Source organism: Natator depressus, chromosome 3 (genome assembly GCF_965152275.1).
Source record: "Natator depressus isolate rNatDep1 chromosome 3, rNatDep2.hap1, whole genome shotgun sequence".
NCBI classification, from domain to species: Eukaryota; Metazoa; Chordata; order Testudines; family Cheloniidae; genus Natator; species Natator depressus.
In genome coordinates this window covers 27,107,028-27,251,206 of record NC_134236.1, presented here as the reverse complement: position 1 = coordinate 27,251,206, position 144,179 = coordinate 27,107,028, and the positions used below count along the sequence as shown (strand labels likewise).

Sequence of the window (144,179 nt, the reverse complement as noted above, 5' to 3'; positions counted from 1 at the left end):
CTGCAATGCTTTTCTTAAAATCATTATACATGAAGTTTGGACCGAGAGACCAAAATGTATAAAAATGTTTATTGCCTTGCTAAAGTTGATGAAGTTAAAACCCATCCTGCAGTATCTGACTGTAGCTCCTGGGGAATCTGAAGTATTGGCTACTATTGACTTGGTTTAAGCACGATGTTAATGTGGGGCTTAATCCCCTTTCATTTATCTTCATTTTGATGATGAGGAGGAGGAGGAGGAAGAGGCTGCTGGTGCTTTGGGTTCCTATTCATCAGGCAAGCCACTGATGGTGTCAGCAGTTGTGAGTTCAGTGCTCTCTTAGGATCAGATTTTTAAAGGTATTTAGAGGCTTAACACCCATTGATTTCACTGCCAGGAACCGCTTTAGGAAAATATTTCCCTGACTCCCAAACCCATCATAGAATCATAGAACCATAGGGTTAGAAGGGACCATGAAGGCCATCTAGTCCAGTGCTTCTCAAGCTATCTGATGTGGGGGACCGGCAATTTTTTTTTCCAATGTGTGCGTAGACCGGCAGCTGATGGCTCGCAGACCGGCACCTGTCCGCGGACCACCACTTTGAGTAGCATTGATCTAGTCTAACCGCCTGCCAAAATGCAGGATTTGTTGTGTCTAAACCATCCAAGACAGATGGCAATCCAGCCTCCTTTTGAAAACCTCAAGTGAAGTAGCTTCCACAAGTTCCCTAGGCGTTGTTGTACTGTTCTTACAGTTAGGAAGTTTTTCCTCTATAGCTACTATGCTGTAGTTTGAACCTGTTGCCTCTTGTCCTGCCCTCTGTGCCTAAAGAGAACAATTTTTCTCCATCTTTTTTATGCCAGCCTTTCAAGTCTCTGAAGACTGCTATCATGCCCCCACCCCCTTAATCTCCTCCCTTCCAAACTAAACATACCCAGTTCCTTCAGCCTTTGCTCATATGACTGCATTCCATCCCTTTGATCATCTTTGTCACTTGCCTCTGGATCCTTTCTATACATTGTTTCAGAGTAACAGCCGTGTTAGTCTGTATTCGCAAAAAGAAAAGGAGTACTTGTGGCACCTTAGAGACTAACCAATTTATTTGAGCATGAGCTTTCGTGAGCTACAGCTCACTTCATCGGATGCATACTGTGGAAACTGCAGAAGACATTATAACTTAATGCAGAAGACATAATGTCTTCTGCAGTTTCCACAGTATGCATCCGATGAAGTGAGCTGTAGCTCACGAAAGCTCATGCTCAAATAAATTGGTTAGTCTCTAAGGTGCCACAAGTACTCCTTTTCTTTTTTCTATACATTGTTGACCAAAACCGGACACAGTATTCCATCTGAGCCCTAACCAGCACCAAGTAGAATGGTACTGTCACCTCCCATGACTTGCATGCTGTGCCTCTGTCAATGCAACCTAAAATTGCATTTGCTTTTTTTTTTTCGCAACAGCATTGCATTGCTCACTCATATTGATGTTGTGATCCACCACAACTCCCAGATCCTTCGCAGTAGTGCTGCTGCCAAGCCATTTCCCCCCCCATTCTGCATTTGTGCATTTGGTTTTTTCTTTCCTAAGTGTAGTAATTTACATTTGTCTTTGTTGAATTTGATTGTTGACTATAGCCCGGTTCTCCAGTTTATCAAGATCCCTCTAAATTTTAGCTCTATCCTCCAAAGTATTGGCAAAAAAAAAAAAAAAATCAAAGTCCATAAAATCTGTCACCTCCTATGCCCTGTAGATTTTTGCCATTTTGTTTTATTTTATAGTCTAACACCAAAAATGTTTTTAGGGCACCTGTATTGCTGCACAGAGAATTCAATTAAACTATAAACTGACATACTCTTCAGAACTGAATGCTATACTTCTAAAGCCAGATTCTCAGCTGGAGTAGATCAGCATAATCCCATTAAATTCAATGAAGCTATCTTGATTTATGCTAGCTGTGGATCTGGCACAAGATGTGCATCTGATGCAAAGAATGACACATGAGACTGGAGCACAGGGTCCTGGAAGAATACAGGCAGAAGGTGTAGTAAAAACACCCTTCAAAATTCTGTATGGGAAAGTTCCTGGTTTGAGTGTGTCTGACTAGCGCTGCAAAATATGCCCACCTGGATACTCCAAAACTACAAATCTTAGGCCCAGTGTACATCAAGGGCCTTATTCCCAGATACAACCCTTCTTTTGTGTGTACATAATAACATCAAAGTGTGCATGTTTTGAACACCCTAGATTCTAACACCTGAACATGTAAGAGGAAAAATGTATGTACACAAAACCCACTTGTCTAATGAAGGTGTTATAATCTGGTAGCTAGGCGTGCAGGTATCTGTTAATACAGCATTACGCAGTCACAAAAGGAGAGTGGGGGAGGTGTTGGTAGAGGATCTTTTTTTTGCTAATTCTACCCCTTAGAGCAGTTGTCCCCAAACTTTTTTCCATCATGTCCCCCCTTCCTGTAATGGAACCTGTCCATGCTCCCCCCACACACCGTAAGCCTGCCCCATCACTGCACTTTTAGCCTTTCTGTGCATAAAGAGTCCTTGTGCAATGCACGGGGAGCACAGAGACACCTTGCTCATCTGCTCCACTGGCCTCTGCCGCATGCAGCCCCATGGCAGTGTTTAAGTTGTGCCCTTACATCTTGCTGAATTTGACTGTAGGTCAGCAGTTTCAATGGAAGATGAGCAAGCCAAATTGATATGTAAAAGCAGATCACGGCCAATTTATGGCTGAAGGTAAAAAATCTTGCAGTATCTAACTCCAAACAAGGTGAGCTTAGGCCACTCTACCTACCCTGGAGGCATCCATACCTTACTCTCCACCTCTTTTAAGCCTGGTACTGATTTCATCACAGAGTGGTGTGTGACTGGGTCTGCACCCTATAGAGTATTGGACACCTAGATCATTATGCTGAACTCTGAAAGGAGACTTGCAACTAGCATACTTAGGCTGTGCACCAGACTGACCATCTTGCACATGGTGTGTGGTTTCCCTCCATGGGACACTTAAGCAACAGGATAACCTGCAGAATTATAAAGCCAGATTCATACCTCTTACACTGATGTCAAAATAGTGTAACCCTATATAGGGGGAAGGGTAGCAATGTTTATGTATCCTTGGCAGCTGTACTGGATTGCCTTACCTGTAAAGGGTTAAGCAGTTCAGATAACCTAGTTGGCACCTGACCAGAAGGACCAATGGAAAAAGAAGATACTTTCAAATCTGGGGGGAAGGATTTGTTTGTTGTTCTGTGTGTTGTTCCCTCTCCGGATGGAGGGAGAAGCCAAGCAGGTACAATATCTCCTGAAAATATACCTCGAATAATCCATCTAAAACCACAGAAACTGTGAGTAGGGCAGGGAAATGTATTAGGCTATCTTTTGTTTTGGCTTGTGAATTTTTCTGTGCTACAGAGGCAGTTTCATTCCTGTTTTTGTAACTGTGAAGCTGAGCCCAGAAGGGAATCCTCTGTGTTTTGAATCTTTTTATTACCCTGTAAAATTAGCTTCCATCCTGATTTTGCAGGTGTGATTTTTTTACTTTTTTCTTTTTAAATAAAGTTCTTCTTTTAAGAACCTGATTGATTTCAGTGTCCTGAAAACAAAGGGTCTGGTCTGTGCTCACATTGCTAAGGCAACTGGTTGGTTGTTTATTCTCAAGCCTCCCCAGGAAAGGGGGTGAAGAGGCTTGGGGGGATATTTTGGGGGGTTAGGGATTCCAAAAGTGACCCTTCCCTAAATATTTTGTATAAATCACTTGGTGGTGGCAGCAATACCAGTCCAAGGACAAGGAAAGGGATTTGTGTCTTGGAGAAGTTTTAACCTAAACTGGTAAAATGAAAGCATAGGGGGTCTTTCATCCAGGTCCCCACATCTGTACCTTAGAGTTCAGAGTGGGGTGGGGGGAAAGCCTGACAAACCCCATTAACTCCAAGGGGCTTACTCCAGATTTACATTGGTGTAACTTACAGCATCCGTTGCTCAAAAAAATCACATTAAAAAACAGTTGCAGCACAATCACTGCAATTTTAATTGAATTCATATTCTTCTTCACTTCGTGTCCTAAACTGTTGGGTGGCTTGCTGCCTGCTGTTAACTGGCTGCCATGTTTCAGGCTAAGGCTGGCTGCATTTGAGTGGTTAATGGGATGACCATCCTGTGTATCATAAACATGGACGTGAGAGGATATGGGTAGGTCTCACCGCTGTAAGCCGGAGGAAAGGAAATAACCCTTTTGAGGTGCACACATTATTATGTATAATACAAGATCTCACCATGACCGTGCCATGTTCCTAATTAGCGTACAAACACACAGTAAGTGACACTCCTTGCCCTAGAGAGTTTATAGTCAAAACATAATAGATAGAGAAAGGGTGGGAGAAGATAGAGAAGATACAAGATAGAGAAAGGGTGGGAGAAAGGAAATAGTATTCTCCTCAATGTATAGACAAGGAACTAGGGTACTGAGACATTAAGTGACTTGCCCAAGGTCACACTGGAAACCTGTGGCAGACCAAGGTGTTGAACCTAGATCTTCCGAGTCCCACTCTAGTGACTTAATCACAAGGCCATCTATACTCTACTGCCTTGCTTACACAATCACTTTCTCAGGGGTTTGCTGTCTTTTTTACTAACTGAAGCACTGCTGTGTTCAGTGTGAATATTGTAAACTGCAGAGGGATCCTTTGAATTAAAAGGTACTATAATAACATATCATACACTATTATTATTATTATTATTATTATGATTGGATTGTGCACTGCTTGTATTTGGCCACACAGTACCTACTCCCTCTGCCTGCTCCCGAACACTGCTGTATAGCCACACAGCACCTTCTTGGGTCCAGGAGTAGTGGGGAAAAGGGAAAAGCAGGAGCTACACATCTAATGCCACCATCCCCTTCCTGTGTGCAAGTGGACAGGGAGCAGATGGGACAGGGCAGAGCCATGTCTTCAGCCACCCACACACTGGATAGCAGAGCTGGTTGGCTGTGATGGAGGGACACGTTCTGCCTGATTAAGAGTTGACTCAGCATACTCTTCCCACAGAAGATAAGGGAAGCTTCAAAAAGGAGTATCTCTGAGGCACAATTACTTCCCCATGCTTCTGCTGGGGATTTCCAACTGCATACTGCTACACATGGGGCTGGACCTAACAGTTCACTCTAGTCCTAATTAGAATCATTGAATTGTAGGACTAGAAAGGACCTTGAGAGGTCATCTACTGCAGTCCCCTGCACTCATGGTAGGCGTGTGTATTATCTAGACCATCCCTGACAGGTGTTTGTCTAACCTGCTCTTAAAAAATTTCCAATGATGGAGATTCCACAACCTCCCTAAGCAATTTATTCCAGTGCTTAACCACCCTGACAGTTAGGAAGTTTTTCCTAATGTCCAACCTAAAGCTCCCTTGCTGCAATTTAAGTCCATTGCTTCTTGTACTATCCTCAGAGGATAAGAACAATTTTTCTCCCTCCTCCTTGTAATAACCTTTTATGTACTTGAAAACTGTTATGTCTGCCCCCAGTTTTCTCTTGTCTAGACTAAACAAACAATTTTTTCCAGTCATCCCTCAGAGGTCATGTTTTCTAGACCTTTAATTATTTTTGTTGCTCTTCTCTGGACTTTCTCCAATTTGTCTATGTCTTTCCTGAAATGTGGCACCCAGAACTGGACACAATACTCAGTAGAGGCCTAATCAGTGTGGTAATTGTTTCTCGTGACTTGCTTACAACACTCCAGCTAATACATCCCAGACTGATGTTTGCTTTTTCTGCAACAGGGTTACACTGTTCCTTTCTGCAGTTCTCCTTCCCAGGCAATCATTTCCCATTTTGTATGTGTGCAATTGATTGTTCCTTCCTAAGCGGAGTACTTTGCGTTTGTCCTTACTGAATTTCATCCTATTTACTTCAGACCATTTCTCCAGATCATTTTAAAATTTAATCCTATCCTCCAAAGAACTTGCAACCTCTCCTAGCTTGGTAGCATCTGCAAACTTTATAAGTGTACTCTCTATGCCATTATCTAAATCATTGATGAAGATATTGAACGGAACTGGACCCAAAACTGATCCCTGCAGGATTCCACTTGATATTCCCTTCCAGCTTGACTGTGAATCACTAATAACTACTCTCTGGGAACAGTTTTACAACCCACCTTATGGTAGCTCCATCTAGGTTGTTTCCCTAGTTTGTTTATGAGAAGGTCATGCGAGACAGTATCAAAAGTCTTACTGAAGTCAAGATATACCATATCTACTGCTTCCCCCCATCCATAAGGCTTGTTACCCTGTCAAAGAAAGCTATTAAGTTGGTTTGACATAATTTGTTCTTGACAAATCATGCTGAGTATTACTTATCACCTTATTATCTTCTAAGTGTTTGCAAATTGACTGCTTAATTACTTACTCCATTATCTTTCTGGTTACTGAAGTTAAGCTGACTGATCTGTAATTCCACAGGTTGTCCTTATTCCTCTTTTTATATATGGGCACTATATTTTCCCTTTTCCAGTCCTCCAAAATTCCTCCCATCTTCCATGACTTTCAAAGGTAATTAATTGCTAATAGCTCAGATGTCTCCTCTGTCGGAAGAGACTCTCAGGATTATCTGTGACCAGATTGTTTTCATAGGTCAAAATAGTCACCTTGTTGCTGTACACATTGAAATTGAAAAACTGATGTACATTACACATGGATTAATTAACCTCAATATCAGAATCATAGGACTGGAAAGGATCTCGAGAGGTCTTCTAATCCAGTCCCCTGCACTCATGGAAGGACTAAATATTATGTAGACTATCCCTAAAAGGTATTTTTTCTAACCTGCTCTTAAAAATCTCCAATGATGGAGATTCCATAACCTCCTTAGGCAATTTATTCCAGTGCTTAACTACCCTGACAATTAGGAAGTTTTTTCTCATGTTCAAACTGCCCTCGTGACAATTTAAGCCCATTGCTTCTTGTCCAATCATCACACGTTAAAGGGAACAATTTTTCTTCCTCCTCCTTGTAACAACCTTTTATGTTCTTGCATCATGATCAGTGGTTTGCTTCTGATAGTTTAAAATATGCTTATGAAACCATTAGAGGACATCTAGGATTTAGTTCAGTTCCCAGATTTCTATAAGAAAGAAAGTGTTGATCTTTAGAGCAGAGTTTAGTTTGGCCTGGCTGGCCCCATCCCACCCCTCTTTAACCCACAGTCTAGACAGAACTATTGAGTATGCCAGGAAGTGGAGTTTGAAATATATAGGTTACCTTTATAATTCCCCTATAAATAGATTAGATAGATTCATATTTGACTGAAGTCACTTCAAAACATAAACGGATAATGGGCCCCCCTTTGATTCCGTATGAAGGCTTTGTGCATTAACCTAGAAATGGTATAGATTGTTCATTCCAGCCAGACCAAAAATATACCTTAGCCTTGCATTAAGCATCATTAAAACAAAATGTAATAAGTAAATATTATTCATTCCCTAGTGCCCATTGGGGTCATAGGTCATAAATTCTTATATGAACCAGGGTTGGAAAATGTATAATAAAGGTTCTATTCCATGTTTCTAGGACTAGGACGAATTAAGGAGCTGATTCTGCAAACGTTTACTCACTTAAGTAGTCAACAGGAAATGTAAATCCTCAGCACGTCAGAAAATCTACAATGAAGTGTCTCAAGTTAGACACCAAGAAATGGAGGCAGCCCAATAAGCAGTTGCTTGTGAAAATGTGGCTCCTGGTGACTTGGCCAAGGCAACACAGGTTCAGTGACAGTGATAGTATTAGTACTGGTGTGGCCAGATTCTCTCCTGAACTGAGTGGAGGGAGGAAATCAGGGGAGCTAGTTACAACACTCAGATTCTGAAGGCTGGCCCCAATGATGAATTATAGAATATCAGGGTTGGAAGGGACCTCAGGAGGTCATCTAGTCCATTGGTCCTGCTCAAAGCGGGACCAATCCCCAACTAAATCATCCCAGCCAGGGCTGCCTCAAGCCTGACCTTAAAAACCTCTAAGGAAGGAGATTCCACCACCTCCCTAGGTAACGCATTCCAGTGCTTCACCACCCTCCTAGTGAAAAAGGTTTTCCTAATATCCAACCTAAATCTCCCCCACTGCAACTTGAGACCATTACTCCTTGTTCTGTCATCTGGTACCACTGAGAACAGTCTAGATCCATCCTCTTTGGAACCCCCTTTCAGGTAGTTGAAAGCATCTATCAAATCCCTCCTCATTCTTCTCTTCGGCAGACTAAATAATCCCAGTTCCCTCAGCCTCTCCTCATAAATCATGTGCTCCAGCCCCCTAATCATTTTTGTTGCCCTCTGCTGGACTCTTTCCAGTTTTTCCACATCTTGTAGTGTGTGGCCCAAAACTGGACACAGTACTCCAGATGAGGTCTCACCAATGCTGAATAGAGGGGAATAATCACGTCCCTTGATCTGCTGGCAATGCTCCTACTTATACAGCCCAAAATGCCATTAGCCTTCTTAGCAAAAAGGGCACATTGTTGACTCATATCCAGCTTCTCATCCACTGTAACTCCTAGGTCCTTTTCTGCAGAACTGCTGCCTAGCCACTCGGTCCCTAGTCTGTAGCAGTGCATGGGATTCTTCCATCCTAAGTGCAGGACTCTGCACTTGTCCTTCTTGAACCTCACCAGATTTCTTTTGGCCCAATCCTTTAATTTGTTTAGGTCCCTCTGTATCCTGTCCCTACCCTCCAGCATATCTACCACTCCTCCCAGTTTAGGGTCATCTGCAAACTTGCTGAGGGTGCAATCCACGCCATCCTCCAGATCATTAATGAAGATATTGAACAAAACCGGCCCCAGGATCGACCCTTGTGTCCAGACTGCTGCCTTAATGGATCCTATGCCTGTGGAAAATTGGCATAGCTCCATCAGTCACTCTCTCCACCCCATATCCCAGGGTAGGAAAAATAAGTCAGATCCAGCATATCTATGCTGAATCTTTCCTCATGCCAATGGAAGTTTCTGCTGGGAATTTGTGGCCATGGTAATATTTATTTACTTATACTAAGCGGAACAGTTCCAAAAGGAGAGATTGAGAGAGATTCTCCCTTCCAATATCCTGTTGCCTGGTGAGCAGGGCATTTCCCTGGGATGTGGAAAACCTTGGCTCAATTTCCTGCTCGAAATCAGGCAGAGTAGCAATTCAAACCTCGGTCTGCCATGTCAGTGCCCTGGGCCACTGGATATTCTGGGGGGGAAACCCCTGCAGACAGACCCCAAAATTTCTGATTTGATTACTCCAGCTGTCTTTTGTACTCCTTAGGTATGCTCTGAGCATGCCTGCCTGATCAGGTCCTACTGGTGAGATAGATTGGGGAAGACAACCAATCTGAGAATCCCACCAAGGCTTAGGCATGAACTAGGGCTCCAAGGAGTTTGCTAGCTGTGGAGTAACTTCAGGACTTAGGTGGCTTTCACATGACCACCAGCATAAATTTAGACACCTATGGGACATTAGGAGGCAGCTGAACAGTGGTTTTGAGTATGCCTATGACACCTAAATTTTGGATTTAGTTGTTTATATAGACAGAAATAATAAGTTGAGACTTTTGCTCCAATGAAGTTTTGATACACTGTAATGAAAGTTATGGAATTCATTATCTACAACAGATCTATCCATTGAAATCCAGGCCCCAAATTTTTCATCTTTATTCATGTGGAGTAGAAGTCCAGGGGAAAGGAGAAAATATGACCGAAGTATACATGGTAAGAGAATGAATGCAAATACAATTTTAGGTTGAATTAACAGAGGCATAGCATGCAAGTCACAGGAGGTGATAGTACTGTTCTGCTCAGCACTGGTTAGGCCTCAGATGGAATATTGTGTCCGGCTTTGGTCACTGATGTATAGAAAGCATATAGAGAAAATGGAAAGGATCCAGAGGCGAGTGACAGGATCAAAAGAATGGAATGCAAGCCCTATGAGCAAAGGCTGAAGGAACTGGGTATGTTTAGTTTGGAAAAGAGGAGATTAAGAAAGGACATGATAGTGGTCTTCAGGTACTTGAAAGGCTGCCACAAAAAAAGATGGCAAAAAGTTGTTCTCTTTGCCACAGAGGGCACAACCAGAGGCAATGGGTTCAAACTACAGCATAGCAGATTAAGATTAAATCTCAGGAAAAGCTTCGCAATTGTAAGAACTGCAGGACAACGGAATAGACTGGGTAGATAGGCTGTAGAAGCTTCTTCGCCAGAAGTTTTCAAAAGGAGGCTGGATACTGGATAGCCATCTGTCTGGAATGGGTTAGACACAAAAAATCCCTCATCTTGGTAGGGGGTTAGATTAGATGACCCTTGCGATCCCTTCTAGCCCTGTGACTATGATTAAATTTAAAGAAATCTAATTGTGTCTCATACAATTTGGAGGGATACCTGCCTCCAAAAGGCTTCCTTCTTGGAATCTTTCCTCTCTAAGGATATCCTCTTCTGGTAATGGAAGAAAGAAACAAGATTTACCTTTAGCAGAGCAAGATATGAGTGCCAAAAGACAACTAACTATCTTCCTAGAGGTTTGGGTAAAGGAAAACATGATGCCATTTACCTTTTCCCTCAAATGAAACCATCTGATTTAAAATGTAAGGGTTGCTCCATGCTGTACTTCTAGATGCTACTATAAGTACGAAACAATACCTCTGAAGGGTTTAAATGGCACTGAGAGGATACACAGGCTTTCCATTAGCTTCTGGGATGAATATCACCTTTTGTGCCTTATTTTCCCCATCCATAACATAGGGATAATACTAGGCTTGACCAAGCTCATCAGTGGTTTAACACCAAAGTATATGAAAAGACCTCAGGGATGAAATTTGGCCTACTTTCCTTATTTGATCCACCTTCCTTATTCCTAGTTCCATGAGAGTGGTGTGCTACAAATGTTAATTATAAATAATATAATCTGGGAATGTTGTAAAATATGTGATACTTATAGGCCAAACCTATAATTATTATTATCTACCAGTCAAAGTAATCAATCCAAAAATAAAAGGAAATCCAGTAACTATAATGATGGATTTAGTAAGCATGGATGCAGTATAAAAGCTAAATTATGTGAACAAATCTTTACTTTCATCTCTGCACTCATTGATTTGACCTGGAAAAAAAAAAAAATCTTTCCCTCTTTAGACTAAGTCATTGAGCACAAATATATTTGAAAGCAAGCACTGAATCCGATATGAAGGGCTTTTTTATTTTCTGGGAATCTTTTTTAATGTACCTATAGAGTAAAAGCAAGGGCATGTGAGTTACTGCTGACATAGGCTAGACGCTAAACCACCAACCTCACCACCCTGTGGTTTGCTCAGCGGCCAGGGATATAAGGAGCTATTTAGAGAAACTGGTAGGCCTTGCCTGGTGCTGATGTAATGATGCATTCCTGTGGCTTGCAGGCTGTTTTAGAAGAGAGATATGCTGTTCATGTGCAGAGGGGTGGGAGCCCAGGCTCTGCTACATCCTGCCCAGAGGCCAAAAAAGGAAACACAGCAGCAGTAAGAATAAAAAAAGAGAACAGGCAGCATATAAGATTGGGTGGGTGGGGTGGAAAAAAGAGAAAACAACCTTTGAGTGAGTTGGAACAGGGAACAATAAAACTTTATGCAACCCACACTCCATAGAAGATGATGTGCGTATGGCTCAGTGAAGGGTTTTCCTTAACCAAACCCCTCTGTAAACACAGTTTAATGGGCCTGATTCTCTTCTCCTTCACATCAGTTAGATTTTAGTGTAATTCCACTGGCTTTAATGCCATCGAAATGCAATACCCTAAAAAGCACCCTAACCCCCTACGAAAACAAAATACTCCACTGCCCACACATTCCCCCCTTCCCTCCTGGGAAGGAACAAGACAACATATCTCATGTGATAGATGTTCACCATGCCTCTTAATGCACTATTGGGAGGTGCTCAGGTACCATGGTGTTGAGGGAGGTGTCAGAGCATGGACCCAGCCCCAAAGTCACTATCTTGATCAACCTCCCACTCTCTTCTGTGGGAGTTCTGCCTGAGTAAGGATTCAGTAGAACCTGAGCCAGGATCCTAGTATTTGGCTAATTATGAATGTACAAAAAGGTGTGTTAGAGCAATGCTTCCAGTCAAAGACTCTTAACTGTTCAACTTCATACTTTTTAACTGAAAAAGGAAATACACTAAATAAAACTGGAGACAGTAAATAAGGCTGTTTCTAAAAGTGTGTAAATATTAATATTAATTTATTTATTAAGTGCTGGCCAAGGGCTTGGTGCTGCCCTGAAGGATGGTCCCTGTTTTAGGGGATTTATAATATAGTTAGAGGGGCGAAACAGTTCAGACACAAATATTACACAGACATAGGAGCAAGATGGTGCAGAGTGAGCCCAAAAGTCATCACAGAAGCAAAGTGTGTTGTAAAAAGCAATCACATCTTGAGGCCCATCAGTGATGCTCACAAGAAGTGAATTTAGCAGTAATATTAGACAATAGTAATGAGCCCCAGCTAAGATTTTCCCACTTGCATTCAGTCTTCTGAATGGATATTTGAGAAAGCTCGCACTTTGGGTGGGGACTGTCTGTTCTGTACAGTCACATGCAATTTTTGGCACTAAACACATTTTTAAAAAGGAAAGGACTCTCTGGGCTAGATTGTTGGAACCTTTGCTCAGCCACACAAGGGAGTACGAAGGAAGTGAGGTGTGAGACCTCCCTTACTTCTTTACTCCAGCTTGCTCAGATGGTGACTCTGGCTGTGGGGTAGAGAACAAAAGCCACTTGCCTGATACTCCCTGGTCAAGAAGTGCAAAGAGTGGCAAGGTCTGGGAGATGCTTGGCTGAGCAGATCAGGGTAATAAGCTGCTGCATGAAAAGTGACAAAGTAGCTTATTCCACTTTATTCCCTTCAGCAAGGGGCAGGGGCGCAATTGTGAGTGTCAGTTCATTCTGTACTTTTTTCTGGGGAGGTACAGTTAGGCACCACACTCTATTCAGGGCACAGTGTACAGTTAGTCTAGCCCGATAATATCCTAGTTATATACGGTATATTGTACTACGTACTGCTGCTAAAAGGAGGGATTCCCTCTTCCTGCCTTTGAAATCTGAGCTCAAGCATCCTGAATGTCCACCCTGCCCAGATGCCAATATGTTGTCAGATATGCTAGGATTTCACAGTGATGAATACTGTTCAGCCGATGCACCTGTTCGGTGCTGCAGGGGATTCATGTACGAATCAAGATATGTTGTTTCAGTCCAGTATTTATAAACAGGGGCCCAGTATGTAAATGATTGTTCTACCTCCTGGTCATATGACTCATTACAGTTTTAGGTGTCAGTGTTTTGCACAATCCTGGAAAGTAAGACTGTGTGTGTAAGAAAAAAAGATGTAACTGAATGATGGATATTGTAAATCATAAAGGGAAAGTTGTATATATTGGTCCTGCATTCTGTTCAATGTTGAGTTCTGTGTGCTTAAATGATAAGAGTGGCTAGATTTTTTCCCCCCACTTAAAAGGCTCAGACAGTGTTAGAATTTGCAGGGGCCAAGGTGGTTCTACTAAGCCCCAATTTCTCGCCACTACTGCCAGTTTTAAAAAAAAGAGATGGAAGCTGTAAAAGGGTGGAAAGAGAGCAGTACTTTCTGCAGAGCAAACTGTCACCACTTTTCAAAAACACAGTGGGCATTGGGCATTAATTTAAAAGAGTTTGTTGAAATTTTATTGGCTTACATTTTTTTTCTTTAAAATACAGTATGCCTTTTACCTTACTTTTTCTTCCTACAAAGGTCATTCATTTTAGGGGAAATGATCAAAAAGTTACCAAAAAAGGAAAAACTGGCATTTATGATTATTAAAATAAGTAATTACAGAAAGAGACTTTGCATATTGTTTTTCTGATGAAAATATGAATGCAAACTATATCAGCAGTTCTCTTATGAGCTCCAAGTGGGCTATTCTAGTTCTTGTACTACTCTTATCATAGTATCTGAGTACCTTCCAGATGAGTTTCATGCTAAGTTCATTTCAGGGTTGGGTCACTATTCCCACTGAAGTCAATGGAAGTTTTGCCATTGATGCTAATGGAAGCAGGCTCTGGATTTATTTTAGTAATTTGTTTCCAAATCATTAAAGGACAGGAGGCTTTTTAAGAATTTAAAATTACTTTAATAGTAATATAGAAACTGGCATATCAACACAGAGCAGTGGTACATCTAGGCTAATATACCTAAGATGTTTATACCTGATGTTTCAAAGCAAAGCATAACATCTCCATGATTTACTTAACTGTGTGATTCGGTATCCTGGGGAAGTGCTGCCTGACCTCTGTGAAAAGCTTTTGCCCGAAAATATGATGGTGCATAGTTATAATATTTATCATATGTAATTTAACTACTAGGACTGTGAATTAATGGCTGTTTAATCACAGCGTTAAGAGTGCAAACAAACAATAGAATACCAATGGAAATTAAATATTTTTGGATTTCTCTCTACATTTTCAAATATTGATTTCAGTTACAACACAGAATACAAAGTGTACAGTGCTCACTTTGTTTTTGATTACAAATATTTGCACTGTAAAAATGATTAAATAGTACTTTTCAATTCACTTCATACAAGTACTGTAATGCAATCTCTTTATCATGAAAGTTGAACTTACAAATGTAGAATTGTTTTTGAATGCAGTTATATTTTTTGTACATAAAACAATGTAAAACTTGAGAGCCTACAAGTCCACTCAGTCCTATTTCTTGTTCAGCCAATTGCTACGAGAAACAAGTTTGTTTACATTTACAGAAGATAATGCTGCCCACTTCCAATTTACAACATCATCTGAAAGCAAAAACAGGCATTTGCATGTCACTATTGTAGCTGGCATCGCAAGGTATTTATATGCCTGATATGCTAAACATTCGTATGCCCCTTCATGCTTCGACCATCATTCCAGAGTACATTCTTCCATGCGGATGACACTCATTAAAAAAAAAAAGTGGTAATTAAATTTGTGTGACTGAACTCCTTGAGGGGGAATTGTATGTTTCCTGCTCTGTTTTACCCACATTCTGCCATACATTTCATATTATAGCAGTCTCGGATGATGACCCAGCACATGTTCATTTTAAGAATACTTTCACTGCATATTTGACAAAATGCAAAGCAGGTACCAATGTGAAATTTCTAAAGATAGCTACAGCACTCGACATAAGGTTTAAGAATCTGAAGTGCCTTCCAAAATCTGAGAGGGACAAGGTGTGGAGCATGCTTTCAGAAGTCTTAGAAGAGCCACACTCTGATGCAGAAATTACAGAGCCCGAATCACGAAAAGAGAAAAATCAACCTTTTGCTGGCGGCATCTGACTCAAATGATGAAAAAGAACATCCGTTGGTCCGCATTGCTTTGGATCATTATCGTGCAGAACCCGTCATCAGCATGGATGCATGTCCTCTGGAATGGTGGTTGAAACATGAAGGGACATATGAATCTTTAGCTCATATGGCACATAAATATATTGCAGTGCCGGCTACAATAGTGACATTCAAATGCCTGTTTTTGCTTTCAGGTGACATTGTAAATTGAAAGTGGACAGCATTATCTTCTGTAAATGTAAACAAACTTGTTTCTCGTGGCAATTGGCTGAACAAGAAATAGGAGTGAGTGGACTTGTAGGCTCTCAAGTTTTACACTGTTTTATGTACAAAAAATATAACTGCATTCAAAAACACTTCTACATTTGTAAGTTCAACTTTCGTGATAAAGAGATTGCACTACAGTACTTGTATGAGGTGAATTGAAAAGTACTATTTAATCATTTTACAGTGCAAATATTTATAATCAAAATATAAAGTGAGCACTGTACACTTTGTATTCTGTGTTGTAATTCAAATCAATATATTTGAAAATGTAGAAAAACATCCAAAATATTCAAATAAATGGTATTCTATTATTGTTTAACAGCACATTTGTGATTAATATTTTAATTGCTTGATAGCATGTGTAGTTACTAGGGCTACCATTATTCATTTAAACATTTTATCCTTTTTTAATATCTTAGTCAGCTATTTGCCTCAAGAATATCCTATTGTAGTGAGTTCTACAGGGTAATTACATATGACATTAATGACAGGTTTCAGAGTAACAGCCGTGTTAGTCTGTATTCGCAAAAAGAAAAGGAGTACTTGTGGCACCTTAGAGACTAACCAATTTATTTGAGCATGAGCTTTCGTGAGCTACAGCTCACTTCACAGTATGCATCCGATGAAGTGAGCTGTAGCTCACGAAAGCTCATGCTCAAATAAATTGGTTAGTCTCTAAGGTGCCACAAGTACTCCTTTTCTTTTTATATGACATTAAGGTAGTTTTCTATTTTAAATTGGCTACATTTTAGTGTGTAGGTCCCTTTTGTTTTTGTAATATTACAATTGATTTCAACCTTTTCACTATATATAAACACACTGATGGTGCTACTTTTTTCTACTACCAGTATCTCCTTTGTGTCTTTGGTCCATTTTAATGCCCTTTAAAATCTTGTAGACCTTTAATATTTTCTTCTGAGACAGAGCAAGTTTCTTTTTACTTTGAATCTAACTACCCTCACTTACATTGACGTAACTCTGGAGTAACTTCTCAGGTTAACAGAGTTTTATTGGTGTAATGCTGGCAGGGGAGAAGAATCAGGCCCTTTGTTTCTATGTATTAAATAAAAGCTAAATGGTTTTGCAAAGCCTCCCGAGTTTATTATATAGCTCTAAAGGCTTGGTGAAACCCAAAAGTCTCTATGTTCCCCTGTCCGTAGTTGCTTGCATTCACATTTCACATTCAGATTTCACTGCATAAAGGGCAAGGAAAGTTTACTGAATGGAAAGACCTTCGAGTCTACAATATCAAACAGTTGAGTGACCTCAAAGGAAAACATATTTCATTTAAAAAATAAAAAAAAGGTTTCGTTCCAAATCCTGCTTGTTTTACCCACCCAGCTCTGACTCTTTGCTGCCTCTGTGGTAACACATGTTTTATATGAATCAATATAAAGATGAATTTTAACATACAAATAACTAGATGCAGCTATGCAGTAGGAGGGAATTCCTACAGGATGATGTCAAGCTTTTTAAGCAGTAAAAATTCAAAATAGCGCATAAAACCTGACCAGTCAACTTGGCTTTGAACCAAGTCAACACATTTGGGAAACATTATCAAGTTTATCAGGGGTAATGTATCGCAGAAAATCTGCTTCTGTTTATATACCATTTATTATTCATTTTTGACATTTTCCTTTTTTCCTTCAACCTTTTTCCCCCCTAAGCAAAGCTATGCTAGACTGAGCTGAAACATGAGATAACATAATGGCTTTTTTTCCCCCTCCTTCTACATAAGAGAAAAGCAGATCTGACTAGAAGCAGAAACTCTTAAGTGAAAAGTTATGATTTGCTATTTTTCCCTTCTAAGAAATAACTGCAGGAAGCACATTTGAGTTGGCAGGGAATATCATTTGGTAATAAAGGAGAAAACTGACTCAATGAAAAACCTGACAAAAAATCAAAGGCTTAGGTAGGTGAGACTATAGATCATAGTGTATAATATTCAGTAGCATCTGTAGCAAACGTTTCTTTTTCTACAGTGGACCACATTCTACCCTGCTCTATGCTATGATATATGTATATATGATATACCGTATGACTGACACAGAGCTCATTGCCAACCTCTTGCTCATAGGAGTATTGACATATTTTAGTCAAGATGTCAAATTCTCTGCTGGGGTAAGTACTTTGAGTTCAGTGGGGTTATTTCAGTAGAGAATATGGTCCATGAGTTGCAGGAGTTTTACAATAAGAAAAGGTTTGTAGGAGACAGGCCTAAGTCAGAGCAGAATGTGACCCAATGAAAGGAAGTTACCAACATGGTAAACACCTTATTTAGACTGCATGGGCCCAATTTACAATCCTTACTCAAACAAATTCCCATACTTTTAATGGGAACTTTGCTGGAAAATATGCAAAATTCATTGAGGACCTGATCCCAATCCAAACAAGGTCAATGGAAAAAACTCATTTATTTCACAGGCTTTGGATCAGGCTCTACTTTCATCCAGCTCTACTATGAAGGCTGACCAGAAAGCGAATATAAGATCTGAGTGTTTAATCTCAGTAAGGCAATTTGTCCATCAATGGATCATAGTTTTCTTCAAAATTATTCACCTTTTTTTAAAATAAATAATTTGACGGTAGCTTGTGAGCATTTTATTGCAATTGTCCAATATTCAAATTTCAAGTCGGACAGCATGAGGTGTTTCCTGTTCCCTGAAAGGATGAGCAGAAGTCTTAGAATCAGATTTTTGGAGCAATTCCTCATAATTAAAAAAATAAAATTCACTTTTTATGAATATTCTAAAAAACACAGAGTCCATAACACTATCCACAGACATTCCTACCAGTAAACTTGTTTCCCAGAAAGATAAAGCAAAGCATATGCAACAAGGGGCATGAAAATGACTGAGGCCAATTTATTTTGAAACTCAAATATTCTCAGAACATTTTATTCAATATTTGCTACTCTATTGAATGCTGTAGGCATGGATATAGTGGATTGTTTGTTTGTTTGTTTTTTAAATCAGGAATAAGCATAGTTCCTTAAATATTTGCTATGATGTGTTCTCTTTGCTGATGGGAAAAATAGATTCACTGATTTTCTCTATTTATTTTATTAAACCAGAAAAATTCTCAAAGATACTTAAAATTATGATGTGTGATGAGTGTACACATTCATGTTCGGATTGCTATTTGGGGTATTTTTGGTCAGCTCTAAACAATTATGGCTGGCTATAAAACTTGTGCTGCTGCAAATGGAGCATGTCTTAAAACATAGTAGCATTGGAGAGGATCTCTGTTCAAAGCGGACACAGATGGAAGAGAGACCCAGAGAGAGTAAGTGAAAAGGAGTTCCAAGTAACCCAGTAAGGATGAACTGCTGAACCCTTCTGGAGAAGTTAGCATTGCTGGTTAGCCTGTCAGGTAGCCTGTGGCCACCAGAGAGAAAAAGGAAGATTTATTGGGGTACATGAAGAATAAACAAAAATGTTAGAACTTGAAATAACTGCTTTTTAGTTGTGTTTTCTTTTTAAAGTTCATAACAGGCTCAGTCCAAAACACATTGACTTCAAGGGGCTTTAGATCAGATTCTAAGGAAACAGCTACATGGGAGCCAGGTCACTGGCTTTATTGTCCGTTGTTCCCACTGTGATCCAAGCGCTTCTGCTTTGGCAATTGCTGTCACCTCAGCCTGGTAGGGCTCAGAGTACTAGGCGCATATACACCAATCATTTGGGGGGGGAGGGTGTCTATGTATTATAATTGTTAATATGTGCTGTTGGTTAAACACTAATCCAGTCATAGTCATGAAGGTCCATCCATCAGCTTGCAGGAGAGGGGCCTAAGTTTCAGACACACCAGGGTGAGTGAAGGTGACCAGTGTAGGTGAGTTTGCAGTCATGGTACATTTTCCTTTGATTGCACACCCACAATCAGTTAATTCAGTCTGTCATTTAAATGTGTCCCTGACTTCCTCATTGATGCAAAGCTGTCACATAGCAGCATCTGCACATAATGCTTTCTACCATCTCTACGTGGCTAGGGAAGGAGATTCCATCCCATCCTGTTATACACATCTTTGTCACCTCCCATCTGGACTACAGCAATGCAATGTACCTGGGCGTGAAGCTGTCAACCCTTAGCAAACTCCAACTACCTCAGAATGGAGCAGCACTTCTCCTCAGCTACTCAAGCTACCAACAGCACATCAAGTTTGTCTTCTGCCATCTATACTAGCTTCTTATGCATATAGATTAAAGTTTAAGATCTCAATCCTTATTTTAAGGCACTCCATGGCCTGGGCCCAGCATATCTAAAAGATCAACCAAAGCTCTGGAATGAGGACCATAGTGGAATGACTCTGCTTTTTTGGGCACAATGGGACTTTCTACCATAAGAATATAGCTTATCTGTGCAGGAGACAGCTTCCTCAGAGGGAGATTAGATTGTGGAACAACATTTCACAGAAACTCTCATCACAATCCTCCCCTCCTTCTGCTGCAAGTCCAAGGTGCACCTCTTTGACCTGCCTTCCTAACATATATGCAGAGTAGCAGGTACATGAAAAACTAAAAAACAAGACATCTCCAACAACAAAAAAACCCACTTCCCTGTACACACAATTCTCTCCCTGGGGAGAGAATGAGCCACATGGTAGTCACATCATTTAATGCATTTCAGGAAGGTGCTCAGACATGATGATAATAAGGATGGTTAAGACCCTGAATAGAATGGAAAAGAAAGGAAGAGACAGCGTGAAAAAGGACAGAGGGGGCAGTTTTACCATCAAACAGATGCTCCGATTATGCATGGACATATCTTAGTGGATCTCTTATTTATTTATTGTCAATAAAAGATAATAAAGCTAGAATTAACATAAGAACGGCCATACTGGGTCAAACCAATAGTCCATCTAGCCCAGTATCCTGTCTTCTGGCGGTGGCCAGTGCCAGATGCTGAAGAGGGAATGAACAGAACATGGCAATCATCAAGTGATCCATCCCGTTATCTAGTCCCAGCTTCTTTCAGTCAGAGGTCTAGGGTTACCCTTATCATGGGGTTGTGTCCCTGACCATCTTGGCTACCAGCCATTGATGGACTATCTTCCATGAACTTATGTTTATTTTAACTCAGTTATACTTTTGGCATTCACAACATCCACCGTGCTTCCTTAGGTTTTAAACCTGCTGCCTATTCATTTCATTGCGTGATCCCTGGTTTGTGTGAAGATGTGAAGGGGTAAATAACACTTCCTTATTCACTTTCTCAACACCATTCATGATTTTATAGACCTGTATCTATCCCCCTTTAGTCATCTCTTCAAAGCTGAAGCGTCACAGTCTTTCTAATCTCCCCTTGTGCTGAAGGTGTTCTGTACACCGAATGATTTTTGTTGCCCTTCTCTGTACTTCTTCCAATTCCAATATGCCTTTTTTGAGATGGGGCAACCAGAACTGCAGGCAGTATTCAAGGCGTGGGCATACCATGGATTTATATAGTGCCATTATGATGTTTTTGTCTTATTGTCTATTCCGTTGCTAATGATTCCTAACATTGTTCGCTCTTTTACTACTGCTGCATATTGAGCAGTTTTCAGAGGTCTATCCATGACGGCTCCAAGATCTCTTTCTTGAGTGGTAACATCTAAAAAATATATATCATTTTTATGTACGGTTGGGATTATTTATTCCTGTGTGTATTTCTTTGCACTTATCAGCATTGAAATTGATCTGCCATTTTGTTGCCCGGTCCCCCAGTTTAGTGAGATCCCTTTATAACTCTTCAGTGTCAGCTTTGGACTTAACTATCTTGAATAATTTTGTGTTGTCTTCAAACTTTACTATCGTACTGCTCACCCCTTTCCCCAGATCATTTATGAATATATTGAACAGCACAGGTCCCAGTACAGATCCCCATGGGACCCTACTATTTACTCTTCTCCACTGCAAAAATTGACCATTTATTCCAACCCTTTGTTTCCGGTCTTTTAACCAGTTACTGATCCATGAGAACACCGTCCTTCTTATCTCATGACAGCTTAGTTTGCTTTAGAGCCTTGGGTGAGGGCCCTTGTCAAAAACTTTCTGAAAGTCCAACTACACTATAGCTACTGGATCATTCTTGTCCATATGCTCATTAATCCCCTCAAAGAATTTTAATATATTGGGGAGGCTTGATTTTACTTTACAAAACCATCTTAACTTTTCCCCAACAAATTGTGTTCATCTATGTGTCTGATAATTCAGTTCTTTACTGGAGTTTTCAACCAATTTGCCTGGTAGTGAATTTGGCCTATAAGTACCAGGATTGCCTCTGGAGCCTCTTTTAAAAATGAGCATTACTTTAGCTATCCTTCAGTCATCTGGTACAGAGGCTGATTTAAACAATAGGATACATTCCACAGTTCGTAATTCTTCATTTCATATTTGGGTGAATACCCTCCGCTCCTGGTGATTTATTACTGTTTAATTTATCAGTTTGTTCCAAAAAATCTTCTCTGTTGACACCTCAATCTGGGACAGTTCCACAGATTTGTCATCTATAAAGACTGGTGAAGATGTGGGAATCTTGCTCACATACTCTGCAATGGATAATTCATTTAACTTCTGCACCAGGGCCTTGTCTTCCTTGAGTGGTCCTTTACCACTATGATCGTCCAGTAGCCCCACTGATTGTTTGGCAGACTTCCTGCTTCTGGTGTACTTAAATATTTTGCTGTTAGTTTTTGTGTCTGTTGCTAGCTGCCGTTGAAATTGTTTTTTTGGCTGCCTAATCATACTTTTACACTTGACTTGCTACAGTTTATGCTCCTTTGTATTTTCCTCACGAAGATTCGACTTCCAATATTTAAAGGATGCTTTTTTGCTTCTGATCACCTTTTACTCTGCTCTTTAGTTTTGGTCCTCTTACTCCAAATTTAAAAAAAAAATGTATTTTTAGTTTGAGCCTCTGTTAGGAAGTTTTTGGTAGTTTCTATGCAGCTTGCAGGCATTTCACTCATGTGACGATTCCTTTTAATTTCCACTTAACTAGCCTCCTCATTTTTGTGTAGTTCCTCTTTTTTGAAGTTAAATACTACTGTGGTGGGTTTCTTTGGTATTCTCTCCGTCCCTCTTAAGGATGTTAAATTTAATTACATTATGGTTGCTATTATCAAGCAATTCAGTTATATTCACCTCTTGGACCAGATCCTGTGCTTCACTTAGCACTAAATCAAGAATTGCCTCTCCCCTTGTGGGCTCCAGGACTAGCTGCTCCAAGAAGCAGGCATTATAATGGGGTTTAGAAATTTTATCTCTACATCCCATCCTGAGGTGACATATTTCCAATCAATATGGGGATGGTTGAAATTCCCCATTATTATTGAGCTTTGTTTCTGTAGTCTCTCCCATTGACACACACCGGGGGGATCTGAATGAACAGAGGGATTATTATGAGAGGAAATTATGGAGGAGAGGGCAAGAGTTGTCATGGTGCTAGTTATGGCTGCCTGACTTGATGGGCCCGTCGATCTTAGAGACAGTTCTAACATATGCCAGTGGATCAATAGGGTGGAACAGAGCTCTGCTCTTCCCCTGATATATCCTCTCACATCTTTGATGTACTCCCTATGCTGTGCTGGAGGTGGGGCAGTTATCACAGGACCCAGTAAGCACAACAGGATGCCAGGAATGTGGTTTAACTGGGCTGCCATTTTATTAATTTATCCATTTGGCAGCTATCCAGCATAACTCATCCAGTGCAGGTCCTCCTTCCTTTGTAATACATTCGACCTGCTAGAGTGGCAGCCATCAGTCCCGCACCCTATTAACCTGGTCCCAGCACCATTGGTGAGCCCCTATTACCATCCCTTTATCCAAAGACTAAGGGGATGAGGAAAAACCCCATTCCTCACCTTCTTTAGGAGATGTCTTCCTCTAATCCACTTCTAATTCCAACCCCTTCATGAACAAGTACCTGCAGTGGGCACATGCCAAGTTGCAACAAAATGAATATTACAGCCTCACCTACTCACCAGGTCTCTGGGCTGCTGAGTTGAAGGCAAAAAAACCGCACCCCTCCCAGACTATTCTGGCAGTGAGGAAAAATTCCCTTCCCACCCCTGAAAAGGCAACTAGCATGATGCTCACAGCAAAGGAAAAAAACCCAGTCCTATTGTAATCCCAAGGAGGCAAAAGGTTTTATAAATCCTCCCCTTGGGTGCATAGGAGCCAATAGACTTATGCTGAATCCTTCTGCCGAACCAATCAGCCTAAGCCATCCTCCTCAGGCCCATGAGGAGGGGCCCATGAGGAGGGGAGGAAAACAAGGGTCTGAGTGCCATCTGTAGAGAGGCCAGGGGGTTTCTTTTCCATGCTGACCCAGACAAAGCCATCTCTGAGTCTGCTGGGAGACCAGGAGGAGAGGGCCATTCCCAGAATTGTGCTGATATTGGTGCATAAACAAAGCAGGGAACAACCACAGTTAGGGTTCCCCCTTTGTGCTGGGAATCATATGTAATATATTTCATGCGATGTCTTTGCTGGCAGCATTCAGAAGTATAGACTTCCAAGGGTTCACTTCAGTTCCCTTGGACATACTGCAAAAGAGGGCTTGGAAGAAATAAACCCTGCACCAGATGACAAGGGGAGAATAGGCCAGGGAAAGGGGTTTTATTTTCAAGTTTTTAAGTGGGGGAGCAGGAGGCAGCTAGTAAAAATAATATTAAATCCCATTAAAAAGTAGTTGAGAGAATGTCTTTTTAACTGCTCTCCTACCAGCACTCTGGCCATGAATTGTTTTCATACTGCTTAAGAGATCACAGAGGTAAGTGGCCACCACTGCAGGGGTTAAAACACTATCTTTCATTTTTATGCTTCTTGACCTGGGAAGTCAATAAAAGCTATGTCAAAGGAGTACACCCAGCAAGAGGCAGTTACAATTACCATAGTGTGTAATACAATGGAACAAGAACGCCATGAAAAATGAGCTTCCCAGGCACACACAGAGCCTTAAGAGACTTTCCGCACTAGGATAAAAATTGCTATTTCACTGGGAGCTGTGCCTGCTTATTTGACTCTTGTTTCACACTGAATCTGATAAGATATGAAAGAATCCTCATCTGAATTAGTCTAAATTCAGCATCCCCTATCCTGCTAAGGAGTATCGATTCTTCTTTTCCGCTTGTTATTCTTCAGTTACGATATATAAAAAGAAAGCAAGCTGCAACTTTCACTCAGCTTAATAACTTGATGGCTGATTACTTGTAGGTACCATACCTGATTGATTCTTGGGGAGGGATTTGAAGGAAGAGAAGCAAGAAGCTTTGCAGACTAGCTGAGGCTGTGTCTACACTACAGCTTATGTTGGCATAATTTAGGTTACTCAGGGGGGTGAATAAACCGCTCCCTCTGAGAGACGTAAGTTTCACCGACATAGTACTGTCTACATCAATGCTTGTCTGTATGACAACTTCACCCGCTGACATAGCTTCTGTCACTCAAAGAGATGGTTTTATTATGCCAATAGGTGAGCTCTCTCTCATTGGTATAGAGGGTCTTCACCAGATGTGATGCAGAGGCACTGTATGTATAGATGTGTCCTGAAGGTATGTTTTATATATTCCCTGACAGAGCCATTGTTTCAGACTCCCAGCAAACTCAGGCAGAGAGCACTTAAAAAGTTTGTGCCACAACCATGAGGACTAGAAGCTTTCACTCCTATAAAAAGTGACATCTTAGATTCTGCAGAATAAATGTGAGCTACATAAGTGCTAGTGTTCGTTGAAAAATTTTAATGGAAAAGATATTATGGTTACAGACTGGGCTTTCTTCAAAAGCAATATTTTCCATAAAAATATTGTTGACACTCAATTCTCGATTTTCACACAAAAGGTCACTTTCCACAGAAATTCTCATTTCATTTTAAATCTTTTTTCTGACAAAGCAAAACTGAAATTTTTGTTCCCTTTGCTGGTCAAAGCAGAAAGCTACCTAATTGTATTTTTTCCACAGAGAATACTACCTATACTGAATTACAATCCTAATTCAGAATAATAGCTACTGACTGTAGTGGCTAAAATAAGGACTTGTATCACAGGACCATTATGGTGCCTCCTCCTGGTTGCTCTGGGGAACCAGCTCCTTTCAGGGCTGATACCCCTTTTTGCCATCTCTCTCTGTGACTCAAGGTATTCTCTTCATGGCTTGGCCCTCCAGCTAGGTCACTATAGTCCTTCTCTTCTAGGGTAGAGAAGTCCTATTAGACAACAGTCCCAGGCAGTCTTCTTCTCCACTGCCCAGTCTGTACCACTTGCCCAGTGGCTGGTAGGAGAACCCAGGCCTACCCTCTATTACAGGTTCTGTCCCAGGGACTCTGTGTCTAGCAACTGTAGTCTGTTTTTTCCCCCAAACCCTGTTGTTCTTTCCCAGGAATCCTTCCTACATCTTTTGGCTCCCTCCCTGGGTTTACCAGCCCAAATCCCAAGGAGTAACTACTCAACTCCAAAGCCCTAAAACACACCTCTCTTCTCCCAAAGGTTGACTGAAAACTACTTCCTTATAGCCTTTTTTACTGCCAACTTCCTGGCTTTATAGCAGACCCACCTGTTCCTCCTCAGCTGGACTCCATTATGAATCAGTCTTTCAATGGCTGGCTCTCCCCAGGTGCAGCCTATCAGATTAATTAACCTACTTTAACCATCTCTGCCTTGTGTGGAGTGGACACCTCATCATAGTTTCTCTACACAATTAGTTCAATGCAAGCTGGGTGCGAATCTACCCCACACTAGCCTTCTTTGGCTTAGTTGTGTGTGTGCCCCACATGTTAACAGTTCATTAGAGCACTTTGAGCCAGTCCTGTTTCAAAGATGACTAGATCAAAGTGTTCTAAAGAGCTGTTAATGTGCTTCAGAAGGGTGCAGGTGGTCAGTTGGTCCACAGCAGACTACTGCAGAGCAGATTCACACCCCAGCTTGCCATAAATTGAACGTGCATGTAGGCAAGTCCTAAATGTTTGCTGTATTTTACTCTTGTTCACTTTGTGTAGCCAACGCATGTACTGTGAGCTGGATTTTATTCCGATTTGTGCATTATCCACAGACTTGTTTATTAAGTTCCATTCAGTTACAGCTAGACAAACCTATTGAAGGCAAAAATGCTTTAGCACTTTCTCACAAGACCTAGTTTTCATTCCAAAGTCTAATAGTGTAAAAACTTCATATAACCTAAACAATGGAAACAAGATTGTTTTATTATCAGTTAAAAAGCAAATGACAACAAGGAGATCATTAGTCACATCAAAACTGGAGCCATAAGATCTAATTCTGATATCGCTCACACCAGTATAAATCAAGAGCATTACCACTGATGTCAATGGCCAAATGGCCATTGATTTCAATGAAGCCAGGAACTTACACTATGTAAAATGGATGTAAGTGAGAGAATTGGACCCCACACATCCTCATGTGCACTAGACTCTCACTATTCAGAGCGGGCCGTCAGTTATTAAAGTCATTAATTTCTCTTTTCTATATAACTTTGGCTGTATTATCTTAATGCTAGCACCATAAAAAACCCATTGAGAACAAACAGCAGGAAAGCAGGCAGAGCCACAAGGTCAATGCACTTATAAAGGGGAGTAGCTCTTTATTTTTTTATGGGGTTCCTATCTACTATTCATTACCAAATGTAAAATCCTTGACATTTAATTATCTCTAGATGTTCTGATATGAATCATTGCCACTGTAAAATAAAAAAGACTGGTGGTAGCTGGTTTGACCTCAAATCAGCTTAAATTATTTGGGTCAAATGTAAATTGAAATAGCTTTATTCACTTCACTGGCACAAGAGCAATTTGCATCAGTTGAGGATCTGGGCAATTATGTCATGAGTGATAAAAATAAAGATTAATTATTCAAGCGTAAATGCATATCCCACTAAATTAATTAAAATAATCATAGCTGTGCAAGACATCATCAGAATGGTAAGCCTTAACATGAAACCATTGAACAAAGAAATCTTCATTAGCTTATTTAACTCATTAATTAATAAAACAAATGTCATTTTGACAGATTAAGTTAAACAAATGTGGCCTTTACTTTGTAATTTTAAAACACAGCTACACAGAATTGACTGGGCTAGGAGCTGGACATAATCTTTAAGGGTATACATATTAAGATATTATTATGAACAAATATTTCAATAAAAATGTAGGCAATCAAAATATCAGCATAATGAATACATACTTTTAATCTAATACACATAATAAGAATTTAATGTAAATCCTAATAAGGTTGGTCTGGGGTCACAAAGGTTTTGTTCCACAATTAGTTATTACTTTTACAAGCATTTAAATGGCTGACCTCACCATGGCATCTATCACCTTAGAAAGCATAAACTGAGCTAGCCAAATATCAGTAACTGAGACCAGATATACTATTTTCTGTAAAACTCATCTAAGATCCTGGTTCACATCCACTCTAAGGAATCCTATGTTAGAAATCATAGAATCATAGAATATCGGGGTTGGAAGGGACCTCAGGAGGTCATCTAGTCCAACCCCCTGCTCAAAGCAGGGCCAATCCCCAACTAAATCATCCCAGCCAGGGCTGTCTCAAGCCTGACTTTGAAAACCTATAAGGAAGGAGATTCCACCACCTCCCTATGTAACCCATTCCAGTGCTTCACCACCCTCCTAGTGAAAAAGGTTTTCCTAATATCCAACCTAAACCTCCCTCACTGGAACTTGAGACCATTACTCCTTGTTCTGTCATCAGCTACCACTGAGAACAGTCTAGATCCATCCTCTTTGGAACCCCCTTTCAGGTAGTTGAAAACAGCTATCAAATCCCCCCTCATTCTTCTCTTCTGCAGACTAAACAATCCCAGTTCCCTCAGCCTCTCCTCATAAGTCATGTGTTCCAGTCCCCTAATCATTTTTGTTGCCCTCTGCTGGACGCTTTCCAATTTTTCCACATCCTTCTTGTAGTGTGTGGCCCAAAACTGGACACAGTACTCCAGATGAGGCCTCCCCGAATAGAGGGGAATGATCATGTCCCTCGATCTGCTGGCAATGCCCCTATTTATACATCCCAAAATGCCATTGGCCTTCTTGGCAACAAGGGCACACTGTTGACTCATATCCAGCTTCTCGTCCACTGTAACCCCTAGGTCCTTTTCTGCAGAACTGCTGCCTCGCCATTCGGTCCCTAGTCTGTAGCGGTGCATAGGATTCTTCCATCCAAAGTGCAGGACTCTGCACTTGTCCTTTTTGAACCTCATCAGATTTCTTTTGGCCCAATCCTCTAATTTGTCTAGGGCCCTCTATATCCTATCCCTACCCTCCAGCGTATCTACCTCTCCTCCCAGTTTAGTGTCATCTGCAAGTTTGCTGAGGGTGCAATCCACACAATCCTCCAGGTCGTTAATGAAGATATTGAACAAAACCAGCCTCAGGACTGACCCTTGGGGCACTCCGCTTGATACTGGCTGCCAACTAGACATGGAGCCATTGATCACTACCCATTGAGCCCTATGGTCTAGGCAGCTTTCTATTCACCTTATAGTCCATTCATCCAGCCCATACTTCTTTAACTTGCTGGCAAGAATACTGTGGGAGACAGTGTCAAAAGCTTTGCTAAAGTCAAGGAATAACATGTCCACTGCTTTCCCCTCATCCACAGAGCCAGTTATCTCATCATAGAAGACAATTAGATTAGTCAGGCAAGACTTGCCCTTGGTGAATCCATCCTGACTGTTCCTGATCACTTTCCTCTCCTTTAAGTCCTTCAGAATTGATTCCTTGAGGACCTGCTCCATGATTTTTTCAGGGACTGAGGAGAGCCTGACGGGCCTTTAGTTCCCCAGATCCTCCTTCTTCCCTTTTTTAAAGATGGGCACTAATTAGCCCTTTTCCAGTCGTCCGGGACCTCCCCGATCACCATGAGTTTTCAAAGATAATGGCCAATGGCTCTGCAATCACATCTGCCAACTCCTTTAGCACTCTCAAATGCAGCACTTCTGGCCCCATGGACTTGTGCTCGTCCAGCTTTTCTAAATAGTCCTGAAACACTTCTTTCTCCACAAAGTGCTGGTCACCTCCTCCCCATGCTGTGCTGCCCAATGCAGTAGTCTGGGAGCTGACCTTGTTAGTGAAGACAGAGGCAAAAAAAGCAGTGAACTGCGTTTGTTTAATCTGCGGAAGAGAAGAATGAGGGGGGATTTGATAGTTGCTTTCAACTACCTGAAAGGAGGTTCCAAGAGGATGGATCTAGGCTGTTCTCAGTGGTAGCTGATGACAGAACAAGGAGTAATGGTCTCAAGTTGCAGTGGGGAAGGTTTAGGTTGGATATTAGGAAAACCTTTTTCACTAGGAGGGTGGTGAAACACTAGAATGCTAGGGAGGTGGTGGAATCTCCTTCCTTAGAGGTTTTTAAGGTCAGGCTTGAGACAGCCCTGGCTGGGATGATTTAGTTGGGGATTGGTCCTGCTTTGAGCAGGGGTTGGACTAGATGACCTCCTGAGGTCCCTTCCAACCCTGATATTCTATGATTCTATACTACTATCTCTGTGTGCACTATAAAACAGTGAGTTTAATTCAGGTATGGGCAAACTTGGTTGTAATACAATTCGCTCCAGCTTGCGTTGGTTGGGCACAGACAAGTTAAAACATACATGTTTTAACCGATGTCTGACCTAACGATGGGTGAATCGTGTGATAGGTCGATCTAGGTGCTGCTCATATAGTTGAGGAATATTCAGATGTGGAAAAAGTTGTAACAGAACTAAACAGGAGTAAAATATGAACTACAGCAGAGAAGAGAAGAGTTAGTGAACTCTTAGCAGCAGAGGTGGTAAATGGAGATGGCTGGGAGGTGGAGAGCAGGTAATCTACTCGATACAGCTGGTCAAAAAATATATTTTCCTTCCCTCCAGCACCCGGAAAGCTTTGACAAAAACTTTTTTGTTTTTGTCAAAAGTTTCACTAGAAAATCTCAACTTTTTGTTGACAAGTTGCCGAAATGTTTTCAGCAACCAAAACCCCAAAATGTTCACCCAAAGTCTTCTGAGAACTTAAAAAAAAAAAAAAAAAGCTTTCAAATAAAACCATGGAGGAGAGCAGATATTTTCAAGAAAAATTTTCATTGAGTCAAAAACTAAATTTTCCAATAGAAATTAAGTTGAAACGGAAACTTTTTGTCTAATCCTAGGGCTCAGACCTTTACTCAGTGAAGTCAAGGGAACGTTGCCAGTTACATGGACAGGTGCAGGCTCAGTCCTTTGGCAAGCAAGCAGCAGGGATTCAACACACACACACACACAAACCCAGATCCACAAAGGCACCTTGGCATACCCCACACACTTAGGCGCCTAAGTCTCAGGCGTAGGGTCCTAAGTCACAGTTTTGGCCCCACTGCAATCCACAACACTCCTGCCAAATCATGTAGGTGCCTATACTTAGTCAGTGCCCAAGTTCTCAAGTAAAAGTTTCCTTGATACCTATGGTTCAGCCTTTATGTATGCACGGTCCTACCTCCCTTTAGATGTCCAGATGCCTCTCTCCTGCCTAAGTCCCAGAGCAATTCACAGCCCAGGGAAAGACAGGGATTCAGTCGCCTAAGTCTCAGGTGGGGTCTGATTTGGTAGTTGTGCCCCGCGGCCACCTACCAGATCAGGGTTTATTCAAAACTCAGCCAGAGAAGGTGCCCGTTTTATAACCTTTAGCCCAATGGTTAGAGCACTCACCTGGGATATGGGAGACATAAGTGCAATTCACCCCCACACCCCACCTAAGGGAGAGAAAGGATTTGAACAGGAGTCTCCCATCTCTCAGGAGAGGGATCTGAGATATTCTGATGTGGGCCTCCCCCAGTCTCTCCTGTTGAGGGTTGGGGGAAGAATGAGTATGAATCTGTAGCCCAATGGGTAAAGCCCTCCGCTGAAAGGTGGAAGATCACAGTTCAAATCCTTTCTTCCATTGTGGTAGAGAGGGGCAATTTGAACCTGAGTCGCCTACATCCCAGGCAGGTGCACTAACCACTGAGCTAAATGTTATAAGGTAGGTACCTTCTCTGGCCATTTCAAGTAGAGCAAGGCAGGCTCCTAACTCATCCTTCAAGACGCACCTTAGGCACTGACTCCAGGTAGCTAGGCACCTCTCTGAAGCCTGGATTTAGCTTTGCTCACATTCCATTGGTTGGTATCCCCCATTGATGAGCTTAGGTGGCTTCCCACCTAGTGGGCTGGCTTTTGCAGATTGCATTTTTAGGCATGATTTCCCCCCATTCATAGTATTGGGAGCCTAGGTGCCTAATTCAGCTTTGTGGATTACAGTGTTGTTCCTGTGATTTTTCTATGTGCCTAAAAGTTAGGCGCTATCATGCTCAGCCTAACTACCTTTGTGGATCCCACCCATGGTCCTCAGCCTAAGATATTCCAATGTGCTGAACTGAGCTGCTGTACTCTTTGCCTGTGACCTAGTTTACGAAAATGTAAAATGATCACTCTGTGCCCAATTAAGAATGCCCAAAAAACTATTCAATTAGAAAATCATTTTGGTTGAAAGGAGATTAACACTTACTGCAGTTAGCACCCAACCACATAAAAGTGTGCGTTGACATGGTAATCTTACTGTTGTCCAATCTGTTATAAATAACAGAGATACTAAAAAAAAAAACAGGATTTGAAGGCAAAAGGAAAAAAAAAAGCAATATTATAAAACAGGGCATTTTGTAACCTTGTGTCTTGCTTAACAATTTTACAAAGTGGGGTAAATAAAGCATTTCCCAAATTTACATCAGCTGGCCCTAAATTTAGATCAACTGGAAAAAGTCTAGGATATTATCATCATTATCTTCATTAAACTCAGCCTTATTCAGTCTAGTTCAGCAAATAAAGCATTTTGTAAACATCTATTAATTGTTCTGAAACATTTTCTTGGCTGTTAATTTTTAGATTCCATTTACAGACGGATTACGAGTAGAAGATTTCAACAAGATTCTCATGTTATACATTGATCTGCACTAACAGAAGCCTCGATTTTATTAGTAATAAGTAACTAAAGAGGTTTCAGAGTGGTAGCCGTGTTAGTCTGTATCAGCAAAAATAACGAGGAGTCCTTGTGGCACCTTAGAGATTAACAAATTTATTTGGGCATAAGCTTTCGTGGGTTAGAACCCACTTCATCAGATGCATGGAGTGGGTTCTAACCCACGAAAGCTTATGCCCAAATAAATTGGTTAGTCTCTAAGGTGCCATAAGGACTCCTCGTTATTTTAACTAAAGAGGAAGATCATGAGTGAGAAAACACAAAGCGTAACATTTATACTAGCATCTATTAGAATTATTTCTACTGGAATTAGTTGAGTTACACTGGTGTAAAACTGATGTGATGATAGAATCAGGCTTAAAGAATTTTGTTAATATTGCAGTCACAGATTATTGTATTTAGTCTGTAAAGGAGCCATTAGAGTGGACTATTGCTTTGGCTAATGATCTCTGAGGAGAACTGGAGTCATATTTCAATGCAACCAAAATGGTTTTCATTCACTTATTTGCAAGTGGAAATCTTATAATTGTTTCAGCCCACTGGTTCCCATATTGTAGTGTGTGTTGCCTGTAATTACAACCATGGGCCCTGGAATTCTTCTGCATTCCAGGACTTGGCTTTTCAAATTCCCATGCCCATACAACCATATAGTTCCGAGCAGTCCATTGGCCATGGAATATATGTAACTGTTTCAGCATACACAACTATAATACTGGCAAGAGGTGGTTTTGTGAGAGGCCTAGAATATGTGAACTCCTAAACTCTAATCCTTGCTCTGACAATACCTCACTCGGTGGCACTGTGGGAGATGTGAGGGAGCCAACCCCATAAGGGAGAGTAGGAGTAAAAGATACCCAAACTACAACTCTCTTGAGGCACTACTACACCAAAAGGAGATGTTCTTTAATGCCAAACTAACATGAAATGCAACATTATGATAAGTCTGAGTAAACACTTTTGGGGAACTTTTTCTTCTTCAAAATATTTCATTACTTCAACTTTACATCCTGTTTTAGGACAAAGACAAATGTCAAAATACCTGATCTTCCCGTAAGATGGAAATTCAATTTTCGGTGAGCTCTACTGAAAAAAAATCCCGTAATTGAATTTGTCAAAAGCTCTTCAGAACAGTTTGCCTGAATAAAGGGGTGTCACTGAACCCTGAGAGGTTCTGTCAGATCCAGCCTCTCTCCTTCAGTTTCATTGGTCCTGCCTGACCCCATGGACCGGGGAGCAACCATTTCGCCAGTTATATCATTACTAATAGCCCACTGGGGATGGCATCACCGTCAACGGGAGTCTGAATGAGGAAGGAAAGACACAGTTCTGATACAGGGGCCAACTGGTGTTTCACCAGTTTGTGTCAGCAATTCTTGTCGGGCCTGACATATTCACCACACCTAACACAGTGTTGTCATAATTTGTATCTAAAAGGTGTCAAGAAAGGTATCATATATGAACTAGTAACATGCTGGTCCTGAAAATCATTGTGTGGTGTATGAATAGGGTGTGTACAACTAGATGCTAGAATTATGTTTTTTAAATGTGTTTGGGCTTGTGAATTGCTTGTCAGTCTGCCCTAGACAAAGGAACCTGTATTTGCTTGTCTGACCAGTCTGGTCATCAGAAACAATGAAGGCACCTTTACACATAAGGTAAACAAAGCTATCAAGCAGGGAAAAACACAGCATGGCATCTACATTCCAGCAGGAGTGAGAACCTTTGAGGTTATTTTTCAAAGAATACATTTCAAAGGTTTACTATAAAAAGAAAAGGAACAAACCCCATAGTTAGCCTTCACCTGAGGAGTCACAGAAACCAAATGCTTTGAGCACTGTGTGTTGGGTCCTGGCTGAGGAACAGGGTAGCCATGCTGGAAGAATGACTGGTGAGAAAAACTTCTTTGAACAAATGACTCTAGGTTGTTGAGTTTTAGTCTCAGAAATGTGTTTTTCCCTTTGTTTGTTTGCAATGCTTTCTATACCAATTCCTCATACTTGGTATCACTTAAACCTATGTCCTTTTCTTAATAAAATTGTTTTACTTTTACCATAATCCAACTCAGTGCTTTGACTGAAGTGGAGGATTTGTCAATCCCACTTAATACGCTGCTGTGTACAGTCTCTTGAAAGGAACAGCAAAGTTGAGAAGGTTTTGTGGGTGCTACAATAGGAAGGGCTGGGCACTGCAGAAACAGACATTCTTGGGGAGAACTCAGAACTGGGAGAGAGTTGGTGTCACTCTGCAAGGAGTAACCAGGCTGGTGGAAACCAGGATGAGGCTACTGTGCTGTGAGCATGCTGTTGGTGTCAGGGCTCTGATATACAGGGCAGGCAGTGATAAAACCCCTTACTAGTCTGGGTTGGACCCCAAAATGTCAAACCAGTCAATGTCGCATAGAAGTTTAGCATTCTTGTTATAATAATGTAATTTGTTTCCACATGTCCTCAGCACAAGCATCCTCAATCTATACACAGAGAGGGAGCCGGACGAGCGATTGGAGCCCATCAGCAAGGCCATCATTCCATAACGGGACAGTACAGTGAGCGTGCTTTGCTCTCACACAACGGAAGGAAGATCACATGGAATTTTCCTGTTTGGATTTGTTTTGTGTAAGCGCAGAGTTCATTGGAGGGACTGTCCCTACCCTCTCCTGACTCCCATTTTCACTGCCAAATAAAGGCCATAACTCCTTCCCTTTCCCCTGTTCATTCCCTCCCTTCATGGGCTCTGGAGAGAACAGGAATTGCCCTCATCATGTACATAACACTTGCAGCTCCGCATTTAGTCAATCACTACAATCTAACCTCAGGCTTCAGAAGGTCATCTGCAAGGGTCAGGAAGGAATTTTTTCCCTGATTCACATTTGGCCAGCTGCATTCTGGGTCTTTTTTCCCCCTCAAACTTCATCTGATCTGAAGCATCAGATATTGGCCGCAGCTGGAATCAGGCCACAGGATGAGATCAACCAATGCTCCAAGGACATACAGAGAATCCTCTCTCCCAGATGCTTAGAAGATGCTCCCATGCTCAGGCTCACACTGATTACCCAATATGGTACCAGGAAAGAATTTTCACCCAGCTCAGGTTGACAGGAACCTTGCAACTTTTTAGCCTTCCTCTGCAGCATGGAGCACTGATAATCTGCAAGGGTTATCTGAGCAGGTCATCTAATCAATTCCCTGCTGCCATAGGGGCCTCAGGCATTGGTTGCTCCATAATATTTCCTTGTCTCTGGCTCTGGCACACAACTGTTTAGTCTCCTGAACACTGAAATGTGAACTAAAACCTGGATTCTAATTTGGTCAAATAAAACTCCTTTGGAAAGATGCAGCAGCAAGTTGTCTTTTAATCTCATCTTATTTAAGTGGGGCAGAAACTGGGTGAGTGGTTTACCGCAGTTTGTCAGTGGCAAGGCTGGGAAGAGAACCCAGGAATCCTGGTTGAGACTCACTGCACCTGAGAGTTGGAGCATTAGCTACATGAGACAAGAATGTCTGGGATCAATAGGAGAGAAGGGAGACCTGATGGGAACAGGAGAGAGAGAGAGAAGTCCCAGCATGGCTGCCTACTAGATCAGGCCCACAGAAAACAGCTGAGGAGGAGTGCGGGATACCTTTTTTTAGGTTATTGCTTAGAACACTGGCCCATGATACGAGAGACCAAGGGACAGATTCAGAGCTAGGACATGAATCCATCTCCCAGCTGAGTTCTTTAACTACTGCGTTGTAGGATATTGTGGGATGGGTCTCTCCTGTTGAAGCTGTTCTACTTTGTATGAAATACTTAAATAGTCATTGAGTGAGAGAATGACTATAGCTCAGTGGTTAGGGGCATCACCTGGAAGATGGAGGTTCAGTCCCTGCTCTAATTAATATGTAAGTACTTGCACTTGTTCTACGATAAACGGTGGTGTGATGCAGGACTAGAAAGGGTTAAGCGTCCTGCAGGATGAAGGACTCGAATTCAGCCCTTAGACATATGGGGAGATGATGTTTGTGTATTTACATATAGGTAGTGGTCAACAGTGTAATCAACAGTCCCGGTCTATGCTGTTCTCTGTTAATTCAGAGATCAAAAGAACATCTTAACATTTAAATGAACTGTAAACATAGGATGTCACTGTATTCATCTCTCTTTGAAATGTATAGCAAATAATCTGTGAATGGTGAAAAAACAGGAAATTGCCTTATGTTAATCTGTGTGAATAATTACTGGGCGATGCTTAGGAAGTAAACTTACTTCAAAGTCTCTGTGACTGCCTATTGTTTACCCAGGACCATATGGTCAAGTGGATGCTAGAACATTGTATAAAAGACCCTTGGGGTCCTGATCCTGTCATCTCAGATTTGCTTAAGCTTCATCAGGGGAAGTTTGAGTTGCAAAATTGAGACCCCATTTAAGCTGAACACCCTGCATATGATACTGGACATTGGACTATAATCTATGGACTAGATTCTAAAAGAACTCTTTGCAACTACAAAGCTCACCATCTCTGCTATGAATCTGAACATCAAGAATTGAACTCATGTCTGTCTGTATTTTGATCTTTTAACCATACTCTCTTTCATTTTCTAATAAATTTTAGATTGCTTAATCAGAATTGCCTGTAAGCATGTATTTGGGTAAGATCTGGAATATTCATTAACCTGGGAGGTAATGTGTCCCATTTTATGGGATTGGTTGAACCTTTTCTATATAATGAATAAGATTTTCATTAATCCTCCTTATATCTGACCTGGGTGAGTAGATGGAGGCCTGAGGCTGGGTTGCTTTAAGGGAACTGCTTTGTTGAGTAACCAGTGAGGTATAACAGAAGCTGTTTTGTGCTGGCTTGGTAAATCTAAGTATTGGAATATCCACCAGCTTTGGGGATTGCCTGCCTCGTTCTTTGCAGTTCACCCTAACTGAGTGACCTCAGCTGACTCCCCTGGGATTCCGGTCACAGGTGGACTTTAACATCCAGGTGTCTATGGACTACTTTTCTTGTCCTGCAGGCATACTTCCAAAACCACCTCAGACTTAAGATGCCCAGCTGCAAATTGAAAGTCAGTGGGAGTTGAGTCTCCAACTCACTTAAGTTCCTTTGAAAATCCCACCCCAAATCCTTTAAATATATCTTGGTCACTTCAATTGACATATATAATATGTGGTTGTGAAAAAAGTTTGAATAGTTTCATTTTGCCTTTCCAGCCTCTTTGTTCCAAGGGCAGTAGTTTGAGGGCAAAATGAGAGATGGATACAGATGGAAAAATGTGCACATTACTGCTTCTATCATGAATTTTCCTCCTCAAAAGAGATTAGCCACCCACATAGATTCAACATGCAGCCTGAATGCACCACACCCTGCCATAGGCAGTGGTAGAAAGTTATGGTCACATGTGTACACTGCCTAGCACAACGGACCCTGACTCTACATTTGGGCAGCAAATAAAAATGATGATTCAATTAAATATTTGAACTTTCTCCAACCATGGTAAGCTATTTAAGACTCTGCATTGCCTCAGAGCTTATAGTAGCCAGTTTTTATTTTGTTATAATATAGGATGATGCAGTAGTAATCAAATGTCAAGCCGCTTAAAAACAATTAAAAATGTAAGGTAAAAGTTGGAGGCTTTTTCTTGTATAATGCCCACCACACAGAAAGGTATATTATATACTCCTGGGGCAATTCTGCGCCAAAAAGTTAAAAACTCTGCTAAAAAATTTAAAATTCTGCACACACTTTTAAAATTCTGCAGATTTTATTTGCCAAAATAACACTATATAATCATTCCAGTTTAAATTATTTTGGTAATTTATTTCAAAATACCTATCAGCAACTATGTTTAACAATATAGATATAAAAAATTCCCAGAGGAGCAGAGAGTTAAGGAAACCCCTGCAACAACTCAATTCCTGTTTCTCTACCCTCCCCCCCCCCAGAGCCCAGCTGGTGGGCCAGACACTCACAACCATTCTTCCCAGAGGCCAGCTGCAGGACCTCCCCCAACCCAGATTCCTAGAACCCTTGCACCCAAAGCTCAGGTGTGCCACCCCCACCCAGACACTCACGCGCGCCTCCTATCCCACTAGAGCCCAGGGATCCAGAGGGAGAAACATCCTGATGCTGGGTTCTGGGCTTGAATGGAGTTTCCTGCATGCTGCCTCCTTCCTTCAGGGCATGCTGGGAACTGTAGCTACCAGGATTCCTACAGTTCCCTCTCCACAGCAGCGTCTTCTATTTGTGAGCTGGGCTCTGCTGGATCTAGTGCTCCCTAGTGGCGGCTGGCAGCTCTGAAGCCCATTTCTCGGGGGAGGGGGGGGAGAAACACATTCTGAGCATACTACTAATTTCTGCGCAAATCCTGCCCTGCGCAACGGTGCAGAATTTCCCCAAGAGTAATTATATAGGATAGATTCAACCAGCAGAGCTGTTCAAGTGTCTAACAACTGTAGTATTTATAATATTACTGGTATAAAAAGTATAACATTTATAAATTGGGTATATTTAGGGATACTGAATGGAACTTTCAAATGTCAATCCATATCCTCCTTTCTTATTACCCACTGTATAAATACAGACAATCCAAATGCTGTGAATGTACCAAACTTTTTATTATTTCAAACAAACTTCTGTACAAAATAGCCCCGTCACACCAGGCAAAGAAATGCACTGACATTTGCAAACAGCGCATGACAACTTTAAGAATGCTTTCAGGTTTACATTTTTCTTTATTATACAGCTCTCCTCTTTTGGCTCTTAAAAGACTTCAATGTTTAACAATTATAATTACAGATAGGCAAGTATTAACTTTAGGAAATTTAGCAAATAAAGAATCTACCAGATCCACTACGAATCTATAGTCCATTTAGCTGACAATGGCAAAAGTACTTTTTTCAAGAACATTTGGTAAATATCCCTATATTAAACTGTTTCTGATGACGACACTTGAGTACTCAGCAGCAGCTGTATAGTAGAATCAGAAAGATTATTATCTGCATTACGTTAGCTTCTTGAGGCCCCAATCAGAATTGAGGCCTCAGAGTAATAAGTGCTGTGTAAATATAAAAACAGAAGGCAATCCCCTACCCCAAAGAGCTTGCAAGCTAAATACTGCCTAGGAACTGACATTGATAAGTAACTTTGTAGCAGTGCAGTACAGTTTCTAGCGTGCAGCGTTACACCTCGAAAACATTAAAGGGCCACATTTTCTGAAGTACATTCATGAAAACTCCAGTGACTGCACACAAACTCCGACATATATACGGATACACAAATCAGGGTTTATGCATATGCCTTAGAGTTTACATGCAACATGTAAGCCAAGCATGCAAAATTTAGTGCACGTTTTTGAAAACGTGATCCTCTCTGCTAGAAAATTCGCAGCTGCTGCAGGTCACTCAGACACTCAAAAGAGCACTTTTCTGGTTTTTGCAAAAGACCTTTATTCCTTCGACTGGAGAAAATAAGAACAAATGTAACTCAGTGAGGAACTCAGCTTCTTGAAAGTATAAGTCACATTTGAAAACAACAGCTAAGTAAGCAACTGAAACTTCTCAGTTTTCACATGGTACTGGCTGATAAGTCCTATAAAGGAGTTTGACTTTAAGGGCAATTACAAATAGCTCAACTCCCAAACACAGTCAAACCCTCTTTATATCACTCCTGCTCTAATAAGGCCAGGTTTACACTAGAAACTTTTGCTGGTATAATAATGTCAGTTAGGGGTGAGAGAGTCTTTACAATGTTTTTATATCAGCAGAAGGCTCTAGTACAGACAGTTATACCAGCAAAAAGGCTTTTTGCCCATTTAAGGTATGTCTACACTACAAAGAGACCTGTGGCTGACCCGTGTTGTGGGGATTGGGGATATAAAATAGCAGTGTAGACATTCAGGCTTGGGTTAGAACCCAGGGACTGGGACTCTACGAGCCCAAGACCCAACATCTACACTGCTATTTTATAGCCTGCAGCCGATGCCCTTTGAGACCATATCAGCTGACCTGGGCCAGCTGCAGGTGTTTTATTTCTTTTGAGAAATTGGCATAAGATTTCAAGTGTACACAAAGCTTTAGTACTTCCTCATTATTCTCCAAGCTTCAGGCATTAGGCCTAAGAGTATTTCTCTTCTTCAGTAATACAAAGTTGTCTGAATAGGAGGATAGTCTTGAACTGCATTTTACAAGTAAGTACATTAAACCTGAAACAGGATATTAATTTTTCAACTGTGGAATGGAAAGGGTTACATCATAAACCAAAGAGACAAAATGTCTTCTTTGGCAAGAGAATTTGTTGGCTGTTAGCAGCCAGGCAAGAATGAGCAGTAAGTGGCCACTTTTCCTTCTGCCTAATACAAAACATATTGCGTCTCATGCAATGGTGCTGAACATTCAAATGACCTTCATTCCATAAAAATTCAATGGAGAACTTTATGTAAAACTAAATTTCCAACTAAACAGCACACTAAAAAAGAAATGAGACAATTTCACTTTTATTTTAATTCATATTAAATTTCTCCTGCAAGATTTCACCCCTAGGGTTTAGTCCATTTTGTCCTTACTACTGCTTACTTCTGTGAAAGAGGCGGCTTTTTTGGATTAAACAAACACAGACAACAACAGACTGTTATAGATGTAGCTGAAGTAAAATGTAAAAAGATAAGGCGGACATGTAAATGGAGATTGTGCTACATAAAGTCAGTCATATTATGACTAAAGATTCATAGATTTCAGTGATGTGAAGAACATACACACAAGTATTAACACCAATCTGTATTAAATTATGTAAACATACACATCTTCTGTGATCAATACATAGATCCACTTGTCTCAGAAGAGACTACTGAAGCAAAGCTCGAATTTGCTTGGAAGTAGACTCATCATTCAGGTGTTTTGTAGTGAACCTAGGAATACAAAGTGAAAGTGTAATATACAAATAATGAACATGAATTAGGACATCCTCAAAGCTTTGTTAGCGGTTCTGCAAATTAATATGAAGTTTTACTAAATACAGTAGGGTTATGTATATTAAACATAGTTTCCTCACTTTCCCTATGGAAAACAAAGCTACTGCTGGGAACATAACTCTAAAATGGATGGTGTAGTTGTATGGTTGGATATTAACACTTTCATAGAAGACAGTCAGTGGTTCCATTACCATTCATCCATTTCATCTCCATGCTCTCAAAACAGTCTCATTAATTTTGCTTAGAAATAATCAAAATATATTCTGCTCTTTTGGAAACGTCGTTTAGTACATCTACTTACCTTAGATCTGTGCATGCCTCCCTGCCCCCTTACCATATGGCCTGAGCACTTCACACTATACTCTTCTATCTACCCCTGTACATACCTGAGAGCATTCAGAAGGCCTTCCACGGTATCAGGAGGCTGTTCCTTTAAAACTTTTATGTACCCCTTCATCTGGAAACAGAAGCATATGACTATTGAACAATATAGAATTTGCAGTATCTGAAAACAGATAAAAAACCTAACCAATACAGGTCAGCTTTATTTTCAGATACGTCTCATACAGCCAGTGAACATGAACAGTAAAATGTCATTATACTAAATAATGGGCAAGAGTGGAGGGTCCCAGAGTTCAGGCTCCAGCCCAAGCCGGAATGTCTACATAGCAATTTTTAAGCCCTACAACCCGTGCCAGAGAAGAGCAGCTCTGCGTGGCTCAAAAGCTTGTCTCTCTCACCAACAGATGCTGGTTGGTCCAATAAAATGTATTACTGCACCCACCTTGTGTCTCTAATATCCTGGGACCGACACGATTACAACGAAACTGAATACCACATTATGGAGATGTGTATTTCTCTAAAACTCTAATTAGGAAAGGGTTATTTTATTTTATTTTGGGGGGGGCAGAGAGAGAGAAGAGACTATAGTTTAATGGTTTGGGCACTGGCTGGAATGTGGGAAACACAGGTTAAGTCCCTGCCCCACCTGATTCCAAACAAAATTTTTCATCCCAGATCACTTCAAAATCAGGCAGAGCAGGGACTTGAATCTGGGTCTCCCACATCCCCAGCCACTATCCTAACCACCAGGTGGGGGCCATACAAAAACCTCTACTGTTTCCCCTGACAATTTTGTTTTTTGCAAAAACATTTAAAATGTTTTGTTTTTGTTCCTATGCAGAATGAAAACAAAATTTCAAAACTTCAAAATCTGGGAAACAGAATCGTCTGGACAGCTCTACTGCCGAGACCCATTGCAGAGTTTTAACCACAGGTCAGTCTTTCCTCTCAATTTGAGATAACAATGTGTGTCTAAATCTGTAGGTGGATAAATGGAGGTTCAGTTAAGCACTTCCCAGACGCTCTTAACTAGTGCCAGGTCTATGGATTAGCTGCACAAGATCTGGAAAATGTCTGTCTCAGCCTTTACTCACTGAGTAATCAAATGGACATTAGCCAGTTACTCATTCTCCCTGTATGGGAAATCCAGTCGAGCTCACAGCAATCCACAGATAGATGGGTGCAGCTTAAGGCAGAAGCTATGCCCAAAACAGTCACCCAAGTTACTCGGCAGGAAAGCAGCTTTTTTCAGGAACAGAGACAATCAGAACCTAGGAAACTCAGAGGGTACGAAAGGGCTCATTTTCTCCACTGTCTGTAGAGTGCGCCAAAACTTTTCCCAAGAGAGAGTGCTGGCTTGGAGAGGAGAATTGCCTTCTATAGAAAACTGACCTTCCATTTGAATAGACGAGTCTGAAATACTGGAAGTATTCATACTAGGACATGCACTTTACGCTTGAAATTAAGATTTGGGCCCCCTTTGCACACTCTAAAAACTGACTTGAGTATCTCCTGCCTGCCAATTCCTTTTTACTTTGTATCTTGCTACCTACACTGTTATAAACTTGGATTAGAATACATAATAAAGTGCCAGGTAAATGATCCACATTCATTTGATAACAGCATTGTGAAACAATCATCATATATATTAGGAAAGCTAATCATATACAACTGGGCTTTTGGCAACATTTCAAGTGTTGTATTTCTGTGGCAGCATGATTCATTGGGTAAGACGCTGGAATCAGGAAACCTGGTCTCACCTCTACCACTGACCTGCTCTGTGACCTTGAGAAAGTCAATTTGCCTATATGTGCCTCAATTTCCTCACTGTAATATGGAGTCAGTGAAAGAGTCTTTGTAACGTGCTTTGAGATCAACAGATGAAATATACTATGAAAGCTAATATCACCAATAGTATAAAAAAACACAGATGCCCAAATTTTTTTGTATGTGGGAGGGGAAGCTGCTAGGGAAAACTTTTTTTCTTTTGTCAGTTGCAGTTTAGTTTTGTTGAAGGTTGGCTGTTTAACTGATTGTAGAATGAAATTTGTCCAAAGCACCTTGGGTAAATAGGTAGGTACTTTTTCCCGGTATATATGTAAGACATTAAAGGTTGATTTCACTTCATTACTATGCTCACCAAAACTTAAGCTAAAAGTTCTAAGTCAGCATTAAACAGATAAACTTTAGGCTTAGTTTGGGTCTCAGCCAAACTAGTAACCACACGGAATAGCTGGTTATTTAGATTAAAAACACTTCCAAAAAGTGAGTTTTAGAACTGACAAATTACAAGGTTAGTTTATCCCAGAATGTCTACACTGCAATTTTACTGTAATAGAACAGCTAGTAAAGCAACAGAATTGCTTAATACACGACAAATGAGCACCAGTGTCTGATACAAAATTCGAAAACAACTGAAAATGAGTCGTATAAAAGCCTAAACTTCTATGGAAGAAATCTATAGACAAATATTTAGCAAAATGTACAGAGCATTAAAAAAAATCTTCTTTGTAAATTACGCTTACGTCAATCTTTGATGTCTTAGAAAAAGCTCCCACGGGATGAACGTGATCATAGAGAATAATAACACCCACCATTACTCTCATGCAGAACATAAGAGTCTTTTCACTGGTGAACCGACTTCTGTATTCTCTGGAAAAAAAAATTCTTGACTGATTCTGCATAGCACAATTTTATTCTTTCATGTGTTTCACATGAGAACTTTATTCTCAAACTAGAGTATTAGTGCATGGAAATCCCAAATCTGATATAATAGCATTAAAAGTGTAAATCAATAAGCTTTTAAGGAAACCAACACCAGTAATGATCCTTGAATCAATCAACTTGGCAGTTTAGAGGGAGAGAGAGGAAAAAAAACAGAAAACAACTGATGGTACAGTAAAATCTTCCACTACCTCTTCAAAGATCATATTATCATCTCTATCAAACCCTGAATTTTAGACATTTGCTGGAGGTCTCCACAGATATGGAAGGTTATAAAGATAGACAGTGCTCATTATTCACTATTAGAATGCCAAAACGATAGGAACTCAAAGTAAAGCTACTTCTGTTGTTTAAATATGAGTAGTGAACAGGTAACATTCCTATCAAGATTTCATTTGCCTTTCAAATGGAAGCCTCAGCCCTGGCCTACACTAGGACTTTAGGTCGAATTTAGCAGCGTTAAATCGATGTAAACCTGCACCCGTCCACATGATGAAGCCCCCCCCCCCCTTTTTTTTTTTTTTGACTTAAAGGGCTCTTAAAATCGATTTCCTTACTCCACCCCTGACAAGTGGATTAGCACTTAAATCGGCCTTGCCGGGTCAAATTTGGGGTACTGTGGACACAATTCGACGGTATTGGCCTCTGGGAGCTATCCCAGAGTGCTCCATTGTGACCGCTCTGGACAGCGCTCTCAACTCAGATACACTGGCCAGGTAGACAGGAAAAGAACCGCGAACTTTTGAATCTCATTTCCTCAAGAAAAAAGGCGCGAAACGATTGTCTGCTGCTACTTTCACGGAGGGAGGGAGGGAACGGGGGCCTGACGATATGTACCCAGAACCACCCGCGACAATGTTTTAGTCCCATCAGGCATTGGGATCTCAACCCAGAATTCCAATGGGCAGCGGAGACTGCGGGAACTGTGGGATAGCTACCCACAGTGCAACACTCCGGAAGTCGACGCTTGCCTCGGTACTGTGGAAGCACTCTGCTGAGTTAATGCACTTAAAGCATTTTCTGTGGGGACAAACACATTCGAATATATAAAAACGATTTCTAAAAAACTGACTTCTATAAATTCAACCTAATTTCGTAGTGTAGACATACCCTTATATGTGGATGGCAAAGTTAAAACAGTCACTACAACAGTTACTCCTTGAAATCATCATCAGGGAGGTGAAAAATGAATTGAGCAAAAAAGAGGCCTGAGACCAGTCTATGCTATATTTCTCAACCACTACCTACATCAGAGGTTCAGATTAACTCCTTTATTGTTTTAATTGGCGACTTTTCTGCTGATTTCTTAAATGAAAGTCACCAATAGGAGAATGGTGAGCCTTGTTAATTTCCAAAAACTAGAAGCTGTACTTCACAATTCCTTTACTTTGAGTTCCTGAACTCTATTTTTTCTTGTTTAAATAATGTAGTAACAATAATAGCATATAATCAGAAACCAGCTATGAGCACTGACATTGGGAAATGTCTGATAAGTATTCATCTGTCTCCTTTATGATTTAAAAAACAATGTTAAAATTATGCTTTTAAAAAAGTTTTCAGTTGGTATTTTTGAAAGCAATCAGCATTTGCCTAACTCTGCTTCCAATGAAGTCAGTGGTAAAACTTATATGAAGCAGACAGGACAAAGCTGTGCAATTTTGAAAATGTCCCATTCCTTATTTTATTGTCTTTAAAAAACAAACAGTTGTACCAGGATGGCAATACAGTCTCTTGTGAAGAATAACTGTAACTAGTCTAGGGATAGGCATATTTTCAGTGAAAACATCTGCTCCTGACCCAAGTGGCCAGCAAATACAAAACAAACACCCCTTTAGCTTATCAACTGGAATTCCATTACACCTATTAGCCACTCTATCTGAATGATTTTAATCCCTTAAAATTCTCTTTAATTATGCTACCTCTTTCTGTAAGCTCATGGGCCTAAATTCTGAAAAGCAACTGATTAAGGTGTCAAGATGGGTACGAAAAATTTGATGCACTCAAAATAAAGCGGCAGATGCTCAACACTTATGAAAATCAGCTTCCTATCAGATGTCAAGATGGGCAACCAAAAATTGAATCACCTAACATAAGTTACTTTTTCTTACTCTCTTCTGAACGAAGAACATGTTTAACTGCAATTCCCAGAGCATCTTTTTAAGAAAAAACATCTAATCTTGATTTAAAAATTGTCAGTGATGGAGAATCCACCACAACCCTCGGTAATAACCCTTAGCTAAGATTAAGGGTCACTAAGATATGAAATATGGAGCAGAGGGAGGATGAATTAAAAAAGGTCACCAGATTTTTTTTCCCATCAGTAAGAATAAAATATTGTATCTTACATTTTATCATATTTAAGGCTTTGTTAATTCAATTCCTAGGACAATGATAATTTTTAGTATGTCATACCTCCTGGAATGTTAGGGTAAATGAAAGGAGAGTTCACTGGAGATGTACTACTATTACCTTCTTTGACCTTCAATATCTCCTCCCACCATCTGCCTAAAAGCATCATGCCAGGACATTTTAGAACTGGTAGATAAACTGCAGCGGAAGCCATAACAGTAAGTAAAATTAAAGGATTCCTTTCATAAAGGTGGATTGTACAAAACAAAAACTACAACTAAACTACAATTAAAAAAGGCCAAAAAATAAGCACTGGCTTCCTCATCACACAATCTTTACCTTATTTTATTTAAATAAATCCCTTGGACCCAGTAAAATTATGTAATAGTCCCTTTCTAAAAGGAGTAATGACATTTGAGTTAAAGACAACATAGTCTATGTTCCTTTTGTCATTTTAGTATACTCTCCCTTTGTTCTTATCAGCTGAGTACAGAAACTGAGCAGAGGGATTCTCAGCTCGGATACCAACTCCCTATATGGCTTTAGGCATTTTCTTTTGCAGCTATGCTTTCCCAATGTGAAAATATTGATCTAGGAGTTCACAGCTGTATTATGAGGATTGAATTAATGTTTGCAGAATATTGGACACATGTACTCCTTGCTAACGTACAACAGGGTCCTGTGCTTGGGAAGAAATCAGTTATTCTGTTATTTACATCCCTCTCTTCTACAATGGGGGTACTGATAATATTTGCTGTTTATATTGTGGTAATGCCTAGAGGACCAAACCCATTGTACTAGGCACTGTACAAGCATATAATGAGAAGATGGTCTCTACTTCCAAGAGTTTCCTTAATCTGAATAGGAAATGGATACAAACAAATTGGGGAGGGAGCACAGAGTAACAAATGACTAGGATCAATTTGGTAAGCCATGGTCATATCACAGCTGTTTTTGTAGGCATCAAAGCAGAGGAGCATTTCAAGATGTCTTTTTTTGTTGTTGTTCTATTTATCTTCTATCTATTTAGATAAATTTTATATAAAAACTGTTGCAATGAAGGTAGATTTGACCAAACATCACAACTGAGTGAAAACTCTCTCCATTGGCTGATTTACAGCAAAATGGAGATTCAATTTAAACAAACAAGTTCCCTGATCAAGAAATAGAATATATACTTCTCTAGACCCTCCAGTATTTTCAGAAACAAACAAAAACCCTAACCACCACCCAAAAAGACTATCTTTGTTTCCACCAGTTTGTCTATAAAAATGTCATAGCTCAGACTGAAGTATCTGGTTGTGTGATATCAACTACACGAAGATTACCTCATATACAATTGTTTGGGAATCTTCTAAGAAATTAGACCTCCAATCCAGCAAAACACAGGAGTATGCACATAACTTTATGGATGCAAGTAGTCCCACTGAAGTCTACGTACCAATTCTAACACTCTGCTGAATCAGAGCCTTATGCTGTGAACCTCCCTGGGCAAAACTGTTAATTTATTAATGAAAAATATTCATACTAGTCAAGACAGGAGGCATGACTTGCTTATATTAGTTCTTTGTCTACTCATAAGTCTCGTATATATGCTTTAAATTAAAATATCTATCTTAAATTTTTATAGAGCAACTACCAGGCTGGTTGCTCTATAAAAATCTAAGATATTAGAAAGATATTTTAATTTAAGGCATACATACTAGACTTAGTTTGCAAAAACTGCTCACATGCTAGATAGCTACTTAAACAGAACCCTCCCCCAAAAATATTGAACTGATAAATAAACTTACGGTGTTTCCAACATTACTTTACATACACTGGCCATAGTACTTAAACAGTCTGTTGTATTCTCAATCGGTAGGGTTTTGTTCTAGAAAAATTAAACACAACCATGATCATTAAACCAAATTGTACAACTAAATGTTAGAAAATAATGCAAAAAATCTTATCACTTACTTCTGATACAAAGTGTGTTGTGGCATTGCTGAGTGTTTTGAGCATTGGTGTGGCTTCTGCATAAAATAGAGACATTCTGTTGGCCATTTCATTATTTACTTCATTCTCAATGTCTATCTGATGAAAATATGAAGAAAAAATAGTTAATAAATGACACTCCTTTCAAAAATGTTACCAGCAGGGAGAAACAGATAAATTGCATACTCACACCAGTGAGCCATTATTTACGTGAGTAGTCTCATTACAGTCAATGGTACAACTTGTCTGATTAACTGCTCACCAATGTAAGGAGTTGACAATATGGCCTTTAATGTAGGCAGCTTGTAAACCACTGCAAAAAACGTTACCACCAGTGGTGGGAATGCACATCCATAAACTCCAGAGTGAAAACAAAAAGTCCAAGTTCTATTTACTTACATGCATATTGTTTATTCTGTTGCGATTTATTGTCCGTCTGTAGTAACTGAAGTCATTTTGAATGGCTGGGTTTCTCATCTTAATGGATAAAAAGAATCAGTATATAACACACTTCAAAATGCAAGGAAATGTTTCAGTGTATATTTAAAAAAATATTTTTAACCTTAAGTTCATCAAAGCGGAGAGTAAAATGTAAGATTTCTGCAAACTCCTTGGCTAGAGCCTGTTCTCGTTCCAGGTGTTGAGTTGGAGTATAGGGTGGACAGGTCAATGATTCTAATAAGCTCTGTAGTGTTTTCTCTAAGGAAGATAAAAACCACAATGTGTAGTAAGTCATGGCTTTTGCATTTTTGACACAATGTCAATTTGTATCTTGATGCTTTATGCCATATGTATAACTATTTTTGTAACAAACTTGATTTCTAAATAAGAATTTTTCAAGAAGAAAGGCCCTCTGTAAACTGCGGAGCCCTAAGGACATAATTAGTAATTGTCCTTAGGATTCTAAAATGAGGGATGGGGGTCAAAAACAACAACCACCACCACCAACTGGCTCCTCACTCTCTGCCATCACTCCCAGTTCTTCACATCATCTTGGTCTTCTCTCTCTCCTCTCTCAAAAGAGACCTTCCACATCCCTAATTTTTTGACAGTCCTTCCCATACACAAATGCTAAAGAAAGATCTATTGCATCCAGTCCCTCAGACTTTTCATCCACATTACTTCCCCTAATGGTCACCCCCACCCTTCAATATGAAGATGCTTCTGGAACTCTGCCAAAAAGAATCCAACCTTCGTCACCGATGCCACTGGGATCCAACATGAGGATTACGAGTGCAAAGTGAGGGACCTGGCAATACAGGATGCAGGGATAATCTCCTACAAAGGGTCTGGGAGGGGAAAACTCAGCCTAGTGGATCTGAAGGTTGTCTGTACTTGTTCCCCATTCCACTCAGGAGTCCTAACCCAGACCCTCTTTCCCAGCTCTTTCTAGATGCTCTCTCTCTTAGCTCAGGAAATTGACCAGTACTGATAGTGAAAACATAATCAAGGGCTGGCTAGAACCCTAAATGTTAACGCATATGGCTTCATGCTGCTTTTAATAAATTCCAAAAATTACATCTGGATATATTTATGTTCAGATCTGTGAAAACAGAACCTACAGGCTTCACAGAAGATAGAAATCTAGGCACTATAGTCGAATTAATGGTACAACTCTCTAAGCCAGTGGTTCTCAAACTTGTTCCGCCGCTTGTGCGGGGAAAGCCCCTGACGGGCCAGTTTGTTTACCTGCCGTGTCCGCAGGTTCGGCTGATCGCGGCTCCCAGTGGCTGCGGTTTGCTGCTCCAGGCCAATGGGAGCTGCTGAAAGCGGCGCGGGCCGAGGGACGTACTGGCCGCTGCTTCCAGCGGCTCCCATTGGCCTGGAGCAGCGAACAGCAGCCACTGGGAGCCACGATCGGCTGAACCTGTGGACGCGGCAGGTAAACAAACGGGCCCGGCCCGCCAGGGTCTTTCCCTGCACAAGCGGCGGAACAAGTTTGGGAACCACTGCTCTAAGCTTTCAGAAAAAGAGAAGCTTTGCATATCTGTATATGAAAATAATATCGGTTAAAAGAAATATATGAGGCACTCACCTAGTCTGAGTGAAAACTCATAAAACTGCTTCAACCTCAGAACCAGAGGACACACTGAATTCCAAGCTTTTTCTTGAAGTTGGATATCATTTGGGTTTTGTATTGCCTGCAATGACAATATTACTGTAAATATACGTATGACACTGGAATAAAGAACCAGGCTTTTATGGATGTATAAATATAGGAAGATTTCCAGTATGGTAGTTTTTAAAATATTTCTTGAAAGAGATCTAGAACAACTGTAAGACAAAAGCTGTTGTATGAAAGAAAAAAAAAAAAAAAAGAGCCAAAAATACAAGGTCAAGGGCTTTTTAAAAAATAGCAAAACGAAAATATCAAGGCATCTGTTTCAGCTGTGGTAGAAACAGTATCATTTAATGAAGTCCTGGAAACTATTTTAAAACTATTCATTCAAAATGCAGCACCCACATACAGGAGCATGCTTCAGAAGCATCATCAAGGATCTACAACCTATCCTGAAGGACAGCCCATCACTCTCACAGATCTTGGGACACAGGCCAGTCCTTGCTTACAGAAAGCCCCCCAACCTGAAGCAAATACTCACCAGCAACCACACACCACACAACAAAAACATTAACCCAGGAACCTATCGTTGCAACAAAGCCCGTTGCCAACTCTGTCCACATATCTATTCAGGGGACACCATCATAGGGCCTAATCACAACAGCCACACTATCAGAGGCTCGTTCACCTGCACATCTACCAATGTGATATGCCATCATGTGCCAGCAATGCCCCTCTGCCATGGACATTGGTCAAAGTGGACAGTCTCTATGTAAAAGAATAAATGGACACAAATCAGATGTCAAGACTTATAACATTCAAAAACCAGTTGGAGAACACTTCAATCTCTTTGGTCATTCGATTACAGACCTAAAAGTGTCAATTCTTCAACAAAAAAACTTCAAAAACAGACTCCAATGAGAGACTGCTGAATTGGAATTAATTTGTAAACTGGACACCATTAACTTAGGCTTGAATAAAGACTGGGAGTGGATGTGTCATTACACAAAGTAAAACTATTTCCCCATGTTTATTCCCCCCCTCCACCCCACACACATGGTTCCTCACACGTTCTTGTCAACTGCTGGAAATGGCCCACCTTGATTATCACTACAAAAGGTTCCCCGCCCGCCCGCCCCCCACCTCTCTCCTGCTGCTAATAGCTCACCTTACCTGATGACTCTTATTACAGTGTGTATGGTAACACCCATTGTTTCATGTTTTCTGTGTATATAAAATCTCGCCACTGTATTTTCTGCTGCATGCATCCAATGAAGTGAGCTGTAGCTCACGAAAGCTTATGCTCAAATAAATTTGTTAGTCTTTAAGATGCCACAAGTACTCCTTTTCTTTTTAGGTCAAATTATCCATAGCAGAAACATTAACGAAGGCCATTTGTACTACACTCACACTGAAAAGGGTTTACAGGGTTAAAGCTTGGGCCCTTCACAGTCAATTGGAGTTCTGTCACTACTTTAGAACTAGGTTTTGGCTGTTAGGTAACCAACTGCTCTCACTAATGATAATCATGAAGATCTTGTATCAGAGACCTTCACTCCTAACTTGGAAAATACCCCAGGTCAAGTGAGAGCTAAAGTAGATAGATACAATTCTGAATGCTAGCAGATAATTGGAGCATTTCAGAAGCTTTTCCTTAGACGATCATCTGTAGAATTATAATTGTGATGTATTTTTATGGTGTCATTTGACAGTCTTACATAGAACAGAAACTATTTTGCATTTTTCCTAATTTTACAGTGCCTTAATGATATTGAATTTTTTTCTAAATATGGACATTCAATTTTATGTACCTTTATGGGGGAAAAAAATTCTCAGAAGCAAAGTACAGTATTTAATTGTATTAACATTAAGATGTTTAAATGAAACACCACTGACCGTACTGTACCTATCATTGAGTGAGCTGTAGCTCACGAAAGCTTATGCTCAAATAAATTGGTTAGTCTCTAAGGTGCCACAAGTACTCCTTTTCTTTTATCACTGAAAGAGTTAATGTAAATTCTAAATATCTAATGTATTTTATAAGTACAGTTTTACTGAGTACTTTTAATATAAATAACTTTTGTGAACTATCTGGCATGCAAAGTAGAAATAAATACTGCAGGCTATTACTTGATGTTTCTTCAAGAGAAATGTCATTGCTATATTATCATACATCTCTTATTTCTTGTCCAGCTCCTTTGTAAGCCTGAAGGTCTGCAAGCAAGCTTTCAGAATCCTGTAAAACTGCATTGATCTGATTCCATACCTCCCTTTCTCCATCTGTAGGCTGTGCATCTAAGAAACATAAAGAGCAAATACACAATGTCATTAGAAATGAAATATGAATGTCAACATAATTCAGTTCCATTTATGGAGTTAACTCCAATTGGATCAGTCATAATTGATTCTGATTTTATTCTGGTATGACTCCACTAACTTCAAAGAAGTTATTCCTTTACATCAAAGAAAGGAAGATCAGAATCAGGCTCTGATCAAAAGCTGATCCAAGTCAATTCCCATTGATTTTGGTGGGCTTTAGATCAGAACCAGTGGCTTTGCTCAATTCCCCCCCCCACCCTTCAAGTCAATACACTCAAATGTTCAAAATATTGAGAGAGAAGGTGGGTGAGGTACTCTCTGTTCTTGGACCAACTTCTGTTGGTGAGAGAGACAAGCTTTCAAGCTTACACCTGAACAATAGCTCTTCATGTGTAAGCTCGAGAACTTATCTCTCTCACCAACAGAAGTTGGTCCAATAAGAGATATACCCTCATCCAACTGGTCTCTCTACCATGCTGGGACTCACATGGCTACAACAACATTGCATAGAAAAAAGTTAGAGGCATTTTTCAGAAGTAAATAAATTAGAAACTAGGACAACCTAACTGTGCTTAGCTGAAAGTTTCCTTTCTTTGAGTAATAAGTTCCAAAAATCCATTACAATGGCTACTTCAGCCTCCTTGCAGCTTGAGAGTAGAACCAGACCTGTCAGTCCCTGGCAGCAGGAGACAGCCCCATCCATCAAATTCCCTCTAGTTAGGACAACTGTGACAGCCCAGATAATTCACTTCTATTTTCCTAAATTAATACAAGACTTTAATTAATTAAAACTGTATTAAGTCAATGTTCAGTTGTAAACTTTTGAAAGAACCATAATATTTTGTTCAGAGTTACAAGCATTTCAGAGTTACGAACCACCTCCATTCTCAAGATGTTCATAACTCTGAGTTCTATTGTAAAAGTCTGAACACAGCCAAGAGAGCCAACAAGCACCCATGCTAGATACAACTGCCTTCAGTGACACATCAGGTGCTGATGTTTCAAGTGATGCTGGTGAAGTCTCGTTGCCTATATGCTCACTGGTTATCACTGAAAGTTTACTGCATCTCTCTTGGAGAAAATAAAATAGACATCACCAGCTTCAAGTGATGCTTGCCTAATATGAATTGCCAGCACTACCAACTGGTAAATCCTGTATCAAAGCCTCCAAAGTGGCCAGATTGGCTTTGCCTTTTACAGCCTCCACCAGCAAATTGTCATGGGGAAGGTGGAAAGCATAACTATTGTAACCCCTTGAGAAAAAAATACTTCATCAGCCCCATTAGAGATAGACAGGGAGATGCAAGGATGTTGTTATTCAACCAAACTAGTCATGAACAGGACAGTGGCAATCATTTACGCTATCTGTAAGAGCAGCCTCTTGAGGTACTCCTCAAAATGCCTGCCATGGGGTCCTAATGGCTCTGAAGCAGAAGGGACAATCCAGGCCATTTTCCTACTAACACTGGAGTCAGATGTTCTGGGGAAGAAATCATTGTCTCCTCCTCCTCCTTTATAGAGGGGAAAAAAACCAACTTGCCTTCAGTTTCCTCAGAGTCTAACATCCCTGATTCAAATGATGTTTCAGACCATGCAATTGCTGGAAGTGTAGCAAGTATGCATCAACATTAGCTGTGCAAAAGCCACTGTCAGGCAGCACCTTGCTTATCAGTCAAATATACAAAGGACTGTCTCTGTGGTGAAGCTGGTGCAAATACCTGGGATATCACTAAAATTATAGGACATGAGGACAATATAAAGCCAATCAATATCTCCTGCTGTCCCAAAGAATTTGTGATGTGGAGCAAAGGCACTGAAGTTAATGAGGCTGGGGTAATGCAAGGTCTTGGGTGGCCTCTTCAGGGAGTTGAAAATGAAGCCAAATGCAAGTTAAAATGTCTCCTCTTGAAGCAGACCAATCTTGGCATGTCACTGGGTGAGGCATCATATCTGCCAAAAGCATCACATCTGTCTGGCTTTGACTGACCTGAACATTAAGAAAACATGATGCCTTGAAGGCATTGCTTTGAGACCATCTTGTCAACACTGCCCATTACTGCACAGCTGTAATGCATAGCTCATCACCCAGCACTAATAATACAGAAAACAGCATAGAATGAAAGATACTGTATGTATGCTGTAGTCATGTCTTTAAGTTTAACGTCACAGTAACATTGAGTCCCCACCCTCATTTATCAAAAGCAATTATACAAAAGGTATTTTATGAGCTTGAATACCCCTCTCTCCCAGCATTACTTGTTACAGCAAATACTATACTTAAAAGGACTCCAAACACCATTAAATGCAATGATTTTTTTCCCAAAAAAAGTATTAGGGTAGAGATGTTAACCTCTCTATGGTTAAGATTTAAACCAGCTTTCCTTATAAACTCGATTTTGAGTTTCCTACCTTCTAAATTAGTCAAAATGAAACCAAGTCACCAGAAATTTCATGAGTATGATCATGTGCAAGGTGAATTTATTTTGGATGTTTTCAGCAAAGGCATTTCATTGAGGTGTTTACAAAAAAGTAAGAGGCAGTGGTTTCACTTTTTCTGGTTCCAACTCCAAACGCAGCTTTCCCTTCTAAACTTGTTGGTCTTTCAAGGACGAATGCACCTTTTGTGGAGGTTTTTTTTTTTTTGAAGGGTGAAGGAACACGTAAGGAAGAAATTATTGCTACTTAAAAGCACTTTTATGTATGTTAAAGGAACTTGCATGTCTGTTTTTTCAGAGTCTAGGAAGTTCACAACACCCGCATGCCAACTTCTTGAACTTTAAATAGCCCTGGTACTTTCTTTGAGCAGAAGTACCCAATAGGCCATTAAGGGAGTGTCAACCTCACAACACACATTACTTCCTGGATGCAATGCATTTGCAAAGGAACAGAACCTGGGATTCATGGGAGAACTGCATTCCCCAGTGTGAAGCTGCAAAAGTGGATGCCTAAGCAAAGGGCCTGGTCAAACCCATTCAGCATCCGCATGCTCTCAGGCCTTCACTCTGCAGATCTGAGGGGAATAGGAGGAGCGTAAGTTCCAACTGTCTTAAGTTCTTAGAACATAATGTACTACAGATATCGACTACTTCGTCTAATGATTGATGCCTCTATTCATGTATTAACAGGAAACTTGATTCTCCATCCAGAAGTTGCAAATGCTTTGAGCAATGGCGCTGACAATATCTGACCACAGTCAAGTTGCTAGCTAGCCCGAAGAGGGGATCCTTGGAAGCTTTATTACAATTTGCAGAAATAGTCATTAGCTGACAATCTAACTGAGACCCAATAACTTTTCTAACTGAATTGAACTGAAGCTCCACTGTTTTTTTGCTCGGAAATCACTGGGATATGAATAAAAAGTGTCTTGGATGATAGCATACCAGTCGGGGTGTTTAAAATAAAATAAAAAAAAAGAAAAGAAAGGAGTTCAGGAAGGTCAACATTTTCAGACCCTTGTGTCTCAAATTAGGCACATAAATTCCCATTTAGGCAGCTAGTCAGCCAGCTTGATTTTCAAAGATGCTAAACACCCACAACTATAATTGGCCTGGAAGAAGAAGAAGAAGAAAAAGGCTGCTTACTTAGGTGCCTAAATACAGACCTAAGACCATCTACTTCGAAAGTGTTGATCTTAGGTTTAGCATCTCTTGGGAATAAAATGGTTATTTGTACTAACAGTCCCAAATTCTCTCCTCTGTTGTTCCAAAGTTAATCATAATTTTTGAAAGTCACGTGAATAGAAATCAGAACAAATATTGGCTAATAGTTCAAAAATGGAATGTCAAGTTCTGTAGGGCACTCTTTAACTTACCATTTGGAACTGAACGTTTTGGAAGAGCCCCTGCTTTTAGAAACTGAAAAGTATTTTAAGGGCAGGGGGAGAGAAGAGAAGACCTGCTCAAGAAAAAACTTCCAAAATAACTTGTGAAGCTGCTATAAAACAGAACTCCTTCAAAGTTCAAAATTGACTGTTTTTGTTGCTTTAAGAAAACTCCAAAGTATTCCCAAAAAATTCCCAGAAAGATATTTTGTTCAGCTTTCTTTGTACCCCCTGAAGAAGGGCCTCCATGGGCAGCAATAAACTCTGGCAGTAAATCCTTTATGAGAGAGAAAATTCAGAGCCTGCTGAGAATAGCCTCAGGTGCTCAGGATTCAGTCTATTAGCCATTAATTTAAACATGGTCAGACCCAAACAGTACAGTGCCCCTTGAATTAACAAAATGCACATCATGAAATTCACCATAAGTGATAATAAAAGTTTTCATTAGTTGTGATACCTAAGATTCACATGACCAATTGGGAGTTAAGATTCTGGTTCTGTATCATTTACCTATTAACTCAAAATTTGATGGGGTAAGGGGAAGAAGTATAGGAGGTGTCTAATCAATTCAAGTCCAAATCTGTTTGAATGAGAATGCCCACATTACCAATGCCTCATGCTTCAAGAAGAATGCTCATTTGTTTTATTGCTGGAAGTAAAGAAAGATTATACTGGTAGTCCTTTATCAAAGTGATATGGCTTATGTTTATTTGGTCTGCATCCTACTCTTACAGAAGGGCTTTTGAAATTACTTTTTTCCCCCCACTCTCAGGAGATAAGACTTGCTTCCTGAATTGAATATCATTTGCTGGAGAGACTGTCTTGGGCACTGCTATTTGGTTTCAAGTCTGGAGTGAAAGATGATGATGGAAGCTGCTGAATCTACTCAGCTATTATATTGAGATATGTGCTGTGATTCACAGCTTTAATTTTTGCCTGTCTAGTTTTTTTAAAAAAATTTGTCTAGGTTCTTATGGCACTGATCACCACAGTACCTGCCCAACTCAGGAAAACTACTCCTGTGTATGCAGAACTCCCTTTGCTTGCAAGACAATATTACAGAGAAGTATTACCTCCTTAGCTCCTACTTCCAGCTCCAGTTTAGAAGTATACTTCCTTGTCAAGAAAAATTAAACTGATCACATAGTTGGTTACATGAAAAAAAATTAGAGTGGTAAAGGATTTTTCTGTACCTGAAATCCCTAAGCACCACAGATGAAATGTAAGAAAATGGAGCTGGTCAACATTTTTGAAATTGATGAAATTTCAAAATTTGGATAAAGAAAAAGTTGAGATGATTTCTATCCTTCTCACCTATTTTTCAGCCAACAGTAGAGCTAGTCAAAATTTTACAAATTTTGAATTAAAAGGGGGTGTGAGAGAGAGAGAGAGAGAATTTTCACACAAATATTCAAGAATCCCCAGCTCATTTTTTTCCCCAAATAGCCCTAGTAAGAAAGTCAAGAATTTTATGTCAAAAGAGTTCGAAACACTAAGGACAAAAAGATGAAAAGAGCAGGCTGGTGATAGATGTTTGAGACAATAGTGAGATCCTTCAACTGATGAAAAGAAAGAGCAGCTGGAAGTAGACTGGAGTCTTATGTATTGTTAATTGAAAATTACATAGTAGGATTTTTCAAATCCTAAAGTGAAGATGTCCTGCTATTCATCTGTATCAAATTATAGAATTACTGGTCAACCCAGAAACAGCAGCTATGGAGAATCAGCATTTAACAAACATGTAACATGCTACTTTGCTGGGAGAAGATAGCTGGCTGTAGGGATGAGCTGCACTACCTCAACTACCTCAAAAAGATTGGTTTCCCAAAGAAAGCATTAGGGATTGCAATCCAGTATGACATTTTGTATCCATGACATGAAGTGATATGTCATCTCACATACCCCCCACTTTTCAGCTGATATATCCCGAGGGCTAGTGAAGAATTGCAAGATAATTTACAAAGATATATATTTCTGAGTTGATGCAGAGATAACACTTTGAGAGTACAGTGTCCTGTTAAGTTACAAAATGCAGTAAACAGAATTTGCTGTGCCCAAATTGTTACTTTTTTTTAAAAAGAAGGTAACATTCTCCAGACTGCTTTCCCAAATCACAGTGCTGTATGTTTGTCTGCACATTAACTTCACACCCAAGGAAGCTATTGAAGAGCAGTTATTCTGTGCAATGGCTGAAACAACATTTTTTGCCTCAGTTGGACTTCATTTTAATAATTGTAGGAAAACAGAACCCAAAGAAGGAATGCACTGAGCTAAAACACTGCCCCTTTTAACCAGAAGCATCACTTTGTAGAGATCTAGCTGCCCTGGCACACAGGTGATATGTGCCTGGAATAAAACCCTGTAAATGCATACATGCAGATTATCATTCTTCTACATTTATCCAAGATTCATCCATGAATCTGGTAAAAAAAATGTTTAAGAAAACGGATAGCTAATTTGACTCATTTTATACGTTGTATTTGATACTGAATGAACTGAGATAACCAATACTGACTTGATTTAAATACAGTATAGTCAAATATATGCTGAACAAGAAAAGGAATCTTTGCAGCCTTGAGAAAATTAACATAAGTAACCAACTTGTCCTTATTTACCTAGATATATGTGCATATTTTCTGAAACCTATTTGTACTTCTGGTTATCAACAAAAATCTTAACCAACGGAGTTAATGTTCAAATGCACATCCCATTTAACACAACGGCTTAAAAATAATCAAGGAAATCATCAGTTAAGCAAATAGTCATATCAAACCAGCCTCAATTCCCAGGTCTTACCACACAAACACACAATTTGCTGCACAACAAACTCCACAGCTATACCACAAACTCTTTCAATTATAAACAGCCACTCACAATGCACACACTCTACGATTAGAGAGCACTCATACAAAACATGAACTCAGACCTGGGCCAGATTAAGATATTTTGTTAGTAGAAATACCTGTAACAACATGTTACATCCATAAAGTATGAATTTGGAATGTCTGCACTGAGGCACTGGTATATCAAGAGCTCTCCATGTGCTGCTTTGTAGATACTCTAGGGAGCCCTTCATTTACTGATGACTTAGCACAGGACACCCTCTTCCCTGTCCACATGCTTCTTGCTCACCTACATCCTTACACAGTCTCAGCTCAACCATTCGTCCTCAACCCATAACTTGATTCTCACACACACCCCGGACTTCAGCCCGTTTTCTAACAACATAATTGGGAGTGGCAGTGTGTTTAGTATAAGATCATTTAACCTCCAGTCATGTTCCAGAGGCGCTCCCCTCCCACCCACCTTTGTAGGGTGCAACTAACATGCTCAGGTGTGTCACATTGGGATCCTCCTCAGCAAGCCATGGGAAGTTCAACAGAGGGAAGAGCATCCTCAGGACCTGAGCTATTAAGCTCTGCTCCTCAGGTATATTAATTTGCAAGTCTCCTTCTCTATCTGATCTTTTACCCCATCTAATAGTGAGCAGAGAAGGAAGAGATTTACAAAGACAGTGTGCACCGCAGGCCATCACCTAAACTCTGGAGGCAATTTTTTTCTTGGGGTCCACTTGTAGTTTGCCAGAAAGGGGCTTCAGTCTTTTGGAACCAAGCAGATGTGTCAGGTGCAGACATCTATTGGTGGAAGCGATCACATTTGCCAGGGGCCCGGAATGGGTGGGCCAGGGAGCTAGAGAAAGGCTAGAGTGGTGGTTGGCTTGAGTCTGTTTACAGGCAGGACTACTCAGCCAAACCAAAAGATGCCACATCATTTTAAAGCAGATAGGGGACAAATTAAGCAGCACAGCTGGGGAGCAGCCGTATCAAGTAATACTGCATGTATGTCATTCTACTTTCATCATGCCACAGCTCAGTCTACATCCCCATGATCAGGCTAGTGAATTCGGAGGAGTGGAGATAGGAAGCAGGGAGACAGGCCAAGCAGCAAAGCCAGGAAGAAAGTGCCTGAAAACAGAAGTAATCCTACAGTGGGATAGTTCCATCTGCTTCTTTTGGTGGAAATAACGCTCCTTATGATGAATAACTTTCTTTAATTTGTTTGTATTTTAAAATTTCAGTGGTGGCCCGTGCCTGAGAAAAGACACTGGTGTAGAACGTATGTGAACTCTGCAGTTTGTAGTGACTGTGATTGTGTAGCTATAGTTAACAAGAAATATCAGACATACTTAGGGCTAAAATTTCATAGATGGTTGATTTTAAAAAAAATCTGTTTTCTCTAGAGAAGCTGGCAAGTATTTTATCCAGAAAACGTTCCATAAAATTTACTTCTCCCCTGAACAATAGTGGTGTTAAATTTTGAGACTGAATTCAATAATTAATATGTGAAATGCAGCAAATTTAGTCGTGCTTTAAGTGAAAAGCTCAACACTACCTTAACAATGGACTCCTCCATAATATTTGACAGCATTAATACATCAAGGGTCCAAATGCATTGGAGAGTGCCATTTGCACTCCATTATAGAATGTATGGGGTAGGATTTGGCTTTTAGCATGAATGTATCTTACCACTTTGAAAGCATCCTGATTTGTCATACATTTCCTGTATCCTTTTCTGCATTACCCTCAGCCTCCTTTTCTTGGCAAGATAATTGAGACAGTGGTAACACCCAAGCTCCATTGGTATCTCTGCCAGCACCCCTGAAGTCATCATAAATCAGCTGTCAGATATCTAGATATGGCACTGAAATAGTTCTGCTGGTACTCATTGTTTACCCAAACCCACTGAGAAGTAGCGGGGGGTGGGGGGGAGGCCACTTCAATTTTTTGAAGCCTTTGGTACTGCTTATCACACTGTGCCGATGACATGTATACAAGATCTTGCAGAAGCAAATGGGACAACATGCTACTGGTTTCATTCAATCTTATCAAACAGGTCCCAGGGGATCATGATTGGCCTTTACTCCTGGGCACCAAGGCACTAGCACAGGGAGTATTGCAAGGCTGAATATGCACTCAATTTCTCCAAGCTCTGTTATGCAGATATTGAAGACCCCAGAACCTCTGATGCTGGTGCAATCCGCTGTCTATTTCCTTCTCTGAGGAGGCAGGCCGTGCCATCACCAACATGTCCCAGTGCCTAGAGAGGTCAGCAGGTGGATGAAGAGCAACTGGCTCGAGCCAGGTAAGAAATAATGGTGGCAGGAAGGGAGAAATGCATTGAGGAATCTGGCAATATTACCAGTTATTGGAGGTCCTCAAACCATAGACTATCAAGATAATACAAAGCCTTGGAATCAGGGAAAACACTGTCATGCCAGAAATTCCAATCTGGGGACAATACAATCAAAGGCAGTTGTCCCAAACAAAACTAATATTGACTAAGACGGCAGTAAATCAGACATGTCATTACAGTACGTTAAGCGTACTAAGACCTTTCTGGACTTAGATGATTACCTAAGCTTGAGGAATACAGAGCTGGTTTGGGTTTATGATTTCAGTTGACACATTTAGAGTAACATCTGAGTAACAAAGATCTAATGTTTATTAGCCCTTCCCTACTGGTTCTCATCATAATCTCTAAAGCAGTAGAACATGGTCAGATTCATTAAAGTCTCAGCACTTTTAAAGTTACATACCAGATATGTTGGACAACACTCGAGGTGAAAATTGTTTTTGTTGTTTAATTGCTACATAACAATCTCACTTTAAGAACTATAAATCTAAAACCAAGACTACACATACACTGTATGCATCCCCTATCTCCAAACCATCCTGACACATCGCTTGGCTATTGTGCACCTGTGATAAACAGGAAGGTCTGTGACACAAAGCCTGTGTGTTTCACACAATGAAGTGTAGAAAGAGTTCTGAGAGATAGTCCTAAAATAAATGTGTTAACTTCATAAAAAGCTGAAAGATGATTGAACTCAACTGTTTTCAGATGTAAAACTATATTCTGAGAAGAACAGCTATAATATATATTATATCTTAATAAAATGTAAAGATACAATTGAAAACTTGCCCCTATATAAATAATGAGGAGTGATGGGGGCACAGAGGCTATAAAAGAGGGTGTGTGTGTGTGTGTGTGTGTGTGTGTGTGTCACAGACAGTTCTATTTTTTCCTGTTTCTATTGTTTGCTTTTTAGGCAAATTAATTTTTTGAGTGAAAATTATCTTATTGAAATACAGTGAAGACAGTCTTAATCATGCAAGGGACCAACAACAACTGGTTGCAGAACAGAGGTGGTCTCTTAATGAACATGGAACAGAATTGTGCTCAACATAGCCCCAGTCTTCCACCACTTATGCATGTGTTTACCACTACATGAGTAGTCCCATAGAACTGACTGCATTACTCAGACTTAAATATGAGCAAAGTGCTTGCAGGATCAGGGCATACATTTGGGAATTCTTTAGGGTGGTCTCTAAAGCGAGGAGGTTCCCATGAAGGGCAGTATCTTGTTTCACTGTGTATCAAAATAAACTGGGCCACTTCCCAAGTCCAGAAGCATGGTGGATGAGTTCCCAATAACTTTACAGTATGCTCGCCCCCTCAAAGAAAATTCAACAATGCAAAACAAGTAAGTTGGGGGAGGATATTGGTTAGTGTGTATTTTAGAAAAGCCTTCTGAAGTGTCAGCTTTGGTGGCATTTTAATTGACTTAAACCTAAAACTAGAAACCTTAAGAATACAGGAAGTTAGAAAACAAGTCCAGCAAGAATTCAAGTACATTCTTATGCATGCACATTAGTTTAAGAGCCTCTTTTTTATGCTATAATGGGGTCAATGTAAAGTACATTCAAGCATGCAGCTAAGGGAATCTTCTGATGTATTTATTTTATACATTTTAGACTTGACCCAATTCAATCATGTAGTACCTTTAAAAGTAATAACAAAACCACAGAATTATTAACCTTTCACTCAGCAGTGTCAACTAATTTAAATTTGTAGGCACTTTTGCTCCTCCATAGTTGGGAGTGGCAGACAAGTGTATGCATGTGCCTATAATAATAATTACTAGTCGCTGTCCTTGGGGAGTGGGTGTTCTCTGCATTACCCCACTTCATTTCTTGTTGGCAACATACTTCAGGAAAATCCAATTCCAGTGCCAAGATTTTAAAAATAGGTATTTTTTCCTTCAAGGCCTCCTACAGCCAGACCACCTGTCTTCTGCCAAGTCTGCAGTTCTGGCAGAAATACCGTTTTTTCCAATCCATGACATGATGGTACTGATTGAACAGTGCATCCCCAAGGCAGTGAGATGCCCCCATAAAAGCATAGAGGCAGGTGTAGAGCTCAATTAGAATACTCTAAAGTTTGATAACCGGATTACAAAGGTTTGGGACAAAGGTTTGACACCCCAGTTTTACAATAAAAAGTATTTACATTAATTGGACAAGAGAGAGGATGCAAGGCTTACAAACTCAAATTTCTACTTGCGCTATTTATTTATTTATTTGTTTATTTATTGGAACTAACAGATTAAACTCTACAAGTAGTACCAGCATGATTCTTCATAACTTAGTAAATTAAGATCTGGGAGGGGAAATTGTTGTATGTCCAAACAACACTATTTCCAAGCTGTAGCCTCAATTCAGGAAAGCATACTCAAGTGGTTTCTTGAACAGGCACTGATTTAAGAACATGTTGACCTGAGTGTGTAAATAATGTCATTGTTTTTCTGTTAAGAATTAAAAATAAATGACTAGATTTTTTTTTAAGGTGGATCTAATCTTTTAAAAGTATGACTTTAGAAAACAGGTGGGTATCAAATTCTTCAAGCAGAGTATTTTAGGACAAGTACAAATTTGGACTCAGACTGAAATTGTCCTTGTCATTCTTCCAAGAGAACTTGATAGAAGTCTGTAATTAATTATTTCTGCCAGAACCATTGTTTAATAAAGATATTTAAATACTCTAAGAAAAAAAGCCATGCCAACATGCATTGGTATAATTTAAAAAGGCATTTAACATAAGTAGCAGAATTAAGATTCAATCTATGTTTAAAAAGGTGATAGCCAGTTTTCAAGAGAATGTCTAGAATATATGCAGGAGAACTAACCAGTAAAAAATGAATCATCTTGCATCAAGGTACAGATGTGGTGAGAAAATTAGCATGTAACATTACATTTTGCAAGCTGACGGACGTGTGACAAAGAGATGCAATAAAGCCTATATACAGACCACATTTTCATTTTTAGGAGTTATAAAAATAACCCAGTTTATTCAGTATTGAACAATGCAAAGAAAAGTGCCATCTGAACAATTTATGTTGTAGTTATTGATATATTTGGTACTTATTTTAAAAAAAAAACCTTTTATATGACGAAGTAACAAAATAAAATATTGTGGGTTTTTTTTATGATCCTTAAAAAAAGTTTAAGGCAATCAAAGCCTTTCATCAGAAACATTAGTATGTGTGTGTTTACTTTTAGGATAGATACGATGTGTACTGAAACCAAGTCAGGACGAGACTTTACTCTTACATTTATCCTCTTTGCCCAACAAGATTTTAGCCATTTTACAGTAAAATGTTTTACAAGTATTTATCAGAATTCAATATTAAACAGAAGCATACATGAATTTGTTTACAAATCTCTTTTGAAATATTGTATGATGCATAAATCCACACACTATTAGGAAAAAATTATTAGGAATAAAGGCGGCAAGCCAGGCAAGAAGTTTTGCTCACTTTCAAAGTCAAGGAAGAAATTTGCCCCCTGATCAAGTTCTGTGCAAGTGAGTACTTTTAAAAAGCTTTCATATGCGGTTACTGAAAAACAGAAAAGAAAGAACAGGCATCCTGAGTGAATGAACGATCTTAGACATAGATTTGGATATTCTGATTCTGCTAGAAACTTGCCACTATATTTGATCATTAAAAAGTTCTCTCTACTAGCTTTTAAGTCATGGAAAAGATTCTCTCATTGTATTGTAATTTTTTGAACTTACTTTCAAAATCCAGGAAAAAATGTGGATAGTTTTCAATTTCCCTGGTAAGGACCTTAAGAAGATTACCCATCCCAGCAAACCTAGTGAATGCAACAAAATCATAAAATAATTATACTGCATATGCAAAATTAGAAAGTCAAAACTAAGGGCTTGACACAGTCTGCAACATCTATTAAATTTTATGGTAAGTTCTGGACCTTACAGAAAATGTTTATTATTAATTGTGTGGTATTTATTTACATACCAATGCGGAAAGAGTGAGGCCTTGTCTATACTTGGAAATACCTCTAATCGAGAAACAGACGGTCAGCAGTCAGGGTACATGCATTTGTACTGACCCTTACATTTAGGTGAAGATACGTTGGAGTTACTTCACTTTGCAGAACTGACAAACCCTGAATGGTTGTGAATCCTCCCGATTGCTGAATCAGGAATATTCCAAAGAAAAACAAGGTCTCAGTCCTGGATTTATATTTAAAAATAGAAACCCAAGAAGTCATCTATTGAAAAAAAAAAAAAAAAAAAAACAAAAAACCCACCATCCATTAATCTAAGGAACAGAACCAAAAAGTTACAGTTCTCTGTGTTTCTAAATAGCATTATCATCATAAGCACTACTACAAAAACTGTTGAACTTTACCCCTTCATTGTAGTATAATTATTTTTTTTTAAATGGATAACCCCTTAAACCTCGTATGCATCGTTAGCGACTTAAACACCCAGGCCCCATCTTAACGAAAAAAACTCCCACTGTCAGAGAAAAATTGACAGAAATTCCTGAAAAAGTGGAGTGTCTCATTGACAGAGATGAAAGAGGACCTCTGTATGGCCTTGTCTTTGCTGGAAAGTTTTACCAATTATACCAGTATAATCTTTCTATATGGAGACTCTTATTCTGGCAGAGTATAAAAAGACTTTTCAGGTTAGTTTAACCCCACTTCCCGAGAGAGAGAGAGAGAGAGAGAGAGAGAGAGAAGCTAAACTGAAAAAGGGTTATAATAGGAGAGAAAAAGTGTTAAACTAAGTTAATATGAAAAACTTCCATATTTAGACAAAGCCCATAGCAATCTAGGACCACAATATTTCCCCTTTACCTTCATCTACACAATTACCTCTTTCAGAAGTACTATATTATAAGATAAGTGAGGAACTACATTAATGACAATTTTAGCATGGCATATATGTTTGTCAAACCCTATCATCCATAGATCTTCGGACTGGCACCTGATAGTCATCTGTTTTTTTAAGTTTAATCTCTCTCTCTCTCCCCCTCCTCCTTTCTTCATTTAAAGGAATATTAGACCACACACACAAGACTCTGACTTATTAAGCACACATACAATGTTCATATACCCAATTTGAGGAGTGAGGTTTTTTCCAATGGTCCTATAAACCTTGGGAATGAAAGGTGACACGACACCTGCCTGTTACACATTTAAAGGATGTTTTTCCATGACAAGGAAGAACAGGAATAGCCTTGTAGTGGAATGTTTCTAGGATTTTAAAGCAGCCCTGTTTATTTCACAAAGTGTTATAAATGAAATTAACAGCCAATGATATATGATCTCACTTCATCTAGGAAGCCATATTAGGCTTTAAATGGTTGTATATTTTTCATGGAATTCAACTATCCAGAAGTTTCCTTTCCAGAACACCTCTAACGAGCAGACTGTCAAGCCCTTTACAATTAGCAACATTTTGCATTCAAAATATTAAAACGTGAACATCAGTTTTTTCAGAAAGTTATACCAGCTCTTATGTAAAAACAAAGATTATTTTTTTTTAAACTACTGAGTTTAACTTTCCAATTTGATTATAAAAATGAACAAAATGCAAACGGAACCAAAATTAGTTTATACAGTACTAAATCATGTATTTCTTCAGTAATGTAACATTTCATCCCAACAATGGTAATACATTGCTACCAGAATCATGCAGAAGAAACAATATGCAGATCTCAATTTCCTTTTCATAATCATGGAAGAAGCAATGCACTGTTATTGAACCTTTGCTTTAAGAAAACAGTTAACATGACCCAGTTAGTCCCACTTTGGATTCCTCACTTCCAACTCCTTTTAAATTTTGTCTTACCTCACTGTTCAGACAGCATCTGATGAAGCAATTTCTTCTAGTTCCAAAGTCAGCACTACATCCAAAGACTGGCTTGGTTGATAGCATGCTAGAAACAGCAAGAAAGCAGTTCCCTTTCCAAAAAACGAACACGCTAGTCTGAGACTAAAACTCTTATTTCTCACCCTAGATATTTTATGACTACACTGTAGTGCAGCACTCCAGGGCTAAAGAAAAAAATTCTAAATACATTTCATGCAAGTAAATTTTCCTGGACTTAAGTTACATATACCTGAACTTCCAAATGGGGGAAGGAAAATACATTAAAATGGAATAGTCAGGTAATTAAATTATTTTGACCTCAAGTTTCATTTGCTCCCCGTCATAAAGAAGGATCGTTTAACAAATAGTGATTTCATAGTGATCACTGCTGATGATCATGCTACCACTTCTGATGTTCTAGAAGGTGAAACTTCAACATCTTTTACCACTGGTGTCTAAAGCTACATAAACAAAAACATGAAAACTCCCATATCAAGAAGATTTGGTGACGCTGATTACTCAGTGTTGCTCCTTGTTTTGTAGTACTAAAACCAAAAGGACAATAAAAACCAAAGAGATATGGGGTTGAACAAAATCTTGTCCCAAATTATTGAACTGACAGACTAGAATACAATGTTCAACATCCTCTTAAGGGTTTCTGTTCATGGATTAAATGGAAAATCCAACTTCAACTATTTTTAAAAAAAATTAAACATCCTATTTCCCAGTCTTCACATTGGGCCCATTCTTTCCTTCTACATAGCACTCCACTTCTTCCACTATGAGAACAGTAAACCAGATGGAGTTAGTAGATTTGTTTGGCAGCAGTCTTTAGACTCAGACAAGTACTTTATGTGCATACACACCACAGTAGCTCAACATAAATGGAAGCTTTTAAAGAACTAAATTCCACCTACAATCATCCTCACAAACTAAACATAATCACAAGTTCTCACAAAAAGCAAAAGATTAAAAACAAGTTGGGAGTCTCTATATACCAAGTTAGTTAGTTTGGAGCTATGAGAAACCAAAACACACTTTAGGATAGTGTTGAAAAAGTGAGATTACCTTATCTTTGAATACTCACAATTCCCAAAAACACTATGTAAGATTTGCTTTAGACTTTTCGGGGGGGGGGGGGAACCTATGTTGAGCCAAGATCATATACATGAAATTTCAGGCAGACTGGTTTAATTCTGGAAATGTTGGGAGAGACCTCTAACATAGTCACCTTCAACCCTCTAGAGAAACTAGCATCTATCCATTTATCCATCCTGGTATCCCAACCTGAAACATAAATGTAGCTCTTCCTAATTACAAAGCCCATAAATCTCAGGAATAAGAAACATTGTGTATCTGTTGGAAACACTCACAAAGCCTGTCAAGCCAATAAGTTATTGAAGTTCAATTTGGATTTTAGGCACAGTCTTCTTAGCATATGCGCAGTGTGCCTCACATGGCACGTGACCAGGCAGAGTGTGAGACTATCACACCAGAAGGGATGAAATCACGCTAGGGCAGGGGTGGGCAAACTACGGTCAGGGGGCCGCATCCGGCCCTTCAGACCTTTTAATCTGACCCTTGAGCTCCCGCTGGGTAGCGGGGTACGGGACGTGCCCTGCTCTGGCGCTCCAGCCAGGGAGCGGGGTCGGGGGCGTGCCCCACTCTGTGCGTGCCATGGCTCTGCGCGGCTTCTGGAAGCAGCGGCATGTCCCCCCTCCAGCTCCTACATGTAGGGGCAGCCAGGGGGCTTTGCACACTGTCTCTGCCCCAAGCGCCGCCCCCGCAGCTCCCACTGGCTGGGAACTGAGGCCAATGGCAGCTGGGGTGGGGGGAGGGGAGGAGAGGGGAGGCACCTGCAGATGGGGCAGCACACAGAGCCACCTGGCCATGCCTCCACATAGGAGCTGGAGGGGGCGGGGACACACCACTGCTTCCAGGAGTTGTTTGAGGTAGCTGCTGTCCGGAGCCTGCACCTCTGACCCCCTCCCATGCCCCAACCGCCTGCCCCAGCCCTGATCCCCCTCCCACCCCGTCGGTCCCAGCCCAGAGCACCCTCCTGCACCCCCAACCCCTCATATCCAGCCCCATCCCAGAGCCCACACCCTCAGCTGGAACCCTCACCCCCTCCTACTCCCCAACCCCCAATTTTGTGAGCATTCCTGGCCCGCCATACAATTTCCATACCCAGATGTGGTCCTCGGGCCAAAAAGTTTGCCCACTGCTGTGCTAGGGACAGCTAACTATAAGCAAGGTTCCTAAGCAAGGTTCTACCACAGTTTTCAGGGATATGAATAGAAAGGTTTTGAACAAGGAGGTGAGGGGGAAGGGTGTTTCAGAAAAGAAAAAATGCAGGACTCCCCATCCCCCCCCCCCCCAGGGTGCCTGCCTTTAGTTTTTGACTCAAAGTCACTCAAAAAATTTATGTGCATATAATATTTGACTACAGTATGTTAAAAATGCCTGTAGTTTAATGTAGCTCAGAGAGTTACAATTTTCAACATTGTTTCCACCAGTTGAAACATTCTAATATAGGAAAGGCCTATTCAGGATCCTTACTGGGGCAGGGGAAGCTATGAGTGTTGCTAGCATAGGGTCAACAGCAGTGTTAACAGTTAATAAATACAACATGTTAATACATCTCATATTTCACAATTGTTCTAGCTCAAACCTCAGACAAATACATTTGTGTGGAGAGCTGACTGCTCTACCATATTTCAGGGTATAAAATGCAGAATTTCTACAAAATAACTTCCACTGGAAAAATCTCAAATGCAGTATTTTAAGCTTTATCATGAACGAACATGTAGAAGTGAAACCAGTTTGCTTGTAAACTTTAATCTGATAAAGAATCTTTTGTAGTAATGGTGAACTCTACAAAATAGCAGCTAATTACTTCAGCTCGGGGGTGTGACTATAACTTGTCTCCTCGATCACACAGAGTAGATACTCAAGTGAAAAGCTGATAGACTAGCAAATCATGTATAATCATTAGTTTAGTTTTAGAAGAGCACAATGTTCCATTTCACTAACCTGGAAAGTATTTGCTCTCTAGTACTGTGGACTCAGTTTAAAAGATGAGCTCCAGCTCAACATACACATGATTAAAATGTGTGTACTGTAATACTCCTAAATGGGGTTCCAAATTCTGTTTAGAGTCCAAACCACTTAAAATTCTAGAAATAACTTATCTTTCAGTGGTATGCTTTAAATCAATGAAGTGCTGACATCAGAATCTCAGCTATATATTTATGCTTTCTTCGGCTCTCCAAACAGTTCAAATTTAGTTATGAATTTACACAAGCATATAAGAAAAATATCTTTTCTATTTCATTTACATAATTTTTCAGGACAGTTATCAAGTCCCAATTTATTCCTTAAGTGCTCCATTTTGAAGCTCTAGACAAAAAAACAAATCAAAACAAAAAACAATAAAACCAGAGAGGTCATAATAAAAAGCAGTGAGGGTTGAGGAGGTTATGTTGTTATGCCCGTTTATAAGCGCATATCTGGGATCAGACCTGAAGAAGATCTCTGTGTAGCTTGAAAGCTTGTCTCTTTCACAAACAGAAGGTGATCCAATAAAAGATATTACCTCACTCACCTTGTCTCTCTACATTCATTGAAATCGATGCGGGGGGAAGAGGAGGACACTTACTGCCTCAGGCCTTGCATGCATGGGGGAAAATGACCAGAATAACTAAATTATACAGGAATATTTACTTCTAAATAGTTAAACTACAGGTATAGTTAAATCTTTGCAGGACTGGGGGGTCTTTGGGAGAGCGTCCAGTCTTGAGAATTTGCTCTCACATGTATGGCTGCCTTCAGGGCACGATGTAAAATTTACTTTGTTTTCATTGTTTTAAAATAAAATTTGTTTCTAATTTTATAAATTAACATATCAGTAGCAAAATATACCAATGTGCTACAAGTAATAATGAAGGGAAAAAGTGATCATTACATCACCTGCCCTAAAAAAATTAGGTGGGAAAACTTTCCCTCCCAGCTCTAGTTTCAGTTTAGCTGAAAGTTTAACCATTACTGGGAAGGGGGAGGGGCAGGTGGCAAAGGAGAACAATAGAAAGATTTAAAAAAAAAAAAAAAAAAAAAAACCTACAAACTCTGTGCCTTAATACCAGATTGTGGAAGGATGTTCTCAAACTCCTACCAACCTCTTTGTATAACTCACCAACATCTATTCTGCCTCATGTAAGAAAGAATGGGCGGGAAGGAAATCAGATTTTCACAGTTTACTGAAAGTGATGTCTATTCTGGTGCACAACCAGAGTGTTCGCCTGAGCTTCATCACCCACACACCAGTCAGTCAAGAAGCCCAGTAAACAAGCCAATGAGCACATTCAAGGGAAGCCAAGCTCAAGGAACTCAGAGACCACACAAATTCATATATTCACAGAGTTTAAGGCCAGAAAGAACTATCAGATCATCTAGCCTGACCTCCTGTATAACACAGTTCATATAATTTCACCCAGTTATCCCTGCATTAAGTCCAATAACTTATGTTTGGCTAAAGCATATCTTCCAGAAAAGCATTCAGTCTTGATTTGAAGATATCAAGAGATGGAGAATCCATTACTTTATGTTTATAGTTTGTTCCAATGGTTAAACACTCACTATTACATTTTCTGCACAGATTTCCCATTTGAATTTTTCTGCTTTAACTTTCAGCCATTGGTTCTTGGTATAGCCTTTCTGTAACAGAGTAAATATCACTTTAGTACCTGGTATTTTGTCCTCATTAAGGTACTTATACATTGTAATCAAGACACCTCTCAATCTTTCTGATAAGCTAAACAGAGAAATTTAAGTCTCTCACTGCAAGGCATTTTTTCTCATCTTTGAATCATTTCCATGGGTCTTTCCTGCACCATCTCCAAATTTTTCAAAACCCTTTTAAAAATGACGACAGAACCAGACTGAGCTTTCCAGTATTTGTCTCACCAATGCTATAAACACAGGTAAAATCGCCTCCCCTACTCCTACTCCCTAGAGTCACTGCTTTCCAGTATATTTCCCACCCCACCCCCATTGGAATGGCCTACATTCTTTCTTCCTAGACTTATGTAGGTAGAGCTTGCAAGAGTATTACCACCTTCCCCCCGCACCTTCCAATTTGACCCATCTCAAACGGCTTAGATATCTGAAATTTTAGCTGTAGTTCTGGGCTACAACGATTAGTGGTCAAGTGAATAGATTGAAATTTCAGTCTGTCACATTATTAGAGCAGAAACTTAACAACTGAGGTTGCAAATAAGTTTTCATTATAAGCCTGAAACTGATTTACCCTCTAGAATCCATTAAAGAGGCTTTTTTGCCTCAAAACTGTTGTATTAAATCTGAAGCATAAGTAGAATTTCTCAATTTATTCTGAACAGAATCCAACAAGGGATATTGATTCCTTTTGTCCTCAATAGCTGAGGTTCAAGAAAGAGACCACAGACGACAAAGAACATGGAGTGGATAAAATGTGTGTGTGACGGAAATACTCCCCAAGACGAGACTGATTTTTTCCTGACATAGAATCATAGAATATCAGGGTTGGAAGGGACCTCAGGAGGTCATCTAGTCCAACCCCCTGCTCAAAGCAGGGCCAATCCCCAATTAAATCATCCCAGCCAGGGTTTTGTCAAGCCTGACCGTAAAAACTTCTAAGGAAGGAGATTCTACCACCTCCCTAGGTAACGCATTCCAGTGTTTCACCACCCTCCTAGTGAAAAAGTTTTTCCTAATATCCAACCTAAACCTCCCCCACTGCAACTTGAGACCATTACTCCTTGTCCTGTCATCTTCTACCACTGAGAATAGTCTAGAACCATCCTCTTTGGAACCACCTCTCAGGTAGTTGAAAGCAGCTATCAAATCCCCCCTCATTCTTCTCTTCTGCAGACTAAACAATCCCAGTTCCCTCAGCCATAATAGCACATAAAAAGCAGCCAGATCACTTGTTATTGATAGCTCTTAGTAATCAATATATAGCTGAAGAAACATGCATACAGAGGTGGGTGACCTTATAAGAGACAGAAGAATGGCCATAGTAGGTCACCAGAATATCACTGGAACTAATCCTACAGTATATAAAGAGCGTGCATTTCTCTGATAAGGCTAGAGGCTGTTCCTAGAGAACTTTCATACTGCACTACCTACACCTATCCTCAGCAACAAACTGATCATTCTGATTACACACCAAAGACAACACCATTACACATTCCCAAAGAAGCCAGTCATTTCAGCCCCACTATGACCCATAAACATATCCTTTTAAAAAAACTGCATAAATAATTTCACAACAAAAACTAAAATCAATAATAATCGGGAAAGGATTTACCCACACATTAACTGGTAGCAGGGTGTAACATACCTGAATTACAACAAAACAACAAATGAAAAAAGGAAAGCAGGGCTATGTGATCTGCACAGAGTAGGCCACAAGATGGAGAGTAAGAGTGGATGGAACAAGACATACATCATTGCTAAAGAGCAAGTTGCAAACAATCCCAAATATAAGAGTAACCGTTCAAAGAGGAGAGAACTGCCATAATACAGAGCTAGACAGATAATGCTCCAAGTCTGGAATCCACACGCAGACTGTTGGCATACAATCAGGAGAGAGAACTATAGGAAGCATTCTACAGATCTGAAGGGATTAACATATTACTGCGTAATAAATAACCCACTATGATAAATAATTCCCCTGATTCCATCACACCAGAGAGCTGGCCAGCATTGTCAGAGCCTGCAACGACAGAAATACACACTCCAAAGATACCTCACCAAAATCATGAAATAAAAAGGGATGACCTCAGATTATAATACCTTAATTTTTCTGAACTGGAAGTCTTTTGTCTAGTGTTAATGTTTTTTGTTCCACATCCAACCCCCTCCATGTATGTTTTATCTTGACTTCCTACATACTTTGTCCTGGTCTTCGGAGGCTGCAGCGTCCCAAAAGGAGCTATCTTGATGGCATGGAAATGAGGTTGTGACATATCTTAGTCCTGATGGATTTGCAGGTCAGGATCAGGACCTTACACAGTTAATAGAAGTGGAATGGAAGCCAGTGGAGGCACTCGAGCACCAGACTAATATATTTGTGGTTGAGATGGCAGGATGAGAACATATTGCACAGGTTCTTCATTGCTTCCTCAATCAGCTTTGTGTACCGTGTACCCAGTTTCAATCTGATGGACATACAGATCAAGTTCGTAGATGCTCATCTACGAGAAGAGGTAAAGTTTGTACGCAGGCAGACAGGAAATGAAAGAGGTTCTTTCTCCTAATCCCATCATCAATGTTATCTGGTCACCCAAACTAAGAGGAAAGCAAAGAAGAATGTCAAGGCTTTGGCTCACTTTGAGAAATGGGGAAGATGCCTTTGATAGAAAAAGGAATACAATGTTTTGCCTAATTCAAAGTCCCCCCCCCTTCAAATCAGATCATATAAGATATGTTCGTCAATGGCAGGGATTGAGTCCCTTGTCTCCGATTACCAGAAGTTGGGAATGGGAGATGGGGGATGGATCACTTGCGGATTACCTGTTCTGTTCATTCCCTCTAAAGCACCCGGCATTGGCCACTGTTGGAAGACAGGATTCTGGGCTAGATGGATCCAGTGGGGCCGTTCTTATGTAACCGCATTGTGTAGACCTGGGTTGAGTTTGAGTCAGCTGTTCTTCAGCCAGGGATAAGTCTTACAGAAGATATCACAGGATGTTCCTCCACTTAACCCACAACAAGATCACAGTGAAAGAAGAGAGAAGCCATCTCAATAAATGCCCCCCCCCCCCCGAAATTTGCAAGTTTAACTGTTTGAAGTGATTTATTTGGAAAATATCCTATAGAACATGCAGCGGTAGAAAATGCAAGTGTATCATTGCTGATCAGATGCAGTATACAAATGCAGAAGAAAATCTGGAACAGAAGGACTTACACAGTACTTTAATAATGTAACTTTTTGTCCACCATTGATTGTCTTATCTGTTATTCAAGCTCTTGATGGTGCTTTATGGAGTATACTGAACTGTACTCAGAGCAAATTCAATACAAATGCTTAAAAAAAAAAATAGATGAGCCTTTTCATACCCTAGAGCTTTGAGAGAAATCTTACCCTAGTTCTACAGAAATGAATAAATATTTTATCACCATTGTTATGTATGTGTCAAAATATCAAATCTAATTTCAATCAAACCTGCCATATTAATCCTGAGGTAATTGGTGATGTGCACTTCAAATGTCAGCACCAAGCAGCTAATGCTTGTATTATCCCCGTCTGAACATGTATATTATTATTTTTTATTTGTAGTATTTATGAATAAGGTAAACTATGGAGCACAAATCTGAACTAATACTTGCAAGTATTCCACCTTGACAAAAGAAAACAAATGCTATCTTATAATGCTAAGCAAGCAATTTATTTGGACAAGAAATTCTGTGATATCACCAGAATTCTGAAATAGTGGTTATTGACACACTGTATGGAATAATATTGAAGACATTGTGATTAAGGATGAAATGTTAAGTCTTTATAAAGACTTTATAAAGTCGGTTTAAGTATTTTAATATGCATGGGGGTGACTATATTTGATAGTTCCGTTACACAAAGTAACAATGGTCATTGACTCCTGTGTAATATTACCCTTTCATATTCCATTGACACTTCCAGTGACTAAAATGTATTATTCTACAACATTGCAAATAGGTTAGTGGGGCACTTAGATCATACGTATTTTGACTGCTACTATTAAGATTCTAATTCACCTGGCAGTTTCAAATTAGTTAGTTTAAGACCTGGCACTATTTCTGAGTGACAGCAAGGGAAAGATATGAGAGAGGGAGAGAGAGAGAGAGAGAGAACGAACACACATTCCTATTTTTTCTTATGTAGATTACATTAATGTAAGGAAGCCCCAAAACTGATTGGGGCTCCATTGTGCAGTACCAGCAAAGTAAAAGGATAGACCTACTCTGAAGACTTTACAGCCTAATTTAAAATCAATATGCAGCAGTAAGTATAACTAGCACTAAGAAGGGTGGAGAGATTAAGGAAGCAGCATTAAGAACATGCATTACCATAGGCCAGGTAGATTTTTTTTAAAAATAAGATATGAATAACAAATATAAGGAGGGTAGGTTGATGGCTGGCACTGACATTACTGATTGACAATTTATAAGGAGGGCATGAAAGTTTTGTTTTACCCTCTTCTTTTTACTTCAGAAATATTAGAAGCAGCATTCTACAGTTTTACAAGACGAAAGCAGTAATTCTTCAGCTCATCTCCACATGGATTAGATCTCAACTGGAGTACTGCGTCCAGTTCTGGGCACCACATTTCAGGGAAGATGTGGACAAATTGGAGAAAGTCCAGAGAAAAGCAACAAAAATGATTAAAAGGTCTAGAAAACATGACGTAGGAGGGAAGATTGAAAAAATTGGGCTTGCTTAGTCTGGAGAAGAGACAACATAACAGTTTTCAAGTACAGAAAAAGTTGTTACAAGTAGGAGGGAGAAAAAAACTGTTCTCCTTAACCTCTGGGGATAGGACAAGAAGCAATGGGTTTAAAATTGCAGCAAGGGCGCTTTAGGTTGAACACTAGGAAAAACTTCCTGTCAGGGTGTTTAAGCACTGGAATAAAATTACCTAGGGAGGTTGTGGAATCTCCATCATTGGAGATTTTTAAGAGCAGGTTACACAAACACCCGTCAGGGATGGTCTAGATAATACTTAGTCCTGCCATGAGTGCAGGGGACTGGACTAGATGACCTCTCGAGGTGCCTTCCAATTCTATGAATACCTACTGGATGTCTCAAAAGGTGCATACTGTTAACGATCACACTTTAATCTAGGGACCAAGATATTGAATCTTTAGGACTTTCTTCCTCCAAAATGTTAGCCAGCCATTCAAGTTAAACAGTTAAGAACAGCCCCCTCCACCCTACCTCCAAGTTTTAGACAGTTTAACTCTTCCCCCCACCCTCAATTGTTCAAATTTAAATTTTCTTGACTCTTTTGCTGTTACTTTAGTAACTCTCAGTCTTCTCCACTGGAAGTTCAAGTCCTGTCTAATATCAGCCTAAGCAGACCTCCCCATGCATGCACTTTGAAGACAGGAGAAGTCGAAGAACAAAACAAAACAAAAAACACTCAGGGCCATTTTTCTCTCCTTGCATATCACCTTTTGCTAATTGCCACATTACCTTCTTTAAAGTGCAAAATAAAGATCCAAATAAAGATTGAACTGCTCTAATAGCAGACATCCTAGAAACTCCTAGCTAGGAAAGACAAAACTTGAATCTTCTTTAATAAAATAGAATGTAAAATATCAGCTTCACAAGATTGCTCATGCGGGGGGGGAGGGGAATCTTACAGTCTTATTTTTCCAAAGTCATCATAAAAGAAAATCTGCAATGTGAAGAAGGCAGTTAAACAATCCCACAGATGGTCTGGAAATAAAAATCCAGCAACTGATCAAATACAAAGCATCTTGTCACAGCACACGATGAGATTTAGCAATTCAAAAGTTAAATTTGTTAAAATGGTAAAGGAAATTTAAAATATGTGGACAGACTTAACTGTGGCAAATCACTATCAGACACTACTGTTAATTTAGCTATGAAAATTGCACAGTGATTTTTTATTAAGACAATAAAATTGATACACAGTAGAGCTTATGTTCAAGTTCAGCTTTGTTATACACTACTATTTTAGATCAATTCACTACTATTAGGTCAAATTTGCATAGTAACTAATCATATAAACCCATTTATGATTCTCAGTTTACTCCCTTCATATTACAAGATGCCCATGACCAGAAAGCTCCATTATACAAAGAAAACAGAGTATTGTTCAGTGATGTGAGAAAAGTTAAACACATGCACAAAAGTGGACATTGTGCAGTTGTTTTGACAACCCTGCAATGCTACTCAGTGGATTTCCTGTGAAGGAGACATTTAAAACTCACAGACCAGTCTATAGACATTTGCTCATTCAATATGGCTTCATGTGAAAAAGGGATAAAACAAGCTTCGGAATAAGACATTTGTTGATTATATAGTGCCCTCTGCTGTTTTCAAGAGCAACTACAACGAAGAGACATATTTCAAGTATTTTGTATTATTCCAAACATTCCATACTATTACTGTATTACAACTGTCAAAAAAGCTTGAAGTATGAAAACATACTCTGAAGAGACTAAAAATTATATGGAGTTATATGTTTTTTGCCTAAGTAACTTCCACAGCAATCTTGATCAGTTTAGGGGCGCGGCGGGAATCTTTAATCAATAACTCATCCTGGATTTTGAAAATCAAATTGAGTTCTTTCCTGTTGATGCATTAAAAATTCTGCAGTTGAAACCCAGGGCCTGTTCCAAAGCCCACTAAAGCAATTAGAAAAAAAAACAAAACAGCCAGGCTCGTGAGAAGCAATGGAAATGTATTTAGGGAAATTGGGTCCAGACAACAGCACACATGAATATATTCAAGACAGTAGAGAAAAGGAGTGTAACATCCCCTTATTATTTGCCCCCCCCCTTCTACTAGGAATCATTTTTTCACAGTGTAAGGGATATATTCCATTGAGGCCATCCAAACTTCTATTTGTTTTTGAACATTTAGTTTACAATTTTTTAAAAGTGGGTGCCTAAGCTAGGCAATGAGAGTTTTTCGGTGCTCAGCACTGCAGAAAGATCAGGCCACTTATTTCAGCACCTAAAAAGGATTTATGAGTCTAACCATACATCCAGATTTTTTAAGACTTTAGCTTTAAAATTCAGAAGCCATGATCTAATAATACAAGTCATATCAGGGTGTACGTTAATAGAATGCACTTCGAGTGGCTTTGATGCACAAGGTCAAAAGCAGAATGCTTCTCCTTCATCCCAAAGCATCTCTGCAGATAAGGGGAGCTGTGAAGAGTCACTATTCATTCCTGTCCTGGCTTGTTCCTCCGATAAGTCCACCCTGGTTGTGTCCCTGCATATAGTGTCCTGCCATCACACCGGTTGCATTTGCACTATTTTCTTTGGCTTCCTGTCATGTTTGTCTTCTCCTCACCATCCTAATCTTTTTGATTATTGCCAATCCCATATCCTGATTTCACACTGTATTCTGCTCCTAATAATTTATCTTAAAATCAGAACATTTTACGTCAGCCATCTTTAAAACAAACAAACAAAAAACCTCCACACCTCATCTTTACTACTTCCAGCCTTATGATGTCTGTTTCATTTAAAGCAGCTGCTTCTAAACTATCGCATAATACTGTCAGCATGCTTTGGAAGCAAAATGAACGTTTATAGCAGCCACTATTTTGTCAATGTCTATGCAGCACTTGAAGCTGTGGCCCAACTCCTTAGAACCTTTATGGAGCCATTGGCACTAACCAAGTTTTCTAGGTACACAAGATTTTACTTGTTTATGACTTCACCGTTGCTGTATTTCAACACTGTCTACTGCCCCTTTTCCAAGATGCAACCACTTAAATCTTCTCGGCATTTACTGCAAGTACAAGTCAAGTACACAAATTTTCCAGAGGAGTATCATGAATTCAAACAAGCATGCCTACCAGTTGTACAATGCACAAACTAAGGAGCTCAACTCTAGGTCATCTAATGTCACACCCTCCAACATTTTTCCATTTTCATCCAGTTTAAAAACCACAATGAAAATCAATGATGATTCCCTGTCCCAATGTCTTACACTGAACTTTGACTTGAACCAGTTGCTTCATTTTCCGCCAATTCTTATAGCAGTGCAGGAGTCTTCATATACAGCTTTTATAACTACAATGATCTTATCTGGAATGCCATAGGATTTTGCTACTTTCGATAATGCTTACCTCCAAACTGAATCAAATGCCTTCAGGAAGTAGAGGAGAACAGCAAACAGCCTTAAGTCCCTTCTCTCTCCTCCCATAACTGTCAGAGCATAAATATCTGATCGATGCAACTGTTGCCTGGTCTAAAGCCGCACTGCTCCTCACCTGCTACTTTCTCAAAAACTGGCCTTGATCTATTAATAATTAATTACATTCATCATGATTTTTGACACATCCAAAATCTCATACCATAGCTTGCTCAGATACACTGGTATAGGTTATTACTTTGTTGGGCAGTGGAAAGTACTAGAGAACATACTTCTAATAGGGCATCTGCATCTTATCACACAATTCTGTGTTTAGAAAAAAATATATTCAATTCCTCTCTAGATTTCATAGCAAACCAAAGGAGGACTCCATTAGAATTTGAAAGAACTATTTCCGTCCCCATCCTGCACTTCTAAAAGTTTTACTTTTTTCCAAACCTCTTCTCCACTCATACCATCTTCTCCTTTTATCAGAGTGTTGGACCTGTGTAATGTCATTTGAAAAAGTGACACTTTTAGCATATTCTATCTAGAAATAAAAGAAAATGACAGTGTAAGTGAGCTGTAGCTCACGAAATCTTATGCTCAAATAAATTGGTTAGTCTCTAAGGTGCCACACGTACTCCTTTTCTTTTTAGTATAAAGAACCATATTTAATTCTTCATAAGAGGCTGTAGTGATAGCAGTCATCCACTAAGTGGCATTATTTACTCAACTATAGCAATACAGCAAAAAATCATCATCTGAACACAATGCATATATTTTCCTAAAAATGAATAGACTGAAGAACAGTATTTTGGATAACTAATTTCATTTATGAATGTCAAAGATTTAAGCATTATTCCAATTTAACTAACAGGTTTCAAGCTTATTAGTAACCTGGCACTACCAGGTTATTCTTTCAGTGAACACAATTGTAAATACATAGCAGAAATGTCCAGGCACAAAGCAATCATGAAAAAGATGCAAAACAGAAATGTCATATCATGCTGTGATAATTTGGGAATCTGTCTGTACGATTTATAAAATTATGAACTATATATCTGCATGAGGCTACAAACTTAATTTTGAATGTGCAGCTTTTCACCCTCTCTATTGCCTCTTCACCTCCACAGTGGACTGAAGCCCCAATACACAGAGATACAGGGCTGACCAATAGAGGATAGTTGATTAAGTACTTAATTGCTGGAAGTCTATCCACTCTAGATAGACTGACTCCTGCCCAGGACAGACATAGCCAGGTGGAGGTCATCTTGGCAACAAAGTCATTTGACAGGGTTTGTCATGTGGGAAAGTTGGTCAAGGGTGTCATCTGAATCGGGGAGGGAGGGAGGGAAGGGAGAAGGTTTTAAAAAGAGCAGAAATTGGTCTGCACAAGGGCCATTTTTCTCCAGTCCACAATGGAAAAGCAATCCAGCATGTGGCAGCCATGAACCATGCACTGGCATGGAAGCAGAAGAGCTCTGGACAACTTGCCACAGGCCAAAAATTGTCCTGAAGTAGTGAGGAACGCTGGGACACAAGTGCAGTGTTTATTGTTTTCTATGATCTGCACTCTCCTGTGCATTAAATGATTAAGTAAAAGAGCATAAATGTATTAGAGAGCTACTGTGCAGAGAGTCTTTCTATAAGAGAACTGCTTCTCTACCATTGTTTGCCCCTGAGAGAGTTAAACTATAAACGAGATGCTTCACACCTTTTGGGTGGAATCTGGGACAGCAGGTGTTTAAGCAGGGAGGAATCTGCTCCCTGCTGGACGGCAGGCTCCAGCTCTCTCAAGGGGATATCATATAGAAGATCTGTATTCTGAGAGCGTGCCTAGAAACCCAGGGACTGGCTAGACTCTGGTTCAGGTTTACGGGTTTAAAAACACCCAAGAATCTCTTGAAACAGCTCTTGAATTAATTGATGTGAAGAATTGGTTGCAGATTCGCCCATGTGCACTAAATGTTTGTGGTAGGTGGATGTGTAAAATAGGCTGTTGGCCTGGTGTGAACTCCGCTGTGCCTACACAAATCATGAAAAACCCATTTTTAAAAACAGCATGTGGCAGCCCCTGTGCCATGTACATTGACCAAACCGGACAGTCACTACACAAAAGAATAAATGGACACAAATCTGCCATCAGGAATCATAAAAAACCAGTAGGAGAACACTTCAGTCTCTCTGGTCACTCAACACACCTAAAAGTGGCAATTCTTCAACAACAAAAACTTCAAAAACAGAGTTCAACGTGAAGCTGCAGAACTGGAATTAATTTGCAAACTGGATACCATCAGATTAGGCCTGAATAGAGACTGGGAGTGGTTGGGTCATTACAAATCCTAAACTTAATTTCCCCAATACTAATTTCTCCCTACTGTTACTCACACCTTCTTGTCAACTGTCTGTAATGGGCGACTCTCTTATCACTTCAAAAGTTATTTTTCCTCCCTTGGTATCCCGCTGTTAATTGATTTAACTCGTTAGACTGACCTCACACTTGGTAAAGCAACCCCCCATCCTTTCATGTATTTTCACTCCATGCATCCGATGAAGTGGGGTCTAGCCCACCAAAGCTTATGCCCCAAAAAATTTGTTAGTCTTTAAGGTGCCACAAGGACTCCTCGTTGTTTTTGCTGATACAGACTAACATGGCTACCACTCTGAAATTAGCACAATGGAAGCAGAGTGCTCAACCAAGGACTGTATAATAATATTTTCATACATTAATACCTCAAATTTAGAAACCTAGATGCACACCAAGGCATCTGTAAGTAAGTGCTGAAAACTCACAACTCTGGCTAATTCAAGTTGTGGGTGCTCAACACCTCTAAAAATCATGCCAGCTATTTAGATGCCTAATTTAAGGCAGCAATATTTGAAGATTTTGCCCTTAGTATTTCCAAAAGTTATTATACTACACTTAGAGTGAAGTATTTTCAGACTAAGATGCACTCACCGTGTTTACAGGCAAAGAGCTAGTTCATTAGAATTAGCTTAGCCTCTGAATGGGCCTGATTTGCCTCATGTAGTCATTTACCCCTCCGAAGAGTGAGTGCAAGCAGGCATGAAACACTACTATTTGGTTTTGGTAGCACTTTATGTCCATTTTGCACAACTGTAAATGACTACACTAGGCACAAACAGAAGGCAGTGGAGAATTTGCATCAGTATGTACAAGAGCAGAGTGCAGTCTTGGATCGGACTTGTGGCCTAGATAACGACTACCTCATTTAGGCCCCAATTTTGGAAATACATAAGCATGTGCATAGCTAAATTTGCATGCTTAAACGCTTGCAGGAATGAGGCCATTCTGTTTTTAAAAATGAATTTTTCCTGATTTGTGTAGGCACAGCAGAGTTCACACCAAGCCAACAAAAATGAGTTCTTTTAAAAAAAATTTACACTGTACTCACTCCCTAAGGCCTCTCAGTTTGCTTCTGGTGACAGTTCAAAGTCCTGGTTTTGGGGCATGAAAACTCAATGGGACTTGTGCCCCTAAGTCATGAAGGTGCCTTTGAAAACCCTACCCGTAATACTTTAAGCCATCAATAGGCTGGGCACAAGCTGCATGAGAGAACACCTCTCCATTCATGCCCACTGAGACAGCTCCAGTCTTGAGAGTATAGCCAGGGTGATACTCTCAAAGGACTCAAAGGTATTCTCCAATCCGGGCACTTGACTGTGAAACAACCTAGCAGAGAAGATAAAATTGAGCATAAGTCTGTGCCTCCCCATTTTCTAAAAATACTACACCTTTTTGCAAAATCCTTCCTCCAAAGAAACACATAACAAGGAATTACAATGACATTACTCTCCTTAAGACTCGCTTATGTCACAATGCTGACAGAACATTTGACAATGACTAGACAGTGGGTGTGATTAGAAAGCTGCTTATTTATTATGTATTTGTATTGAAATAGCAGCCAAGAGTTCCAGTCATGGACCAGGGTCCAACATGCTAGGCACTGTACAAACAGAACAAGAAGAATAGTCCCTGCCCCAGAAATCTTACAATGCAATGATTATACTAATCTTGATCTCACTATTGTAAACAGTGCACAAGGTATCTAAACATTCTTTTTTGTCCGATATTTTAACTGTAAGCTCTTTGAGAAAGGGACTAGTTTTTCACTTTATCTGGGCTCAGATGGTTAAAAAAAAATGCATTTGTAGTTCTCTCACCAGTTCTTTAAGAATCTTAGTTTTCCAGAAATATATATTAAAAGGTAAAAATTGAAACTTTCAAACAAAATACTTCATTAAGAAAAACTGCAAAAAAAACCCCAATGTCAAAATGTCGTCAGTTCCACACAGCGTTTGGTAACAATAGCTCTGGAAGTTTTCATTTGCCAATTAAAAAAAAACAAAAAAAACAAAAAAAACAAAACACCCCCCCCCACACACACACACACATATAAAAGGTTTTTTAAACCCTGCCAAGTAGAAACTGCTTTTCAAATTTATTTTTTGCAATTTTTCTTCATTTTGCAAATAGCTCTACTGGAACCCACTTTTGGTAGCAAATGGAGTGAAGTGGCAAAAGTCTTCAAAGTTTCATGAGCACACCTCTGAGCAAGAAAAGTATCCAACAAACTATGAAAGTTCAGATAAACAATCAGCAACTCATTTAGAACTTAAAACAAGTTCCTGCAAATGTAGACAACATATACACAAACTTACGTGTCATCTGGTAAGAAGTTACTGAAGTGTTAGATATATAATTTATTGGAAACAAATGAACAAATAATCAGGGCTCGCAGAATTTTCACAACACCAGTATCTCAAGTAAAAAAAATAATTGTATCAAAACAGCCTTTATAAGCCACAACCCTGACACTTAACAGAACAAAGATAATAGTGTTTTGTATTTGACCAGAATTCTGTTTAACTTTATTCAATAAACTTTAAAAAACCGGTTATTAACTATATCTTATGCTTTTGTTATTCCTCATTACCCCTTCCCACCTTTACTCCACATTTTATTATAGATCAGACTCTCTGTGTTAGACCCTCTTCGTTTTTGTTCTTCCTTCACCCACCTATATCCTTTCCTCTTTCAACAGTACTTTCACCTTAGTCCTCTTCCTTGCCTCACCTCCCCCCCCAGCAAAAGATCTCCGTCCTGTGCCTTAATTAATCCTCCCTCTTCTCTTTTTCTCCATCCTACACAGACACACACACCCCTCCACCTACAGCCATTCATTCACTGGCTCACTCAACTTCCTCTCCCACATTCAGTTGAGAGCAATAGCTTCTGGCTATTCAGCCCCTCAGCTCCTGCCTGTGAAAGTGGCAGCAGCACATGAGCTGCACTGCTGCCCAGCCCCCATTCCCTCTCAAAGAAGCATGAGCCCTAGAATTTAATTGAGAGCAATATCCTCTATACTTTTATGTCTTTTTATACTTTAAAAAAAAAATCCTGTGGAAATCTGCCAGTAATAATTTTCTGTTAAATCCCATAGGATTCTTTCATGAAGGACCCCTGTAATGTGGGCCAAGAAAGAAAAATAAGTGAGACCCAAATGCCAAAGCATCTATGTTGATTACTGACGGCACCTCAGTATGTATTTACTTATGGACTTGATGGCGTCATATTACATGGTAGAGAATACTTCCCTCTACTGCAGGACTCACCGAGTGAAATTCTATTGCTTATGTTATAAAGAAGGTCAGACTAGATGATCATTTTAGTCCCTTCTGGCCTTAAAAAAGTGAATCCTTAAATTTACTGGTGGTTCTATTCTGTTCCTTTTACATCACATCTATAATATTAGCATTGAGTTCCCTGGGTTTATCTGAGTGTGGCTGAACCAAATCTGTTTTGTTGATATCCCCAATGACGCAAACTTCTGATGTGATGAACTGATTTGTTTCTGCTCATAACACTGATTTTTCTTTGATGTTTCTTTTGGGAGTCACTTGCTCATAGCATACCATGCTGGATAATGCAAAACAGCTGTCCTGTTGACAGAGTAGAGAAAAGCTATCCTAAAGACTCATTTCCACACAGCTGCAGTCTCTTTTTCTTTCTGCTAGGAACCACTAGCCCAAACTGACTTCCTCTAATGAGCCTTGTCCCACAAAAATAAACACTATGCAAAGAAAACAAAAAATTGTCCCTCCCTTTAGGATTTGACAAGGAGTCACTATCTGAGGGACAGTCCGCTTCAAACACCCACATCTGCCACACAGTTTTCAAACAAGCTAAGAATAAGAACTGGTGAAGAGCAGCTTGTCTGAGTCAGAGCTGATGAGAACAGTTCTGCAACATGCTGCCCTAGAGATCCAGAACATTTCCTATCAAGAACTTGTACATCATTAATAGTGCTAACAGGAGCATTATATTTTCCTCTTCAGTTTTTGTTCCCCTCAAGGGTGAACAGCAGTAGCCAAATAGCAAGGCTTTCCCCCACAGAGAAGTGTGATGGGAGAAGTCATCGTCAAGGAGAGAGTACCATGGAGTCTGTAGGGTCTTTCAGACCAGGCTCCCTTCTCATTCATGATGCCTCAAAAATCTTTTCTTGGAGGGAGACCAAGAGATTATCTATAAGGCAACTTAGAGCATCACAAGCTGGGGTATAAATCTACAGTGCTCTAACATGCTGGGCACTAAAAGTTCCATAGTATACTTTGACGACCAGCTGTTTCAAAGTTGTCCATGCAGAGCTGTTGCTGTTGTCTCTCTCATGGGGACACTGTACCAATCATTTAAGAAGTGCAGGCACTCCAATAAAGCCAAACACATTTAACAAAAATACACACTCTACAAGTTTACAATATGCTACATTTCAGAATATATACTTACTTTCATTTAAACACTGCAAAGGGGAAGGCATATAAATCACTCACACACTTAGCAATTTCTTACCTAGTAAGGTAGTAGTTCCAGTTCAGGTTCAATAATCTAGAATAATGGACTTAGAAACTCTGCATCCGTCTGTCACATAAAACGCACAGGAATCACACCCAGAATCCCTATGCTTTTCCTTTCCTTCAACTTTGCAGATGACACTTCCCTACCTTAAAAAGAAAAAACAAACTGGGTTATCAAAGAAAGCCTTTACTCATTCTTTAAAAAGTGAAATTTGGAACATTGTTAAAACAGACTTAGAACAACAATTTTAAAGGTGTGGCAGAGCTGAATTTTTTAAATATTTAATCTAAATTTTTATTCATGCAAATATTCAACTATTGTTGAACTGTCTCAACACATTAGTTGGGATTAAATTGATGAATTGCTGCCAAGATTGGTGCAGGTTGTTTTCATGCAGCTGAGGCATGTGCATTATGTTAAGAATTCAACTAAATTATGGGAATGCGAGAGACACATGCCTTGTAAAATTTAGCTGCTCGTCATAATACCTATACTCATTTAAAACAAGTATTTACGTAAACGAACTGCTTTTGCCAAAATCCTTTGCATAGTGGAAGATTTCTGAGATTGGCTCTCATACTTTCAGAAGATTACCAAAGCTTTAAAAATAATAAATAATAATAATAAAAAAAATATCACACGTCACTATTAGGGAAAAACAAAGTAACCACACACCAGGGTTATTTCTAGCGTATCAATCTCTGTTTTTTATGGCTAAAAATCCACCATTCATTCCATTCTCAAGAACAGCTGCATAGTTGTTTGTTTGTTTGTTTACGAAGTTACTTTTGAAGGCTCATGCTTTTCCTAGTACAGGCACAAAGTCAACTTAAAAAAGTTACTAGCCACTAAACAAAAGGTTGGAATTCAAATGCCAGTTCACCCATAACCACAATATTTCTAATATGGTAGTAGAAGAGAGAAGTCTCTTCTCTAAGTATCCAGGTTTACTATTCCCTCTGCTGTGCAAGTTTAGAGGCAGAGGTAATCAGGCAAATAAGCTACTGGGAGAAAACTTGACTCTTGAAATCCCAGAGCTGCACTTCTATAGCTGTCATTACAGTAGAATCTAAAGTAACTGTTTCCAATCTAATCACAGGTTTTCACTCTCTGAAATTTTTCATGCTTGATCTCTGCCTGAAGGTGAATTTTGTTTTCAAAACTCTGAAGGGAAAATAGTTTAACTTTTTAAAAAATAGTTCCTGTTTGGTTAGAGATGAGTGGCAGAAAAGCTGGAAGAGCTGCACAAGTTAGAGAACTCTCTGAAAAGATTGCCATATTTTGTGTTTTCTAGCCCGCAGTGACCTAATAGAAGCAGTTTATTGTTCTGAGGCAATGGAGAGTGTGTGTGGAGGATGACCATTTACACTTGAGTTAAAGCAGCTTAGGACCTCAGCAGAGAATAGTAGGTAGAAAGAAGCCTCAAATCTTTAGAATTCAACAGGGTATTTAATCAGTTCTTACTGGAGATGAAAGGAGGGGGAAAGATAGCCATACACCTGCTCAACAAATAGAATCACTAAAGCACTTCAGGTGCAACACTGCCTTTCAACTAAAAGAATTTCTGAGGCATTAAAAAAAAAAAAAAAAAAAAAAAAAAAGAAGGCTGACTTATACCAGGAAGAGGCAAGTGGCTAGATGAGGGTCCCTGGAACAGGAACTCAGGCAGCTCAGCAATGGTGCGAAAGAGAGCCACAGTGGAACTAACTAGAGACATGAAGCAACTGCCCATTCATCTTGCTCCGTGATAGGATCAAAGGCCTCCTAATTAGAGCACTTGAAAACAAAGATCCATATGGAGGAAAGGAAGAAACCATTATTGATAAAAGCCACCCATCCCCCATCATGCAAAGCAGAATTGGTTAGGCTCTTTCTGCCTTGGTAGTTTTTCCTTCAGTGGCTTGTCTGCCCTTTTAGAATCTCTTCTGAAGGGAAGCTGATGTAGAGCAGGGAAAAACCCTTTCTGGGAGCAGTGAGTCTGGGGGCCACACGAGTGGGGCTTCATAAGGCAGTGGCGCCAATTCCTGCACCATTGCTAGAGTGTTATGGTTCTGCCTGCACGTCTGCACACCCGAACAAAACCCCATGATAGAAAGAGAAAGAGAATCTGTCTCCTTTCGCCTAACCAGAGTCCAAGAATTTACTGCATGAGAGAAAACAATCAGTCATTCTAATTAGTCATTCTATGCCAGCCTCAAAAAAGGTCTTGGAATATCATAGCTAGTAAGAATTTTGAAGGCATCAGTAGGTTACAGCACTCAACAGCAGATTTTTCAGAGATGCTGAGAATTAATAGCGGAAACCATTTTCTGGAAAACTGAGATACATTAAAAAGCAACACTTTTGTGGCGTGAGCTAAACCCTACCTCTGTATAGATGTTCCATAGCCTTGTAGACATCTAGGCAGAGACTGCAATTTGTCAGTTTTAGAGATCAGGTTAAAATAATTGTTACCAATAAAATAAGTAAGTCTGAAAATACATCCTTTTATCATTAACGAAATGCAAGAGAATTTGACCAAATGCCTACAAGACATTAGAGCAAGTCTTCTTGGTAACAAACTCTGTTGCACAATAATTCATCATTAAGGAACCTACATCTCAAGTAAAGAGTCATTTATCTCAGAACATGAAAGTTGACTATTAATAATGCATTTTTAAAGGTGCTAAATAAAAAATTTCAGAGCTTTGCCATGTTACACCACAGTTAAAGCTGACCAGAGTCTTGTCAGTTTCCATTGCAGCTATTGAGAACCATGAAGGCAGAAGTGAAACTGACAAAACACTGGGCAATTTTATTCTGCTTGTCATTGCAGCTTCTCATAGTATAATCAAACAACAGCACTGATTGAAGCTATTCACTGGTGAGGACAACAGAAAAAGTGGAGTTATGGGATGGATACAGTATTGGACACTCCCCTCCTGCAGCAGAAGGCTAAGAACATCCCGAGGAAGCAGCAGAATAGCTACCACCATATTTGCTCTCATCAGCCAGGCCAGGACACATTGGGGAGGAAGGGAACAAGAAGAATGTCCTTTCCCCCTTCCAGTAGCCAGAGGATGGCTGGGGGGTTCAGGTTTATCAGAAACTTAAAAACCAAAACATGTGAAAATGGAGACACCCCCCCCCCCCACAAGCAAATTCCAGGGACAGAACCTGGTAGTAATCCAGGACCACTTCCTTTACCCAACAGTTGACCAAGGAAGGGAACATTGGATTCTCAAACGGGTATTACCACTGGGCAGTGAAGCACCTCCTTTTAAAAACATAGTCCTCCAGTTATTAGGCATCTGGGACCTTTTTCAAGCTCTTTGTAGGAGGACATGCGAAAAAGAGGACAAACTGAAAGCTATGCAAATAAAAATACAGCACAATTATATCCGGTTGTCATGGGGAAAAGGTCAAAATTTTAGTTTAGAAAAGAGGTCTGGCACACAGTATTTTGATATCAAATTGTTTGCTATGGAAAATGAGAAAAAAAAAAAGTCATGGTTTGGCCATGGGAGAGAATATAAATCATTTTGTAGAAAAACTGTTTAAAAGTGGTTAGCTAGTTAGCTAACTTTAAAAAACACTCTTTACGACTTGGACACATATGGAGCTAAATTTGTCAGATTCTTGCTTAAAAGCAGCTGATCAAGGTGAAAGACTATAATCTTATAATTGCAGAAGTCACAATCATCAGTCTTACAGCCGTAACAGCAACCTAGTACTCCATGAAAGAAAACAGAAGACTGATGTCAGTAAGGGAAAGAAGGCACAAAAACAGAAAGGGAGACTTAGTAAGTTAGTTTTAATGTTTCATTTAATTTTCCACTAAATTGAAAGTAGGCTAATAATGTCATAATTAAATATACTGTAGTTCAAAACGGTCTCATTCCTTTAAAATGCTCAGGATATGTTTGTTTTGGAGGGAGTAGAGATTTGTATGAAAACGCAGGTATATTTTCAAGCTGCCTTCATCTTCAAATTGGTAGGTGTCAAATTTTTCAAGTCCTGTCCAAGAATTAAAAAAGTTATTGCTGGAAATCTTTAAATTCATTGCAGTCAAAGAAAAAAATCCCCACATTTAAATGCACAAAGAATTAAACCAAACAGCCACTGTATGATTGATACTGGAATAGGGTACATCACAGGCAATACGTTTATAAAGAACAGAGGAATAAAAAGATGCTCAAAAGGAATTTAACAGGAAATAACTAACATGTTTGAATTGAGGCTTGGGCTGGAAATAGGCTCTGAAGCATGAATGGGGGTGGTTTCAAAAGCCTGAGCCTCAACTTCAAAGCAATAGCTACATAGCTATTTTTAGAGCGCTTGCATGAGCTCTGCTAACCCGAGTCTGTCAGCCTAGGCTGGGAGGCTTGCTCCTGTGGGATGTGTAGACATACCATAAGAAATAGTGATGAGGTGGATTTCCAGAACGTAAGGCCTGATCAGGGAGAGGTTTATATATCTAGAAAAGAATTAGGAAGCAATTTAAAATGAAGCATATAAAAACCACAGAGGCAGTGACACAGATCGTGCCACCACAACACTGTCTTATTATCTGTGCAGAGGCATAAAATGAAAATTTAAAGAAGAGTGCAAACAGATGTCAGGAAATACTTTTCATAAAGCAAGCAATGAATGTGTGAATGGCCTGCAAGGCAAAAGTTGTTGAAGCAAGAAACATTTTACTCCTGGGGAAATTCTGTGTCAAAAAATTAAAAATTCTGCACATAATATTTTAAAATTCTGCAAATTTTATTTGTCAAAGTAACACTATATAACAACACCAGTTTCAATTATTTGGCAATTTATTTCAAAATACCTGTCAGCAAGTATGTCTATAACAATACAGACACACACAAAAATTCCGACAGGATTAGAGAATTAACGAAGCCCTTAGGACAGAGGTGGTCAAACTACAGCCCGCGGGACCGTCCTGCCTGGCCCTTGAGCTCCTGGCCGGGAAGGCTAGCCCCCCGGCCTGTCCCCTGCTGTCCCCCCACCCCTGCAGCCACGCCGACAGCGCAGCTTGCTCCATCCGGGCGGTAGGGCTGCAAGCTCCTGCTGCTTTGAGCAGCATGGTAAGGGGGCGGTAGCGGCGGGGTGGATAAGGGAGCAGGAGGTGTGGGGGGGGGATGGGGGAGGTTGGATAGGGTGTGGGAGTCCTGGGGGGAATCTGCCAGAGGGCAGGGGTGTGGATGGGGGTCAGTCAGGGGACAAAGAGCAGGGGGGGTTGGATGGGTCAGAGGTTCTGAGGGGGGCGGGAAGTGGGAGGGGGTGGATAGGGGGCAGGGGCCAGGCTGTTTGGGGAGGCACAGCCTTCCCTACCCAGCCCTCCATACAGTTTCGCACCCCGAGGTGGCCCTCAAAAGGAAGTTTGCCCACCCCTGCCTTAGGACAACTCAGCTCCTGCTTCCCCCTCGCCCACAGAGCCCAGCTGGGGAGCCAGATACTTACGCCCCTTCCCCCGCAGAGCCCAGCCACCCCTTCCCCTCGCCCAGACACTCACAGCCCCCTTCCCCCCAGAGACCAGCTGCAGGCCCCTGGCCCAGATGCTCACACCCTCTACTTCCCAGAGGCCAGCTGCAGAGCTCCATCTGTCCCACTCAGACACTCACACCCCCTACCCTCCTAGAGCCAAGAGATTCAGAGGGAGAAACAGCCTGATCCTGGTCCCAGGCTTGCACAAAGGTTCCTGCGCGCCGCTGCCTCCTTCCTTCAGGTCATGCTGGGACCTACAGCTGCCGGGAACCCTCCAGCTCCCTTGCTCTCCCCCAATAGTGTCTTTTATTTACGAGCGGGGCTCTGCCGGGTCCAATGGCCCCTAGTGTTGGCCAGCAGCTCTGCAACCCATTTCTGTGGGAGGAAAGCGGAAATTCTGCATGCACAACATGAATTTCTGCAAAATTCTGCATTGTCCAGTGGTGCAGAATTCCCCACGGAGTAACATTTGGGTTGTTTGAGAGAAAAATGCCAACCATTGGGAAACTGCACAGTGAGAGAGGGGAGCAAAACCTCTAAGAACTGAATATTCCTCAAAGATTCTTATGTTGTCAATTAAAGCAGAATACTTTTGTATGTAAAGAAGACTATTATGTTAAAATTGTAAATAAACTTTCAATACAACTTTAAAAGTGGCTGCAGTGGAGCCCCAGATAGATTACAAAGAAACAAGAAAATAGTTAAAGTATGTTATTAAAATTATTACCCTTTCTGTAGTATTCTGTCCTAAGTAGGAATGAGCAAAGATATGTACAAGTAACTGTTACATCAGATTCATACAGTATGTTGAAACCTCTCTCACAGCTGCCATGTACTTGTAGGTTTCTCTTTCACTGTAAGGCCAGTACAATGCAATATCACTACACTTTCAAATTTAGCAAAAGCATTATGCCAAATTAAGGGTAACTCAAAGAGGACAAACATCACACGTTAGTTTTGTTACTATTTTGGTGCCACCTAGCAACTCAATTTAATGCTGGTTAAAATGCACTTTAAAATGAAGCATAGGAGGAATCAGTTCAGTATCTTCAGCAGAACAGTCGAGTGAACCTGCCTGGAGCCACGCTTATTACACACAGATTTCTGAACAGTCTTACTCTGCACCCAGTTTAACTTAAGGCAATACATAGCTGCTACAATGAAAGTTTCCCACTGTTTAAGAAATAACGAAAGCCATATGATCAGTATTCAACAGAGCATAAATAGTGAAGTACTTACATGTACAGAGCAAAGCAAAGCAGATTAAACACAGGACTGCAAAATATGACTGTTGCAGACCACAGACAAAACAGAATGGTTAAATAAGGTAGTATGCAATATAAAGAAAACACCAGATTATAAATAAGGGCACTACAAAATTACCTCAAAATTCAGAATTTCATTACTTAAGTTTCATGGTCTAAAAACAAGTTACATTTTCTGTATTTTGATTTCAGAAAACAAAAAGATAGAAGCTCTTAAGGGTATGTTGAAGTTGTAAAGATTTATGGTTTCAATAAGGTAAGGATTTGGCCATACCAGACATGTATTATTTAACTATTATGTAAAGGAATGTAGGGGAGATCCTGCACCTGTCGTTAGGGGTCTTCTGTTAAGTCATTTGGATACCAACAGTATGAACCCTACTTAAAGAAGCAGAGGTATTTTTGCCAAATCTTTGAGGTTACGTAAGCTTGTCCAGTTGGTTTAAATTTAGTATAATAAAAAGGGGTAAGAGCATCTCCAAAAAGCAGGGAGATTCTGCAGAGGAAACCCTAGGAACAGCCACACTAAGGTTATGTTTGTGTGTTGGTGCTGTTATTTTAACTAACTACAAAGCAAACCTGAAGATGGGGATAAATTTGGACTCTAGCCAGCATGCATATCCTCTGCACAGAGCAGGGTAAAAATCTCATCTGCTAACAGATTTTTATTTAAAAGTTCGAAGTGACTAGAAGTGTTTTGGTTTTTAAATGAGAAACCTTTTTCAAAAGGCTGGCTGTACATAAAACATGCCCCAAAGAGACCACTTACACAATACTGAGTCCCTCAAATTATTTTTAATACTAACATAGTTTTTTCCAGATAACACTTCTTACTTTCTAAATGTGGCTAGAATCCCTCCTACAGCCGGCTTCTTCTCTTCAACGCTTAGCCAATTGGCCGTAGCAATCATTCGCCATTTGGTCCGTTCCTGTGCAACCACAAAGGCTTGACAGCCTGAGTCCAACATCAGAACTGACTTGATGAACCCAAGTATTAGGGGGTCTGCTTCTGCCTCCACCCCACAGTTGGTGGAATTTTATCCCAGATGTTACAAGTTACCTGGACAATGGCATTCACTGGAACGTCTTGTGGCATCCTTGCGACACGTCTCAAAAGCATAAGGTGTCGCCCGCTGACAATAGCCCCAGCAGTCTGTAGACTCAAAAACAAACATACATCTGCATTACAGATGAAGTCATTCCACTTTATGCCCAGTATACGACATTGACATTTTGTGTGGAAAGTCTCCAGGTTTGTCCAGTCTGCGAAACATGGACACTGTGCCATGCAATCGAACAACAGTATGGGAAGAAGGATACAGCTCAAATACATACTGAATTTGGTCGTCATACTAAGATGAAGATGTTGATTCCATATCCATTGTAAACGGCCAATGGCAGATGCTGTGATGCCAATCTGATGGAGAAATTCCACGTGAGAATTGGAGGAGCTGGTAAGTACAGAACCCAGATAGCAAAAGCTAGAAACTGATTCTATGGTTTCGTTGTTCAAAGAGATTGGAGTCGCAGGTCGACCTGGTCCTAGATTTTTCAGTTTTGTCTTTGACCACGAAACATGGAGACCTATCTTCGCTGACTCCTCCTCCATATGCTGGAGTGCCTCATGAAACCTGTCAGGGCTCTGTACTAGAAGAACAACGTCATCAGCGTAGTCAAGGTCTATGAGCGAGAGATCACCGATCTCAGTGGCTATGGACCTGACAGAATGCTGCATTATGAAATCCATTGCCTGACAAAAGAGTGCAGAGGCCAGAACACAATCCTGCCTAACACCAGATACTGATGTAAAAGGTGTTGACATCTAGTTCCCCAGATAAACATGGGCCCTTATAGAGTGAAATCATAAAACTGTCCTTCCAGGCAGTTGGCAGGGTTCCAGTTCTCCACACCAGACGAAAGATGGCCAGAAGTGATTCTGCTATAGAAGCAATAGCACATTTTAGCAGCTCTGAGGGGATGCCATCAGCACTGGCTGCATGTCTGTTTTTCAGTTTAGAGATGGCACACTTCACTTCATCCAATGTTGATGCATCAGTACAAATGTCTGGATCTGGAACAGCAGTGACTGCCAGATCATCCAACTCTGAATAAGCAGCAGCTGGAAGATGGTTCAGGACGCTGTGATAATGTTCCACCCACCGTGAGAGACGGTCATCATCCGATTTACATGGGTGGCCTTGGCTGTCATTCAGGATGCAGTTTGTAGTGACTACCTCTTGACCGCTGAGGTTGCAAATGGCACAGAATGCTGGCTTCAAGTCACCCCGGCTAAGCCAAATTCGACATCATCCGCCACTTGGTTATAATATGCCTCGCAATTGTGGAGTGCAAGGTGTTAAATTTTCGCTTCAGCTGATTCTGAGTGTACTTATCACCATGCTGCCAAGCTGCGGCCTTCAATTTAATTATCTAGAAGGCCTCCTCCAATAGCCATAGTCGGCATGCTGGATGCCTATAGCCAATCGTTTGAGAAGTCTAAAGATAAACCGGTCATAGCTTACCCCACAGCATCAATGGGAAGTTTGTGAATCACAATTTCCTGAAAAGTGTGATTTTAATACTCTTGAGTGGGGGTTGCTGCAATTCTATTTCTGGAGACATTGCTTTCCAGAAGCAACAATTCTGAAAATTAACCAGGGACACGGCAGACAGTATCTTTTTGAGTTTCCAGGTATATCACAGGGGTACTCAGCAGCTCCTTTTTACATTTTGTTAAAAGTGTTATTAGAGGTTTGCTATATTTTGTTAGATAATAAAAGTTAAAGGTCCTGATCCTCAGCGAGTGTATATCAATCCACATATTGCAGTGATCAAAGGCAACAGTCTCTCTACACTTTTGGCACTTTGGGGAATATCTGGAATTTTAAGTACATCTTCGATCCTAGAAGCCTGGAAATTCTCAGTCTCTGTTTAATAATAAAAATAACTAGTGTGCCCACCTCTATTGTATCTGAGCATCTGACTCCACATTCTAATCACCTTGGATTGCTTCCAATACCAGAAGAGACTCTGGGCCAAATCGTCAGTTGCTGTAAATTGGCATAGGTCCACTAGCTTCAATGAAGATACACCAATACAGAGCAGCTGACCGTATGGCCTTCCATTGCCACTCATTAGGATGGCTGGTTGTTATGTGGGAATCTGGAGTGGACACTTGATCTCTTTGAGAAGCTAATGAGAATGTAAAATAAAATAACCAATTTTTAGGAGGTTGTACGTTTGCTACTGTTTATGAATAATGGGGCGGGGGTGACATCTACTTATGTTTTCACTTGTTTCAAAAACAGATTAGTAGATGTAGACGATAGCAGTTAGTTCAGACTAGATAATCCTCTTTGTTTGTTAATATCAATTTGTTAAAGAACGTTTTTCCCCCTAAAGAAAAGGCACCAACCTCAAGATTTTTAAGATTTTAATTTCATAGTTAATACAATAGTTTCCCCTCAATTGTGATTAAAAGAAACAAAACAATGGCTCTTTAATCACCAGTGGTGTGATTTTCCAGTGGTTTACATAAATGCCTACACAAGGTACAAAGTGGGTATCAAATGCTGCCTATTTCAGAGACACTCAGACTAAGTGAGAGGCTCTTCAATGCATCTCCTGCGGCTATTTGCAGCATGTGATATTCAAACTCTGGGTGATTTTATTAACCGATCAGGATGCTTTTACTATGTTATTAACCAATTGTAAGTGATTAAAATAATAATACTTGGTCAATCATTTTACTGTGAGAATTTTTATTATATATATAATTATACACACACTAAATATTTCCTGTCATATTGTTTAAACATGACTATATACTACTAAAGTAAATGAAACAATGAATTCACACTACTATAGCTCTTTTGGGTAATGTTGATCATTAATTTGGCTCCTGAACCACAGAGGTCTGAGTATCATTGGCCTAGTCAAAAAAAAAAAAAAACATGCTTTAACCCACTTTGCATAAGTGTAAAGGATTACACAGGGTTGCAAGGCAACAAAGAATCTGGTCCCCACTGTGCAATGTATGTGCAATTTTTTGACAGTATACAAATATTCACACAATGGAAGGATTTTCTACAGCTGCCAATCTACAATCCCAGCTTTTTGCTACATATTTTCAAATTGCTGGTCTATTTTAGCTTAAAGTAGCCAAAACAACAATGCTATTGACAAAACTATGGTATGCTGTAAAATCCAAGTGATTCTTGAGTGATTGTGTGTCTAGTCACTGACACAGGATGGGAGAATACTCTGGAAAGCTTTTCTTCTCAGCCCCAGGAGAAATGTTTCTGCAAGGTTTAGAAATGGGTTGGTGAAAGAGCTGGAATTTACCTCCCACCCTCTTTACACCCAGCTCCCCATCAGAATCCTCTCTCATCAAGGGAAAGAAAGAACAATTGGGGCCTCAGTTCAAAGTTGTTTAACAAAAAACAAAAAAATTCATCAGAACAACAAAATATAATTTCAATTCTGCAGATGTTCATTGAAGATGTTACTATCAAATATTCCCAGGAAGAATTAAAGCTGTTCTTCACTTTACCAGTAATATGGCCTTTCTATTTTTTAAAAAAATTGTTAAGAACTGAGATGCACAAAACCTGGGGGGGGAAGGGGAGTATAAAAAGACCTCAGATCTGAGTTACTTTAGACATTTTTACCAAAGTAGAAACATGAAATAGAATACAGCAAGCAATGTAACAGAATAAACTTCCTAAAGCGATTTTTAAAACATGCATTTTTTGCCTTGTGATTCTCTCCAGTGCAAGTCATATGGTAGCGTTTTTCTCCTTTTATGGTCAAAAGAATAGAAGGAAGTCAGCACCACTACAAGAGCTGCTCCCTTCAGCACCGACATATGAAAAAGGATGTTGTGAGCTGCTCTCCTATTCACTCATCCCTATCTCAGTGGGAAAAAAAAAAGTGCATACACTGAAAGCACAAACGTAGAACACAAAAATCAACATTTTTGCTAATACATACGCAGTTACTTGTCACAAAATATATCATGGTTTCTGGGCTACACTTTAAAGACTATATTAAGAACTAAACGATGCAGGACATTTATTTGTATTTGCTTACCTAACATTCCCTTCTTGTATTAATGCCATTTGCCATATCACTAGTATATGAATTTATGTTTTGGAGTCAAATGTACTGACAATGATTCAGAACTGCAAGTAAAATACAAAACTGTGTAATACAGTATTTACTAGGCTACATTCCTATATGTGTTCTATAATGTTTTGGTGTCTACCTCCACATCCTCTTGTTGAACAAATGCAGCTCAACAAAAAAGGACCAGAAAAGAGACTAATAATGCAAGTTACAAAACTTTGGCCTTCTAGAAAACACTGTCAACCTCTTAAGGCTCCAAACTGTAGAAAGGTAAATGCCATTCCACATTGTTGTAGCATGCCTTCAATGAGTGTTGTTGTTCTGCATTATTAACAAGACAAAGTTCAGTTTGGGGCCTCGGTAACTCAAACAACAATTAGGAAGCCTGGCCCAACTCATAAGATGATGCGCCTGACATGCACACATTTGCATAACTACAGCTGCTTATACAGATTACTTCTAGGTCCAACCTAGTCACCAGCCCCATAGGATGTCAGCTGCAGACTCAGATCCAAAAATCCACCTGTTGTCACTCAGCTATTTTCACTTAATATTGTAACTAAGCTGTCTCTGCTTTCTTGGGCACTGATGCAGCAAACAAAGTTAATCAAGTGTAAGTGTTTGCAGGATCACAGGCCAAGTTAAGAACATGTGTAAGCATTTGAAATAACAGCCTTAAAACTAACTGAAAGAAATGCAAACTTTTAACAAGGGACACTGTTGGGTCAAATACGATTCAAAATGCAGGGTTATGTGACCATTTTTAAACAACTTGGTTTTGGGTTTTTCTGCGAGCCTATCACTGCTAGTACATGAGAACCTAAAAGTGAAATTTGTTAGAAAACTTACTAGTCTAATTTTTATAGCCATAGGATTTGCTCTCTGCATTTAGCAGCATAAATAGTGACAAATGTTTTTAATTTTGTTTTCATAATCAAATATTATTTCAAACATAAGCAAGGAATATGCTTCTTAAAATGTGAATTTTAACCTGACAGTAACCCTTTGATTTATAAATAAAACAGATCATACTGAATAACTGCTTTCACAAAAGTATAAACATTTACCACAATTGTGGTGACTGCAAGGACTTGGCAGCCCACAGCGTTCTTCAGTAGCAGAACAAAAGGAATTTTTTTAGGTAGATTTACTTTAAGTTCAGTAAAAGACCTGTGCAACTATCTATGACATAATGAACAAATAAATAGTCCAATCCCAACCATGCTTGTCAAAATGTAACTAATTGGTTTTACATCCATTATATTAATGGATAAGCAACTAGACACACACCTAAAACCTTTATGATCTGTTCACAAAACCTATACAATTAAAAGGAAAATATTCAAACCATGAGCCTCTCTACTCATAGAAAATTTAATCAAACAATATAGCCTAAACTCACCTCAAGATCTGAAATCAACCAACATAAATGATTAAAAGCACACAACAGAAAATTTTTTTTAAAAAAGAGGTAATATTTGATGCAAAAATATAAAGGAAAAAGATAAAGAACCTCAAGACATATACCATATAGACACTAATCTGTTCAATACTGATCACACTAACAGGGGTTCTCAAATGGACTACCTTTGAGAGAGTCTCATGGACCCCGTTTTCCCAATATCCCAGTCCTGATCTTATTTGTAATCACTAACTGTCCTTGTGGTAATTATGATTGTTTAAATGGAAATGTAACATTAGGAAAGTATTTAGATATTGTTTACTGTGTTTGCTATGTTTGTTATTTTGTCCTTTTATTGGAGGGAAGTCACACTTTTTCCCCTTGCTACGTGCAACTATTTCTCTCCCAACTCATTGATTCTTCCTCCACTCCCTTGCAATACTAACCTGCCACACCCAGAACTATGTGCAGGAAGAAGGGGACTGCCACAAGAGAGTTATGTAGTGGTAGGGGTTGTTCCTGTCTCACTGAGAGCTCCTGAGACAATTGGTAGCTCCATTCTAGCTGGTAGATGACAGTTTCTGTCCCTGAAGCCTTGTCTACACTACAGAATTTCATACACACTCTCCAGCACAGATACAGTTGCACTGGTGATAGCAGCAGTACCAGCACTAGAGTAGATAGCATCTGACATTTTCAGTACCATGTTGTGAAACCCAACTCTGAGACAGTGCTGAAAATGCCTAAAGCATGGTCTATACTAGAGCTTACATCATTGATATTAAAGATGTAATGTAGATGAACATAAAAACAGCTCCCATTTCCTCTTCTATGCAGGAGGAGCCTTGTCAAGGTTCCTCCCCCACTCTGAACGCTAGGGTACAGATGTGGGGACCTGCATGAAAACCTCCTAAGCTTATCTTTACCAGCTTAGGTCAAAAAGTTCCCCAAGATACAAAATATTCCACCCTTTGTCCTGGGATTGGCCGCTACCACCAAACAAATACTGGTTACTGGGGAAGAGCTGTTTGGAAACGTCTTTCCCCCCAAATACTTCCCAAAACCTTGCACCCCACTTCCTGGACAAGGTTTGGTAAAAAGCCTCACCAATTTGCCTAGGTGACTACAGACCCAGACCCTTGGATCTGAGAACAATGAAAAAGCATTCAGTTTTCTTACAAGAAGACTTCTAATAGAAATAGGAGTAAATAGAAGTAAAGAAATCCCCTCTGTAAAATCAGGATAGTAGATACCTTACAGGGTAATTAGATTCAAAACAGAGAGAATCCCTCTAGGCAAAACCTTAAGTTACAAAAAAGATACACAGACAGAAATAGTCATTCTATTCAGCACAATTCTTTTCTCAGCCATTTAAAGAAATCATAAGCTAACATGTACCTAGCTAGATTACTTACTAAAAGTTCTAAGACTCCATTCCTGGTCTATCCCCGGCAAAGGCAGCATAAAGACAGACACACAGACCCTTTGTTTCTCTCCCTCCTCCCAGCTTTTGAAAGTATCTTGTCTCCTCATTGGTCATTTTGGTCAGGTGCCAGCGAGGTTACCTTTAGTTTCTTAACCCTTTACAGGTGAGAGGTGCTTTCCTCTGGCCAGGAGGGATTTTAAAGGGGTTTACCCTTCCCTTTATATTTATGACAAGCCTCTACTGGAATCTGTTATGGTGGCTCTTCCCTGTTTCCAGCCGTTCCAGCCCTTCAGATCTGAAAACAAGGCTGAAGCAGCACAGAACGTCCTCTATGGAAACCACCAGCAGTCTACTCTACACCACAGTTTGAGAACTGTAGAACTACAAAATTACATAGCGATACACTAATAGAGGAAATCAAGTTACACTGAAGGAGGGGATTATCAGGCTGAAGAAGCATTAGACACTAATAGTTTCTAGAAATAATGACAACTTAGAAGAGAAACAATCCTACCAATTTCAACTTCCAGATTTTATGTAAAGGATCCAATCTAGAAACAAGCCATTTAAATAAATAATATTAAATACTATGAGAAAATCCTTCCTCCCTGTTTCCAAGTCACTGATAACTCAAAAGAAAATGATCTTGAATGCTTATGCATCAATGTTCTAACAGACCACCAAATCGCAATAGGGAAAAGGCTAACTGCCGCCTTATGCACCCTATCCATAATACATAGGAGAAAAGGTATGTGATCATGGGGGGCTTCAATTTAAATGATATATGTTGGAGGTCTCATGCTGCCAGTACCAAAATTTCTTCGGAACTTCTAAACATTACAGATTACAAATTTCCCAACTACAAAATTGTACGGCCAATATGGGGAAAAAATGTATTAGTGTAGAACTTGTCCTAACAAGGAGATGATCACAGAACAAAAAATTAATGTTCGCTTAGGTACAAGTAATCATAATTTGGTATAAATCATATTTATAATGTACAAGCAGAATGAGTCCAACCCAGTAATTAATTTTTATATTTATTTATTTATTTTGCTTTAACAGGGCCAATTTCACAAAGCTGAAAACAATCATGAGACAATTAGCTAGAAGGAAGAACAGACTCAGAACAATGTGAATGATAATTGGAATCATTTAAGAACACCTTACTAGATTCCCAAAAAGCCACAATCCAATGATTAAGGAAGAAGACTGCGCTGGTTAAAAAACCAATCTGGCTTCGAGGGGAAGTGAAGACAGCTACAAAAAAATTAAAAATAATATATAACAAAAGAAAGGGAAAGCTCATTGTTAGGAATATAAACCAGAAGTTAGAAAATTATAGAAAACTGATTATGGAAGCCAAGGGACACAAGAAGAAGTCTATGGCCAGCAGAGTTAAGGACAATAAGGAGGTTTTTAAAAAAATATGTATATTAGGAACAAGAGAAACCTGACAATAATATGGGTCCATAACAACACTACATTATTATTAATAATGCAAAAAAGGCAGATGTGTTCAGTAATTATTTCTGTTCTGTATTTGAGGGAAAAGATGATGTAGTTTCATCATACAATAAAAATACTCTTCATCCTACATCCTTCATCCTAGTACCTCTGGAGGATATTAAACAAAAGCTAATAAAGACACATATTTTTAAAATCAGCAAGTCCAGATAACTTGCATCCAAGAATTTTAAGAGAGCTAGCTGAGGAAGTCATTGGAAGAGTAATTATGATTTTCAATCAGACTTGGAACACTGGAGAAGTTCCAGAAGACGGGAAGAAAGCTAATATTGTGTCAATTTTTATAAAGGGTAAATGGGATGACCTCGGTAATTATAGGCCCATCAGCCTGACATCAATCCCAGCAAGATAATAGGACTCAATTAATAAGAATTTAAGGAGAGTAATGGAATTAACGTAATCAACATGAGCTTATGGAAAAATAGATCTTGTCTAACTTGATAACTTTTTTGATGAGATTATAAATTTGGTTGATAAAGGTTATAGTGCTGACATAATATATTCAAACTTTTGTAACGTGTGTTTCTTGGTACTGCACAGTATTTGGATTTAAAAAACAGAATGATATACAATTAACATATCACACATTAAATGGATTAAAAACTGCAAAAGTAATTCTAAACAGGAAATCATCACTGAGTGGGTGTGTTTTCAGTGGCATCCCATAGGGGTCAGTTCTTGGCCTTACAATATTTAACATTTTATCAATGACCTGAAAGAAAAAAAAACCAACCAACCAAAAACACAAAATCATCGCTGATTACACAAAAGTTGGAGTAAATAACGCGGCGGATAGGTCACTGATTCAGAGCAATATAGATCGCTTAGTAAACAGGGCACAAGCATAGAATATCAGGGTTGGAAGGGACCTCAGGAGGTCATCTAGTCCAACCCCCTGCTCAAAGCAGGACCAATCCCCAACTAAATCATCCCAGCCAGGGCTGTCTCAAGCCTGACCTTAAAAACCTCTAAGGATGGAGATTCCACCACCTCCCTAGGTAACCCATTCCAGTGTTTCACCACCCTCCTAGTGAAAAAGGTTTTCCTAATATCCAACCTAAACCTCCCTCACTGCAACTTGAGACCATTACTCCTCATTCTGTCATCAGCTACCACTGAGAACAGTCTAGATCCATCCTCTTTGGAACCCCCTTTCAGGTAGCTGAAAGCAGCTATCAAATCCCCCCTCATTCTTCTCTTCAGCAGACTAAATAATCCCAGTTCCCTCAGCCTCTCCTCATAAGTCATGTGCTCCAACCCCCTATCATTTTTGTTGCCCTCCGCTGGACTCTTTCCAATTTTTCCACAACCTTCTTGTTGTGTGGGGCCCAAAACTGGACAGAGTACTCCAGATGAGGCCTCACTAATGCCAAATAGAGGGGAAATGATCACATCCCTTGATCTGTTGGCAATGTTCCTACTTATACAGCCCAAAATGCTGTAAGCCTTCTTGGCAACAAGGGTACACTGTTGACTCATATCCAGCTTCTCGTCCACTGTAACCCCCAGGTCCTTTTCTGCAAAACTGCTGCCTAGCCACTCAGTCCCTCGTCTGTAGCAGTGCATGGGATTCTTCTGTCCTAAGTGCAGGACTCTGCACTTGTTCTTCTTGAACCTCAGATTTCTTTTGGCCCATTCCTCTAATTTGTCTAAGTCCCTCTGTATCCTACCCCTATCCTCCAGCATATCTATTACTCCTCCTAGTTTAGTGTGGGTGCAATCCACGCCATCCTCCAGATCATTAATGAAGATATTGAACAAAACTGGCCGAAGGACCAACCCTTGGGGCACTCTGCTTGATACCGGCTGCCAACTAGACATGGAATTGATCACTACTCGTTGAGCCCGACAATCTAGCCAGCTTTCTGTTCACCTTATAGTCCATTCATCCAGCCCATACTTCTTTAACTTGCTGGAAAGAATACTGTGGGAGACCATATCGAAAGCTTTGCTAAAGTCAAGGAATAACATGTCCACTGCTTTCCCTTCATCCACAGAACCAGTTATCTCGTCATAGAAGGCAATTAGATTAGTCAGGCATGACTTGCCCTTGGTGAATCCATGCTGACTGTTCCTGATCACTTTCTTCTCCTCTAAGTGCTTCAAGATTGATTCCTTGAGGACCTGCTCCATGGTTTTTCCAGGGACTGAGGTGAGGCAAACAATAAGCATTTTAACATGACTAAATGTAAGTGTACACATATAGGAACAAAGAATGTAAGCCATACTTACAGAATAGGGGAATCTATCCTGGGAAGTAGTGACTCTGAAAAAGATTTGGGAGTCATGGTGAATAATATGCTGAACATGAGCTCCCAATATGATGCTGTAGCCAAAGGAACTAATACCATCCTGGGATGCATGAACAGGAGAATCTGGAGTAGGAGTACAAAGGTTATTTTACCTCTGCATTTGGCACTAGTACAACCACAGCCAGAATAATGTGTCAAGTTCTCATGCCTATAATTCAAGAAGGATGTTGATAAATTGGAGAGGGTTCAGACACGAGCCATGAGAATGATTAAAGGATTAGAAAATATGCCTTATAGCAATTGAGCTCCTGGAGCATATCTATTTAACTTAACAAAGAGAAGGACAACAGGTAACTTGACTATAGACTATAAATATCTACATGAGAAATAAATATATAATAATGGGCTCTTCAGCCTAGCAGAGAAAGATATAATGCAATCCAATGGCTTGTAGCTGCAAGCTAGACAAATTCAGACTGGAAATAAGGTGTAAATTTTTGACAGTGAGGGTAATTAACCACTGGAACAAATTACCTAGGTTCATATTCAATTCTGTATCACTGACAATTTTTCAATCAAGATTGGATGTTTTTCTAAAAGATATGTTCTAGGAATTATTTGGGAGAAGATCTGTGGCCTATGTTATACAGGAGGTCCAACTAGATTATCACAATGGTCCCTTCTGGCCTTGGAGCTATGTAACCTGTCCTCAGACATTTCCATTGCAATCTATTATTTCAAATAAAATCCACAGAAAATTAGACCCAACAAATCCCAAATAATATATCAAAGGAAAAATTCAATCTTATTACTGTGCACACCTAGAAGACTTATAGGAACTGTTTCAACATAGTTCTGGAATCCATTTATCTCAGACAGGCTAATCACCATGCTGGGACTGCTTCAGCCCTCAAAAACAGATTCTTCTGTATTAGAAGAAATGTCAGTAAGAGATTCAAGTTACTTGATCATCATCAAAAGACTAGCCAATATCATCGGACTACACAAAACCCAGAACAGATTCTCCCTATCTTTGCACTACAGAATGGTAATCAACATATATATATATATAAAAAAAAAAAAGACGAAATCAGGAAGTGTATTTCAAGTTTCTCTTTCCCCCAAAAAGCCTTTGATTCAATCTATGCAGTGTTGTCGTAGCTGTGTTGGTCCAAGGATATCAGAGATACAAGGTGGGTGAGGCAATATATTTTATTGGACCAGTGCCAGTTGGTGAGAGAGACAAGCTTTTGAGCTTACACAGAGCTTTTCTTCAATGTGACAACCTAGATGGAACTTTGGGCTTCTGGAAAATGGAAATGATGGTGGATTAATTAGCATATTACCAATTCATTCTCTCTGAAACAAAATACTACATGTTCAAACACATGCCTTCAAGTGACACATAGGAGAAAGGACCATGGTATCAATCCAAACAGCCATGTTCAACCTACACATCAATGATTGAATTACACTGCTCAAACTGTGCTCTTACCCAGAGCTCTCACTAAAAACAAACTTCAAGGGGAAAAAAAAAAAAAGAAGTCAGTTGATATACAAATGATCTTGTCATAATATGGCCAAGTCTTGCCTTAGACTTACTGAAGCACAATGCCCCTACAAGGTAATCTAGAGAGAGAGAAAAAAATGCCATGTTTTCCACAAAAAACTCCTACTAAAAAAACCTCCAAACCATGCATTACACATAAATTTGCTTCAAAATGAAAGCATCAGGGAACTACAGTATACCATGGACCTTCTATGTCCTAAAACGCCAGTGTATGCCTACAATCCCCCCCTTAAGAACACTGAAACACCACAACAGTATAATGGATACTCCTGGGGGAATTCTGCACCAGTGTGCATGTGCAGAATTCATCTGTCCTGCATAATTTTTCCCCATAGAAAATACATTCTGCCCAAGAAGTGCTGCAGTTCCTTTCTGTCTTTTGCCCACCAGAAGTTGCTCTGGCATCGGAACAGCCAGCAGCATGAACTCAGCCAGCTGTTCTGGCACCACAGCGGCCTCTAGTTAGCAAAAGGAAAAACTGCAGCACTTCTGGGGCAGAATGTATTTTCTCTGGGCAAAAAAAATCTGTGTGCGCACAGTTGCACAGAATTCTCCCAGGAGTAGAAGTTCATCACAGCACCTTGCCCATTGAGCCAGGTTACGACAGACAGAGTGGGGCACACAGGGCTGCTGTGGGAGGTCACGGACTGGGGTTCAGAATGGCTGGGGGGGGGGGGGGAGGGGAGAACACATTGGGGCATAGGCTCAGGAGCCTGTGGGGTGACAGCTTTGAGCCAGGGGCTGAATGGGAGTGGGAGTGCAAGGTCACATGGTGAGGGGGGGCTGCAGGGACACATGGTAATAGGGGAGGAGGCTGCAGAGACCCATGGGGGTGTGGGAACAGGGGCACATGTGCCTGACTGAATGGGAGCGGCTTGGGCTCAGCCAGGGTCTGCATAGGGGAGGCTTCCCAACTCCCTCACAATCCCACCTCTCTCTCCCCCCCAAAAAACCTGTTCCATACTTCTCCCACCCCTACCCAGCAACCCTCCAGGTTCACTCCAGGCTCCTTCTCCCTCTCTCAGGTCCTCCATTACCCCTGACTCCCCCAAGCCTTTGCACTGCTTCTGACAGGTGAAGGAAATACAGTTATGTATTGTAATTTAAATTACTCAAAAGTTCTGTATTAATGTGCCTAGTAAGAAATCTGTCAAAAAAAATATTTCTAGAATCTTTTTATTTGGTCTGTATTGTTCTGAACATATTTGCTGAAAGATATTTTGAAATAAATTACCAAAATAATTGAAACCAGCATGATTATACTGTGTTATTTTGACAAATAAAATATGCAGAATTTTAAAATATATAAAAATTATATATATATAAATAAAATAATTTTTAGGTGTAGAATTCCCCCAGGAGCAAATGGAGTAGGAAGGTTTATGAATGCAAAATCTAAGGCCCAATTAGGACTCAATTGACAAGTCACCACAGAGTGCTAGAGAACTAAACCCAGGAATCTGATAAACACACTCCACAACCTATACAATCAATCATTCTCATGCCACATCAATACTGTCCTCCAGATCAAAGTAGGACACGGGTGGCCAACCTGTGGCTCCAGAACCACATGTGGCTCTTCAGAAGTTAATATGCGGCTCCTTGTACAGGCACCGACTCTGAGGCTGGAGCTACAGGTGCCAACTTCTAATGTGCCAAGGGGTGCTCAGTGCTCAACCCCTGGCTCTGCCACAGGCCCTGTCCCCACCCCACCCCTTCCTGCACCCTCCTCCGAGCCTGCCATGCCCTTGCTCCTTCCCCTTTCTGCCCCAGAGCCTCCTGCATGCCATGAAACAGCTGATCGGGAGGGAGGGAGGGGGAGGCGCTGATTGGCAGGGCTATCAGTGGGTGGGAGTTTCTAGGAGCAGGGTGGGGGGGAGGGGAGAGTTGATGAGAGGCTGCTGACATATTACTGTGGCTCTTTGGCAATGTACATTGGTAAATTCTGGCTCCTTCTCAGGCTCAGGTTGGCCACCCCTGAAGGAGGAATACATTCACAAACTGAGCCAATATTTATTCCCACAATAAAGTGCCACAACAAACAGGATTGCTGATAGTTTTGGGTAGAATGGCCTACAATACTAGCAGAATCGTACCGTAGACCAGTGGTTCTCAAACTTTCTTTTTGGCAGACCACTTGAAAATTTCTGAGGGTCTCAGCAGACCACTTAATGATCTTTCCAAATGTCGTTTGTACCACCAGTTAACTGTTGTAAGCACTTTGGATAAAAGCTTTTATATATATATATATATATATATATATATATATATATATATATATATATATATATATATATAAAAAAACACCTTTAACATTTTTTGGTCTACAAATAAAAGTGCACAACTCATATTTTAATATCAGTAATCTTATCTTTCTAATGAGATAGATGTGCCCTCTCTCCCCCGCTGAGGCAGCCCCCAAGCTGGGACTGGGAAGGAGGCGGGGTCTCTCCCTCTCCCCCGTGCTGCGTCAGCTCCAAGCTGGGGCTAGGAAGGATGGGGTCTCTCCCTCTTCCCCCCTCCCACACCGCAGCAGCCTTTGAGCTGGGGCTGGGAAGGAGGGGGTCTCTCCCCTGCCACGGCAGCCACAGAGCTGAGGCTGGGAAGGAGGGCTGTCTCTCCCCGGCAGCCACAGCCCTGCAGCTGGGGAAAGTCGCCTCTTTCTCTGGCCGCCGCAGCCCTACACATCCCACATTCCCTCCATCCCCTCTTCTCACCCCACTGCCCCCTCCCACCTACCCCTTATTCCCCCCAGGGCCACCACCTCCCCTTACATGTGCTTCTTCTCCAGGGTTCAGGCCTCTAATTAGTGGAGCCACACCTGCATGGCTCCACTAATTAGGTGGGTGGCCCTTCATTCTTCTGTGTGCGACTGCCCAGGCGAGCACCTTAGAGGGAACTATCTGCGGACTACCTGAATGGAGCTCATGGACCACAGTTTGAGAATCCCTGCCATAGACAATTGCACACACACAAAAAGGAATCTCTCAAACATCTAGGGCTCAACCTGGCAAAGATTTATTGTGCATTTCACTTCAAGCACAGTGACTATTCCTATTGACTAAGGCCCCTAATCCTGCAAGCTGATTTGCATGGAGACACACAGAACTATAAACTAGGAGAGCGAACAAACAGTGAAATCCCAGAGAAATGACTGTAATCAATATAACTCAGGAGCTAAGTTAGATAATCATACCTCAGCAGTTTCTAAAGTGCTTTACTGATTTGTATATTATTAAAGCAGTTTGTGAAATAAAACTGATTATTCATATGAATCTCACTGGGATTGACTGATATTTATTTAGGCTAAAATAAAAATTACCCCTGTTTTGGCCATTTCTAGAACTCAAAATTAACAAAACTTTACAAACAGTTAAAAACACCTGAACTGAGTATGAGTGTCCCCATAGTCAATCAGATATGGCCCCGAAAAAACTGTCCTATGTAAATAAATCATTTGTATTGTGGTAACATCAAAAAACTCCAGTTAGGATTAAGCACTATACAAACATATAGAAAAATAAAAGCATGCTCTCCATTTTCACTGAAATGGAGGTCACTCAGTGGCTCGCAGTATTATGTCCTTCACCCTTTTCTATGGAAACTATTGTCTATCATAGTTTGAATTTTATAACTACAAATAAAAACCCAATAGCCTGCACCATACGTATAATTTCAGAGAAATTCCATTTTACCCCATTTTTCCTTAGCTTTTGGACTAGTTCAGTATAGAATATTTTAACTCACCCATTTCAAATTATTTTCTCTATTCACCATACCCAGGAATAAGAGTAAAACGGAATGAGTTTCATGAAATTTACTACTAGCAGAGTGTTAACAACGGGCCAAAACCATGACATGCAGTGAAGTCAGTAGAACTACATACATACATAGCACTAGCAGGCTCTGGCCCCCAAATCCCCATATATTTACTACATGTTTTATTGTCCACTTGGGACATTAAAGTTAAGGGTTAACATTAGCATAATAAATTTATTTTCAGGATTTTAGTATCAGATCATCAGAATTACAGCTAAATAATCTGATTAAGTTGTGAAAAGTGAAATCTTGTGATTTTGAATATTGCAAAACAGAAAAATATTAATTAGCAAATGAATGATCAAACTTTATGTATGTAGCAGAAAGGGAGTTTCTGAATGTAGTCTTAAAACGGTTTTAAGGAAGGCCACTAGCATTTTGCATCATGCCCAACACAAACAAATTAAATTAAAAGCTATTATTACAGGATATTCAGATATACATATAAATGTGACTGATAGGAGAGGACTAACCAGTCTGAAGTTATTCGTACATAAGCAAAAAAGGATTTCTATTTTAAGGTGGAAATTTTCATTCTAGTCTAAATGATTTTCACTGTTTAGCCCAGATACTTTGGAGATGTATTTTTAAACACTAATTTTAAACAACATGTTTTTTTGGGCCTGACAAAAGCAGAGCATATAAAGCAGTGTTATGAAGACATTCTAAACCTCAGTACACTGACCATAAAGAATCTCCCCAGCACTATGACAATTACAGCTACTCTGATGGCCATTACAGTGTCAATATTTGCCAACGGTTACTACGCAATCGTATCCAACTAATCCAACATCACTACAGTTTCCCCCTATGCGTTACCTTTATTTTTTCTTTTGACTAACAAGTACTGACTTTTTAATGGCTTCTAATGTTTCCATTTTTTTTTTTTTTAAATTGAGGGTGGAAGGAAACAGGAATTCAAGAGTTACTACATAAAGGATACAAGAGGGTAGCATAAAAGGAAGTTAAAATATGAAGTACTCAGAATGCAAAGAAATTAATGAGCAATCCTAAAACTCTTAGATATCGTTAGCTGCATTTAGGTACAATCTTATAAACCAGATGTGCTGCAGTAGTTAGGCAAAAATGTAATGTTTGGAAGAATTTTAGCCTTAACTGTTAGTTTCCACTTTTGTGGGTTTAAATCAAGCTCTTAATGTTACTCTCACGTAATCTGTAATTTTCTTTTATGCCCACGAACAAATTACAGTATAGCCTTGGGAGGGTTAAGAAATTCCTGGTCTCTACAGGGTTTCATAGTTTTATTTATTTAAACTAAACATATGGGGAGTTAGGAAAGAAACTTTGTCAGCACACAGAAATCATGTCTAAGAGAAAAATGACAAAACTGCTGGTGTACAAGTATTCTCTATACTTTACCAAAAAGGAAAATTTAATAACATCACACCTTACAGAACAGGCAAGGAATTAGCTTTATTTTTCTCCAGTCTTATGTGACAAATGCATTTCATTCCTCCAGGTAGGAGCTCACAGTGAAAATGAGGTTTAGATTATTATACATTTCTAACTAAGCAGATGGAGAGATGCTGGGAGAAGGGAAGGGGGAAAATAAAATAATAAAAATAATAAAAAAAACAGGACAACACAAAAATAAAAAAGGGAAAAAAGCGCAAAGTGAAAGTCTTTCTAGTGCTTTATGGAACATACACACAATGTCAATACATAAAACAGGAATGCTGAGAGCTTAGCATATTGAAAGCCAGATCAATAAAATAAAAGGAAGACTGCCTTAAAGCTAAATTAGAAAAATGAGTAAAATCAAGTGTGGTATCAGTTCAACATCAGATACATCACAATATGGAGAGGTGTTTAGGGATTCAACCAGGAGGGTGGAGTCAATGTTACAGAAGTCTTTTCCACCCATCCTCATAACTAACTTCAGTATTTTCATGTTTAGTCTAGGAAAAGCCTTCTCAAGACACTTTACAGTCAGATGTCACAGCAGCTACAAGAAAAAGTTTTTTTCAGTATAACCTAAGAATGAATTAAAACCAGTAGTTGTACCAGAATGGAGTGTACTACCGGTATAAGAGGCAGTTTTTGGTTTAGTTTACGTTACTTGGAAAGAGGTTTAAGCTAAAAAAAGAAAAGCACCCTTATACCAGAATAGGAATGTCCTCATAGGGCTTAGACAGATAACTATCCCAATGTAACTGGTAAAACTTTCCTGCATTGGTGAGGCCTGAGCAGTCTCAATGATCACAGGGGGACAATAAAAACAAAGTACAGTTTGTTTTTAAAAGAAAAGAGAGTGAATGGAGTCTCAGCTTGGTACTGCCTCGCCTTATTTATAGGCAAATGGTGAGTTCAAAGCCTAAAATACATTTTGCAGTGTGCTGGATGCACAAACTACAATAAAGAGGGGAAAGGACACCAACACAGAGCCCAGTGGACATGAAGGACCCACTCCTTCAACCACCCAAATACGTGTGCGTTATTCCCCCCCGCCCCCCACTTCTGCTTGCCTCATCCACCTGCTATAGTTTGAAATAAACGTGCCCACGCTTTGGGGATGTGACTGCCCACCTATTTGCTTAAGTGTCTGTGCAATGCTAGCCCCGCAGGTGCTCCAGGAGAGCAGACCAGGCCCTGCGGCCCCTGCGTACGCGGGGAGGGGGAGCAGACTGGGCCCTGCAGCCCCCCGCCCCACCCCGAATGTACCGGGGGCAAAGACACGGGTTAGCCCCGCATTCCCCACCCAGAGCCCAGTGAAGTGGAGGGGGAGGGTAGCAGCCCAGTACGCTGGTTGCCACCCGCCTCCACAGCGAATGAGGTGGGGGGAAAGCCCGGAGCCAGCAGGACCCCCACCTCATTCGGAGGGGTGGGGGCAGCTCGTGGCGGGGGCAGCTCGCAGGGAAGAGCGCAGCCGTAGCCTGGTCGGCGCCCACATGTCCCAGCGCCCATCCGCACGGTCTCCCGGGGCAACGCAAGCGGCGACGCGGGCCCAAGGCCACCTCTCCCCGCGCGGGACGCAGGGACCTCGCCCGGACGCCGCCCCCTCACCCCTTACCTGAGCCGCGGTGCTCCGCCGGCAGCAGGGACCCGCACCAACGCCTCCCCCGCGCGCGACAGCAGCCCCAGCGCCCGCCCAGCCAAGGGGGCGCGGCACACACTGCTCCACCCCCTCCGCCTGGTGGCCTATCACAGCCTCCCAGCCGGCGATGGGCGGGCACTTCGCCCCGAGCCCCGCCTCCTCGCGCCTGACAGACGGGGCCGCGGGTTCCCACCTCCCCACTCACTGAGCTAACGGGCAGACACTGGGCACTGGGACCAACCAAACCCGGCGGGGAGGGGGGGGTGAAGAACAGGCCCTGGGACCCTCCCCAAACCCAGCGTAAGGGAGCGGAACAAGCTCTGAGATCCACCCTCCCCCCAACTGTAGTGCAAGGGGGGGAACTGGTACTGGAAACCCCAAACCCCAGTGTAAAGGGGGGACAAGCCCTGGGACCCCCCCAATCCCAGTGTAAGGTGGAGAAACAGGCACTGGGACCCCTCAGGCCCAGTGTAAGCGGAGGAGTAAACCATGCAGTGACCCAGCCTTCTCAGTCAATATTCCCTCAGCTTTTCCATAATAGCGGCTACCTGCATCATGGCCGGTACCATTTCATTGCATAGCTTATCACCTCATCTCACCCAGCACCCACAAAGCATTCCCATTTTGGCAGCGCGAAGCAGTTGTTCTTCTCTCTGCCTCACTGGCCATCATTCCGACCCATATGTCACGGCTGACCTAACCTTTTTTATTATTAATTATTATTATTATTATTATTATTTAGTTTTCTTTGCATATTCTTGCCACAGAGAATTCCCATCCGCTCCCTCCATTTCCATCCAGTGCTGTTCCTGTGACTTCTAACATCCGCAGTCAGAGTTCCATCAGAGCTCAACACTGAACCAAGATATTCATATTGTTGCACAGACTTTACAAACGTCACAGTTGTATTCTAACCCAATAAAAACTGTAGTGAAGACAAGACCTATGGCTGGTACTGGAGTAGTTCTAATGGATAAGGGAAGGCAAGATTTGGGATGCCTATTTTGGGGCTGTGTATGATGGTGGGGCAGGAAGGTCTGATCTGCTGCTAAATGGATTCTCTAGCCTAGCGTTTCTCAAACTGGTGGTCCCAGCCCAAAAGGGGGGTTGCAAGAGTGACAGCTGCTGGCCAGGTGCCCAGCTCTGAAGGCAGCGCCGCCACCAGCAGTAGCACAGAGGTAAAGGTGGCAATTGCATATCAAGCCACCCTAACTTCTGTGCTGCTGGTGGTGGTGGCTCTGCCTTCAGAGCTGGGCGTTCCATGACAACAAGGTCATTTTGATTGTGTCACTTCCCTAAGCAATGGCCTTGTTGTCATGGAATGTGACCCTTTTGTAGCACATTTGTAAGCAGGGTTTGAATGAATTCTCCCCTGACAGCTAGCTGGGCAGGGGAGAGATTTCAGGAGCGGGGGAGAGACTTCAGGAGCAGACTGTATTTACATAAACACATCTACTCTGCTTAGATATCCAGCAGATAGAGCAGTGTTGCTCAAAGTAATCAACTTTGGCTGGTGTTGGGTTACAAATCACTTGCAGGGGTAGTGAAATGCTGTTATCAGTGTTGCTGTTGTCGGTATTGTATGAATAAAGGGGAGCAGAACTATGCTTAACTTGTCCCAAATGAGGGGGGTCACCTTCAGCTGAAAGAACCTTGTTAAGCCAGGGGCTTGAATGCCAGAGCCCTGTGAAAGTAAGAGGGGTGGGGACAGGTGTCCTAGCCAGGAAATGTGGACACTCCCGAAGGGTCCCCAGCCTGGTTTAACCTATTCCTCCCCACTGTTCAAAGATAGAGCTAAATAGGCTTTATGAGGAGCATTTTTGTTATGTAAATGAGCTCAGATGAGAGGTGAAATTGCTTCTGATAGGGCAGTGTTTCTGCCCAGCCTGCAAAGAGCTGAAAATCACTAAGAAACTGACCTGCAGAGGTCACAGCAGAGAGGCCGGTGGCAGCAGAAGGTGACTGACAGTGGGCTGGCGAGGTGGCCAGGCAGTGAGCCAGAGCAAGTGCTCAGCTGGCAGAGCAAGGTGCCCTTTTCCTTGGGTGAGAGCTGAACTGACATACATATGCACCTCTGAACCCCAGGGTCCTCACTGACAAAGGAAACCACTCTGAGCGGTAAAAAAGCCCAAAAAACAGAAAATGCTCGTTTTTCTTTGGCATTTGGATTTACTTACACTGGCTCAGAAGATATTCAAGTCCCCAGCGTGTTTTGTGCAGTGAAGTTTTGGAGTAACAGCCTAAAACCAAATGAAATTCAGTGACTTATATATGTTGAATTTTTTAAAAGAAACCTTCATGAACTTGAGCAACAAAAAACTGTTATACATAAATCAGCAACGGTGACAGCCAAAACTCTGGAGGCATCTTATGGTGTTTCGCTTTTAATCACCAGGGCAAAAAAGCCTCTCTTATTCTTCCTGCAGCTACACAAATATGTGAGATTATGATTGGCAAAGATTCTGCCACTCAGCTGAGCTCTATTCCACTATGAAATAATACAATGAGTTGTCATACTGACAATATGTCCAATGACATATGAGAGCGAGTGATGGAAAGGATTAACAAGAGCAGGTCTTTTCCTTACAGACTGATGAATCCACCGATGTTTCAGGAGCAGCACAGTTAGTGGTCTATGTTCGGTACATTTGAGAAAACACAGGTAAAGAAGACTTTCTCTTCTGCAAGGCACTGCCTTTATAATGGGGTAACACATTAACTGGAACAGCTCTGTAGGAATCTGCACTGATGCTGCAAAAGCTATGCCTGGTACCAAGCATGGACTTCTAGGCAGACTTACAGAAGTGGCCCCAGAAGCCTAGTGGACACTGAATGATTCACAGGGAGGCTCTTGCTAGCATGAACATGGATCCTTATCTTAAATCAATTTTGAATCAAGATGTAGCAATTGTTATTTTTATTAAAGCAAAGCCACTGAATTCATGACCTTTTAAAAAGTCTCTTTGGAGAAATGGGATTGGAGCATCAGCACTTATTACTGCACACAGAGGTTTGCTGGCTGACATAGGAAAGGGTTCTAACTCATCTGTTTGAATTGAGAGATGCAGTGCGTTTTTTTCTGACTGAAGTGGATTCCTCTCTAACGAAGCATTTAAGTGACATCAAATGGTTGGTAGCACTCGCATATCTAGCAGGCATTTTTGATTGTTTAAATTCACTGAATGAGTCACTACAAGGAAAATAAACTAACATTCTCAAACTCAATGACAAAATTAATGCCTTTACTAAAAAACTGGATCTCTGGAAGTCACAAGTCAACAACAAAAATTTTCAAATATTTTCAACACTGAACAATCTCCTGGAATTCTCATCCAATGATGTCACTATTGGGGATATACAAGAACACGTAACTGAACATGTCTCTACACTCTGAGCCCAGTTTTTGAAATATTTTACTGATTGTGACCTAACCACATTTAATTGGATAAGGAATCTATTTGACTGCCAGTTGTCTCCTAATAAAACTCTCACCTTGAAAACTCAAGAGGAATTGATTGACATCTCATGTGATTCCATTCTGAAGCACCAATTCCAATCCCAGCCTCTGGCTGACTTCTGAGTTTCTCTCAAAGCAGCCTATACCCAAATCTCAACTGCAGCAAGTAAAGTGCTTCTCCCATTTCCAACCACTTACTTATGCAAATCTGGCTTTTCAGCTTTGATGTACTTAAAGAATAAATACTGGGCACAAACAATGTAAAGATATCAGTTCCCTGGATTAAAATAATTGTGTCCTTAAAGAAGCAGCACGTTTGCATTAAGTATCCAGAAACTTGTTTGTATATAGTTGCGTATAAAGCCACAATCCTTGGGACAATGTTATGATTATTGCCAAAATCACAGGAAAAGGCTTCCAGCTCCCCAAACTGTGCCCTGTTGTCTATTCCCTCCCACCCCCGCAAAAAAAACCGCCATGTTTCTTAAATGTCCACATATTTATTCCTGAAAACTGTTGCTTTACACTTTCTGAAAGGCTTCAGCATCTTTGACTGCAGGGATAATGATTACATGCTTCATTTAGTGCTCTTATGAGTACGTACAGTAATTTCCTATCACTTTTTTTGGGGGGGTGCGGTCATCACAGCCTGAAATATTTTCAAAGGGAAGTCCAACAAAAAAAGTTTGAGAACCCCTGCTCTAGCCTTTCATCCACATAAAGGCAGTATGTTAAGTTTGCTGAAGCTACTATAGCTCTACTTGCTTTGCCACATCACGGCCATGAGTGAACTTTTCTTTTAAAACCCCAGATTTCTCCAGTATCTAACTAGAATACATGAGATGAATGTAGGGGATAGGTATAGATACTAAGAGGATATCCACGTAAGGCATACTTAGTGGTCCCCATCACCATAGTGTCTAAGCTCCTTATAATCTTTAATGTGTTTGTCCTCACAACACCCTTCTGAGGCAAGAAAGTACTATTACCCACATTTTACAGACAGGGAAGTAGGGCACAGGGAGGCCAAGATTGCACAAAAAGCAGGAAATTGAACCCTGGTCTTTCAAGTCTTAGGCTAGGGCCATAACCACTGGACCATTCTTCTGTATTAAGTTTAAGACCTTGATGTTAAGAGCACTACATTACACTCAAACCACCTAGCGAAGCAACAGATACAAAATGATATCAGTATTAAAGAAGAATAAACACTCTGAATCTGACCAGTTGTCTCTAGCAGGCCTTTTGTGTCTCACCTAATACTGGCTATTTTAAATCCAATACAGTGCTGGAAAGCGTTTTTTCCATTTAAGTCTTTATGCTTCAGAAGTGGTTTCAGACTTAGTGAAACCAATTTCCATTTACAATGTAATATTTTAGAGCCATTTTAACAATAAAGAAAATATTTTAAAATTGAATGCACTTTTACTGAGATGGATGAATAAAATATACATGTATATTCAGTAATATGCGTCTGTTATAACGGAAGACAAATATATATTGTTTTAAATTGGAAATTGAATTAAAATAGAGATAACAGTAAAGAAGAAAACTGAAGAACCACACGTAAAATGTTGTTAATATTGACAGTAAAGTTTAGATTTTGTTTATTGCACAGTTCATATTATAAACCTGCTAAAGGAAAAGGAGAAATATGTTTCCCTCGTGTTATTTTAATGAGTTGGTAAATGATTGACAATTATTTACCAATATACTATACATGCAAATGTGTTTCCATGGAAACACACAAACTAGAATCTGCATAATGTCTATTGGACCATATTCTCAGATCATGTAATTTACTATAATTGCATTAATTTATACCTGTTGAATATCAGGCACTTGGGCTTGGTCCTCAACTGGTGTAAAGTTGTATAGTTCCCTTGAAGGAAATTGAGTTATGCTGATTTACATCAGTTGAGGATCTAGACCAGAGGCTTTATTATTGATATATTCGTTGCGGCCATATTTATGCGCCACGTTGGAGACCGACATACCATCTCTCAATAAGTCCAACACAGCCAGTTTTTCCTCCAGCGTTGGAACAGATCGCTATTTCTTCGGTTGAGCACCAGATGAAGTAGTTGGCTTGTGTTTAGGGGCCATGTTGTACAAAAAATATGTAACTTTAAAGACTAGAATTACAATCAGCACGGTGAGATGCTCACTCTATGAGAGGCACACGGGAACTGAGACCGACTGAGGGAACAGCAGATTCACGTCTCCCATCTCACGCGCACTCACATTCATTGAGTGGAATGGTGGGCGGAATTGCCCGCACTATTTACAAGTATCTTTTTTTTTTTTTGCCGAGCGCGTATAGTAGAATTCGCATAAGTTAAACACGCGTATGATGCGACTCACCTGTACAAAGCCTAGAAACCGAAGCCAGAGTCAGACCCAAGTGTGCGTCTACAGAACAAAGTACACTTTTCAAATTACTGAAGTCATCCAAAAGAGATTAACCTGCACTGATTCAGGAAGTAAATGGAAAAGAGAACAAGGATGGTAAAGATGGTGAAATTAAGAGGTTCCGTCTAGAAAAAGTACTGTCTTCTCAAGCTTGCTAATATTTACAACTAAAGAAAAGATATTTACTCCCTTTGTAACCTTAGTAAACACCATCAGAACAACTTTCACAGCTGACTCCTCAGGGATGCCTGCTTTATAACTTGATGCAGCCAGACCATTCAAAATACCTCAAAGGTCTGAGACGCTGTCAGATTCAAAAGTTCCAAGTCACATGGAAAAATATTTGCAAACAGATAATGTCAAAAAAGAACTAAATTTACAAATGCCAAACTATGAAAGCACTGACAAAAATTTCTCAAGCTCATTAAAATCTAGCTGATATGAACCAAATATCCCTGCTGGTTTATTAATGGGGAGGCATTTTCAGGAAACAGCTAAAATAAAATCCATCCCAGACCTGACCAGATGCTGATATATAGTGAAACAAACCTTCACAAGAATGGTACATAGTGAAAGCTGAATTCTGTATGAGAAACCAAATTTTGAAGGACCTCTATTCATCTGGAAGAAGGAGAACAGGAACTCACGAATATTTTGGGTGAAAATACTTCAGAAGAAAAAGATTAATGTATATTTGCTAAGGTTGCAATGACTAGTTAAATTAAACATGTAGTAAAGGATCTGCCAAATTGACTTGTATGGGAACCAGAAGGAGGTAGGAATTATAACTTCATTTTTTGACGACAGAGAGGAAACACGTATATTTGGCACAAGGCAGCAGACTTGTTTTCTAAAGGTAAATTGGAGCATAGGGCTAATTTATGAAGACCTGGTTTCAAGGGAGTCCCTTTAATGTTAGAGCCTGGTGAATATCCTAATTTAGCGTTTTGGGAGAAGATGAAAGTATAGATTAGGTCCATGAGATAGACTCTTGAAAATGGATGGCCACAACGTTGAATCCATTGGAGAACCAAAGGTAATAATTTATGAGAACTCTCTCTTGGAAGGGAAATATATGAAACTGGAATCAGAAATACTCACACTTACTGAGGAAGAAAAGCAAAAAGAAGTACTGGGAGAAACGAAGACACTGCCATTGACATCAGTTGGGTCCATAAAAGTGTTGGGGGGCATTTGGATTGCTTACAAGAAATTAGTTTGCAGGTCATCATTTGCTGGAGGAAGGTGTGTACCAGGAATGGAAAGATTGGGGTGGTTACAGTGAAGAGCTACAGTCACTGCAACCTATTCCAGGAGATTTCACAAACCCCCATATGATCAGTGAAAAATACTTTGGGACTAAAGGTTCCAATATTGATGTTTTAGGAATTATTTCCAATTTGAGAGACACTTGGAATGGCTGAGGACACAATCCATAAACGTGTTAAGTGGAGAGTGGGTTGTCTATGAGAATCCTGACTTTACAGGAGACCAATACATACTTGATAGAGGACTGTATCCCAGCACTGAGGCTTGAGCGAGCCACAAATTGTAAGATCTCTTCAGTTCAGTCCATAGTTGTGGATACCATCAATAGCCAAATGGGGAAATTCAACGTCCAGTTATTTTCATAACCAGAATTCAAAGGTTACAGTCAAATATTTGAGAAAAACACCAATTATATTGATGTTTCATTTGCTATAACATCTTGAAAGAGTTTGGATGGCAGCTGGATTGCATATTATAAAGAAGTTCTCTGGTAGTCAGTATGTGTTAGAAGAAGGAACCTATCCTAATTGTCTGCAATGGGATATCCACCCCAAACAAGCCTTAAATCTCTATATGTTATAAACATTAAGCTTTCTGAGCCAATCATAGTTCTGTTTGAAAAAGGAAGATTTCAAGGGGAAGAAAATTGAATTTGCTACAGAAATCTTAAATCTTCAATTCCAAGGATATAATCCTCAAATACCTTCAATTCAAGTTATTGGTGGAATGTGGGTAATCTATGAGTACAGTAATTATAGAAGGTGTCAGATTCTGTTGTCACCAAATGAAATCCCAGACGTGTGTAAATTAAGTGGCTATCACCAAACAGGTTCTCTACATCCTTTATTACAGAAACATATATACTTCAGAATTTGAAATAAGGTAACGGGACAGTTTATGTCAACTGAGAGAAATATAGATTATTTGAATCTTCTCAGAGCACAGGTTACAGAAGATGCTAGGTTAGATGACCAGATCTGGGATTATCAAAAGGGACTCATCAAAATGCAGGATGGCTGACTATTTCTGCTTGACAGTTGTATGAAATCTTATAAGGGAGTTTAAGAATTTAATTGAAATTATATAATAACATGAGGAAAGGGAATACTACCAGCATAAAGGAAGCAAGCAGTGGTTATACCAATAGGAGAACCTGGCAAATTACAAGGGCTGCTGCATATAGACCTATTGTCCTCACATCATGTGTGTTGGCAAAATTATGGAAAGAATGATAAATGAGAGATTAGTTGCATATTTGAAAAAATGAAATTATAAACTGTGTCCTGGTTTTGGGAATGGAATATGCACAGTTCATAATATTGTAAGATTAGAAACAACTAGAAAAAACCAGGAGGAACAGAAAATTTATTATAATTGTCTTTCTGGACATTGAAAAAGCATATGACATGCTATTGAGGAAAGGCTTGCTGTATAAACTAGCAGGAAGTAGAATAAAAGGACGACTGTTCTGGCGGGTAAGAGACTTCTGAAGTCATAGAATTATGCAAGGCTTTGTCGAATATTTATAAACTTATTAATGGCACTCCACAAGGGAGTGTTATCAGCCCACTCTGTTTAATATTATGATAATAATAATATTATGATTAATGATTTTCTGGGGAATATACAGGCAGGAATTAGTATTACCCTATTTGCAGATGACCGTGCTATATAGGCCAAACATAGAAGATGTAGGATAGCTATGGAGAGTGAGGTACTCAGGAGGATTTCAGAATGGGGATATACTTGGGGATTTAAGTTCTCACTTGGTGTCAAGATTCCTTCCCCACTCTAAACTCTAGGGTACAGATGTGGGGACCTGCATGAAAAACCCCCTAAGCTTATTCTTACCAGCTTAGGTTAAAACTTCCCCAAGGTACAAACTTTGCCTTGTCCTTGAACCCTATGCTGCCACCACCAAGCGTGTTAAACAAAGAACAGGGAAAGAGCCCACTTGGAGATGTCTTCCCCCAAAATATCCCCCCAAGCCCTACACCCCCTTTCCTGGAGAAGGCTTGATAAAAATCCTCACCAATTTGTACAGGTGAACACAGACCCAAACCCTTGGATCTTAAGAACCATGAAAAAGCAATCAGGTTCTTAAAAGAAGCATTTTAATTAAAGAAAAGGTAAAAGAATCACCTCTGTAAAAATCAGGATGGTAAATACCTTACAGGGTAATCAGATTCAAAACATAGAGAATCCCTCTAGGCAAAACCTTAAGTTACAAAAAGACACAAAAACAGGAAAATATACATTCCATTCAGCACAGCGTATTTTACCAGCCATTAAAAAAAAGGAAATCTAACGCATTTCTAGCTAGATTACTTACTAACTTACTTAACAGAGTTTCTGAGACTGCATTCCTGATCTGTCCCCAGCAAAAGCATCACACAGACAGACAGACCCTTTGTTCCCCCCCCCCCTCCAGCTTTGAAAGTATCTTGTCTCCTCACTGGTCATTTTGGTCAGGTGCCAGCAAGGTTATCTTAGCTTCTTAACCCTTTACAGGTGAAAGGGTTTTGCCTCTGGCCAAGAGGGATTTTATAGCACTGTATACAGAAAGGTGGTTACCCTTCCCTTTATTTTTATGACACATGGTAAAACAAATGGAAAGATCTTCACAAAAAAGAAGGTTGGGGAAGAATGGAACCTATATCTCTATACAGAAAAAATACATGTAGTTCTAAGGAGTTATGTTCGATAACAAACCAACTTGGAAGGATCATATAAAGAGTAAATGAAAAGACAGGATACATCTGTTTAAAAGTATTGCTGGGAAAAATTGGGGTGCAGACAAGAATACATTGCTGATGCTATATAGGGTATTAATAAGACCAGTTTTACATCATGGATGAAGGTTCTGTGAAACTTGAGGATAATGGCATACTTAATAGCTGAGATAAAAGAAGTGAAATTCCAATTTAGATTGCCAACAGGTCACTGTGACCTGAATGGTAATTTATATTTACTAAACAAGTACAAAAACTGGTTGTGCAACACATGCAAAGCCGAAGAAACAGTTGAGTATCTGCTGTGGCAATACAAGGAGAATTACACAGAAAGAAAGATTCTTTATGAAGAACTGAGATACCTCAAGGTGAAAGAATATAGTCTGAAAAGATTAGTGAAAGTACCGGGAAAGTTTAATAGCATTAATAAAGCATTACTTTTGCTTTTTTATGGATACAAGACTGGGTGAGAGGAAATAGATTTTAGCTTATGTGAAAACTGCAGTAGGTGATGATCAGAACCCCCCACATGCTAAGGCTGGAAAAAGAAAAGAAAAGAAAAGAAAAGAAAAGAAAAGAAAAGAAAAGAAAAGAAAAGAAGGGGACTGCAGGGGAAGTAATCTGCAGTCACTTCCTGGGAGAAGGGAGGTTTGTTTGGGGCTACAGAGTTTGGCAAGAAGTCAGGGCCAGGGGAGGGAGTAGTCTACAGTTGCTCCCTGGGAGGAAGGAATTTAGGTCGGCAAACCCAGAGGGGGATAGGACCATAAGATAGAGAAAGAAAGGAGGAAGGAGTCCAGGGAAATAGCGATATGGACTGGGAGCAAGTAGACCATAGTTGCTGTACACAGGGTCCCCCCGTTAGAACCCAGCATAGAAGTGGGGGGCTGCATTTCCCTGCCTGCCAGTGGGAAGCGGTGCAGGGCTGTTAGGGGCACCATCTGGACAGCTGATCGGTGAGGCTACCAAGGGGGACGCACAGTGACCTAGCTAGAGGGCTGAGTTGTGAAGAGAGAGCACTGTGAATTACATTAAGAAAGACTACTGCAACAATGGAGCGACCACTGGCAGGGGACACCATATGGGATGAAAGCTGGCCAGGATAGTGTAGGTATTGTGATGGCCACCTCCTAATACCAGGCCTGGCCAGGAGGTGGCCATAACAATACCTCCTCCTGATATCAATATGAGTTTTGACATCCATCGATTTTGATGAGAGTAGGAAAGGGACCAGCAATAAAAAGATACTAAGGATACATTTGGAAAACAATCTAAAACATGATTTTTTTAAAAAAATCTAGTGATTTGCTGGAATATAGACTCTTTAATAATTCTTGAGTATGAATCAATCATAACATCATCTTGAAAACATGGCAAGTGACTACCCACCTGGCATAGCCTTTTCTGTCTGGAGGGTAGCAATTGCTGAAATATTTCGTTATGCAAAACCACATCAACAGCCATCTGGGTGCAAACAATGGCCCCAGAACAGATGGGAGATTGAGTTATTTGCTTTTGATGTTGCAGAACTAATAGATTATCGAGTATTTTTCTTGAGCATTACAGCCAAGACCTAATATATGGAATAAAATGACAACCTAGTTAATGCTCATTTTGCCTCTCCGTGAAGGCCAAAAAGAAGTAATATCACTTTAACAAAAAGATTTAGATCCTGATGCAAAGACTATTAAGGTCAATATAAAGACTCTCATCAATGTCATGACCTCTGAATCAGATCCTTAATCACTCCCTCAATCTGTGAGGACAGTAATTTTGTGGTTAAAATGGCAAAAAAAAAAAAGAAGCTAAAAAATTATACTAATATCTAGCCTGAACCTGCCAACCATTGCACATGTGACTTTAGCTGGAATTTTGGGTGCTTAGCCTTTCTGAAAAAAAAAAACATGCCCAGAGCTGTTTTCTGGAGTGGAGGGGCTTTATTCTTTTCTCAGTCCCACTTATGTAAATCAGGAGTAACTCCACTGAAGCTATGGATGGAATTATGGCCGTGCAAAACCAATGAACTGTATGTGAGGGATGAATCCATTTTCTGATGTCTCTGAATTATGTGGAGCAATTGGCTTTTGCCATCTAATATCCTTTTTCAACACTGTAATACATTTTTCTGTTTCAAGAATAGGTTTTCCTGTGTTTTTGTTAAATCCCGTCTCTCTAGTCAAGGAAGAAACCTATTGAGTACAAGGGTGAATCCTGAGCTCTCTTCTGGCTCCCCAAATGGAGCAGAGAGCTCCTGGATCTCCATTGCTGGGGTTTCCTTCAGCATGAGGTTGTTCCCAGTGGGCACAAAGTTAGCATAATAAACTCCTAGGCCACTTCCTTTTGAGGCATCCAGTGTAGGAGGTGAGGAGGGGGCATGGCCATAGTGTGTTCTGACAGTCCAAGGTTGGCAGTGGCCTCTTGCAGGGGCCTCAGTCAGCCAGTATAGGATAGAACAGCCTCATGTGTGCTGGGGCCAGGATGGGCATAGAACTGGATACAGCTGAGTATCTAAGTTTAAGTTTTTCTGCCTGTTTGGAAATCATGGCAATACTATTTTTAACCACCTTTATTTTAATTTAAACATCTCCCTTTATTCCTTATTTAACATTGTAATTCCAGTACAATTTTTGGCTGTATAGATTCATGTTTAGTTTAATCCTTCCTGAAATATTAAAAACATCAGTTTTTAAAATGGCAAAATCTAATCCATTCAGCAAGATTTATTCAATAGTCACATGCTGGCAATTTAAACAGTACACACTACCAATGTGCATGTTTTTATACATTAATTTCCAATCGCCCTCATCTTTGATTTGGCGTTAGCTCAGTCCTCTCGCTCAATTAAACAATTTCCCCAATGGAAATGACAGTTAATTAACTTGTATAGGGTTTTAAAGTAAGCCCCTGTGTGTATGTTCAATTTGTAATCATTTAACGTTTCTAAAGTATATTATTTGCAATAAAAATAATTCTATTTCTTCTGATTTTCTTTGATAAACAGGAATAAGTAGACATAACACATTAAAAATTGATTATAGACTTTAATAGGTGCAGGATCAAAACCTAGGAAAGCACTTTTGTTTACTAATTCTCAGCTGTGATTCTACAAAATATGTATGCATTGACAATATAGTAGCAGTATTACTATATACGGCTAGTTAAATATTTGTTGTTGCTGCTGCTGCTTCTTTGGGAGGGGATATTGCCTTGCAACCAACATTAATGAATGACTAATCTATTGTGCATCTAGAAGTTGAAATAGAATACTTACCCTTACAATATGATCCTTCTATAGTGGCACCTGCACTGGAAAAAGGTTATTAATGGAATTATAATTACCTTGTAAAATAGTTCCATGTTTCTAATGCAAAAGTTATTTTTCATATTACTCACAACAAATAGCCAGAATTTTAGTAGCTCAGTGTGGATATATCGTTTCACTTACCACTAATGTTAATAAGAATTTTTTTGAGTACCAAACTATTTTTAGCTGGTCTGCACAAACACAGTTACATTTGCATCTAGCAAGATGTATCCTGGCAACAGTATATTTTTAGATTCCTAACAATTTAGTCTTTTCATTTTATGCAAATGATTTGCTACGGCAAGAATAATGAGAATTTAAGATGGCTGACTTTTACAGCTAAGAGCTATAGATGGGATCTAGGAGAATGGTATATTATACATTTTCCTCAATATGCCTGCTCAATAAAAACTGAAGGCTTGATTCTTGATTGAGAAGTTACACTCATCCCTGTGTGTTGCATAGGTGTGCAACCCTTGGTGGTGCCCTGAGAAGGAACTATTAGCCAAAGTCTGAGTTCCTCCCATGCACTCCCTTTATCTTGTCTGTGGGGTGGGAAATAATTTATTGTAGTTCTTACTATTGTGCAGCATATTTCCCCACATGCATAGTTATAGTTCTGCTGGCCAGCACTTCAGAGGTGAGGGCCAGAACTAAAGCTCTACCCATTTCCCATCCTTCTGCATTGCTATCCTGACCACTTGATCGCAAGGAAAAGTATTTTTCTCACAGAGCCTGCTCTCTCCAGTTATAAACACTAACTCAATCAGTCTCTGCTATGTCACAGACCTTAAGTGATGCATAGGCCTTTTCTAACCTACAGCACAGATATGAATTTCACCCATGGTTATTTTATCAGCAAATATTCTGCCAGTCTGTAGACTGTTTGTGTATGTGTGTGTGTGTGTGTGTGTTTTATATATGTATTATAGAGGGAGCTGGTAGAAACCCCTATATTTTGGTTGATTTAACACTTTTAATTATAAAAGATAATAGCATTTTTTAAAAAGATGCTTGAACACCTCCATTGTTTGCAAGCAGGCTTTTGAAATTCAGCAAGGACAAAGCCCTATGGGTAGAGATGTACCTTTCAGTCATCCCATAATCTCTGTTCAGGTTTGGATTAATTATAGATTTATTTCCTTTTCTTGCTTGTCTCCTGCATGAAAATTACAGCTATGTGACAGAATAGTAATGGAATGTTCACTAAACGTGAACATTCTAAAGAGCCAGGCCCACGCATGCTGAAGCCAAAGCAGCAACAATGTTGGGAGCTTTGGTAACAACAGTGGGGGAAGAGGGGAAGAGAGCTGGGCCAGGCTCTCACTAATGGCCCCTCCAGACCCAGCAGATGGCCCCACTCTGGATAGTTCGTCTTGTAGCTCAAGTGGCAGAAGTCTGTGCTGCAGTTCAAACCCTGCTGGTGATGTGAAGGTTGTTACATTTATACATAATAATTTGTTTTTACCTTAAAAAAAAAAGTCCTAGGGAATTACATACAAATACTACATTAGAATAAATTTTTTAGTGTTGAAAATTGTGTTAAAAATTTCAGGGGGGTTTCCTGGTCCTTCTTGCAGGCTAGGGGGCTCTGTAGGGAAGTGTGCAATCTGGGCCTAGCAGCAGTTAGTCTGTAGATAGCCACTCTAGATGATGTAATTTGTGTCTCTCTGTTTTAGGGAGCCACCTGTTTTGTCACTCTCTGATTTTGAGTTTTTATGTGTTATTCTGAATTCTAAGAAATAAAGAACAGTTTTGCTGCAATGTTCCAACAAGAGTATTTCATGATTTTAAGTTAAGCACCAATGTGGACACAAGAACTGGCCATCAACAAGTTTAGGCTTGAAATTAGGTGAAGGTTTCTAACCACCAGAGGAGCAAAGTTCTGGAACAGCCTTTCAAGGGGAGCACTGGGAGCAAAACACTTAACTGGCTTGAAGACTGAGCCTGATAAGTTTATGGAGGGGATGGTATGATGAGACTGCCTACAATGGCATGTAGCCAATCTGTGACCACTAGTAGCAAATATGTCCAATGGTGATGGGACACTAGATGGTGAGGGCTCTGAGTTACTACAGAGAATTCTTTTCCATGTATCTGGATGGTGGGTCTTGCCCACATGTTCAGAATCTAACTCATCACTATATTTAGGGCAGGACGGAATTTTTCCCTGGGTTAGATTGGCAGAGACCCTGGGGAATTTTCATCTTACTCTGCTGCATGGGGCACTGGTCACTTCCAAGTTTAAACTAGAATAAATTGTGGGTTCTCTGTAATTTGAAGTCTCTAAATCATGATTTGAGAACTACAGTAACTTAGCCAGAGGTTAGGGGTCTGTTACAGGAGTGGGTGGGCGAAGTTCTGTGGCCTGTGATATGCAGGAGGTCAGATTAGATGATCATGATGGTCTCTTTTGACCTTAAAATCTATGAGTCTATAAAGAGTCATAATATCTTTAATACCACCAAAATCTACATTTCCAGCAACTGAAGCTTTCCTCAGACTGTCCTACCTTCCCAGAAGTAAAACCCAAGCTCTTCTTTAGGTCTTTTATTTAATAGAATTACCCTCACTGCCTCTATTCCTGATGATTGCTTACAGCTCCACCTGTGACTTTTTAAATTAGCCACTGCTGCCTAATTTGACAGCCTTTAGCAGGGAGTGGCTGATTGCATCATAAATCACATCTGCATCAAGACAGGAAAAGAAGCCACAGTTTTTATTCATTGAATGAGGCAGCTTTTCTGTTTGTAAAGTGACAATGGGGAAAACGAATGAGCTGGGAGAGCCTCATTTCCCTTCTCATCTTCAGATAAGCTGCAGAAACACAGTATCATTCAGCTATTCTTAGAGAATGGAATTCATCTTGTTCAGGGGGCCTGTGCATCACTTAGGGCAGGGCTACACACACTTAAAATACGGCAGCGGGGCAGCTGCAGCTGTGCCGCTATAGCACTTCAGTGACGACCCTACTACGCCGGTGGGAGGGGCTCTCCTGTCAGCCTAGTTAGAGGCAGTAGCTATGTCAAGGGAGAAGTCCTCCCATTGACTTTTCACGTACTGGAGCGATGTAGTTATACTGATGTAAGTTTATAGTAGACCTGTCCTGTTTCAAGGGCTTAAGCATGATTTAAGTGGTGCAGAGGTCTTATATTGCATACATTATAGAAAGGGTTTCCCTAGCAGGAACAACTAAAATTAAATAAGAACATCCTCAGCATCTGGGTGGGGATGACGGGAGGAATGAAGTTCCACTCTGTGTATTTAATTTTTCTGCTTAGCTATCAGAAATAAGAAACCCCATTCTTTGCCCTGAAAGTTTCCTGAGAGCCCTTCCTTCTGAGATCTTAGAAGACTAAAGGGTCAGAAATGTGGAGAAACCCACAGTAAACAACATAAAAGAGCAAATTATACGGTGACAAATGTCATTTCAAATCTCTTATCCGTTATGCCCCTACATCTCTCATCACCACTGGGCAGGTTTCTTCCTCCCATTGAAAATCTGCACTCGAGATAACTTTTCCCAACATGCATCACATTTCAGATTGAATCACATTTTATCATTTTGCCCACCAGGAAACCATGCACCTGAAAGATGATGCCTAATACAAAAGTATCCATGAAGTGATGAGTGTTTTATTCAAATAAGCAAATTCAGGTCACAGTATGAGATAAACATTTCCAGCTCTGCTGCCTTGGCAGTCTTTATTATTAATCAAGCATCACCAATGTGCATATTGCTGTACAGTGTATAGATGATGACATGATCTTTGCTGTATGGCTTTTGCAATCTGTTGCTTAACCTGAGGCTAATGAGAAAACAGAGGATGGGATTACAAATTGCATATTTACCTCTTGTGGCCTATGAACTTTATGACTTCAGGGTTTTGCTCTTCAGAGTTTGAGTCACCGACAGTCAGCTCATAGCAGCTTTTTAGAGGGTTCCTCTCTCTTCAAGGCTAATTGCTGTGTACAGCTCTGTGAAAAGAAGCACAGACAGGCATATTCAGTTTTGTATACAATAGCTCCATTCTCACTGTCCGCTAAATAGTCAAGTTCAGTGTAAGTCCTCCCTCCATTTCTGAATCAGGACTTTGGAAAGGAAGAGGTTTTTTTTAATAAAGCAACTCTGCTGTGAAACAGCTCTATCCTTAGTGACAGCTTTCTACCCAGCAGCATTACATAGCTCATTAATTTCAAAGTTCAGAGAGAATATCAGCTCTTACTAAGAGCTTCCCCATCTCATCTGCTCTTTGCAGGAATATACTTTTTTACTACCCAGAGATTTGTAAAACGAGCAACATCTATATGCTGCAGCTGTGGCAAAAATCAATTCATATTCATGCATTTTTTATTGTAACACCTGTCATCTCTTAAACTGATTTCCAACATTTGTGCACCCACATTCAGTTGTATTTTACAATTTATAAATATAATCTTTTAGTGCTTGCTAACCTGATTCTCTGACTCAGTCTGAAAAGTCTTTGTTTTGCTTTAACTAATTTTGTTTTCAGGGGTTTGAGTCAGCAGCAAGTCTTGTTATCACCCTGGAAAAGATCAGTTTCAGTGACCGATATCATCAGATAGAATTCAATTCATGCATCACAGACTAGAGGCAGGAGAGATTATTTCCTGACTCATAGACTCATAGGGCAAGTCTACACTACAATGCTACATTGGCACAGCTACACCAATGCAGCTTCACTGCTGTAGCGTGTCTGGTGAAGCTGCACTATGCTGATGCACTCTCCCATTGACATAATTACTCCACCTCAGCAAGAAGTGGAAGCATGTTGGCAGGAGAGTGTCTCTTGCCGACATAGCACTGGTGTGGACAGCGTTAAACTTTTCTCTCACGAGAGGGGGGCTTCACGCCCCTGAGCAATGTAAGTTATATCGACTTAGGCTGTAGTGTAGACCTGCCCATAGACTTTAAGGCCAGAAGGGACCACCATGATCATCTAGTCTGACCTCCTGCATATCACAGGCCAGAGAACCTTACTTCCTCACTCCTGTAATAGACCCATAACCTCTGGTTGAGTTACTGAAATCCTCAAAACTTGATTTAAAAACTTCAAGTTGTGGAGAATCCACCATTTACACTAGTTTATACATGCAAGTGACCCATACCCCATGCTGCAGAGGAAGGCAGAAAACAAAAACAATCTGAACCAGGAGAAAATTCTTTCCCGACCCCAAATTGCTGAGCTTGTGGGCAATACCTACCAGCCAGACACCTAGGAAAGAATTCTCTATAGTAACTCAGAGCACTCTATAGTAACTCAGTGTCCCATCACTGGCCATTGGGGATATAAAGTTCAGTTCGCTCATTGACATCAACTGACTTAGGGCTGTATCCTGCAAATGCTTACTGACACAACAGCATGTGAGTAAGTAGAGAATTGTAGAGAACTTTAAACAGTCAGTGCACTACAGTTGCAATAGCACTAGCCAGGACACATGGCAGCTCACCATAGAACTAATTAAAATCAGCATCCAACCTCATCCTTTGGTGATTTTGAATTTAAAACAAAAGTATAAACTATGCATACTTATGGCACTGTATAAATATAAATTAATAAATATTAGCAACATATAACCCTGAGCAAATCCTTATTAATCTTTTCACCACTTTGTGGGTATTCTTCCAAGATGCAAAAATTGCAGATTTGCTTAACAATTTTTCATACAGTTTTCAGTGACTCCTGTTACAATCACAGCCCAATTTTCAAATATAGGGGTCTTAATAGAATATTATATGCTTAATAAGTAAATTGCCTTTCTCTGAAAAACTCCTTTGTGTGGACATCTAACTGCTAATCCACAGGCAGGGTATAGGTTTGCCCTGCAACTCCAAAATGAGTTGTAATCCAGCAACTGAATTCTGCATCCATATGTTGAGGGCTTGTGGCTTTTGAATCCACATAATTGTAGAGTCATTGGCTGCACCCTTGCCCCTCCATTACAAGCTTCCCACTGAATGAGCCTATAGATAGTTGATGGGCAGCTAAGCTGTGAAGGGGATGCATAGCCTCCAGTCTTCATCTCTGCTCCCGCTGTGCAGTGAACCTAAGCAGTTCTGCCGCACTGAAGAGTTTCTGGAGTCCTTACAAGAATAATAAGTGAGTTTTACCCCAAAGTGAAGCATTTCATAAAAGAAGAGACCAGGACTCTAAAATGCATATATGTTTATGGAATAGCATTGTTAACTGAGGTTTTGGGCAACCATTTTTTGTTCAAATGCACTCTTCCATATCAGCTTTTGAGGATTATTGCGTACATGTCCATTTGCACAAAAAATATTTGCTGCCAAATATTTATGGCTAAATTCTGCACTTTGACATATGCCCACAGCTCCTAATGAAGTCAATGGGAGCTGAATGCTTTGCATTTAAGGGAAGGATTTGGCCTATAGCCTTTTTCTGGAGTAAACCCAGCCATGATTTTTTTTTCCTATCAGAGTTTCCAATTTCTGTACATGAAGTTTATGCCCAGACTTGTTTTGGTGTTTCCCTGAAATGGTGTGCAGCACATTGTGTCAGGTGACAGTACAATACAATAGGATGCCTGTTAACCAGAGTGCACTTCCTTCTACACAATCATTACATTTATCATGCTAACTTTCCATATCCTGTAGATGCGAATCTCACCTCAGGCAGGAAACACATGTGTGCACATTTTTGTCATTAAAACAGAAAAATGACAAGCAAACTCTGCCAGTGCTAACATTCAAACGTGCATTATCATATAGCCACAAATGTACTGAAGAAAAGGTTAATATGACAACTAGAAGGTGGGGAGTTTAAAAGGAATTTTCTGGGTGACTAGGCACAGCTTTATAATTCTGACAAGTCACAGTGAAATTTATTTCAAGCTGTCTTTAATAGTGTTGTTTACATTGATTTGCTTTGTCTGCTTTCTATAATGCCTTCCCTGGCAAGGACTACATTCTGCTCTCATTTACATTGGAACCTAAAACAACTCCACTGAAGATAATTTGGCTCTGAATTCACAATTTGAGTACACAGTAGTTATGTGTAACATATCAAGGGCCAGATAATTAGCTGGTGTAAATTGGGGGAGCTCCACTTGAGGATCTGGCCCTCAACTGCTTCATGTATGAAGCAACCTGGGTTCATGGTTTTCAATGTCTTGGAGCACTGGGGAAATGCCAGAAAACTGACTTGCTTACAGTCTATAAGTACCTACATGGGAAATAAATCTGTATTAATGAGCTCTTAGTCAAGCAGAGAAAGATATAACATGATCTAATGGCTGGAAGTTGAAGCTAGACAAATTTAGACTGGATATAAGATGTAATTTTTTTACGGTGGAGCAATTAACCAGTGGAACAAGTTACCCAGTGTTGTGGTAGATTCTCCATCACTGACAATTTTTTAACTCAAGATTGGATATTTTCACTAAAAGATCTGCTCTAGGAATCATTTTGGGGAAGTTCTATGGCCTGTGCTATACAGGAAATCAGAGGATGTTCACAGATTCTGGCCTTAGAATCTATAGAAAGAAAGAAAGAAAGAAAGAAAGAAAGAAAGAAAGAAAGAAAGAAAGAAAGAAAGAAAGAAAGAAAGAAAACATAATTAGGGGATTACTAAAGGGTCACTGTTCTCAGAAGAATTGTTCTCCATATCATAGGCATTATGCACCAAGGCAGGCTGAATTTTGGAAAAGTTCAGGGGTAGGAGAGAGGGAAGAAAAAAATCAGGTTTCTAATGGAAAAGTTATGATCAGGTTCACTGTGAACAGGCTACCTCTGTATAAGACACACAGATTAACATAATTTGTTGGGGAAGAGTCAACATGGTTTTTGTAAAGGGAAATCATGTCTCACCAATCTACTAGAATTCTTTGAGGGTGTCAACAAGCATGGACAAAGATGATCCAGTGGATGTAATGTACTTATATTTTGAGAAAGCCTTTGACAAGGTCCCTCACCAAATGCTCTTAAGCAAAGTATGGGGAGAGGGAAGGTCCTCTTATGGACCAGTAACTGGTTAAAAGATAGGAAACAAAGGGTAGATATAAGTGTTCAGTTGTCAGAATGGAGAGAGGTAAATAGTGGTGTCCCCCAGTCATCTGTACTGGGACCAGTCCTATTCAACATATTTATAAATGATCTGGAAGAAGGGGTAAACAGTGAGGTGGCAAAATTTGCAGATGATACAAAACTATTCAAGATAGTTAAGTCCAAAGCAGACTGCGAAGAGCTACAGAGGGATCTCACAAAACTGGGTGATTGGGCAACAAAATGGCAGATAAAATTCAATGTTGATAAATGCAAAGTAATGCACACTGGAAAATATAATCCCAACTCTACATATAAAATGATGGGGGTCTAAATTAGCTGTTACCACTCAAGAAAGAGATCTTGGAGTCATTGTGGATAGTTCTCTGAAAACATCCACTCAGTGTGCAGTGGCAGTCAAAAAGCAAACAGAATTATGGGAATCATTAGGAAATGGATAGATAATAAGACAGAAAATATCATATTGCTTCTATATAAATCCATGGTATGCCCACATCTTGAATACTGCATGCAGATGTGATCACCCCATCTCAAAAAAGGTATATTGGACTTGGAAAAGGTTCAGAAAAGGGCAATAAAATGAGTAGGGGTATGGCACAGCTTCCATATGAGGAGCGATTAATAAGATTGGGACTTTTCAGCTTGGAAAAGAGACGATTAAGGGGGGATAAAATAGAGGTCTATAAAATCATGACTGGTGTGGAGAAAGTAAATAACGAAGAACTAGGGGTCACCAGAGCCATCCCTAGGGGGCTAAGGGTCCAGGACAACCCCCCACTCCGCCCCAGCCCTGCCCCACTTCATCCCTTCCCCCAAACCCCTGCCCATGCCCTGCCTCTTCCCTCCCTGCCCCCACTCCACCCGTTCCCCCAAGCCCTCCGTCCCACCTCTTCCCACCCCTGCTTGGCCCCCTCCCCACCTCCATTCCACCCCTTCTCCCAAGCCTCCGCCCTGCCTCTTTCCGGCTTCTGCCCCCTCCCTCGAGCGACACTGAGAGCCGGCGGAGTGGGGCGGGCTGGGGCTGGGTTGTTCGCTGGTGCCAACCCCAGGCCCCCCACTAATGTCCAGAAGCGCAGGGCCTCCCAAAGCGCCCCGGGGCAGTTGCTCCAGTCCGTCCTATGGACAGGATGGCTCTGCGGGAGTCACCAAATGAAATTAATAGGCAGCAAGAGTAAAACAAACAAAAGGAAATATTTCTTCACCCAATGCACAGTCAACCTGTGGAACTCTTTGCCAGAAGATGTTGTGAAGGCCATGACTATAACAGGGTTCTAAAAAGAACTAGATAAGTTCATGGGGGATAGATCCATCAATGGCTATTAGCCAGGATGGGCAGGGATGGTCTCCCTAGCCTCTGTTTGCCAGAAGCTGGGAATGAGAGACAGGGAATGGATCACTTGGTGGTTACCTGTTCTGTTCATTCCCTCTGGGGCACCTGGCATTGGTCACTGTCGGAAGACAGGATACTGGGCTAGATGGACATTTGGTCTGACACAGTATGGCCATTCTTATGTTCTTATAATAAGGAACACTTGGGCATTTTTGGTCCCTTTTTTCCATTCACAGTTTGATGTGTGATGACTATGTTGTTTTGTTTATGTCTCATTCCGTTATTAATGCCAATGGCCAGGAGTAGTTGAGAATAGCATTGCATGGTCCAGGAATATAAAAAAAAGCCACATTGATGATATCTAACAAACTGGTTGTTCTTTGGAGGGGGAGAAAAAAGTTAAAGTAAACATGGGTTTGGCAAAAAGTTTTAGAATATAATATTAGCTTACCTTTATATAGCACCATACACCCCAAAGCACTTAGCCACTACGAACACACAGCATCTCTGCAGGGAATTGTAGAGGGCAGTGGTTAACTAAGGCCAAGTCTCCACTACGAGCGAGGAGGTGATTCCCTTGCTCGTGTACAAATACTTGTGCTAGCTCTCATTGAGGTAGTGTGAGTGTATATAGCAGCGTAGCCATAGCTGAGTTGTGCCGCGTACGTACACATTGGTTTCCGGCAGGTTTGTACTCAGCCCACCTCAGTGGTGCCTCCGATGCTGCTGCCAGTGCTACTGTAGCTACACTGCCATTTATACTTGTAGTAGCTCTCTTTGAGCTAGTATGAGTTTGTGCCCACAAGCAGGGGAATCACACCCCTCGCTTGCCATGTAGATGTAGCCTAACATACACCAAGCTGTACGACATGAGGAAACAGAGATATATTTGGCTAAGAACACCATGGTAAACCTCTAGCCCAGTGAAAAGGGCCCTGGGATCTTTACTGGACAAACAAAATAGGGCAGAAAGAATTTTTTCCGTTTAAGGTCACATCAAAGGATTCTTCCACTGCCCACAATAAACTGCGTGGTACTCAGGAAATTCTAAAAGATTTGTGGTGTTGAAGAAAGCTGGCTACATACTGAAAGATTTGGGATTTGAATCCAGGGGTAGTAATAAAGTCAAAGGTTTAATACATATTGAGGGCTATGATAAATAAATAATGGTATAAATCCTAGAGAGAACAAGTTTCTAGATGAGAGTTCATTAAGGCCCATATTGTGACAGGATCTTTACACATGGGAACAGTGATCAGCCTCTTCCCCTTGCACAGGCCTGTCATAGCTGCAGTCCCTGCAATTGGAAAAAACATCGGGACAGCTCTCTTGAAGCCTGATGCAACACCTGTTGAAATTAATGGGAGGACTCCCATTGGCTTAACTGGGTTTTGGATTAGGCTCTCGGTTCTTGTTGCCCAAAAGGTTCAAGAGGGAAGGTGGGGACATGACTTAGACATTCCCTGTGCCCACCAGGCCACTTCATAACAGATTGTGTCCTGGAGAATACTCCCTCCCCCATGCTTCCCATAGGACTATGGAATGTGCATTGCCCCTTAGTTAGGCTAGCTGCTAAATGTCACAGTATGAACCTGATCAAGTATTAGGGGCTTGATCCTGCATCACTGAAGTCAATAGAAGTTTTGCCATTGATTTCAATAAAAAGTAGGGATGAGGTCCTCTATCTGTAAGTCTCCCTGAATCTTAAAATCAAAAGCACCAAGGGAGACACACTGACAGTGAAATAGAACTTTGGGGCTTTCTTTATCCCTTTCTACAGAAATAGTCGAGTTCCTTTTGTGGTTTGAAACTGTTATATAACGTTCCTTCCAATATGCAAAATTGGCTTCTTGGGACACAGGAGTGGTCATATCTCAATTTAGAATCTGAGGTTTGTCAGCCAGTTTCCATTTCCTTCCTTCCTCATTGCATTCTTAAATCCCTCCTGTCAGATTGAGAGGGATGCCCTGATATGGTCTCCCCACTCCTTCTGGGCCAGGATGCTTCATTGCCTTTTAAAGAAGTACTTCTCTTTTTCTTCGGTTACGCCTTGTTTCATGACTTGAACTTTTGAACTCTTTTTTTCACAGGTAACAATTAGGAAGCCGCTGTAAATATATACTGAAATATAAAAATAAATTGAACAGTATAATTATGTTACTGCTACATGCCAATGATATGAACACATAAAGACTGTACTGTAACTACCCATTGGAAGATAGTGTTAAATAGCAGCCCAATTATAACTATTTTCAGCCTCATTCCTGTAATACATTTGAATTCTGCTGGAAACCTGGTGAAAATATTACTAGGCGCATGGTAACTGTTATGTAGGCAATGCAAAAACTCATGGATTTTTGTTCTCAAACAGTTATCTGAGAAAGCACAGATCAGTTGATTTTTATCCTTGCATAGTCATTAAAAGAGTTCACAGCCCTTTTTATACTAAGTTCTTTGTTTCACATCTCCTACAAAAGATGACACTTCGAGCAGCATAGTCACATCATGTTGGGGCACCGGTCCATTCCTGACTCAGAGTAAAGTGTGCCATATAGAGCACTACAGACAATCAGATACCGCAGAGAGAACAGATAACTGATGTGGAAAGGAAAGTTCCCCAACCTCAGGTTCTGTTGTGAGTCAAACATTTGTGAGGCCTAGTAAACAAATCAGTTTTTGGTATCGTTTTACTTACCCAAAGTTAGGTACAGCCATAATGGGGTTTTGGTAATCAACACAGTAAAAGGAAAGTACCAAAGTGTAGGGCTGGTGCCACAACTGCAACCAGAGGGGTCACTGAAGAGAAGGCTTAGCTGTTCAAAGAATTGGCAAATTTAGACCTTGGCAGCTGCTATGTAACGAGGGCTCAAAAGCCTTTACAAAGGCTCTAGTGAAACAGAAGCTACTTAAAAATAAATATATAAATAACTGCACGTACTGAAGTGCTGGTTGTAGGCAGTGACACTGGGAACATTAGATGTTTGTCTCATAGCCAGTGAGCATAGCCCTTAAGAGTCATTGCACGTCTTATAACTGTCGCTACACTTTTTCTTTTTTTGGAGGCCCAGTAATGAAGTCACCCCTGTTATGGCAATAGTCAGTCTGCTGGAGCTATTCATTTCAAACAATGTCTATATTTGTACCTGAATATTTCTCTGAGGCCTTCAGTCTTATTTGAAGATGATTATTTGATGTAGGCCATCCTTCCTTTGACTGTTTTTTATTTTAAAAGATGTTCCTTATATCCCATGACCTTCCGAATGCTTGATTCATCAGGTGATACCAGGATGCAAAATACAGTACAGTCAAAGTATTGCACTATGCATTACAGATCACAGAATATCGGAGTTGGAAGGGACCTCAGGAGGCCATCTAGTCCAACCCCCTGCTCAAAGCAGGACCAACCCTCAGTTTTTTCCCCAGATCCCTAAATGGTGCCCTCAAGGACTGAACTCACAACCTTGGGTTTAGCAGGCCAGTGTTCAAACCACTGAGCTATCCCTCCCCCCAAAAATTACATTCCCAAAGAGTCAGTAATTACACACACACACTACAACATGTAGAAAAGTAGAACAATGAATGCATATGGCAATAAATAATTAACCTTCTTTAAAACAATTATAGAAGAAAAACAGACACTACGCCTTAAATATCCCTGTAGAATCACAATTAATTTTAGGACCATGTAATGCCCAAGTAGCTGAGACGGGCTAGGTGGCAGTCCAGAGCAGTAATCAAGTGTGTGTGATGGTTGGGTAGCTAGTAAGTCAATCCATATCAGAGGCTGTATAGAGAAATGGTCAAGGTTCTCAAAGGGGTCATAGATGAACGATCCAATCCAAGGGGCTGGCTCAGTGGGTTGGGGAAGCAAGATTGGATGAGGAGGCAAGGCAGAGTCAGGCAAGGCACCAGGGCAGCAAGATAGGGTCAGGCAAGGCCAGGCAGTCTGAGGAGCAACCAGCAGGCAATGGACTGTTGCTCAGACAGCTTCCTCTTCCTTTTGGAGTCTTTAGATAGTCCAGGTACCCAATGAGAGTGCTGCTTGTCCATCCAATCAGGAGCTGCTGTGAGCCTGTAGGCCTTTACCCCTAAGACTGTTGGTCAGGGGTACCAGGTCAGTGCATTGCTCTGGCATAGTGGCTAAGGTGGCAGCCTTAGACCTAGCAGGCCTGGGCTCAATTACCAGGGTCCCAATGGACAATTCCTCCAGGCTACTGGATCTTTAGCTGGTGTTTTCTCTACATCCCTTACTCTGCTTTATTCTCATTTCACTTCCTTTCTATTCTGCATCTCAGTATCTTCATCTTCTTAGTTTTCATTTCATATAAACTCAGAGTGTTAACTGATTATCATTAACCAACAGTCCATCAAATTGAAATGCTAATACTTCAATTAAAGTTATGTATTTATTATAAGGCTACATTATGCTTTTAAGGAACAGTTCTACATTGTGGGTGGAAGAGGTAGAATCTCTTCACCCACCTGGGCTGCTGGAGAGTGCTTCACCCCATTATGTAACATTATGTGAACTGTTTCTTTAAACTTGTAGTAGGATTTCATGCAGAAAGGTGCTGAAGAAGGTTCAGGGCAGAAGCTCTGTAATGAAGAAGACAAACAGAGTGGCTTTAGGGATAATACTGGTTTTCCTTATTCTAATAAAGTCCCTTTTTCAGTATTAGAAGGAAGTGACTCTTTCAGTGATTCTTCACCATTGCCACATGATATAACTTCAGCAAGTTGATTCAGTTTGGAGCAGTATAAACTAGAGAAAAACAAAATGCCCACCCACAAGCAAAATACTGCAACAGCCTACTCTAAATGTGACTAATATATGGTCTCTAATCATTATTAAGCTGCAGAAGCATCATGTAAATTCTGCCAATCCAGCAAAAATAACCCATAAATGATAGCATTCAAAAGACAGATAATAATCTAAGGTAAACCCTAGATTTCACATTATGGAGCATCGACATTCAGTTCAGAATGAGCAGATAACATAAATGATGAAAGAGACTTCAGCAAATAAGGTGAATACACCACACCTTTTCTAGGTTTAATTCACAGTTGCTCTGCAAGTGGTGTAGTCATTTGTACCAATGGCAAGTTGGTTTTAAATGCTACCAGGTCAGAAACAGTAGTCTTTTACACGTACTTTGAGCTCACTTAGGTGTAAATGCCTGTACAAAAATATAAGGCAGTGGTTAATTGGGCATGTCAAGTTTAAACAAGAAAAATGCACCTTCCAGAAAACACCACCCTAGTCACCATGGATGTAGAGGCTCTCTACACAAATATCCCACACACAGATGGAATACAAGCTGTCAGGAACAGTATCCCTGATGATGCCACAGCACAACCGGTTGCTGAGCTCTGTGACTTTATCCTCACGCACAATTATTTCAAATTTGGTGACAATATATACCTCCAGACCAGTGGCACTGCTATGGGCACCCGCATAGCCCCACAATATGCCAACATTTTTATGGCTGACCTGGAACAACGCTTCCTCAGCTCTCATCCACTCACACCCTTCTCTGCCTACGCTACATTGATGACATCTTCATCATCTGGACCCATGGGAAGGAAACCCTGGAAGAATTCCACCACGATTTCAACAGCTTCCACCCCACCATCAACCTCAGCCTGGACCAATCTACACAGGAGGTCCACTTCCTAGACACTACGGTGCAAATAAGTGATGGTCACGTTAACACCACCCTATACCGAAAACCCACTGACTGCTATGCCTACCTTCATGCCTCCAGCTTCCATCCCGGACACACCACACGATCCATTGTCTACAGCCAAGCGCTGAGGTACAACCGCATTTGCTCCAACCCCTCAGACAGAGACCAAAACTTACAAGATCTTCACCAAATATTCTCAAAACTACAATACCCACACGAGGAAATAAGGAAACAGATCAACAGAGCCAGATGGGTACCCAGAAGCCTCCTGCTGCAAGACAAGCCCAAGAAAGAAACCAACAGAACTCCACTGGCCATCACATACAGTCCTCAGCTAAAACCTCTCCAACACATCATCAGTGATCTACAACCCATCCTGGACAACGATCCCTCACTTTCACAGGCCTTGGGAGGCAGGCCAGTCCTCGCCCACAGACAGCCCGCCAACCTGAAGCATATTCTCACCAGCAATGACACACCACACCATAGTAACTCTAGCTCAGGAACCAATCCATGCAACAAACCTCGATGCCAACTCTGCCCACATATCCACACCAGCAACACCACCACAGGACCTAACCAGATCAGTCACACCATCACCGGTTCATTCACCTGCACGTCCACGAATGTAATATACGCCATCATGTGCCAGCAATGCCCCTCTGTTATGTACATCGGCCAAACTGGGCAGTCCCTACGTAAAAGAATAAATGGACACAAATCAGGTATTAGGAATGGCAATATACAAAAACCTGCAGGAGAACACTTCAGCCTCCCTGGACACACAATAGCAGATTTAAAGGCAGCAAAAAAAAACTTCAGGACCAGACTTCAAAGAGAAACTGCTGAGCTACAGTTCATTTGCAAATTTGACACCATCTGCTCAGGATTAAACAAAGACTGTGAATAGCTAGCCAACTGGAGGGATAGCTCAGTGGTTTGAGCATTGGCTTGCTAAACACAGGGTTGTGAGTTCCATCCTTGAGGGGGCTATTTAGGGATCTGGGGCAAAAAATTGGGGCTTGGTCCTGCTTTGAGCAGGGGGTTGGACTAGATCCTCCTGAGGTCCCTTCCAACCCTGATATTCTATGATTCTATGAAAAGCAGTTTCTCCTCCCTTGGTGTTCATACCTC

At 40.4% G+C, this 144,179-nt stretch overlaps 1 protein-coding gene and 1 pseudogene across 12 annotated transcripts; one reads left to right on the top strand and one right to left on the bottom strand.

The window, feature by feature from the left end:
- Window positions 1–39,179: 39,179 nt before the first annotated feature.
- On the bottom strand, window positions 39,180–114,898 carry CYRIA (CYFIP related Rac1 interactor A). Of its 12 annotated transcripts, none has more exons than XM_074947581.1 (14): window positions 114,790–114,854; window positions 92,290–92,354; window positions 87,893–88,044; window positions 66,048–66,127; window positions 65,788–65,868; window positions 53,166–53,287; window positions 50,969–51,074; window positions 49,496–49,632; window positions 49,333–49,410; window positions 48,916–49,032; window positions 48,750–48,829; window positions 44,409–44,535; window positions 41,928–41,998; window positions 39,180–41,478 (listed from the first exon to the last, which is right to left on the bottom strand). In XM_074947581.1, exons 4-14 carry the CDS (start codon window positions 66,115–66,117, stop codon window positions 41,415–41,417), a joined length of 1,053 nt encoding a protein of 350 aa, XP_074803682.1. In that variant the 5' UTR covers window positions 66,118–66,127; window positions 87,893–88,044; window positions 92,290–92,354; window positions 114,790–114,854; the 3' UTR covers window positions 39,180–41,414. The 12 variants fall into 12 exon arrangements, with proteins under 12 accessions (XP_074803682.1, XP_074803681.1, XP_074803684.1 ...); XM_074947584.1 differs by lacking the exon at window positions 92,290–92,354 and having other exon boundaries at window positions 39,185–40,032; window positions 41,370–41,478; window positions 114,790–114,898; XM_074947580.1 differs by lacking the exon at window positions 92,290–92,354 and having other exon boundaries at window positions 114,790–114,898.
- Window positions 114,899–121,268: 6,370 nt separating this feature from the next.
- On the top strand, window positions 121,269–123,038 carry LOC141984288 (beta/gamma crystallin domain-containing protein 1-like; annotated as a pseudogene).
- The last annotated feature ends 21,141 nt before the right edge of the window (window positions 123,039–144,179 follow it).

Excerpts from the sequence above, each read along its gene's own strand:
- CYRIA (XM_074947580.1), bottom strand. The coding sequence starts at position 66,117 with ATGGGTAATCTTCTTAAGGTCCTTACCAGGGAAATTGAAAACTATCCA. Across the intron at positions 65,869-66,047 it reads TTTTTTCCTGGATTTTGAAA|TAACCGCATATGAAAGCTTT; the intron begins GTAAGTTCAAAA and ends TCTGTTTTTCAG. Across the intron at positions 49,033-49,332 it reads ACAGAATAAACAATATGCAT|ATAGACATTGAGAATGAAGT; the intron begins GTAAGTAAATAG and ends TATTTTCATCAG.